Consider the following 144179-nt stretch of genomic DNA (forward strand, 5'->3'; position numbering starts at 1 on the left):
TGTAGCTGCCGGCCTACACCACAGCCACAGCAATGTGGGATCCGAGCCGCGTCTGCGACCTACGCCACGGCTCACGGCAACGCCGGATCGTTAACCCACTGAGCAAGGCCAGGGATCGAACCCAAAACCTCATGGTTCCTAGTCGGATTCGTTAACCACTGAGCCACGACAGGAACTCCCCTGCGCCACGACGGGGACTCCCTAGACTCCACACTCTTAAAACTATGCTAGAGTAAAAATGAAGGACTATGGAATTCCCGTCCTGGTGCAGCAGAAACGAATCCGACCAGGAGCCATGAGGTTGTGGGTTCGATCCCTGGCCTTGCTCAGTGGGTTAAGGATCCAGCATTGCCGTGAGCTGTGGTGTAGGTCGAAGACGCAGCTCGGATCCCCTGTGGCTGTGGCTGTGGTGTAGGCCAGTGGCTACAGCTCTGATTGGACCCCTAGCCTGGAATCTTCGTATGCCGTGGGTGCAGCCCTAAAAAGCAAAAAATAAAAAATAAAAAATAAAAAATAATGAAGGACTATTTGAATGGTGGCCTCTCAGATATTCTAAGTCTTATTTTTAGATTAAAAGAAGAAGATGGCTAATTGAGAGAGCAAAGCAAGCCTTTTTATCAAAATTTCATATTCAGGTTCATAAGAGCTTTATAATATGCATAGCTTTTTTTGTTTCTTTTGTTGCTGGCCTAGGGGTTGAGTCAGAGCTGCAGCTGCCAGTCTACACCTCAGCCACAGCAACGCCAGATCCGAGCCGTGTCTGCGAGCTATGCCACAGCCTGTGGCAACGCTGGCTCCTTAACACATTGAACAAGGCCAAGGATTGAACCCACATCCTCAGAGAGACAATGTCAGGTCTTTAACCCGCTGAGCCACAACAGGAACTACTGTATATATTATTTTCAATCGTCATTAAAAAACTATGGAATTAGTAATGTCATCACCCCATTTGACATCTGAGGAAACTGGAGCACAGGAGGTTCAAACACACCCAGCTGGTGAGTGGTGGCTGGGACCCGAACCAGGTCTGACTGACCGTGGCCTGTTTCCTTAAACACTATCTAATATTGAATGAGAAAATTATGTCTACACGTACATTGACTATGGGGTTTTGTATTCTTATCAATGTTTAATTCTGGAAACCTCTTTTTAGCTTATTTTGAATATCATTGCTCTAGGACTCTCTGCCATTAATTTTTTTTCAAAACTATAGTTTATTATTTATTTATTTATTTTGAATTTTTTGTCTTTTTGCCTTTTCTAGGGCTGCCCCCTTGGCGTATGGAGGTTCCCAGGCTAGGGGTCTCATCAGAGCTGTAGCTGCTGGCCTTCACCACAGCCACAGCCACAGCAGATCCAAGCCACGTCTGCGACCTACACCACAGCTCACAGCAACACAGGATCCTTAACCCACTGAACGAGGCCATGGATCGAACCCGAAACCTCATGGTTCCTAGTCGGACTCATTAACCACTGTGCCGCGACGGGAACTCCGGTTTATTTTTTAATATTGGAAATGTTGGGGAAAGTATTGTTGTAATCTATTTAAAAATTTTTACATTTTAATTATTTTTCTTTAAGTATAATTGATTTACATTATTGTGGTAATTTCAGATGTACAGCTTCAGATTCTTTTCCATTCTAGGTTATTAGAAGATATTGAATAGATTTCTCTGTGCTATACAGTAAATTCATATTGTTTACCTATTTTATATATAGTAGTGTATATATATCTGTTAATCCCAAATTCCTAATTTATCCCTCCCTCTCCCCTTTCTCCTTTGGTAACCATAAGTTTGTATTCTATGTCTGTGGGTCTATTTCTGTCTGTTTTATAAATAAGTTCATTTATACCTTTAAAAAAAAATCCACATATCAGAGATATCATATATTTGTCTTTCTGACTTAGTATGATAATCTCTAGGTCCATCCATGATGCTGCAAATGGCATGATTTCATTTCTTTTTTTTTTTTGTCTTTTTGCTATTTCTTGGGCCGCTCCTGCGGCATATGGAGGTTCCCAGGTTAGGGGTTGAATCGGAGCTGTAGCCACCAGCCTATGCCAGAGCCACAGCAACGCGGAATCTGAGCCGCGTCTGCAACCTACACCACAGCTCACGGCAACGCTGGATCTTTAACCCACTGAGCAAGGGCAGGGATCGAACCTGAAACCTCATGGTTCCTAGTTGGATTCGTTAACCACTGGGCCACGACAGGAACTCCGATTTCATTTCTTTTTCATGGCCAAGTAATATTCCACCACATATATGTACCACATCGTTATCCATTCCTTTGTTGATGGACATTTGGGTTGTTTACATGTCTTGAATATTGTAAACAGTGCTGCAGTGAATATTGGCATGCATGTATCTTTTCAAATTATGGTTTTGTCTGGATATATGCCCAGGAGTGAGACTGTCTGATCATATGGTAGCTCTGGTTTTTTAATCACTGTTAATTTTTGTAGAGAAACCAGAACTCGGAATTCCCACTGTGGCTCAGTGGTTAATGAATCCGACTAGGAACCACGAGGTTTTGGGTTTGACCCCTGGCCTTGCTCAGTGGGTTAAGGATCTGGCATTGCCGTGAGCTGTGGTGTAGGTTGCAGACGCGGCTCGGATCCCGCATTGCTGTGGCTGTGGTGTAGGCCGGTGGCTGCAGCTCCGATTGGACCCCTAGCCTGGGAACTTCCATATGCCACTGGTTCGGCCCTAAAAAGACCAAAAAAAAAAAAAAAAAGAGAGATTTCCCTTTTTATCCATCATAGTAGGAAAGGTTTGATAATATTAAAAAGGATGTAGATAAGCCATCACATTCTTGCTGAAAGCAAAAATTGGTAGAACACTTTCAAAGGGTAATTTGAGGATTTCCTGTCACGGCTCAGCAGTTAATGAACCCGACTAGAATCCACGAGGACACGGGTTCAATCCCTGGCCTTAGTGGGTTAAAGATCTGGTGTTGCCCGTGAGTTGTGGTGACCTCTAGTCTGGGAACTTGCATATGCCATGGGTATGGCCCTAAAAAGACAGAAAAAAAGGGCAATTTGATAAGTAAAAGATAAAAATTTTAAACTGTATTTTGTTTATTTCATAGCATGATTTCACTTATTTTCAATTAATCCTAGTATCTATTAAAAGATAAATTTTAGACTTGATGATTCAACATTTCCAGAGTTAGAAATTCATCCTGTAGGGATGTCATTGCAAACGTGCAAGATTTATGGAGTTCCCTCTGTGGAAACGAGTCTGACTAGGAAGCATGAGGTTGTGGGTTCCATCCCTGGCCTCGCTCAGTGGGTTAAGGATCCAGCATTGCTGTGAACTGTGATGTAGGCCGGCAGCTGTAGCTCCGATTTGACCCCTAGCCTGGGAACTTCCATATGCTGCGGGTGTGGCCCTAAAAAGCAAAAAAAAAAAAAGTGCAAGATTTATGTACAAGGATGTTTATTGCAGTATTGTTTATAATAGAAAAGATGGAAATGACCCAAATGTCTATTGATAAAGGAACTGACAAAATATACAATAGTGCATTATTTAACAAAAACTAGATAGAGCTACATGTATGAATATGGAAAAATGTCCTGTTGTACAGATCAGTGAAGAAAGAAAGTTTAAAAATAGTATGAGTAGGTTGTTTAAAAATTGTTTCGTCAATAAATGTTATACATGCAAGAAAAAATATGTGGAGGAATAGATACCAAACTCAACATCGTTATCTTTGAGTGGCTGGGACTATGCAATACTTTCACTTTCGAGAATACTCCTACGGTTCTGCAATGTTACAAAATTTTGGAATCAGGAAATGACATTACATTTTTTTCTAGTTAAAAAACAATGTAAAACCTTCCTCTGAGAAAACACATGATAACATTTTTGAGTGAAAGCTAACGTCTGAGAAAATCTTGGTTTACTCCATAGCTCAGGGAATAGATTTGACAGCTCTTAACTTGACCAACCAAGTGTAACAGAGTGGAGTTTAGCAAAAGGCTCTGAGCAATTAAACCTGCAGAATAATTACCAGCCATCAGAGCTTCTGATGGAACCCAGGCCTTTGCACTGTTGTCTTTGATCTGCTCTCAGGGCCTAATGCTCTAAGCACTTAGTGCTTTGGTGGGGGCAGGGGGTGAGAGCCCAGTTCACATAAGACCACCTTCTTAAAAACCTTCCATGGCTACCAGTTGCCTACAGACCAAACCCAACCAAATCCAAACCATTTAACATGGCATTCAAGGTCCTATGTCACTTCCTAGCCCTAAATTCCCAACCCAGTCAAAGGGCTTATATAGCATAATGCTAAAGAGTTCAGGCTTTAGATCTTTTTTTTTTTTTAAACCATCTTTATTGAAGTGTGATTGATACGCAAAGAACTGAACATATTTAATGTGTACAATTTGATGTTTTATTTTTTAAATAATTAATTCATTATTTTTTATTTTTTGTCTCTTTTTTTAGGGCCACACCTGAGGCATACGGAGGTTCCCAGGCTAGGGGTGGAATGGGAGCTGCAGCCGCTGGTCTACACCACAGCTGCAGCAACTCTGGATTCGAGCCATGTCTACAACCTGCACCACAGCTCATGGCAATGTCAGATCCTTAACCCATTCATCAAGGCCAGGGATCGAACCCACCTCCTCAAGAATGCTAGTAAGATACCTTTTTTTTTTTTTGCTGAGCTATAATGGGAACTCCTCAGGCTTTAGATCTTTAGCCAGATCTAGGATAGAATTTTCTGCCTCATCTCCTTTTCAACAAATCCTAAGCTATTTGTTCTTCAAAGCCAAGTTAACTTGTCCTTTCTCCATGCCCCACCCTTCCCAGATCCCTATCAGAAAGCATTCAGCTGTCTTTCCCTTAAACTCCTGCATAGCTCTGTACTGTGCTTACAGAGTAAGTTTTTTGTAATGCCTCTCTTAAAAAAATGTCAGCCCCATTAAGGTAAGAAGACCTCGTAGTGCACAGCATATTGCTTGCACAAGCCAGGCTGATAGCAAATATTTACGGAATGAATGAATAAATGAATGAATGGATTTCCTTTTTCATCAACCGCCCGACCCTATTATACCTGCCACCACCAGGTGGCAGTATTCTCCCTTTCAACACACTGCCACACATTAGAGCCTAATAACGTCTTGCAAGTAGAGCAACTTCCAGTTTAAGATAGTTTGGTAGAGATGAAAGTTCTGAACTCAGGGTCAGGTAACTTGGCCTTTTATCTTCAGATCTTCTCCTAAATAGATATGTGACCTTCAAGTCGGCCCCTTCACTTCCTGGATCTGTTTCTGTGTCTTCAAGATGAAGTAGTAGGATGGGATGATTTGCATAGTCCGGCATTCTATGACTTTCATTCTCTGCAAACTCCAGATAACTAGAGCTATGAGATCCTTGGATAGTTGCCATCATTATTTCTCATTTATTCTAGAATGTTCTTGCGATAACAATATGGTCAGAGGCATTTCCTTATAATCCTCTCCAAACAGTCTTTCCTTGTTTGGATATGATGGGTTACACCAGGACCGGATCTTCCCAAGTCTTTGACTAGGGTTGACCCTCAGGAGGAAACTGGGTAGTGATCCTTAGAAGTGAGAGAAAGAGGTGGATGAGGGGGGAAAACTCAGTTTAAGGGGATCAGCCAAATCCTATATTAGCGGGAAGGAACTCTGAAGTATTTATTTTGAAACTATTTTTCTTCTGTATAAATGTGTTTCAAAAGTCATATTCAGGAAAAGGAGTACTTACTTCTTATCACTACTATTGTAGTTCAGCTATCCAATTTTTTTGTTGTTGTTGTCTTTTTGCTATTTCTTTGGGCCGCACCCGCGGCACATGGAGGTTCCCAGGCTAGGGGTCGAATCGGAGCTGTAGCCGCCGGCCTACGCCAGAGCCACAGCAACGCGGGATCCGAGCCGCATCTGCAACCTACACCACAGCTCACGGCAACGCCGGATCGTTAACCCACTGAGCAAGGGCAGGGACCGAACCCAAAACCTCATGGTTCCTAGTCGGATTCGTTAACCACTGCACCATGACGGGAACTCCCCCAAATTTTTTAAAAACCACAGTTCTGTATCAATACAACACTGCCGCTGCCTTCCCAGTTGGGGAATAGACAGGAGGCCAAGGGAAGTACAGGCCGACATAGGAGGAGAGAGACTCTTATTGTCTAAATTAGGTTTTAAAGGCAAGAAAGGACAAAGGGCTGCCAAGTTTATTTAGAAAAAGATGTGCATAAGCAGGGGTTTACATTTACTTAACAGATTTAACGGGCATTGCATTTAAAGTTTTGATACTTATTATTTTTTTTTGTCTTTTGTCTTTTTAGGGTCGTTCCCACAGCATATGGAGGTTCCCAGGCTGGGGGTCTAATTGGAGCTGTAGTTGCCGGCCTACACCACCGCCACAGCCACGCCAGATCCAAGCCGCATCTGTGACCTACACCACACACCACAGCTCACGGCAACACTGGATCCTAACCCACTGAGTGAGGCCAGGGATCGAACCTGCATCCTCATGGATACTGGTCAGGTTCATTACTGATGAGTCACAATGGGATATGTTCTTTTGGTCAAAAGTTGAACTTAGTGTAGAAGTCTGATTCTAGCTCCTGATGAAATTTAGAATAAGGATCTTCTCTAAGAGGGAAGCTGACAAGTGGGGGAAAAATGCTTCCTGGTTACAAAGAACTAAATGTTAGTTTAGGAACTAAACTTCCTTTAAGTTTAAAGCTTAAACTTTAGCTGATTCAATAATCTTAATGCCTCTAAAGAGATAATATCTTCATAGACAACAGCGGGAAAGGATGGGGAGATTTTTTTTGGTACATGTGCAGCATTAAGGGACAGTGGGACTGAATCTCATAATAATATTTTTTTTCTTTTTTTAATTCTTTTTTCTTGAATCATAATATTAAGTGAAAGAAAAATAGATTTCAATATCTATACACACTATGAGCCATGGTCTTTGTGTGTGTGTGTGTCTTTTTGTTTTTTTAGGGTCGCACCCACAGCATATGGAGGTTCCCAGGCTAGGGGTCAAATTGGAGCTGTAGCTGCCAGCCTACACCACAGCCTCAGCAATGCGGGATCCGAGCCGCGTGTGCAACCTGCACCACAGTTCACGGCAACGCCAGATCCTTAACCCACTGAGCGAGGGCAGGGATCCAACCTGCATCCTCATGGTTCCTAGTTGGGTTCGTTTCCACTGAGCTGCGATGGGAACTCCCGAGCCCTTGTTTTTAATTGTAGTGCACACACATAGAAAAATGAATGGCAGACGATATAAAAAATATCTTCATGGCAGTTATGACGGCAAGACAGGAAATAAGCAATTTTTGTTTCCTTCTGTATAATTTTCCGTATCTTCTCAATTCTCTTGGGAAATGAATGTCAAGGGCAAGCAACTATGTTCGGACTGGAAATGACAGTTCTGTGGATCCCTGAAGCCCGTCTTGCTGCCCAGCCCCCACAGAGGATCCAGGAAAAAGCCTCCTTGGAGCTGAGCTACTAAGGAGTCACATGCCTGCGTTACGTGTCCGGTGAAAAGAGCCCCTTTGCCGCTTGAGCTTAAAGGAACTTAGGCCAGAAGTAGCCTAAGGTAGGGCTAGTTGTTTCTCTTCTTTGGGTAAGGTCATGGGTGCTTGCTGGGGACAGGAGGCGACTCTGGTCTGTCATGTCCTAACAGACCATGAGATGCAGGGATTAAGGGATAACGCGGCCCCAGTCCTGTTCTAATGAAAATCACTTCACTCCTCCTGGAAAAAGCCCCAGCGCCTAGTGGGGGGGGGGCGCCTCAGACTTTGAGGACACCCCCAGTGCCTGCAGGGTGCACATGCATGCGCACGCCTGAAATAAAATGTCCACATATAGCACCCTATGATTGGGGCCAGTGGCCTTGGCGTTGACCTCTAAGGTCGCACAGGGCTCCGTGCTCGGGCTTGCATGTGGTTTACTGGTCTGCTAACACTGTCTTGAAATTCTTTTTTTTTTTTTTTTAATTTTTTTGAAGAATAGTTCCAATGTTGTGTTACTTTCTAGCATCCGGCAGAGAGATTCAGGTACACACAGGCACACGTGTATATTCTTTTTTATATTCTTTTCTATCAGCATTTATTACAGCGTATTGACTACAGTTCCATGTATTCTATAGACCTTGTTGTTTATCTGAAATTCGGAATCATTTGGTTTTTTGGAGCTTGTGCCTCGCAAGTGAAGTCCGATGGAACAGTGGAGCCATGGCCACAAGCAGATGGGACGTGGTCATCGCCATGCGTCCGCTGCTGCCTCTCACTGTCCCTTGGGCATACGGCGTCTGTGATGCCCGTGAGCACCCCTGGGCCCCGGCTGCTGGGAGCTCAGGAAGACGGAGAGCGAGCTCAAGGCCGGTGTGCTGCCTCTAGAGCTGAGCAAGGCGGGGGTGAGGTGGGCGCGTGGCAACGGTGACAAAGCAAAGAGGCCCTCCTTTCCTCTCCACCCAGAGCGTGTTTCCAGGGCAGAAAGAATGCACGAGCGCTCTGAGAGCCCTGAAGGCCAAGGAGCCGGATCATAGCCTATTGTGTTCCTTCCTGTATAAGCCAACCTGCTGAAAATGAGGACAGAGAGGGAAAGCAAATGATAAGCCAAGACTTTCCCTCTCCCCCTCGCTTACTCATCAGTAAGCTGAAGCGAGAGTGTTAGGAGAAGGCATGGGTAGGAAAAAGTGAAATAAAAACACTTACATTTGGGAGTTCCTGTCGTGGCTCAGTGGAAACGAATCTGACTAGGAACCATGAGGACGCGGGTGCGATCCCTGGCCTCGCTCAGTGGGTTGAGGATCTGGCATTGCCGTGAGCTGTGGTGTAGGTCACAGACGCGGCTCGGATCCCAGGTTGCTGTGGCTGTGGCGTAGGCCAGCGGCTGTAGCTCTGGTTTGACCCCCTAGCCTGGGAACCTCCATATGCCAAGGGTACGGCCCTAAAAAGCAAAAACAAAACAAAACAAAAAACCATTTACATTTATTATGTAATTTTGGTGATTTTGCGTGTAAGTTAAATGCTCTTACATTTGCCTTTTACACTGGCCTTGCAAGACATAAAGCTGTAAGGTAAAATTCATGCTAATAATTAAAAACATTTTTCATTTAGGATGGTAAGAAGTAGCAAATGAAAAATAATATGATAATTCAAGAGACAGTGGGAGAAGGGAAAAAACTTTATATTTGAATACCTTTTTTTTTTCTTTTTTCTTTTTTTGTCTTTTTGCCTTTTCTAGGGCTGCACCCTCGGCATACAGAGCTTCCCAGGCTACGGGTCTAATCAGAGCTATAGCTGCCAGCCTACACCACAGCCACAGCAACGCAGGATCTGAGCCACATCTTCGACCTACACCACAGCTCACGGCAATGCCAGATGCTTAACCCACTGAGCGAGGCCAGGGATCGGACCCACGTCCTCATGGTTCCTAGTCGATTTGTTTCCACTGAGCCACAATGGGAACTCCCTATATTTGAATACCTTTAACGACAGTTTTTTTCCTGCCTTTTGATCAAGGAGTCTCACGTTTCCATTTTGCTCTGGAAATTCTGTAGCCCGTCCTGCTTATAAGGTGGGAGGCTTTGTGACGCTTTCTGCTCTGGTCTTCTCTGTTCTCCAATGTGGCTTGTGATCCACTAAGTTGACTGCCTGACCCCGAAAGGTTTGTGATGGGCGCTGGGGAGGATCCTGCCTCGAAGGTAAGAGCGCATGCTCAACCCCAAACATTTTTCTCCTCAACCAAAGCAAAGGGCCTAACAGCTGGGCCTGGGGTCAGTCAGAGGTGGTACTCTTTCCCCTCGAGGGAGATAATCAAAGGCATCAGAAGAGTCCTGCCAGCACCTTCACAAGACTGCTTGATTAATTATTGCCATGGCTTCTAGAACCAATAAGACGGGTAATTTGGTGCCTCAAGGCCTTATACATGTCTCTTTGATCTTATCTCAGAAGTCTCTGTAATCCATCAAAGTGATGCTTCAATTAAGTATATCCCAAAGCTATTCCAGGTACCAGGTCAGGAAGTCACCCCCTCTTCTATTTCCCATCTAAAATCATGCATGGGAGTTCCCATCGTGGCTCAGTGGAAATGAATCTTTCTAATATCCATGAGGACTCAGGTTTGATCCCTGGCCTCGCTCAGTGGTTAAGGATCCAGTATAGCTGTGGCTGTGGTGTAGGCCGGCAGCTGTAGCTCTGTTTCGACTCCTAGCCTGGGAACTTCCATATGCTGCAGGTGTGGCCTTAAAAAAAAAAAAAAAAAAAAAAGACAGGAGTTCCTGTTGTGGCGCAGAAGAAACGAATCCAGCTAGGAACCATAAGGTTGCGGGTTCGGATCCCTGGCCTTGCTCAGTGGGTTAAAGATCTGGCATTGCCACGAGCTGTGTTGTAGGTTGTAGACGAAGCTTGGATCTGGTGTTGCTGTGGCTGTGATGTAGGCCACCAGCTGTAGCTCCAACTGGACCCCTGGCCTGGGAACTTCCATGGGTGAGGCCATAAAAAGCAAAAAGAAAAGAAAAAAAATAAGACAAAAATAAAATCATGCAGGATTCTGTTCCGCCAGTACGGTCCACAAATATTACCGTCTTGCAGAGGACACTACATTTGTAACAAGACCAGCACTACGGTGGTCAGAGCACAGCTCAGGGGTCAATGAGATGAAGATACTAATGCAGCTCTGCTCCTCTCTTAGGCAGGTGTCTTAACTTTTCTGAGTTTGTATTTCCTCATCTGTGAAACGGGAAAATGGGAGTAACACCTACCTTGGAGTGTTGCAGTGAAGATTGAATTAGTTCATGTTCACAAAGTCACAAAGTGCGTAATAGGGCTTAGTTAATGATAGCTGTTGCTGTTGTCACCATTTGTATTTTCTTTCCTTTATTTATTTATTTTTTTTTTGGTTTGCTTTTTAGGGCCACACCCATGGCATATGGAACTTTCCAGGCTAGGGGTCTAATCAGAACTACAGCTGCTGGCCTACACCACAGCCACAGCAACATGGGATCTGAGCCACATCTGTGACCTACACCATAGCTCACGGCAACGCAGGATCCTTAACCCACTGAGCAAGGCCAGGGATCAAATCCGCAACCTCATGGTTCCTAGTTGGATTCATTTCCGCTGTGCCACGGTGGGAACTCCTTGACATTTGTATTCTCAACAGAGGAGTTTATCTCCAAAGACATATTCTTTATATAACTTTCATCCTGAGTTGTTCCGTCCAGCCGAAAGGGTCTTTCTGGAGTGTCTGTTCAGGAGTCCTTAATCAGGGGTGACTCTGCCCCACTGCGTGATATTTGGCCGTGTCTGGAGACCTCTTTTGTTGTCCCAAGCAGGGGGAGGTGCTACCGACATCTCGAGGGTAGAGGCCAGGGTTGCCGCTAAACATCCTACCACGTACAGTACACCTCCTGTCCACCCACAACAAGGAATTGTGCAAAATGTCGAAAGCCGAGATTGAGAAACTCTCCTCTGGTTGAAGCCTGGACCAGAACCTACAGGAAAGTACATAGATTGTCAACCCTTCCACGATTGGCTTATTCCAGCCCCACCAGTCCTACCTTCCAAAGTTCCCAGAACTATCAGAATACAGGGAGCACGATGTAGTGACAAAGAAGATCCATCAGTATCCGAGAAAGCTATTAAAATACTCCTTTTTTCCCAGCTTTGTATCTACATAATTCCCAATTCTTTTCACATACTGTTACCAAAACAACATATGGCAACCAATTGAACACAGAAGCGTATATGATAATCTCTCTGTCTTTTATTACACCAGGCATTAAAGAGATGTTCAAAAGGAGAGGTTCAAAAATGCAAAACAGTGTCACATTTCTCACCAATTTTGGGGGGGGGGTTTCAGAAAAATGTGAGGTTTTGAAAAAAATTCATTTTACCAATTTTGAGAAATACCTAGACGTTATATGAAATTAACATTGCAATTGAGACACAGCCCTCATCACCTACCTGGATTGCTATGGCATCTAGGAATCATCACTCCAGGAGGGAAAATATTCTAAATCAGAATCTAGCTGACTTTGATCATCTGTTTTCGAGGGGTAGACACAACTGGAGTGAGAATATGAAGATTCCTGGAAAATGTGTAACTGGGACTGTTGGAGATAAAAACAGAAAAGTCCTCCCATAGAAAAGGTTCAAAGGTTTTACGGAAAGGAATTGATGGAGAGAAGGGTAAGAAGAGGTGGAAATTTGAAGTAGAAAATGATGAGCTAAGGTGGAAAAGGGAAAAGTGAACGGAAGCTGGCTCTTGATCTAGTCATGAAACTGGGGTCAGACGGACAGTTAATGAACGAGAAACCACTCACATTTTCATCAGCAGCCTGATGGGTGAGCAAATTGCAGTGTATTCATATGATGGAATGCTCGTCAGCAACAGAAAGAAGTGGATACACAACATGGGACGTATCTCCACAGTGATGTGATGAGTGAAGAAAGCCAGACACAAAAGAGAATATACAGGCTTTTCAGACATACTTTTGGCGGGCACTGTGTGGGACCTTGAGGATGAAGCCTAGAAGGTTCCTGCCCAGAAAGCTGCAGGCCAGAAGGCTGCACCTCCTCCACAAGCTCAGAAGGTTCAGAAAGCTCCAGCCCAGAAAGCACCTGCTCCAAAAGCATCTGGCAAGAAAGCCTGAGAGCATAAGAGGCTATTATAAATGTAATAAAAGTTCTTTTTGACATGCAGGCAAATCTAAAAAAAAGAGAGAGACTATACAGTATGACTCCATTTATATAAAGTTTAAGAACAGGCAGAAATAACTGGTGAGATATAATTCAGGACAGTGGGTACCTCTGAGGGGGTAGGGGTTGCCTGGAAGGAGGTACCAGGGGACTTTCTGGAGTTCCCTGGGTAAATAGTAACACGGATGGAGATATTTTTCAAAGATCCTAAAACTGTGCACGTAAGGATTGAGCCTTTAACTGAATTAAATTCAACTTCAATAACATAAAAATAAGTTGGGAGTTGTCACGGCTCAGTGGTTAACGAATCCAACTAGGAACCACAAGGTTTTGGGTTCGATTCCTGGCCTTGCTCAGTAGGTTAAGAATCCGGCGTTGCCGTGAGCTGGGGTGTTGGTTGCAGACGCGGCTCGGGTCTGGCGTTGCTGTGGCTGTGGTGTAGGCCGGTGGCTACAGCTCCGATTCGACCCCTAGCCTGGGAACCTCCATATGCCTCTGGTGTGGCCCTAGAAAAGACAAAAAAATAAAATAAAAAAATAAAAGCAAACTGGGGCTGATTGAGAGAAGTTTTTATTTAAAAAAATAAAAATAAATAAAAATGTTAAATCAATCATGCTTTGAACAAATCTGTCACTGATTTCACCTAAGATGCTAGCTTCTTTCCAATTAGGGTTGAAACAAGGCTTGGTTTCAGGCGCTTGAGACCATCTCCCCCCCCACCCGGAGTACTTCTAGCCTTGCCGGTCTGAGCCCCGTGTCATTCTCAGAATACAGAGAGGGCCAGAGTGGGGAAAAACATCCCAAATCATTTCTTTCCCCCACCTCCACTGTGCCACCTAGGGTACACTAGGAGCCTTCCATGGGGACCCCCTGCTTCCCATCCTGCCCTGCTTTGGTCTACACAGCAGCTGTGTCAGTCAGATCACAAGCCATCCCTCCGACAACCCTTCCAACTTTCCACTGGCTTCCCACCACATTCAGGAGGAAACCAAACTTTTTTCCTCTCTCCTGTAAGGCCCTGCATGAATTGTCCCTTTTTAAAAGAACCAGCTTCTCTTTTCATTGATTTTCTGTAATGTTTCTTCTATTTTCAATTTCACTGATTTCTGCTCTTCCATTATTTCCATTCTTCTTGCTTTGGGTTTACTTTGCTCTTCTTTTTCTGGGTTCTTACAGTAGGACTTAAATGATTAATTTGAGACTTTTGTTCCAACATAAGCATTTAGTGCCACAAGTTTAGTGCCCCTTTAAGACTGCTTTAGCGGAGTTTCAAAAATTATGCATTTTCGGAGTTCCTGCCGTGGCTTGGCGGTAATGAACCCGACTAGTATCCATGAGGACTCGGGTTCAATCCCTGGCCTATCCCTCAGTGGGTTAAGGATCCGGCATTGCCTTAAGCTGTGGTGCAGGTCACAGATGCGGCTTGGATGTGGCCTTACTGTAGCCGAGGCATAGGCTGGTAGCTGCAGCTCTGATTTGACCCCTAGCCTGGGAACTTCCATATGCCATAAAAAGCAGCCCTAAAAAGACAAAAAAAAAAAACCCAAAACAAAAAACAAAACCCACCAAAAATTATATATTTTCATTTTAATTCAGTTCAATGTATTTTTTAAATTCCTTTGAAACTTCTTTGCTCTATGACTTTATTTAGAAATGTGTTTTGTAGTTTCCCGGGGTTTAAAAATCTTCCTATTATCTTTCTTATTAATTTCTAGTCTTATCCCATTGTGATCAGAGAATACACTCTGTTTGCTTTTTTTAAAAAATGATCTCACAAACTACATCTTTTATTTAAAATTCAGAGGACTCTACTAGAAATTTCCAAATAGGCTGTGCATCAAAGTTAGGACACTCATATATTGATTTGCATAAATGTAGCACTGATTTGCAAAAGATTCGTCAATGAAGTGAAAAAAAATCAACATAAAATGCTATGTTCTAAAGCCATATTCTGTTTGCTTTCTTAAATTCCTTGAGGTTTGCCTTATTGCCCAGAGTACGGTCAATCTTGGTATTATGTTCCACGGGTGTTTCAAAAGAACATGCATTCTGTCATTGTTGGGATAGAGTAGTTTGCGAATGTTGATTACATCCTTTTTGATGGTGTTGAATTCTGTGTCTTTGCAGATTTTGTGGTTCTATCAATTGTGAGAGAGGAGTGTTGAAATTTCAACTATAATTGTGGCTTTGTCAGTTTTCCCCTTCCAGTTCTATTCTTTTCATTGCTTCACAAATTTTTCGGCTCTGCCATTTGGTGCATACACATTTAGGATTCTTAGTGGATTGGTTCTTTTTTTTTTTTTTTTTTTAGGGCCTCATCTACGGCATATGGAGGTTCCCAGGCTAGGGGTCGAATTGGAGCTGCAGCTGCCAGCCTACACCACAGCCACAGCAACATGGGATCTGAGTTGAGTCTGTGACCTACACCACAGCTCACAGCAACACCAATCCTTAACCCACTGAGCAAGGCCAGGGATCAAACCCACGTCCTCTTGGTTCCTAGTTGGGTTCGTTAACCACTGAACCACAAAGGGAACTCCCTGTGGATTGACTCTTTTATCATTATGTAATGATCCTCTATTCCTGCTACTTTTTTTCTGTTTCATGGTTCCTGCCTTCCTGTAGGTTATTTAAACATTTTTTAGAATTCTATCTTGTTAGCTATAGTGTTTTTAGTGTCTCTATTTGTACATTTTTTCTAGTGGCTGCTCTAGGTATTTTATTTTGCTTATTGCAGTCTGCTGGTAGCATCATTTTACCAGTTCAGATGAGTGTAGAAACTTCATCTCCCTTTCTGTCCCTTTCACTCCCCGCATCTATAATTGTCTTTGATAACTGACAACCAGGTCAAGGTGGTGGTATAGTTTTTGTTTCAATCATCAAACATAATTTAGAAAACACGAAAGGAGACAGAAGTCTTGTATTTACCCATATTTTTTTGTTCATTCTGTTATCCTTCCTTCCTAATCATCTGAGACTCCTTTTATGATTTCCTATCAGTTTATAGAAGTTTCTGTAAACATTCTTTTCAACCGGCATCACATTCTTTTAGCTTATCTTCATCTGAGACTGTCTTGATTTCACCTTCATTCCTGGAAGATATTTTTGCTGAATATAGAATTTGGGACTGTCAGTTCTTGTCTTTCAGCACTTGAAAATGCTGTCTCTTCCTTCTGCCCTCCACGGCTTCTAATGAGAAGCCTGCTGTTATTTGAATTGGTTTTCTCCTATTGCTAAGGTGTCATTTCCTTCTTTTAGATTTCAAGATTTTCCTTTTGTATTTAGTTTTTACGGTGATTTATCTTGGCCTGAATTTCTTTGGATTTATCCTGTATGGGGCTTGTGCAGCTTCTTGGAGTTGTAGCTTCGTTCGTTTTGCCAAAAATGTTTTTGCATTATTTTTAATCCTTTTTCAATCCCTCCCTCTTTCTTCTCTGTTGGGACTCTATTGACATAAATGTTAGATCTTTTGTTACAGTTCCACGGATCTCCATTATACAATTTGTATAAAAGGAAATTTTTATTGCTCTATTTTCAACTTCAATGTTTCTTTCCTCTATCCTGTCCATTCTGCTGATTGGCCGTCACTTGCCTTTATAATTTTTGTTTTTGTATTTTTCAATCCTAAAATTTCAGTTTATTTCTTTTTAATATCTTTCATTTCTTTTCTGGGATTTTCTGTTTTTATTTGCTTCAAATGTATCTGCGGTTGCTCCTTGAAGCATTTTTATGACAACTCTAAAAATCTTTGTTGGCTATTTCTAACGTCTCTGTCATCTTGGTGTCGGCATCCACTGACTGTCTTTTTTCATTTTTGGAGATCTTTCTTCCTGGTTCTTTGTGTAACGAGTGACTTTTTTGTTACGGACATTTTCATAATGATGTTGTGAGACTTGGGCTCTTCTTTAACCCTTGGGTTTTTAGCTGCTTTCTTCCGGCACTGCCCTGGCAGGGAAGGGGTGACACTGCCTCCTTAGAGGCAGGTGGAAGTGGAAGTCCAGATTCTCTACTTGGCCTCCATTGACCGCGGGGGTGGCTTCTCAGGACCGTTAGGCAGGGATAGTAGTTCTGCCTCCTCACGTGGTCCCCACGGATGACTGCTTGGCTGGCAGGGGTTGGAGTGCCTTGTTATTGATCCTCGAGTGGCCTTTACTGACACTGGGGCGGTGTGGGTGGTGTGGGGTGACCTATTTTCCACTGTGCAGTGGTTAAGTCCTGACTCTTCCCTAGGCCTCCTCGGACTTCACCCCAGCAGGGGGGTCAGGGGACCTACTTACAGCCTTACAGCCTGTTAAGGGTGGAAGCCTAGGTTCGAACTAAGACCTCACCAGCCTGGGCGAGGTGGGGCCACCGTATTTTCTGTGCGGTTTGGCTGGAGGAGAGTGGTTACTGTCTGAAAGGTTTCTGTCTTGCTAGGTTGCCCCTCTCCTCGTCCTTTGGCTAGAGAGAGCGGGCTTTCCTGGAGGCTTTTCTGTCTGTGCCTTTGGCATTTGGGGTCACCAGCTCACCAGCTGGGATGTGGGAGGCCAAAAGAAACCTGAGACAACTCACCATCGTTTATTTATTTTTTTTAATTTTTATTTTATTTTTTTGTCTTTTTTTTTTTTTTTTTGCTATTTCTTGGGCCACTCCCGCGGCATATAGAGGTTCCCAGGCTAGGGGTCGAATCGGAGCCGTAGCCACCAGCCTACGCCACAGCCACAGCAACGCAGGATCTGAGCCACGTCTGCAACCTACACCATAGCTCACGGCAATGCCAGATCGTTAACCCACTGAGCAAGGGTAGGGACCGAACCTGCAACCTCATGGTTCCTAGTCAGATTCGTTAACCACTGCGCCACGACGGGAACTCCTCACCATCGTTTAGAACCTTGCACCCCTTAGGTTCCTACTCTATCTGCCTTTTTCTCTCCACCTTTCAGTGTCTTCTTGGGTTTGTTATTTTATTAAAATGCCCAGAGATTTTTTTTTCTTTTTTTTTAGGGCCGCACCCATGGCATATGGAGGTTCCCAGGCCAGGGGTGGAATCGGAGCTGTAGCCGCCGGCCTATGCCGCAGCCACAGCCACACCAGATCCAAGCCGCATCTGCAACCTACACTACAGCTCATGGCAAGGCTAGATCCTTATCCCACTGAGCGAGGCCAGGGATCGAACCTGCATCCTCATGGATACTAGTCGGATTCATTTCCGCTGCACCACCACAGGAACTCCAAAATACTCAGAGTTTTTAGCTGTACTTAGTGGGAGGAATAGGGGAAAGCACATCTGCTGCATCTTTCTGGAAACGTGTTTTGATATTCAGAATTTAGGGGATTTCAAGACGATAATTGGATGCACAGTGGTTCTCACACCTGAGTGTGCATCAGAATTTCCTGGAGGGCTGATGAAAGCACAGGTTTCTGAGGGCATCTCCCAGGGCAGATGTGGGGTAGGACTTGAAGATTTGCATTTCTAACAAGTCCCAGACAATAATGCTGGTTCAGGGACCATATTTTAAGACCACTCCCTTAGGGATATCTAGCTTGATTATTCTCAGTTCTGGCTGCCCATTAGAATCACCTGGTAAGCTTAATTAAAAAAAAATAATGTCCAGTCACCACCTAACTGCTTCCCACCTCTTAAATACTTTTATTCCATTGGTCTGAAGTGAGAACTGGGAATTTGCTAGTTTTAAAAGCTCCCCAGACATCAATGTTCACAACAGCATTATTCATAATGGCTCCAAAGTGGAAATAACCCACATATGTATCAACTGATGAATGGATAATCAAAATGTGGTATATCCATTAAATGGAATAGTATTCAGCCATGAAAAGGGAATGAAGTACTGATATATGCTGCAACACGAATGAGCCTTGAAAATATTATGTACAGTGAAAGAGATCAGATACAAAGGGCCACAGATTATATGATTCCATATGTTTGAAATATCCATAATGGGCAAATCCCTAGAGCCAGAACTTAGGTTAGTTGTTGTCAGGGCTGGTAAGACTGGGAGGAAATGGGGAGTCTGTTAATGGCCATGGGATTTCCTTTTGGGGATGATGAAATCTTCTGTGAATAGGCTAACTGCCACTGAATGCTATTTTTTTATGGTCACACCTGTGGCATATGGAATTTTCCAGGTCAGGCACAGCCATAGCAACACAGGATCTGAGTTACATCTGTGACCTACACTGCAGCTTGTGGCAACGCTGGGTCCTTAACCCACTGAGTGAGACCAGGGTCAAACTCGCATCCTCACAGAGACAACATCAGGTCCTTAACCTGCTGAGCCATGACAGGAACTCCTGAATGGTACTTTTTAAAAGAATTAATTTTATGGTGTGTGAATTATATTTCAATAAAAAAAAGCCATCCTCCTGGTAATGCCTCACATGTTCCAACAACTGGCAGCCTTATACTTCACATGAAGTTGCAAATGCTAACAGGAGTCACAGAGAGTTTTAGTATCCAGATAAAGAGTTTGTGTTTATTTCCATAGTTCACAAATTTAGTTTTCTGGGTTTGTCTGATTGGAAGAATCACCTGGGAGTTCCCGGTGTGGCACAGTGCAAATGGATCTGACTAGTATCCACGAGGACCCAGGTTCAATCCCTGGTCTCGCTCAGTAAGTTAAGGATCGGCATTGCCGTGAGCTATGGTGTAGGTCACAGACATGGCTCGGATCCTGAGTTGCTGTGGCTGTGGTGTAGGCCGGCGTCTACTGCTCCGATTCCACCCCTAGCCTGGGAACCTCCATATGACATGGGTGTGGCCCTAAAAAGCAAAAAAAAAAAAAAAAAAATACAACAACAACAACAACAAAATTACCTGACGGCTTGTTAGCTTGTTAAAACTATAGAATCCCAGACCCTTCAGTGAAGATTTAGATTCTGGGTTATAATTAGATTCAAGTCTGGGGTGGGGCCTGAAACTCTATTCTTTTTTTTTTTCTTTTTGCCTTTTCTAGGGCCACTCCTGTGGCATATGGAGGTTCCCAGGCTAGGGGTCGAATTGGAGCTGTAGCTGCCGGCCTACACCACAGCCACAGCAATGCAGGATCCGAGCTGTGTCTGCGACCCACACCACAGCTCATAGCAACACCAGATCCTTAACCCACTGAGCAAGGCCAGGGATTGAACCCTCAACCCCATGGTTCCTGGTCGGATTCGTTAACCACTGAGCCACGACAAGAACTCCAGAAACTCTATTCTTATAACAATACCTGGAGGGATTTTGATGTTCAAGGAGGTTTGGAAAACACAGTCTTGAGTGATGAGAAGCCACTAAAGGTTTCTTCTCTCTTCACCGAAATGTATGTTATTTTCTAAAATGTCTCATTGTTTCAGTAGCTTATTAGAATAGCACTAATTTAATCAGAATTTGGATTTACTGCAGGTGTTTGCCACAGAGCAATGAAGTGTTTGTGAGGAATGCTCTGTGTATTTGTAAAGTCCATTTGATGTTAAGTCTAATTATGTCTCTGTAGTCAGTTCTGACAGTTAACAGATGACGTCAACTGTAGATTTCTATTTTTTTATTAAAGTATAGTTGATTTACAATGTTTCTGCTTTCTCATTTCTACCATTCACATCATTCATGTAGTCTTTCTCCAAACGAAAAATATTCTTCCTTTCTGACAATGTTAGAACAATTTTTTTTTTTTTTTTTTTTGCTATTTTAGGGCTGCACCTGAAGCATATGGAGGTTCCCAGGCTAGGGGTTGAATCGGAGCTGCAGCTGCTGGCCTACACCACAGCCACAGCAATGCCGGATCCGAGCTGCGTCTGCGACCTATGTACCACAGCTCATAGCAACACCAGATCCTTAACCCACGGAGCGAGGCCGGGGATCGAACCCGCGTCCTCATGGATACTAGTCGTGTTTGTTAACTGCTAAGCCATGAAGGGAACTCCCCAATTTTTTAACTATAAAGAAAAAAAATTAAAGTTCTCCATAGTCTTGCCTACTTCCCAGAAAGAACTCCTCTTAAAGCTGCGGCATATATACTTCCAGACAGCTTCTCATACAGACAAAGATGGACTCATGCATGCCTTCTGTCTTTTTCACTGAATTTGGTGAACAATTTCTCATGTCAGTGCTTTAAGCATCTGCCTTAATGACTGTCCAGTATGTACGTACACACCAACACTGACCTCATCGGTACCCTCTTGAGAGACTTACGTTGTAATCCATTTTGGTGCTAGTGTGATCTTTTGGCCTTTGGAATACAGATTTAAATATTTGAAAAATAAGACCATGAATGTACTAGGAGAAAATACAGAACATTTTTATAATCATGGATCAGAGAGCTTCTTAAACCACAACAATAAACCCAGAAGCCGTAAAGAGCATGTCAATCACACTTGACAGCAGAAAAGTTAAAACTTTTAACAGACACCATGAACAAAGTTAAAACACATATCAACAGGTTGGATTAAATAGTTCCAACACACAACAGAATTAAAAGTCAGACTGTATAAAAAGCACATGGAAAGTATTGCGAAATACTCAGAATTCAATAGGAAAATGGATCAAGGCTATGAGTCAATTCATGGGAAGGGAAATATAAGGGGCCTATAAAGTTCAGAAAAGCTGTTCAACTGCATCAATTATTACTATTTTTTTTCTTCTTTGAGCCACACCCATGGCATGTGGAAATTCCCAGGCCAGGGACTGAACCTGTGCCACAGCAGTGACCCAAGTCACAGCAGTGACAACGACGGAGCTTGAACCTACTGTGCCACCAGGGAACTCTCCAACTGAATAAACAGAAATTAAAACAACAGTGCAGAAGTATGTTTGCCTATTAGCTTTGCAAAAATTAAAAATGATTAAGAGTACTCTGTTTGGGCTAGAGCGTGGGAAAATGGACTCGGACACACTGCCGTGAGGGTAAAAAGTGGTACACCACATGAGAAGGACGATGCTGCATGCCCTATCAATACATAAATCGTCCACACCTTATGATACAGCGGTTGCATTTTCTTGGACTCTAATCTACAGACATGGCACAAGTACATACAGATATTTGCACAACAGTAGTCATTGCAGCACTGTTTAATAGCAAAATGTAGAAACAACCAAATATTTTTCAATAAGGAAATGGTTAAATAAATGATGGTGCAATACTGTGCAACTTTTAAAATGAAGCAGATCCTCATTGTGTGTCATGAAAAGATAACTGGGAAGGAATGTAAGGTAAAGAACAAAATTGCAGAACGATGTGTGTCCTGTGATGCTATGTTTATAAAAAATGTTTCTTAAGTGTATCTATCATATACATATATGTAACATGTAGTTCTGTCTCCCTCTCTGTCTCCCTTTCTCTCTCTCTCACACACACACCTAGAATACACGCAAACACTCACATTTACCTAGAAAAATGTCTGGAATGTAACATAGCACATGTTAACCGTAATTACCTCTGGTGAGTGAAACATTCACTTTTTTCGGTACGCATTTGTACCGTAACAAACCTGAATTTGTTACAATGAAGAAGCAAAGCATTATTTCTCTACATATATGTGTAGAGAGAGTATCTACATTTAGACCATATCTATATATTCATACATATATTCCAGGTGGAATTATATAATTCATCTAGAAAGTGTGTTTTTGTGAAAGACGACAGTTTCAGAGCAGGGGTGTGAAAATGCTTACAGAGCGGGGCTTTGGTTTCATCGAGAGAGAGACAAGAACCAAGGCAAAGGCGAGATGGCAGAGACGCTGGAGGAAGGAAAATCTATAGGACCTGACAACTAATTACACGTCAGTGGACAGATAAGAGTGAGGTAAAAATAGCTCTGTCACTGAAAGAACTTGGAGATGCCATTAACCTGGGTAGGGAAGCTGGAGGAGCTGATTTTGAAGGGAAAATCATATCTTCAGAGTCTAGACAGATGTAGTAGTTATCTACTGTTCCCAAAGTTAGTGGCTTAAAATAGCAATAATCATGTACACGTGAGTGAAAGAGCCATCAGATGACTCCCGCTCCCGGGATTCAGACGAGGCACAGTAGGGAAAGCTGCCCGGGGACGTCCGCAGGGAGCGGGAGTCATTTGATGGCTCTTTCACTCACGTGTCTGATGACTGATGCTGGTGTCGGCCGGGGGCCTGGCTGGGACTGTCTGCCCGAACACCACCATGTGGCCTCTTCGTGGCCTGGCTTCCTCACAACATGGTGGCTGAGGTCCAAGAAGAATCCTCCTGACCCGGGGTGGGGGGGGCGGGGGGGGGATCGATCCAGGGGAAAGCCATGTTGCCTTCTAGGATCTTGCCTTGGGCATCTCCCAGCGGTGCTTCCCCTGCATGCCACGGGCCAGGGCAGGCACAAGCCCCCCGTGCGCAGGTTCAAGGGCAGGAAGCACAGACCTCATCTTACAGTGCAAAGAATATTACTAACACTGTAAGAGTGTGTGTGATAAACACACAGGTGTGGCTGGCCGCCTTTGGAAAATATCATCTCTCACACTCCATCATATCTTTGTTGTTGTTGTTTTTATTTTTATTTTTTTTTGTCTTTCTAGGGTGGCTCCCTTGGGGTATGGAGGTTCCCAGGCTAGGGGTCGAATCGTAGCTGTAGCCACTGACCTACACCACAGCCACAACCAACGCGGGATCCAAGCCGCGTCTGCAACCCACACCACAGCTCATGGCCATGCCGGATCCTTAACCCATTGAGCGAGGCCAGGGATCGAACTCGTGTCCTCATGGTTCCTAGTCGGATTTGTTTCTGCTGCACCATGACGGGAACTCCTGCTTTGCCATTCTAAATGTAGTAGTTTGCATCTGCTAACCCCAAACTCCCCGTCTGTCCCACTCCCTCCCCCTCGCCAACCACAAGTCTGTTCTCTATATCTGAGAGTCTGTTTCTGTTTTGTAGGTAGGTTTCCATCATATCTTAAGGTGAATTCGACTATTGAAGGCTCTAATTAATAGATGATCACTTGCAAAGAGATTGGGAGTTAACAAGGACTCCAGGAGTCCCCCACATCTCAGTCTAAAATGAATACGTCATTAAAGGTGAGGAGGCTACGTCATTCAGGGTGGGAAGCATGATGTGACAAAGAGTATTTTAGTCTTTAATATAAAAGACTCAATATATAAAGACTTAACAGAAACATTTTAAAGACTCAATTCTTTAACATGGCATACAAAGGTTTCTATGATCTGGTTCTTGCCTAATTCTTAGGTTTAATCGTCCAATTATGCCTTAACTCACACCTTAAATACAAGGTATGTCAAAGTACCAGAGTTTGGAATTCCCGTCGGGGCGCAGCGGAAATAAATCTGACTAGGAACCACAAGGACGCGGGTTCGATCCCTGGCCTTGCTCAGTGGGTTCAGGATCCGGCGTTGCTGTGAGCTGTGGTGTGGGTCGCAGACGCGGCTCGGATCCTGCGTTGCTGTGGCTGTGGTGTAGGCCAGCGGCTACAGCTCGGATTCGACCCCTAATCTGGGTACCTCCATATGCTGTGGGTGTGGCCCTAAAAGGACAAAAAAAAAAAAAAAAAAGTACCAGGTCTGCCAAATTTCTAGAAGTTCATCCAACATGCTATCCTAGGTCAGGTTCCCCGGAAGCAGAGCCTGGGATAAAGACACAGGCCCTTGTAATTTACCGGAGGCAAGCTCTCAGGAGGAAGGGGGAGGGAGAGAAGCAGGGGGAGGGCACGGAATGGTTCTCAGCAAGAATGTGGCCTCATTTGGAGTCTAGCTTTGGCCACATCCCTAGAGCTGTGAAGTAGGAATGACACCACAAGGCGATCCCATTCCCAGGCAAGGGGGCTGTGTCACTCAGTCCTTGGCTGCAGGTTGTGGGAAGGGAGGCAGGCATGCCTCGTGCCTAATCTCTGGGCCAAGGCGGCTCTCCCTCCTGAAGGGAATTTTCTGGAGCAGGGGGGCACCTGTGAGCCTTTAGCAGCCCACATTCACCATAGGGGACCTGGATAGGGCCCCGGCAGGGGCCACCACCCACATTCATCTGTTTCAAGGCCTCAGACCCTGGCTCATCCTTTATCCTGAAATCCAACTGCCTCCTTTTCTTCACTGATATCACCTCCTCCAGGAGGCTTTCCCTGATAACTTACTGGCTACAGCCTTGAATAAAACCCTGTGCCTCTCCCGCTCTAGCTCAGCAGTTACCACATTGTATTGAATGTATCTGCATTTATAACCAGCCTCCCCCGTGAAGGAGAAGCTCAGATGAACAGGAACCATGTCCTGCTCATCTTTTGGCCCCAGGTAGTTAGTGGAGCAGAGCGGGACTAAGGAAATACCTGGGGAAGTGAACACTACGTATGTGACTTCTTCAGTGGCGGGGCAGGACCAGCCAGCTCTGCCATTAAGAGCTCTTCCATCCCCGTGTAGTAAGGGGTGGGGAATGGAAAACTTGGCAATATATTTGGGACGAATTCCGTGATTTATGACAAACAAACTCGCCATAGAGGTTCTTGCTACACCTAAGTACAAACAGTTCTACTACTGCTCCATTGGAAAGGATATGTTCTAACATGGTTTCAATGCTGTCAATTGAAAAAGAAATAGCCTTAAGAAGGGGAGCGAAAGGAGTTCCTGTTGTGGTGCAGTGGAAACGAATCCGGCTAGGAACCGTGAGGTTGCGGGTTTGATCCCTGGCCTTGCTCAGTGGCATTGCTGTGAGCTGTGGTGTAGGTGACAGATGCAGCTCGGATCTGGCGTTGCTGTGGCTGTGGTGTAGGCCGGCGGCTACAGCTCCGATTAGACTCCCAGCCTGGGAACCTCCATATGCCACGGGTGCAGCCCTAAAAAGACGAAAAAAAAAAAAAAAGAATAAAGAAAAGGAGAGGCAAGAATGATGGAATCTCTGCCTTAGCAGGAACAGAAATGTATCTCTTTTTATCAGTGGAAATAGCATTGGCGCAAGGGCTGCTGAAGAATTTTCCAGAGCACTAATCCTCCCCAGAAGTTAAAAAAGAAACTAGAGGTATGTCAGTGCCACGGGCTAAGATGCAAAGGGCCTAAACCAAGGGCACAGGAGTGAGCTGACTTTGAGAGTCCCTCCAAGGTGAAAACTCACCAGTCCCTGACGGCCTGGTGGCTGTGGGGCAGGGGGGCGGAGGCTCCGGGCGGCAGGAGGCAGGGGAGGCCAAGGCGGGCTGTGGCGGGCACTGCCTTCCCCGCCGCTCTCCTTGCAGTCACTCCCTGTGGCTCCGCAAGCGCGAGGATACTCCCGTCCAGCGCGGTTTCCGGACCGTAGGCCAGAGGGCAGGGCGCATGCGCGGTGGGCTCCGGGTCCTGAGGTAGGAGGCGAGCATCACGGAAAATAGGAAAGGAAAAGACGGAGATTCCAAGACCTTCACCCAGAGGTTCCTACGCCCTGGCCGATGACAAGAGTTTACCCAAGCGGCAAAACCCGCTGCGGAGCTGGTCCTGGGGCTGCCCTGGGCCAAGGTTCATCACCAGCTAGTTTTCTTTTCAGGCGATGCCACCTCTTAGAGTAACCAGGTTTAAAAATGTCCCTACGCCTTTCTGTGCTTGAGCCCAGGGCAGAAGGGAGCAGCTCAGAAGGCTTGTGCTAGGCCTCGGGCTGGGCAGACGCCTGGATCTCTGATGCCCCAGGTTACGTCCTGGGCATGGCCCTCAATTCTCTGGCCATCTTACCCTCGCCATCCCCCCTCACCCGCTCTCCTCCAACCAGGTTTCAGGCAAAATCCATAGTGTCAGTAGGCAGATGACAGCAAACCACGGGGCGGGACAGGTTATCCAAGGCCCATCTTTTGGGGCATAGGAGGGCCGTCTCCAGGCCCACGGTGCTGCCTGGAGCTGGTGGACCCCCTCTCCGCCTCCTCTCTCTTCCCATCCCTCTGCACCCTGCTGGCGAGCTGCTTCCACGCTGGGCTTCTTCTGATGTGTGTGTGTGTGGGGGGGTGCTTTCAGACCCCCCCATACACCCCTCTCTTTCTGGAACTGCAGAGTGGGGGAGGGGCGCTTGGGCTCCCTCATCGGGCAGCTGAGGAACCTGTTTCTTCCCCAGGAAAAATGGGAAGAAAAGTAATAGGCCTTACCTCACTTGAGAAATGAAGGTCTCACGATTCTAGTGTATCCCCCCAAAAAAATCTGCTGGAGGGGGCCAGCCTCTCCCCACTCTGAGACTTACTTACTTTTTTCTTATTTGGCCACCCCGCTGGTATATGGAGCTCCCGGAGCCGGGGACCAGAGACAAGCCGCTCTGGAGACCCAAGCCACAGCGTGGCAACTGCTGTCTCCTAACCCACTGTGCCAGGCCGGGGATCAAACCTGTGTCCCTGCGCTCCCAAGACACTGCAGATCCCTTTGCGCCATTACAGGAACTCCCTGGGACTTATTTTTCTGCTTTGCTCAGCCAGCATCTGCACTTGCCCTCAGACCGACTTTTCAGCCTCTTAAGGTTTCTCCATTGCATTGATCCCATCTGACATATTAGACATTCACGTTTCGTTTTTTTTTTTTTTCTTTTCTTTTCACAGCTGCACCTGCAGCATATGGAGGTTCCTGGGCTAGGGGGTCGAGTCGGAGCTGCAGCTGCAGGCCTATGCCACAGCCACAGCAACGGGGGATCCTTAACCCACTGAGCGAGGCCAGGGATCAAACCTGAATCCTCATGGATACTAGTCGGGTTCTGAACCCTCTGAGCCACAACAGGAACTCCACGTGTTTAGTTATTCTCTGTCCCCGAGATGGGGATTTGGGCCTGTCTCATTCACCGATGGCTATCTGGCTCTTGGCACAATGCCCAGTATATAGTAGATGTTTAATAAATGATTTTCAAATGAACCCCCCTCCAGATAGGCATTTTTTCCTCCATCCCCTGTCTCAGCGAGTGGCCACACAACTTCCCCACTGCTTGAGCCAGAATACTGGTCCTCCCCGACTTCTCTTTTCCCAAGCCTTATATGCAATCAACGGGTAAGACTTGACCATCCTACCACCTCATGGTCCCTGGGATCCACATGCTTCTCTCCATCCTTTTATCACCCACTACAGTCTGGCCCATTTAGGTGAAAGAATCAGACACCTAAGTAGTCTTCTGGATTGTGTGTTTTGCCCTCATCTCCCCCATTCTCCATGCCAAAGATAGAATGATACGACCAGAACATGCTCTGCTGAGAACCACCCAGAGGTTCCTCATTGCTCTCAGGATAAAATTCCGACCCCTCAGCAGGGCCAAGCAAGCCTTGCACCACCTGACACCTCTCACCTCTGCAAGCTCATCTCTAGCCGCCCTGCTCCCCATCCTACCCCCACCCCCAGCTCCCCTGCACTCTAGCAATACGGAACTTTTTTTTTTTTTTTTTCCCATTGGGTTTCTTTCAAAGTCTCTCAGCATTGGACCCACCTCACCATTTCCTGCCTAGAGCACCTGCCCTCCTCCCCTGCACCATTCCTCTCCTCCAGCAACCCTCTCTCACCAGGCTGCTTCCTACATTTCCTGCAAGCCGTCAGGAAACCTTCCCCGTGTGGCCCCCGGACCTCTCTGCCCCCGGGCCAATATACCTTCTTTCCTGTGCTCCCGTAGCACTTGGTATAACATTGCGTCCACACTTTTGGTTATTATTTTCCCCACGAGAGTGGAATCAATAAGGGCGTGGACTACATCTAGTCTTGCTTTTTTTTTTTAATTAATTTATTTATTTTGTCTTTTTAGGGCTGCACCCATGGCATATGGAGGTTCCCAGGCTGGGGGTCAAATCGGAGCTGTAGCTTCGATCTACACAGCTGACGGCAATGCTGGATACTTAACTCCCTGAGGGAGGCCAGGGATCAAACCTGTGTCCTCATGGTTGCTAATGAGATTCGTTAACAACTGAGCCACCGCAGGAACTCCTAGTCTTGCTTTTATTTAAAGCTTACACAGAGCTTGCTCTGTGCTAAGCACTTCTATAAACTCTGTAAATATTAACTCATTTGATCCTCATAGCAATCCTATGGGGTATTATTGCTATTCCCATTACACAGAGGATGAAGCTGAGGCAGACAGAGGTTACAAAGCTAGTACATGGCAGAGTTGGGATTTGAACCCCCAAATCCAAGATCTTAACTGCGATAATATGCCCTGCCCCCTGTTCACCAATATATTCTCATTGCCTGTCGCATAGAAGGTCCACCCAAGGAATATCTGAATAAAAAAGAATGACTAAATGATGAGTTTCCATTGGGGCTCAGTAGAAACAAACCTGACAAGTACCCACGAGGACGCAGGTTCAGTCCCTGGCCTCGCTCTGTGGGTTAAGGATCGGCGTTGCTGTGAGCTGTGGGGTAGGTCACAGACTTGGCTCGGATCCCGCATTGCTGTGGCTGTGGTGTAGGCTAGTGGCTACAGCTCAGATTTGACCCCTAGCCTGGAAACTTCCAGATGCCGAGGGTACGGCTCTAAAAAGACCAAAACAAACAAACAAACAAACAAAGAATGGCTAAATAAATAAAGAGGGTGGAAATAAAAAAAAGTCCTGGAGTTCCCATCGTGGCTCAATGGTTAACGAATCCGACTAGGAACCATGAGGTTGTGGGTTCGATCCCTGGCCTTGCTCAGTGGGTTAAGGATGTGGCATTGCCGTGAGCTGTGGTGCAGGTCGCAGACGCGGCTGGGATCCTGCCTTGCTGTGGCTGTGGTGTAGGCCGGCGGCTACAGCTCCGATTCGACCCCTAGCCTGGGAACCTCCATATGCCGCAGAAGCGGCCCTTGAAATGGCAAAAAAAAAAAAAAAGAAAAGAAAAAAAAGAAAAAAAAAAGTCCTTTGCGGGAGCAGTGGGAGGAAAAGCAGTAGCCACAGACGGAGACAGATTAAGTTTAGGAGGCAGAGAAGTTGAATGCAGATAGTCCACGGGGTAAGAAAGACGCCAGGAGAAGTGGCAGGTGATGAAAGGCAAGGTGGCGGGGCAGGGGGAGCTCAGAAAGGCAAGTGACAAATAGCTCTGCAGTTGACAAAGGAAAATATAGAACAGACCACTGGATTTGGCCAGGAGCTGGCCCCTGGGACCTCAGAGCGGTTTGCACAGAGCGCTTGGGAGCAGAGCTGATTGAGGGGGCTTGAGCAGGGAGCGGGCGGTGGGGACACAGCAGCGGTACTGCACTCCCCTCGGAACCAGGAGTGGCGGATTCGGGAGAGGGTTGTGTTCAGGTTCAGTAAGGTCTTTTCGTCAAGATGGGGTGATTAGGGCCTGCTTAAAGGCAAGAGGTAGCCCACGTTCGACGAGTGAGAAGTCAAACCAGCCCTCACCAAAACAGTCTGCTGTATGCTGGTGACCACGCCAGGCCGGCCACACGCAGCGTAAACACGGGCACAGTAGGCTAACTTCTGTCGCGAAGGGAATGGGAACGGAGGCCAAGGGAGCCGTGCGTGGGAGGACCGCCTTCCTGAGAGATGGCTGGTAATCTCGGACCTGAGGCAGAAAGTTCTGGAAGGGGGGAGGATGGTGCAGGATTAAAGTGAATTGGTTGAGAGGCTACAGTATGTCAGAGAAGAGCACATAAAGTGTAGAGACATGGAGAGAAGAAACTATTTTCGAAAGCTTAGGAGTTTCAGGAGTTCCCGTCAGGGCTCAGTGGTTAACGAATCCAACTAGGAACCATGGGGTTGCGGGTTCGATCCCTGGTCTTGCTCAGTGGGTTAAGGGTCCGGCATTGCCGTGAGCTGGGGTGTAGGTCACAGATGTGGCTGGGATCCCGAGTTGCTGTGGCCCTGACCTAGGCTGGCGGCTACAGCTCCGATTGGACCCCTAGCCTGGGAACCTCCCTATGCCACAGGTGCAGCCCTAGAAATGGCAAAAAGACAAAAAGACAAAAAAAAAAAAGTTTAGGAGTCTCAGAGTTCCCTGGTGGCCCAGTGGTTAAGGACTCAGCATTGTCACTACTGCGGCTTGGGTTCGATCCCTGGCCTGGAAACTTCTGCATGCTGCGGGCATGGCAAAACAAACAAACAAACAAGGAGGTCCCATCGTGGCTCAATGCTAACGAACTTGACTAGTATCCATGAGGGTGTGGGTTCGATCCCTGGCCTCCCTCAGTGGGTTAAGGATTTGGCTGTTGTGTAGATCACAGATGCAGCTCCAGTGTGACCCCTAGCCTGGGAATTTCCATATGCTGTGGGTGCAGGCCTAAAAAGCAAGCAAGCAAACAAACAAACAAAAAGAATTACCTGCCCTGTTAGGAAAAAATACATTAAAAAGGCATTCGCATTTGAGGGAAATGCATCCCAAGGGCCTGCGTGTCCTCAACCTCTGGAGCATGGGGTGACAGATCATTTGCCCTTCCCTAGTATTTTCTTGGTAACTCTTTCAATAGTATTCACCTTGGGATATTTTTTCTTTTGGAAAATTTGTAATTTGCATTTAGAATACTTTGTAATTTGTACTTTGTACTTTTTAACAAAGCTCCTTTTCTTTTCTTTTCTTTTTTTTTGTCTTTTTGCTATTTCTTTGGGGCCGCTCCCACGGCATATGGAGGTTCCCAGGCTAGGGGTCGAATCGGAGCTGTAGCCGCCGGCCTACACCAGAGCCACAGCAACGCGGGATCCGAGCCGCGTCTGCAACCTACACCACAGCTCACGGCAACGCCGGATCGTTAACCCACTGAACAAGGGCAGGGACCGAACCCGCAACTTCATGGTTCCTAGTCGGATTTGTTAACCACTGCGCCACGACGGGAACTCCAAAGCTCCTTTTCTGATTGTAAAAGTAAGGCACACGCACTGTGGAAAAGTTAGGGGAAAAGTATAAAGAAGATTTTTAAATGTCTTAAATACTGCCTGTGAACTGGGGCCTATCTCAGTCCACATGCATATTTATGATATATAATATACATAATATATAAATATATATTTATATGTTTAATTACAAATCTTGATTATTTATATAAATAAATATGTTTGTTTCTATATATTGAAGTATGTAAGGACTGTGATATGTCCCAGTTCACATACGTGTGTGTGTGTGTATGTGTGTGTGTGCAAAGCTCCTGACAGGAAATCTTGTATTGCTTCACCAAAGATAGTCTAAGCAAGCAGTCAACCCCATGCATGGGATCTGCTGGGCTGATAATGCTATATTATGATTGGGAGCTGATGTCGACAAAAACTGTGCAGGAGGCCAAGTTTGTTTCCGGCACGCCCACCTAACGCTCGGCAGAATTCTTAGATGGCCCCGTGCTCTCTGCTGCGTGGTGTTGCCTCCTGTGTAATCTCTCCCGGAGCGTGGTGAGATCTGTGACTTGCTTCTAGTCAATAGGATATGGTAAGGTGACGGATGGCAAGCTCGTGATTAAAGGATGTTATAGATGGCTCCATCTTCACAGACTGGAGGGAGTGGTTCCCCTGCTGGCCCTGAAGAAGCCAACGGCCTACTGTGAACAGCCTACGGCGGGAGGCCTCCCCCAGCAGATGGCCACAAGGAGATGAATTCTGGGAGCATCCATTCAGGATTCAGGATTCAGCTTCATCTTGGAAGCCGATTCTTTTTCAGATGAAAACACAGCCTGTCTTTTGTGTTGTTGTTGTTTAATGGTTTCCTTTGCTGTGCAAAAGCTTCTAAGTTTGATTAGGTCCCATCGGTTTATTTTTATTTGTATTTCTATTGCCTTGGGAGACTGACCTAAGAATAAAATAATGCCATTTGCAGCAACATGGAAGGAACTAGAGATTCTCATACTAAGGTCAGAAAGGGAAAGACAAATGCCATATGATATCATTTATATCTGGAATCTAATATATGGCACAAATGAACCTATCTACAGAAAAGAAACAAACTCATGGACATGGAGAACAGACTTGTGGTTGCCAAGGGGGAGGAGGAGGGAGTGGGATGGACTGGGGATCTGGGGTTAGTAGATGCAACTTGCATTTGGATGGAGAAGCAATGAGGTCCTGCTGCAGAGCACAGGGAACGACATCCAATCGCTTGTGATGGAACATAATGGAAAATATTATGAGAAAAGTGTATTCATATGTATAATTGGGTCACTTTGCTGTCCAGCAGAAACTGACAGAACATTGTAAATCAACTATAATAAAAAATTAAAAAAAAAAAAAAACAACCCAGAGCTTGGCTGACACCTTGATGGCAGTCTTGGGGGACTGAGCAGAGAATCCAGCTAACCATGCCCGGACCCCTGACTCACGGCAACTGTGAGGTAACCAATGTGTATGTTGCTCTAACGGCTGGATTTGTGGTAACCGGTTACACAGCAGGAGAAAAGGAACACACTGGTCATCGCCGGTCCTGTGCTTTTAGCAGCCTAGCCCTTGCTGGCATTGCCCTTCTCTCATAGTATGTGTATCAGAATGGAAATGGGGGCTTAGAGTGTCTTCTTCATCCATTTATTCCTACCAGACTGGCCTGATTTGGGCCAGGCACATGTCCACCTCTGGCTGAATTTTGGTGCACATCATTCCTTTCAATCCAGAACCCCTCCCTTCCTGCTTAGTGCCTCATCCAGGAACCCTTCTGAACGTCTCGATCTTTGGTCCAGTGCTTGCACTGCACTTTTTATTTGCATCACTTGTTTGTCCTGGATTCAAATATTGCTGTATGGCCTCTTCTGAAATCTTATTTTTACAGAAATGTTATTGAATTTATATATTATATATTATATTACAGGGAACATATCAAGTGAAGTTGTGAACTCATTCAGGATTCCACATTGTGTACAACATACTGCTAGGAATACACAGGTCTTTCTTTCTTTCTTTTTTATTTATGGCCTGGCCCACGGCATGTGGAAGTTTGGAGCCAGGGATTGAACCTGTGCCGCAACAGTAACCAGAGCTACAGCAGTGACAACGCTGGATCCTCAACCTGTTGAGCCACCAGGGAGCTCCCACACCCTTATTTAAAGTTGATGTTACTTGAAGCAGTCAGCCAAGCGGGGTGGGCCACTTATTGAGCCTCTCCCTAGAGCCAGATCTGAGAACATCCCTCAGTGTTGGCCTCCTCTCGCTGAGCTGCACTTTCCCTTACCGAAAATTGAATATAATGGCATCTATCACAATTATTTCAAAGACTAAATGAGAGTAAGGTGGGTGGCTGACACTTCATAGGTGCTCAATAAATGAGTCGAATCAGAATCCAGCGCGACAAACCTTCCATGTGTAAAGACCGTGCAGACCAATTATTGCAGGCAGGCCAATACTTCAAAGTGCTCATTGAAACCGAAGAAGTATGTGCACACAAAAGGCCAGTTTAGGTAACCGTGTCTAAGTTTTCGTTTCCTTTCTAAGTAGATATATGTGGAATGCAGGGCCAGAAACCGACTTAGAAATACTGACCGCGAGTGGAGTGGGATATGAAGGAACGCGAGGAGAAGTTTGCTGCTTCTACGAAATGTTTTGGTCTTAGCCACGGGCAGGATTGATCGATTGCAGTTAGCAAAGCGTTTTCTGGGCTGCCTGTCCAAGCCTCGGTTTCTGTGCTTCTGCACAACTGTTGCTCAAATTCACTCTTGCTTTCGAATTATCGTTTTTGAAGAAGAGCAAGAGAAAAATCCATTCAAACCACCCTAAGTGTCCTAACAGCTTCCAAGTCCTTTAAAGGAGGGTCCTTAACATTTCCCCTTACCCCCTGCCTGGGTTCAAACTTCAACTCCCAGGGTTCGCCCAAACCCCTCCCCTTGCCCTGTCATCTAATGAATATGCAAATACCACATAATTGGCAGCCAATGGCGTGGGTTCTGGTCACATGGTACCCGTGGTAGGTGAGCGGACAGAAGTTGTGTGTCGGTGAACAGAGACAGCTCTCAGTCTGGGGCGAGCGCTTCAGTGAGCGTGGATGCTTGGGCAGTAGTCCCTGCGGCGGCGGCGGCGGCAGCGGCGGCGGCAGCAGTAGTGGTGGCAGAAGAGAGGAAGGGGGAGGGCCCCGAGGGCTACACACGCTCACACTTTCAAGTTCCCCCGGAGGGAGAGGAGGTGGGGCTGCAGAAAGAGGAGGCCAGGAGCAGTTCCATCCGTCCCGTCCCGTCTCCCCCTCTTCCTCTTGCTCCCTGCACCCTGGCTCTGCAAGAGTTGAGGGTTCGGGTGGCAGTACGCGGCAGTGAGGGCAAGAGGGCCAGGAGAGTGGGGAGCGGAGCCAGGGGTGCGGGGGAAGATGCCCATCCTGCTGTTCCTCATAGACACGTCCGCCTCTATGAACCAGCGCACTGACCTGGGCACCTCCTATTTGGACATTGCCAAAGGCGCTGTGGAGTTATTCTTGAAGGTAAAGGGAGGGGAGGGGAGCGATGGAGAGAGTTCCCGAGGGATGGGGGGGGTGGATTTAGATGCTTCTGTAACGTTGCTATCGCCCCCTCCTCCCTCCTTCCCTTCGCGGCCCCCTCCGTCATCCCTCGTCCCGCAGCTGCGCTCCCGGGACCCGGCCAGCCGCGGAGACAGGTACATGCTGGTCACCTACGACGAACCCCCGTACTGCATCAAGGTAAAGGGGCCATCCAGGGGGTGGGCCGGGCGGGAAGCGGGAGCTGGTCGGCCTGACCAGCCGAGCCCCCCTGCCCCCGCCCGAGGCGGTCCTGCGTCGCCCGGCGGGGCGGGCGGGGCGGAGTGGGGGCGAGGGCGGGAGGAGTGGTGCCTCGGCGGCTTCGGAGGAGCCGCGGCGCCGGGGGTCGGGGAGGAGGGCGGGGGAAGGGCGGTCCCGGGCAGAAAGCGCCGGGGAGCCCGGCCGGTGGCGGCGACGGGCGCAGCCGCCTCGGAAGATGGCGGACATTTTGCTTTTGTATGAGCCGGAGAGGGAGACCGAGGGCGCTGCTGAGATGGAAAGGAGGGAGGGGAGGGAGGAGAGGGGAAGGAGGGCCCGAGACCCGGAGGGAGGCTGCGGGCGGGCCCGCCCCTTCGGGGCGCACGGAGAGCGGCGGCAGCCGAGGGGCCGGGCGGAGCCGGCGACTCCGCCCCGAGGTGCGGCGGACTCTGCGCGCGGGTTTTCCTGGAGCCCCGGCTCCTCCCCCGCCCCCCTCCGGCCCTCCCGCCCTCCGCCGCGGCTCCTCCCCCGCTGGAGCCCAGGCTCCTCCCCTGCCCCTCCCCTCCCGCCCTCCGCCGCGGCTCCTCCCCCGGCCCCTCCTCCCTCCTCCCCCCTCCCGCCCTCCGCCGCGGCTCCTCCCCCCCTCCTTCCTCCCGCTCCCCTCCCCTTCCTGCTGAGAGCGTGGCAGAGCCGGCCACCGGCCTTCAGAGATTAGACTCCTGCTTTTGCGCTTCTGTGGTCGCTAACCCACCCCACCCAATGGAAAATCCGTCCGCGGAGCCAGCCTCCCAACCCCCGACCGGGAGAAACTCTTTTCACTTCTCCTCCAGAATGAGTCCGGTTAAGCCCGGCTCTGTTACCTTAGCTACTGTTAGTGTCTCATTGGCGATTCCACCCGAGCCGCGACGGGGCGGGGCGGGGAGATGCCGAGTCGCAACCCACCGGGACAGAGCTTTTTAGGGACCTGGCCTACCTATTTACATCAGACATTGGGTTTGTGTTAGTCACCTAGGGATTTGTCCAGGGAAAAGAAAGGAAGGAAGGGGAGGACTTGGCTGCGCGCTAGTAAAAGAGTCGGATTCGATGACTTGATCTGCAGGGGTCTGACCTACAAGAGGGAAGTAGGGGGGACTTCATCTCTGTGGGGTAGTTAATTTACGTTCCTAATGGCGAGGAGATAAAGGACTGCTTTGCCTGCAGTAGCCCCATAAAACAGAACTCAGACTATTAAATCAACCTGCACAAGTGTCCTGCTTGCATATCGAAATTTTAAAAATATATTACTATAATCCGCGACGTCTTTTGCTAGATGCCGTCCTTCAGAATGATCTTAATAGTGCCGAGGAGGCGCTGGAAGTGTTGTAATCCGTTTTAGCCGAGTGAAGTGCTTAAAAGAATGGAACCTACCAAACTGAATAGTTGGCTAAAGAGAGCGTTCCTTCAGAAGTAAAACCAAAGAGAGGCTTTACTTTTGTAACTCGTAGCTTCAGTTAACCGTTTGATTAGTAGGTTCCCCTTAAAACCGTTCTGGTTTCTCTGCTTTGTTTTCAGTTTTTGATTTATCTAGTTAGAAAAAAAAAATGGAGCAAGGAGACATCTTTAAGAATGCCATAAGCTTTTTAAACATGTCAGTTTCCTACAAGGGTGTGACCATTTTTTTTTTCCCACATAGAAAAGCAGATGTTTGTCCATCCTAAGTCTGAAAGTCTACACCCTTTGAGGACTAAGACAGATAAGAACCCACCGTTTGTAGTGTGGCCATTTGAAATCCTCTTTAGTTTGAAGTAGTAAAAAGAATATACTACAAAGCAGCATGCTTTGTTTTTTTCTTTAAAGGAATAAATTATTTAACATTTTCCTGAATGCTAAGACTAGTCATTGAAAAACGACTTTTGATCTATAAAACTTTCATGGAAATATTTACAGCCATCTAATCATTGCAGCTTTCTACCTAGCATTGTCATCGTAGTGTACACACTACTTTCAGTTCTGTCTTTTCCACCTATTTTGTTCTATGAATTATTCCGTGTTGCCACATAGTCCTCATACTTAAAATTTTTAGTGGCCGTGCAGCTTATCCATGGTATTTTTTGAGGCTCCAGATAGTTCTGTGAAGAGAGGGGAAAAGTTGGATTTTGTTTTTAGTGGAAATTTTATCTGGTAGCTCTTTTTATCTAGCCATCTTGTACACCACATTTTTTCCTAAAGTAAAAAACATTCCTCCAAGTTGAGTTTGATCTTTTTTTTTCCCCTTATGCAGCACAGGTATGGGAAGATACTTTGTATCATGCTTTTGATTAAAATCATTAGTTATCTTCTTACTTGCTCTTTGTGCTTTTCCAAAGTCATTCAGGTTTTTTCATTTTAATCTTACATGCTAACTACCTGTGTCAGGAAATGGTTCCCAATCTTAATGACATTCGTGTCATTTTGCTCTCTATACCCGAATTGCTAACGATATGCCATATTTTCGTAGTATTTTCTTTCTCTTGCGCCTCTCTCAGTCCCTTCCTCCTGCCCACCCCAACCCTCCCCTCAGCATGTGGTAACTATTTGTTCTTTTGCGTTTAGGAGCTAGCCATTTTGGAAGGTCTGAAATTTTAGAACATCTGGTGAATTTTTCTTAAAATTTAGTCTAATCTTTCACTTGCTAATAGCTGGGAGCCATAAATGTCTGTTTTCTGTCACACTGATTATCAAATAGGTCTTTATTTGATTGTCAGCAGGCGTCTTAGTTCCTACTTAAAACTGCATTCTTCACTAGGAGCCTGAGGTCCTTTCAGCAACGTGATGTTAGATAGGGTTTTATTTGTAACTTACTCCTCTGCAGAATAACATGAAGTGCATTTTTCAGTTCTCTACGGTTAGAGGGCCATTGTTTATCTCTTCTCAAAGTAACTGCTTACTTATTTCTCAGGGTCTTGGTTATATCCAACTCTAAACGCTGCAAAACCAAATTTTTTTTTCTCCCTAGTAGACGATTCAGTTCTATTGGTGTTGTAACAGGCTCGAGCTGTGCATTTGGTTGGGAGGTTTTTTTTTTTTTTTTTTTTTCCTAATAGGCGTGGAACAATTCCCAGTATATCCACTTACAAGCTCTGACAATAAATCTTGTTGTGAAAAGTTACTGGGACTGGAATTTTTCACTCAAGTGTACTGTGGAGTATGTGAATACAGTATTTAACCCAGGACTTAGTAGCTTCTTGCTGCATACCCCTTAGGACATGGCTCTGTGCGCTTTTAAAATTAGTCATACCTGTTATTTGCAGTCAGCTTGACATGGATGGAATTAAGTTTGATTTTGGGGAACCATATACAAAGCATACAAAAATGCAAGTATTTTGTGCTACATATGTTTCAAGTGTGGCTCTGAAGACAGGTTTTATACATAGTGTCACAAGTGTTAACACTACATTTATACAATGGTATCTTTAGTGTACACAGCTAGGAGAAGCTGTTAAATGTTTTAAAATTTCCAGTGTATCCTTATGAGACTAATACATGGTTTTTTGTGGGTTTTTTTTTTTTTTGGTATAATAGTTCTTAGTAGTTTTGGCCGAGGTTCTGCTGTCTTGTGTGTTTTGTTTTGCTATGAGTCATAATTTCCTTTTATTCAGTGAATAGCAGAGGTAAGCTTGTCACTACTACTAACTTTGAGCAAGTTAAGGGCACCAAGAAGAAAGTGAGCCACGAGGCTGGATGTATAATAAGATTCGCAATAGTTTGATGTTTGAAGCTACTTTCTTAAAATTATTTCTTTTTTATTGAAGGAAAACTTTTTGAAGAAAAACATAAAAATTCATTTTCCCACAAAATTTTTTCTGGGAAAAATTCATTTCCCCAAAAATAGCCAAAACATATGTGTAAATTGTGGCCTTTTTAAAAAAAAAAAAATAGGCAGGGGTGTTTCAAAGAAATACCCCAAGTCTGTAATTGGAAACAGAGAGCATTTGAAAAAGTGAAAATTTCCCTTGAGAGTTACTTTTTTTTTTTTTTGCTTTTTATGGCCACTCCCACGGCATATGGAGGTTCCCAGGCTAGGGGTCAAATCAGAGCTATAGCTGCCGGCCTACACCACAGCCACAGCAACGCTGGATCCTCAACCCACTGATCGAGGCCAGGGATCAAACCCAAAACCTCATGGTTCCTAGTCAGATTCGTTTCGGCTGAGCCATGACGGGAGTTCCAAGAGTTGCTTTTTCACATCCTGCAGTCATCCTTGCTTACTGCTGTCTGCCTGCTTTTGTCCACATGTGTCAGCAAAAGGCAGCATTTTGGCTTACCGATTTAGGAAGCAAACCTATGGTTTTTTTAAATGATCTGTATCTCAAACATTTATTGGTGTTTTAACTAAGGCTTTTTTCATATGTCCAAGAGTATATTTTATGTGCCTTATTTGGAAAATAAGTGACTTCTAGGGGAGCCTTTCATTGTGGTTGGAAGAAGGGAAAGTGCTTCCGGGGGGAAACAGTAGCAACGTGGCCTGTGAGAACAGCCTGAGGCAAAGGACATGGCATTGAAAACGCAAAACGCCACAAACATGGTGCATCAGCCTTTATGATTAATTGTTTCCCCCCTGAACTTTCTTGTTTTTCACCTTCCTCGCTGGCCATTTGAAGCATGCGATCGATGATAGTTAACTGGAAATTTTAAAAAGGAAAAGAAATCATCAGCAAAATGAAAAAGGCAACCTGCTGAATGGGAGAAAATCTTTGCAAATTTTATCTGATAAGGGTTAATATCCAAAATATAGAAAGAACTCATATAACTCAATAGCAAAAAACCCAAAAAAAAATCCGATTAAAAAATGAGCAGAGGATCTGAATAGACATTTTTTCAAAGAAGACATACAGATGGCCAACAGGTACATGAAAAGATGCTCAACATCGCTAATCAGCAGGGAAATGCAAATTAAACCACACTGAAATATCCCCTCACACCTGTTAGAATAGCTATTTTTAAAAAAGACAAGAAATAGTAAGTGTCGGTGAGGCCGTGGAGTAAAGGGACCCCTCATGCTCTGTTTGTTGGTGGGAATGGAAATTGCTGTAGCCACTATGGAAAACCGTATGGAGGCGCCTCAAAAAATTAAAAAATAGGACTCACATGTGACATAACAACTCCACTTCTGAGTATTTATCTGAAGAAAATGAAAATGATAACCCTACCTAAGTAACTAATTTTATCTGTAACGATAAACCTACCCCCGTATTCATTACAACTTGTTTACAATAGCCAAGATATGGAAATAACTTAGGTGTCCATTGATGTATAAATGGATAAAGGAAATGTAGTGTATACATACACACAATGGAATATTATACAGCTATAAAAAGAAGGAAATCTTACTTGTTGTGATGCCATGGATGCACCTCAAGGGCATTATGGCAAGTGAAATAGACAAAGACAAATACCACATGATCTTATGTGTGGACTCTAAAACCAAACCAAATTCAGACAAGCACATATATACCGAGAACAGTTTGGGGGTTGCCAGAGGTGGGGATTGGAGGCTGGGCAAAGTGGACAAAGGTACAAACCTCCAGGTATAAAATAAATAAGTCATGGGATGAAATGTGCAGTATGATGACTATAGTTAATAATATGATATTGTATATTTCCAAATTGAAAGAGTAAATGTTTAAAGTTCTCATCATAAGAAAAAAGAAAAAAATGTTGTGACTGTGTGTGGCAGTGGATGTTAACTAGACTTATTGTGGTGATCGTTTTGCAGTATATACAAATATCAAATCATGATGTTGAACACCTGAAACTAATACAGTGTTATCTCTCAGTTATACATAACATACATAAAAACAAATGCTTACAGACTTTTATCCAACCTATGACTTAAATATAGTTTACTGGGAAGAATTTTAGGAATGAGGTCCTTTTTTTTTTTTTTCCCTTCTTTTTAGGGCCTCACCCGCAGCATAAGGAGGTTCCCAGGCTAGGGGTCAAATCAGAGCTACAGCTGCCGGCCTACACCACAGCCACTGCAATGCGGGATCCGAGCCTCGTCTGCGACCTACACCACAGCTCACGGCAGCGCCGGATCCTTAACTCACTGAGTGAGGCCAGGGATCGAACCTGCACCCTCATGGACACTAGTCGGGTTCGTTACCACTGAGCCACAGTGGGAACTCCTGGGAATAAGGTCCTTTGATTGTGCTTTTCTTTTATATAAGTAAGAGTAGAAGATGGAGGAATTAGCACTTTAATGAAAGCTTACACAGATAACCCTCCAGTGGTCAAATATACGCCACTATATTTATCTGCACTTTTGTTTGTTTTGCAGTGAATAAAATATTCCTCATTTTTTAAAAAAGGAAAGATTAAATAGTTTGCATCTACCAACCCCAAACTCCCTGTCCATCCCACCCCATCCCCTCCCCCTTGGCAACCTCACGTCTGTTCTCTATGTCTGAGAGTCTGTTTCTGTTTTGTAGATAGGTTCATTTGGTCATATTTTAGATTCCACATATAAGTGATATCAAAGTATTTCTCTTTCTCTTTCTGACTTTCTTCACTTAGTATGATAATCTCTAGTTGCATCCATGTTGCTGCAAATGGCATTATTTTGTTCTTTTTATGGCTGAGTAATATTCCATTGCATATATGCGCCACATCTCCTTAATCCATTCGTCTTTCAGTGGAAATTTAGGTTGTTTTCATGTCTTGGCTACTGTGAATAGTGCTATTACATTTAGAATGGATAAGCAATGAGGTCCTACTGTACAGTTTAGGGAACTAGATCCAATCTCTTGGGACAGGACATGATGGAAGATAGTATGAGAAAAAGAATGTATATATATGTATGCCTGGGTCACTATGCTATATAGCAGAAATGGTCCCAACATTGTAAATCAACTATACTTTAATAAATTACAAACTTTAAAAGAAGAAAGAAAAGGAAAGAGTTATTGAGAGAAGACTGGGTCTCTGGGCAAGGGAGAAACTGCTGTTTTCAGGCCAGGCATCAGCTGGAGGATGCCTGGGCAGTGCTCAGAAGATGATGGGCTCCTGTCTGTTCTGTATCTTAAACCCCTCTTGTGTGCATTCCTTCCTCTTTGCTCTTCCCTTGTTTCAACGTTTATCATTCCTCACCTGGCCCATTGCTGCAGCACCCACTCACTTGGCCTCCCAACTTTTGGTCTTGCTCTCCACTTCACCCTCATTGTCACTGGACTGGTCTTTTTTTTTTTTTTTTTAATGGCCGTACCCACAGCATATGGAAGTTCCCCGGGCCAGGGATTGAATCCCAGCCGCAGCCGCAAGCTTTAACTCACTGCCCCAGGTTGGGGATCAAACTCGTGTCTCCACAGTGAGCCACTGCAGTCAGATTCTTAAGCTACTGCACCACAGCAGGAACTCCTAGATTGATCATTCTTAAGGCCAAATAAAAAGTCATTCCCCTACTGAAAAGTCTCCGATGGCTCCCCATTATATTTCAGAATAAAATCCAAACTCCTTAGCCTGGCCTGCCCAACAGTGGCTCTCCACTGTCTTCTCCTGGACCTCGGGCTCCAGACACATTAAGTACTTAGCCATCTTCTCCAAACTCATCACGCCTCTTGCTTCTGTGCCATTGCGTATGATGTTCCCTCTGCCTGGGACACACTGGTTGGCCTGACATGCCTCAGCCCTTCATTTTACATTGGCAAAAGCCATCCTGTCCCTCTGCCCAGCCCTACTGCAAACAGTGTCACAACTCCCACTCTGAGCCCTTAACACTCTGTCCAGAACTTAACTCTGGCAGTTAGTACATCATATGGTGATTAGCAGGTTCATCTAGGTCTCCCTAATGTGAGGTCTTTGGGGACTCATGTTTGCACCCCCACCCCGCACCTAAAGGAGTGCCTGGATTTTAGTAGGTGCTCAATAAATAGAAAAGAAGATTTCAAGCAATGTGTAAGTGTGAAAGCTCTCCAGCCCCCCTCCCCCATTTCCACCACTTTCCCCAGCAAGCAATCACTTTAACAATTTGGTGCGTTTAATGTTTGTTACAGCGGGCGTTTTCACGTAGGTTCAGGTTTATAATGTGGTAGAATTGTATTTTTACAAGACTAATATATATATGTCCCTCCTTTTTTGTTTATTGAATTATAACTGATATATAGTGAAATATATCCGTCTTAACGACTTGATGTATTTTTAAATCTTTACGGCTAAGATACAGAATGTTTCCATTAACCCAGAAAATGCCTCTTGCTTCATCCTCAATCCCTTCATCCCCTGAAGGTAGCTGTTGGTCTGACTTTGATTACCATTGTAGTGATGTGATAAAAGTGATGCGATGTTTCTGGAAGATCAGTCTGACGTTGTGTCACTACTCCAGCCATCTAGGTTTTCATATATGGTATGTTCATTGAGCACCCTCCCTGGGCCAGACTTTGTTACAGGGGACTAAGGTGACACAATCAAAGACTTGGCCCAAGGGGAGATTGGAATAGTAACAGATGTAGACCTGGTCATCAAGGGTCTTGAGAATTGGCATTGGGAAAAGGTGACTGGAGCATAAGTAAGATATAGGAGACATCAAGAACAGCGGACTCATGTGTTTTGTTTTTGTTTTTTTTTGTCTTTTTAGGGCCGCACCTGCGGCATATGGAAGTTCCCAGGCTAGGGGTCGAATTGGAGCTGCAGCTGCCGGCCTACGCCACAGCCACAGCCACGCGGGATTCGAGCCTTGTCTGCAACCTACACCACAGCTCATGGCAATGCTGAATCTTTAACCCACCGAACAGGGCCAGGGATCGAACCTAGGCCCTCATGGATTCTCGTCTGGTTTGTCACCACTGAGCCACGATGGGAACTCCAAGAACAGTGGAATCTTAACCAAGCAGCGGATCAGAGGTGAGGGCGGGAGGATGCACAAGACACAGTGATAATTCACTTTATCCAGTCGAGATTGCAGTTCGTTGAGGCTGGATAGCCAAACGGCATTGAAACCCACAAGCCAGAGTTTGCGCATTTCTCCGAGATGAAGAGCCACGAGGTGGAGTTGAGGAGAACTAGGGTGAGGCGTGATGTCAGTGACCTTGTTTGGTTCTTAGGCGGAAGCGTGCGTTGACGTGGGCTGGGGACAGGGCGGAGTGAGCGGAGCTCTCGAAGTGTAGTTGAAGCTGCCTGGCTTTGCATTCGTGCTGACCATTTGATGGCCTTTGACCTCGAGGTTGGGGTGGAGGAAGGAGGCATGGCAGAAGGGCAGGGCACGCATGACGGAAGGACAAATAGTGTCCTTTTCCGGTTGGTCTGTGCTTCCCGGCGCTAAGTAGAGCTGCTCCGAAGACAGAGGGCTGTTTCACAGAGCGCTCCGCCGCCGCCGCCGCCGCAGCTGTTCCGCGTCTCAGGGAGAAACCTGCTTCCCAGGGAGGGCAGGATGGGGCACCCGCTGCTCTGTGGGGGAGGGAGGGGGCAGGGATGAAGAAGGGAACCAACTGGTTTAATTTAAATACTTAAATGAAAAACTGTTTGTGAGCAGGTCTTCGGCTCCCTTTTACAGGGAGTGTGGATGAGAGATGCAGGCGGTCCCTTTGTGTGCCTATTGGAAGCTTGGAACACATGATCTCCTGGATACAATGTTCTAAATGGTGATTAGGTTCCCAGACCTTCCTCCCCAGGAAAGCCTATTTAACCCTTAATGTCACTTAGCCACAGAACTATTGTTTGCTATTGTTTCTACCGGGAAATGGATTTGGGTTTCCAAGGTGATTTGTGAAAAGCACATCCTTTCCCTGCTTCTTCCTCCAACTCCAGGTGGACGAGTGGTCCCAGAGAGGGGTGGGGACACTGGGAGAGCTCCAGCCGAGAGGGTGAAGGGCTGAGGTGGCAGTGAGGGTGGGCAGGCTCTCCAAACCAGTCATTCATACAGTAGATTGGCTGTATTTGCACCTCAGTACAGCAGCCACTGGCCACGTGTGGTTACTGAACCCTTGAATCGGTGGCTAGTTTGCATCCATAAGTGTCAATGAAATGCCGGAGTTTGAAGACTTCATACCAAAACTATATGAAATATCTCATTAACAACTTTCATACTGTGTACAAGTTTAAAGAACATGTTTGGTATACTTTTTTAAATTAAATATATTGTGAATCTCACTTGTTTCTGTTTTTTTTACCGTGGCTACTGGAGCATGCACAATGATGTCTGTGGCTTGCACTGTATTTCTATTAGACGGCAATGCTGGTCTGCGTTTTTCCTTAAGATGTTTATGATGTTCATATCCTAGAATTTGTTTCTGAAGGTGGATCCTCTCTCTCAGCGTTCTGTTCAAAATTAATGTCGTCATAATGGAGTCATTTGTGCCTGAAAGGTTATCATACAGTTCAGAGTTGATGGGTTGATAATCCTTGGCCCTAGGGCAAAAATATGAAAGCATCCCATTCTTGTTTGTGTTGAAAGCCAGTTTGGTTGCTTAGACTTTTGGATGCAGTTGGTGATACAACTGGTTGGGTTAGAAGGTTTTTTTCGTGGGCTAAGTGCTATACATTATATAAATATATAGTTATATATATATAGTTATATAATATATATATATATATATGAGAACACCTAATGTACCTATAGTCATTCAGAATTCTGTTTGTAGTATATGCTCATCAGTGGCACAAAGTGTTCCAGGCTTTTAGTGTTATTAGAAATATGTAGCATATCCCTTATTAGATTTACATAGCTACTTGGCCCAAGAATTCCCAGGAACAGTATTCTCATCAAGAAAAGTAGGATAAAGGATAAATTCTTTAGCTTGGCATAGTGGAAAACCTAAGAAACAAAGAGGGGTTTGTATCGCTGCTCTTATCCAAGGCTTTCTTGAGGTTCCCTGGCAAAGCCCTCATCTTCTATCATGGGAAGTCATCAGCAGCGCTAAAAGGAGGGGGAGGTCCAAGCGGAGCCATGGGAGGGCTCCCATGATGATTGCTTTCTTGAAGCTCCGTCTCCCAAGGAGGGTTACAGGAATGACAATGTTATTTTTTGTTACTGTCATGGCTTCCACTGAAGGAATAAGTGCCAATGTCTAATTCTGGGCCTGGGCGAGTGTGCAGATAGACTAATGCGTAGCATGTATACAATGTGGAACCATTTTATAGCCCCAGGTTGGGATCCTCTGAAACCTATCTTGTAGGCAAAAGTGTTATCTGGCTTTTACAGATAAGATTCAACTTATACCTACTTCCTTGTAATAATGAGCAATAATATAATAGCCTTCTAATAATAGCAGCTGACATTTATTGAGTAATGCTTATGTACGGGGCAGTGTGCCAATGAATGTACAGTGCTTATTTCATTTCTCTTCCCAACCAGCCTACATCATAGGGACAATTATTATCCCCACTTAATAAGATAAGGAAACCAGGGCCCAGAGAGGTAAAGTAACACAGCCTGACTAGTAACCCAGGCCTGTCTTAAATGATCAGCCCCTTCACATTTCCTATCAGTCCTCTTTGCTACCACCAATCATGGTAGAACATTCCTTTTGATAACTTCCCAGCGGTATTTTCTCATTATGGTATATATCCTGGAATCATGGTTTTTAGACAGAATTATGCTCTTATTTATTGTTGCTTTAATATAACAGTGTCTGATATTGGAGCAAGCACTCAATGAATGAAAAGCATTACTGTCAGTCTTCCCGTTTTTATTACTTCTCAGACTCTCGGTGGGTGAATATCATGGCACACTGGTTTGTGAAACACTTTGGCCTTTGATGGCCCACAGTTAGGCCCCCTACTCAGGGAAAGAGATGGAGTTGTTGGGACTCAGTTGATGGAGCTCGAGATGGCGTGTCCATGTTGGGGAGTAGAGGTGGAGGACCGGGGCTGAGGCCGGGCAGGCCCTGTAGGGAGAACAGTAGACTTGAGAAAGCAACCTGGTGGCCTTTGGCTAGCTATCTCATGGTCTCCAGAAACTGATATGCCAGCTGCACTCCATTTGTCAGTCTCCTGGCAAATGCTCTTCTTGCAGGGAAAAGAAAGACCCTCAGTGTCCTAAACAGTAGGCCCCTAGTTTCCCGTAATCCGCAACCTCTGGGCGAAGCGGAGGTGGTTTTGTCAGAGGTCCGAATGCACCCTACCGCCTAGGCAGAGTTTTGGGTACGAGCCTGTGTGCCTGGCGGCGCTCCTCATGTCACTCTCATCTACTCTCCTTAAGCCACGTCCCTGCCAGGGCCAGAAAGCCTCCCCCCGCCCCCCGCCCCTTGCTGCTTCGTTAGGCTGGTAAGGCATGAATTTCAGAGGACTGGAGGTGCTGCCGACTTAGCCCCTGGGGTCTGAACCAGAGAAAAGTTACATCAGGACTATTGTGCCGATATGCCAGATGTTCGGAGAAAAAGTCAAGTTCTGTATCTTCAACCATATGTGCCTGATTCATGGCACTTGCTCTCTTGTTGGTTATATCCTGCCCCGTGGGTCGAATGGTTCAGTAAACTTAGTACCAAGAGCCAAACTCTGGGCTCGAATGTTATTGAACCAAAGATTGGAAACGTTTGTCTGTGCGAGGGGGGCGGTAGTTCAAGTGAGGAAAGTAGAGACAGTTTCTTAGGGTCTTGGGATTTTTCATATAGCTACTTGGGCTCATTTACTAGTGTTTGTTCTTTTTGTCCTCGCCTAGTATTTGAGCGCGTCAATGCTCTTTCCTTCCAGAAACGTACCCCTTCCTCTGCTGGGTCGCTCCGCCCTCTCTGATGATTCTCTCCCTGTCTCCCACATTCTCTCCCGGGGTGATGCATCCCTCCTCGCTTGTGGTTTCAGATCTTCCTTCCCCTCTCCACCTTGCGCATCTCAGCCAGGCTCCGCTGGCTGGGCCACAGGGCATGTCCGCTTGCCTCTCTTACCGTCAGCATGTCAGACAGACCTCCTTATGGCTGTGAAACCGCCTCGCCTCATAAGTCCCGTCTTTTTGTCACTCACGGTTGCAAGGGGGGCATTATTCAGCTTTGATCCTGTCCTTCCATCTTCTTTGAAGGCTCCTCCCTTTGAAATGTCACTTACATATCACTTTTCGCTGCCATCACTTTAGTCACAGGTCCTGACGTCTACGCTGTGGCCACTCTCACAGCCGTCTTTTTTTTTTTTTTTTTTCTTTTTAGGGCCGCACCTGCAGCCTATGGAAGTTCCCAGGCTAGGGGTCTAATCGGAGCTGCAGCTGCTGGCCTACGCCACTGCCACAGCAGCACAGGATCCTTAACCCACTGAGTGAGGCCAGGGATCGAACCCGCATCCTCATGGATACTAGTCAGGTTCTTAATCCACTGAGCCACGATGGGAACTCCTATCACAGCTTTCTTATGTAGCCTCCCCAGTGCCTCCCGGATTCCTACCTTCTACCCACACCTATCGCTAACTTTCTAAAGAAGCTGGTTTCATCCTGTCACTCCTCCACTCCTCGCACGTCTTCAAAGACTCCTCAACGCCCATGGAATCAAGACAGAATTGCTCAGTCTGCAGTGCGGAGCTCTCCGGGCGGGATCTGCTCCATGTGTCCGTATAGATACATTTTCCATCATTTCCCCCCCGGAGCCCTGCACTTCAGTCAGGCCTCTCTCTTCCGCCCCCTGAGGTCGTCTCCCCGTTCCTGATGCCAACCCTTAGCGCATCAGCCAGAGGGAGGAGAGGTGCAGCCTGGGGAGGAGCCTGGGGGAGGCGAGCAAAGGAGCTGCAGGCAGCCCAGTAAAGGGCGTGACTTGAGGAAGAGGATGTGACCCTGAAGTTGCTTTAAACGCGGTTGTAATGCTAAGAAGTTGCAGAAGGGAGGGGGAGCGAGCTGGATGGAGGCTGACCTTTCGTGGGTGATCAGCCTAAACCAAACCGAGGTGTTTTGATTTAAATTGGCCTCAAGTTGCCTGGAAGCCGTGCCGTTTAATCAGAAGCCCCAGTCTCTCCCTCTCTGCTTGCGTCTCTGGAATGGAGCCCACGTCACTGGCCTGTGGAAGATGAGATTCTAGGGAGACTCTCTGGGCGTGAACGGAGCCATGATGTTGAAAAGTTGGGGGTCCCTCCTGTCGTATGGCTTGTAGGAGAAGGTGGAAGATGTTTGGCATAAAGTGCTCCTGTTTCCCAGAAGCTTATGCATGGGTAGAGATGTTGTCAACTGCATCTCAGAGTGATGTTTTTGAGCCGTGTGTGTTAGAGTCTTCCTAGGTACTTTAATAAAAATGCGATTTGAAAAAATCGTAGTATAACCTATCCCGTAGATCACACCACCCATGTAACTCTGGCAAGCTGTGTGGCTCTGGACTGGCGGGCAGAGACCAGCGCTCTTGCCACAGTCTGCTACGGATTAGGTAGACACATGGCCCTGGGCAAGTCACTTAACCCTTTAAGGTGTCAGTTTTCTTATCTGTAAAATGAAGGGATTAGACTAAATTATTTCCACTATTCCTTCCAAAAGGTCCAAGAGAGAATTTTATAACTGAAAGGCAGGAAGGAAGTGGAATAATTCAAACAGGGTGCTTTCAAAATTGACTTAAATTTTAGAAAATGTTTAGTTCCTGTAAGAGGCTAATGTGCTGTATCGCATACCCACCAATTAAATTGGTCTCCCCATCTTACTGGTAAATGTCACTTCATCCTATTGGAGTCATTTCTATTTGCTGCTGACAGTTTAATGTTCAGGACAGATTCCAAACTCTGAAGAGTTTGGAACTGGGAGTTTGGTGAAGAGATAGACTAACTTTGTATTTCTTGTTGGGATTTTTAACAACGAGTGTGTGGTGCTTTTATAATGTAAAAAACAGCTCATAAAAATTTTTGAATTTTAAAAAAGGATTAGTTTGGACGAAAGAGATGCCATAAAATCTTTAGAAAGTAAGGAATGGCTATTCTGCTTTCTCCTCCATTCAGTGAAATTTTGCAGATAGTTTAGACTAATTTGGGTAGCTTAGTCTCACTGCCGTCCTTGTGTATTTTTCCAAGGCCATTTTTGTTGATTCTCTCTTTTTTTTTTTTTTTTGTCTTTTTGCCTTTTCTAGGGCTGCTCCCACGGCATATGGAGGTTCCCAGGCTAGGGGTTGAATCGGAGCCGTAGCCACTGGCCTACGCCAGAACCACAGCAACGCGGGATCTGAGCCGCGTCTGCGACCTACACCACAGCTCACGGCAACGCCGGATCCTTAACCCACTGAGCAAGACCAGGGATCGAACCCGCAACCTCATGGTTCCTAGTCAGATTCGTTAATCACTGCGCCACAATGGGAGCTCCCATTTTCGTTGATTCTTAGCTTGTGTATGTGTTCATAAAAATGTCTCCTATCAGAACCCCAAATCTAAACAATTGAGCATGTGATCTGCACAATGGCATTTTTTGTTTGATTGGTTGGTTGGTTGATTGGTTTTGTTTTTGTTTTTCTGATAATGGGTATTGGCCAATAAGTACAGTTGAAATAGACTGGGACTGAAAGAGGAAACTTAACATTTATTTATTTATTTATTTATTTATTGGTCTTTTTGCTATTTCTTGGTCTTGGGCCGCTCCCACGGCATATGGAGGTTCCCAGGCTAGGGGTCGAATCGGAGCTGTAGCCGCCGGCCTACGCCAGAGCCACAGCAACGCGGGATCCGAGCTGCGTCCGCAACCCACACCACAGCTCACGGCAACGCCGGATCGTTAACCCACTGAGCAAGGGCAGGGACCGAACCCGCAACCTCATGGTTCCTAGTCGGATTCGTTAACCACTGCGCCACAAAGGGAACTCCGAAACTTAACATTTATATCTGACCAAGTTTGGTAAATTCTTTGCAACTGTATGGTGTTTTTCTTTCAGTAACTGTTCAATTGACTCTTGGACAGAGGAGAAAAGTTTGGTTTCTACATGTTAGCATCCTCTGGTGAAGATCAAATTTCTTTTGATGATATGCTTTCTTTTCATATGAACTCTGAAAGGTGTGCTACTTCATAATTTTATCCTCATTCCCTGGGGTAAGAATTGAAAAGCTGTCAATGAAATTTTGCAGATATTTTAGACTAATCCTTATGCTTGTTAATCTGCTTTTATAAAAAAGTCATACTAGGTATCTTAACGAGATCATGAGTGCAAAACTGACTGTGAGGGTAGAATCAAACTGAATCATTTTTTTGCTTGGTTTACTTAAAAATACGTAATCATGAGAGTCTTAAACCATCTGCTGAAAAAAACAAGTCAGCCGGCCACAGACTGTCAAGTAAGATTCCGCAGTATATTAGAGGGTCAATTTCTAAGAATCCCTTTTAAAAAGTAGAAGACTCAAGTAAGCTAGATTTCTTTTATGTGGTCTTGGCTGGGAGTGTTTCCTGAAGCTTGTGCATGACAATTGGTGGATGGAACCACAGAATGATGGCATTCGGAGTTCCTGGGAGAGAACTGATGTCATCAAATAAAATGGACTTTGAGCATCTTAGCAAGATCAGGATGCTAAGGGCCCCTGGGGAAGTAACTTTGACAAAAAGGAATCCAAGAGAACTATTCTTAAAACAAGTAATGTTGTAAGGAAAAAACCTGATATTAGCACACATAAAACGCAGAATAATAGAGTGTCTCCTCTGGACCTTGGAGGTGTATCAATACCTTGAGTCAAGTGAGAAAACCACAAAATAGTGAAACCAGGCTAAATTGCTGTAGAGAATTAAGGGGAAAAAAGCATCAGATAGAGCCGGAAAATCTAATGCCAGAAGTCTTAAAAAGTTGATGCATTTAGAATGGATAAGCAGTGAAATCCTGCTGTGTAGCACAGGGAACTATATTCAGTCTCTTGGGATAGAATATGATGGAAGATAGTGTGAGAAAAAGAAGGTATATATGTGTATGACTGGGTCACTTTGCTGTACGTTGGAAACGGACACAACACTGTAAATCAACTCTACTCAAATAAATATTAATCCCCCCCCCCAAAAAAAAGTTGACACAACAGTCGCTTTGTGGCTCAGCAGGTTAAGGATCCGGCATTGTCACTGCCGTGACTCTGATAACTGCTATGGCACGGGTTCAGTTCCTAGCCTGGGCAACTTCCACATGCCGCAGGTGTAGCAAAAAAAAAAAAAAAAAAGTCGGTACAAGAAGCAAGACAATTCTATACTTTCAATGATGTAGCATCTTTCTAATGTGTATTTCGGTGCACTAGCTATAAACACAATTTTAAAAGACATTTGGACATGTTACAGTGATTCATCTTTACAGGGTTCTGCTTACCTAAGAGGGCAGGTAAACTTCGTTTTTATAGCTATCAGAATTGGAGTCCATCTTAGTTCTGAGAAGACAATTCTCAAAGTTTAAGACTTAACTCACACAAATATTCTGTCTAAGGCTAAGGACAAAGACCAAGGAAAGTCATTTGTCTCCGCAGGAGACAGAGTTGATTGGAAAAGCAGGGCTTCTTATTTTTCATGTCATCCTGTCCCACTGGTCAGTTTGCCAACACAAGAACAGTGTGTGATGACGAACATGATAGAATGTTACGTTGGAGAAGAAAAGCGAAGTTGATTGAAAAATCCCATTGAAATTGATTTATTCAAATCATCTGAGCCGTTGCAGCAGAGCAGGGTTCTCCCAAACTGGTGGAGAGCAGATGGAAAAAGGAAAATAGTTTATCTTTCACCAAGAGGAATGATGGCCCTGCTAAATTTAGGCTCTTCGGCTTTTACTTGCAACATCTGGGAAAATACTCAAATGTGTTAATCATCTCAGTTTGTAACCACCGAGAAGAAGAGCCCAAGGTGCAGGGTAGCCCTCGATAGCGGTTCAGACGAAGGGCAGATATGGCCAGGCTGATTTGATTTTCTTGAATAAAGGATCAAAAGTCTTGTCAAGGAGAGGGAAACAGTGTGCGTTTCCCCTCTGGAATCCAGCGCGGCTTTTTTTTTTCTTTTTGTCTTTTGTCTTTTTTAGGGCCACACTCACAGCATTTGGAGGTTCCCAGGCTAGGGGTTGAATAGGAGCTGCAGCTGCCAGCCTACACCACAGCCACAGCAACGCCAGATCCTTAACCCACTGAGCGGTGCCCGGGATTGAACTCACGTCCTCGTGGATCCTAGTCGGTTTCATTAACCCCTGAGCCATGACAGGAACTCCCAGTGAGGCTTTTTATTCATGGTAAAGGGCTTGCTAACAAGCTAGGGAGCCTTGGACTGAACTGAACTCCTCTTCAGGGAAGGGTCCAAATAGGCTTTGAGGCGTATGTGCCCAAAACGGGTTGTGCAGTGGCTCAGCACCCAGGCAGAGGGACAGAGCACGTGGTGCCCTTCCAGGGAGAGGCTCTCGCTGCTGTGCCAGCGAGCCTGCCTTGCTCACAATCTGGAATCTGGAAGGATGATTTCTGCTCTTAGAAAAAGGTTCCCCGCCATTCCCTTTCAGTAGCTAGCCCCCTGGAGAATTGAAAGTATTCAACCGTTTTTTGATTTAAAAACATTCAATTTACATGTTTTTTTAAGGGGCACTACTCTTGTGGAAAGTTAAACGCAGCTGCCCTACCAAAATGTTTTTCAGTTACCTTGGATGATGAAATTAATACCATGGTCATTAAATCTGCACTGTATACTAAGTCTAATACTCATATAAATCATTTATATTTTGGAAAAGGATTACAAATGACCTTTAGAGATAGAGCAGGGTGTTCCAGAAAGGGCTCTAACACCACTCCCACATCCTCTTCAAGGACAGTTGATCTGTTTTTATCTCTTTGACTTGTTTATACTTCCTGGCAAGATTCCTTGGAGGAAAAGTTTTTTCCATTAAAAAATAAAATAAAATAAAATAGAAAATCAATGAATCAGAGAAACAGTCCTGCCGAATGGGCTGCAGTTCAGGAAGGACATGTATTAGGATGCTGAAATTTGGGGGAGCCCTACCATTCCCTCCTCCATGAAAACCAGTGGAGAAAAAGACACAGGAGCCAGCCGGAGTTGCAGGTAACAGCTTCACTCCTGAGAAAAGCTAGACCAGAGGATATAGCCTAGATGCATGTTCATAAAGTTTCCAAATAGCTCACGTGTTGACAGACCTCCACTCTAGGCCTATTGTAGGGGCCGAACCTATCCTATAAGTACCATACGTCAGAGAACATTCCAGATAAGAAGATGGAAATACGGGTGCAGAGGGTAGTAGAAAATATTTCCTATTTAGGCTTTGGGGAATTTATTTCACTTGGGGGAATAAATGGCAAGTGGGCTGGTCAGTAGAGCTACGGGGAGAGCCCAAGTCATTGACAGACTGAAAGGCCCATTCTCTTTCTGCTGATATTCCAAGACATTTTGAGTTGACTATACAAATTTAAACCAGGCCTGAATTACCATATTTATTAATATATGAGGCCTTTTCTTTCTGTGCATCGGATTTTTTTTTTTTTTTGGTCTTTTTGTCTTTTTAGGGCCGTACCCATGGCATGTGGAGGTTCCCAGGCTAGGGGTCGAAGCAGAGATGTAGCTGCTGGCCTACACCACAGCCACAGCAATGTGGGATACGAGCCGCATCTGCGACCTACGCCACAGCTCACGGCAACACCGGATCCGTAACCCACGGAGTGAGGCCAGGGATGGAACCCGCAACCTCCTAGTTCCTAATCGGATTCGTTAACCACTGAGCCACAACGGGAATGCCACATTGGATTTATATAAAGGATTGATACAAGGCTTGGAATTAGAGGATGTGAGAACTAGAAGGGACCTTAGAGTTGGTTTTCAGCTTTTTCATTGCCTCGATGAGGAAACAGCCTCAGTAAGGGATAAACGACTAACTCTGGACCACTTGCTTCGCTAGATCATTAGAGCCAGGATTAGACCAAGGTCTTTCAAGTCCTAATTCCCTGCTCCCACACGCAGTTGGTCTGCATTTTGACATCTGGGAAAGTAGGCTTCAATTAAATGAAATTTGGAAATGTCATTAGACTTATGAACGTTTAATTTAAGCTAACATAACAAGACATGTCTACGAGTCAAATATGTGGAATCGATGGAAGAATCTCTAGTATAGTGGTTTACTTTTGCTGGGTTCTAAGTTAGGCTACCTGGGTTCAAATCCTGGCTGTGCCATTTACTAGTTGTTGTGACCTGGACAGGTTGCTTATTCTCTCTGAGCCTCAGTGTGCTCACCTATAAAATGGAGATAATAATAGCACCTACTTCCTGGGGTGGTGATGAGGCTCAGATGAGAAGGGTACATATGAAATGCTTTCTTTAACACAGTGAGTTCCTGACACATAGGTACTGATTAATATTATCTGTGATTATTATGTATTGTCATCATCATTATCATCATTTTACTTCTGGGAGACTTTGAAATCTTGACCTGTGAAGACAGTAAACTCTTAGTTTAGGGAGTTCCCTTGTGGCGCAGCAGGTTAAGGGCCTGGCTTTGTCACTGCAGCAGCTCGGGTTACTGCTGTGGTGCAGGTTCGATCCATGGCCCGGAAACTTCCTCATTCTGTGGGTGTGGCCAGAAAACCCCAAACCACCCAACCAACCAACCAAACAAACCTCTTAGTTTAAGATTTCACCTACCCCAGGTTACTCCTTTGTCCTAAACCTCTGTTCTTTAGTTCTCTCGGGATGGAAGTTTTCTAACTGTCTTCTACCCTCTCTCCTTTAGGCCTATAGTCTCTTTGTCACCAAGCCCTAGCTTAGTGGTTTAAAATGTTTCTCCGGGTTCCCTGGAGCTCAGTGGGTCAAGGATCCCGTGTTGTCACTGCAGTAGCTGGGGTCGCTGCTGTGGCACAGGTTGGATCCCTGGCCTGGGAACTTCCACATGCGGTGAGCATGGCCCCCAAAGAAATAAATAAATAATTTTAAAAATGATTCTCAATTAACCCCTTCCTCTTCATTTCTCTCCTAACCCGGGCCCTGATTCCCTCAAGCCTGGATGACTCTTCACACCTCTGAGCTCCTTTTTCCTGACTACAGCTTCTCTATCCTATAACTCACTGCCAGGCTGACCTTTCTGAGACCCTGCTTCGATCCCGTTACCCCTCTGCCTCGAAATCTGTAATGAGCCTCTTTTCTGTCTCAGCGAGGCCCAAGTAAGCTCTCCTGCCTGACCTGCAGCTCCCTGGAGATCATCCCTGTCCAATAGCTGTATGCTGCCAGCCACACACAACAGTCACAACTGTCCAATAGCTACATTAACAAGTAAAAGGAAACAGGTGAAGCCTTTAGTATCTTAACTGAAAATATTCAACGCATTATCATTTCAACATGTGATCAATATAAAGGTAAATAATGAGATATTGTCATTCTTTCTTGTTGTTCTAAGTCCTCAAAATGCCATGTATGTTTTATTTACATCACATCTCAGGTCAGACGTGCCATGTTGCAGTGGCTCGGTAGCCCCGGGCTGCTGCGTGAGATACGGCGCCGTCGGACCGGGCCTCTAGGGAGCCACCATCGCCCTCCCAAAGAAGACATACCCCGTCTTACTTCCTCCTGGTTTGTTAAAATACGGGAACACCATGCCTCTTTGATAGGGTGTCTTAGGCAAATGTGAAACGTGGAAGTACTTTGCCACAAAGCTCCATAAAAATGTGTGGAAGTTATCATCAGGAGTCAAGGTTTTGCTGACATGAGACTAAGACATCTTTGGAAAAATCTGAAAGCAAAGACTGTATTAAAAAGGTCATTGGGCGTTCCCGCTGTGACACAGTGTGTTAAGGATGTGGTGTTGTCTCTGCAGTCAGTGCCTCAGGTCACTGCTGTGGCCCTGGTTCAGTCTTCATCCCGGCACAGGCATGGCTCACAGCTGTGGCTTATATCTGATCCCTGGCCTGAGAATGTCCATATGCTGCGAGTGCAGCCAAAAAATCTCCAAAAAACAAACTTTCCCTCACTAGCTCTAAAGAATAACACTAGTAATTTTTTTTTTTTTTTTGCTTTTTAGGGCCACACTCGCAGCATATGGAAGTTCCTGGGGGTCGAATCAGAGCTATAGCTGCCGGCCTACGCCACAGTCACAGCAACGCAGGGTTTTAGCCACATCTGCAACCTACACCACAGGTTACAGCAACCCCGGATCCTTAACCCACTGAGTGAGGCCTGGGATCAAACCCGCATCCTCATGGATACTAGTTGGGTTCGTTAACCACTGAGTCACGATGGGAACTCCCTCTTTCTCTTTTTTTTTTTTTTTTTCAGATTTCTTTTTTGGCCCATGCCCACAACATGTGGAAGTTCCACGGCCAGGTAATGAACTCATGCCACAGCAGCGACCCAAGCCACAGCAGTGACAATGCCAGATCCTTAACTGCTAGGCCACCAGGGAACTCCCAGTTTAGTGTTTCTCTTGAAGGAGCTAGACTGCTACCAAGAAGTTTATTGCTTTGGGTAGCAAATGTAGCCCATACACTTTGTAGTACTGAGGCAGCAGTAGCATTTACATTTCTTGTGTTGTCAAATTTATTGCAAAGGATTGGGACTGACCTAAACACAGACTGCCGGGGATTCAGGTGCAGCAATGACTTGTAAAATGTCTTTTCATTCTTATAAAGAAACATTTAAAGGAGTTCCTGTCGTGGCAGAGCGGAAGCAAATCCACCTAGGAACCATGAGGTTGCGGGTTTGATCCCTGGCCTTGCCCAGTGGGTTAAGGATCTGGCATTGCTGTGAGTTGTGGTGTAGGTTGCAGACACGGCTCAGATCCTGCGTTGCTGTGGCTGTGCTGTGGGCTGGCAGCTGCAGCTCCGATTGGACCCCTAGCCTGGGAACCTCCATATGCTGTAGGTGAGGCCCTAAAAAGCCAAAAAAAAAAAAGGAAAAGAAAAAGAAACATTTAAAGAGCATTTATTCTGACACGTTGAGCAGTAACAATTAGGACCCGTTGTTTTGAATACTGATGAGTTATAAGGTGCTTGCTTGAGTGTAAGCAAATCTTATCCCAGCCCTTTACCAGATCAAGTCGTTCACTCCTTTTTCCTTAGTCATGGCTTGAACTATCTCGTGCCTCTCAGGAGTCCAACACTCGCTGCAGATATAACTCTTAAGTTTACAGTGTAGGAGTTAGATTGCTAAATAAAGTCACTGTGAAAAAAAAAAGCAACTTCATAAAGTGGCTTCTGGGTGAAGGACCCCACCATTCACAGGTTTGCTGAAGCCAGAAAACTCAATCTCATGTATGGCTCTTTCTCCCTCACCCATCCCCCTAATTAGCTACTAAATCCTTCTGCCTCCACCTCTGAAATACCTTTCATCTGCAGCCTCCTCTCCGTCCCCACTGCCCTCGCTCAGGCTTTCATCACTTTTCTCATAAGCTATTGCAACATTCTCCCAAACCAGTTTCCCCACCTCAAGCTTCAGCTTCCCCTCCACCCCTCAATTTATTCTCCTACTCCCAGCAGAAGGATCTTGCTGAAATACAGATCTGATCATGCCACTCCCCTAATTAAAAACCTCAAGGTATTCCCAGGGCCAACAGAGAACATCCAGACTGCTGAGCGCAATGTCCAAAGCACTTGACAGTCCAGGCCCAGCTTGTCAACTTTGCCTCCTGCCACAGACCCAGAGCAATGACAATCAGATGACTTTCGGTGCTCCAGGAAGCCCTAACCTTTTATAGCCTCTCTGTTCTCTTTCCCAGGCCTGCCCCCTCCACTGCTCACATCAGTGCGGGGAGTCCCACGATCTTCCCCTCGTGCCACTGGATGGCTTCAAACGCCCCATCTTCTGTGACGAGCCCTCCCTAACCCCCGGTCGTTTGCTCTTTCAGTCTCCACAACGGCATTCCTTAGTCCTTTGCGGCACGAACCCCTCAAGGGCTAATTCCTCTCTCTATCTCCGGCATGTGGTATTCTGCCCAGCATAGCATCGCTGGTCCATAAAAATTAGTTGAATAAGTACAGGGGAGAATTGATGCTGTCCCTCTCGGCTGTGTGCCTTTCCCTTCCCCGCCAAAGAAGAGAGCTGTTTTGAATTCAGTGTGGTTTGTGATCACCTGCTGATATTTCGAGGTATTTGATGAGGATACTTTAAATCGTAATCCTTCCTTTTAACTAGAGTTTAGTTTGTCTGGTTCAGTATGGTTTTCCTTGGGCCACAAGGAATTAGTCTTTTTGCTTTTGAGGGCTGCACCTTGTTCCCAATTTTATGATAAAAACATTGTCTTTCACTATTACCTATGATGTAAGGACAGGGTTTTTTGTTGATAATCTCTCAAGTTGATATAACTCCTAACTTTGTGGGTGTTTTTATTTTATTTTATTTTGTTTGTCTTTTTGCCTTTTCTAGGGCTGCTCCCGCGGCATATGGAGGTTCCCAGGCTAGGGGGCGAATCGGAGCTCCAGCTACCGGCCTCCACTACAGCCACAGCCACGCCGGATCCAAGCCATGTCTTCCACCTACACCACAGCTCACGGCAACGCCAGATCCTCAATCCACTGAGCAAGGCCAGGGATCGAGCCTGCAACCTCATGGTCCTTAGTTGGATTCGTTTCTGCTGCGCCATGACGGGAACTCACAAGGAATTATTCTCATGCTCTACTTTGCCCAGGTACTAAAAGTCATGGGTACAATCTGGCGAAAGAAATATGTGGACAGGTTTTACCTTTAGATCCTTTGACTTATAGGATATGTTAGGAAAAGCTAAGCACCTTTTCAACGTCACAGTATCCCAGACTATTGGACCGGAGCGGGTCTTAACCGGGTCCCCTGCACCTTGTAGTTATGGAGGTTGCGTACTGCTCGAGTCCAGGGGGCGCCATTCTCATGGATCATGATGTGACTAGCTCTCCAGAGTTGTATGGTGCTCGCCTTGCACAGTGTCCCTGTTTATCTAATCTTCATTTTCAGATGATGAAACTTAAGTCTTAAGAGCCACCAGTTTTACTCAAGGTCACACAGATTCTTCAAAGTAGCCGCTTTTCTGACTCTCAGTCCTTCTGACCCAAATGGCTTCAGGAGACTATGAAACTAGAAAAGATAGTGTTTGCTGGAGTTCCCGTTGTGGTGCAGTGGTTAATGAATCCAACTAGGATCCATGAGGATGCAGGTTCGATCCCCGGCCTTACTCAGTGGGTTAAGGATCCGGCGTGGCCATGAGCTGTGGTGTAGATCGCAGACGCGGCTCACATCTGGCGTGGCTGTGGCTGTGGCTGTGGCGAAGGCCGGCAGCTGCAGCTCCCATTCGACCCCTAGCCTGGGAACCACCATGTGCCATGGGTGCAGCCCTCAAAAGACAAAAAAAAAAAAAAAAAAAAGAAAAGAAAAAGAAAAGGAAAAGGAAAGATAGTGTTTGCTCTTGCTGTATGGATAATGGTCTTTAGCTAAGTTGGAAATGTAAGTCATTTCATTTAGCTCTGCTTTATTCACGCCGGCTTTCCACCTCCAGCCGTGCCGGTCCGCTTGGCCGTCAGCATGTTACACGGCTGCCCTCAGGGTTCCCAAGACTCAGGTGGCTCTTTGTCCCACCAAGTTGCCAATCTGTGCTCTCTGCTGTCGCCCTTGCTGGCCTACTCCTCTATGATCTGCATCAGCTGCCACTTTCTTTTGCCCTTTCTTCTTGGCATTTTGTGCTGCTTTGTTTTTATAGCCATTGCTGGCCAGTCAATGTGATCCTTCCCTTCTCTTCTCCCAACCATTCGACCAGAGCATATTGGCTGTTGACTTTGGGTCTTTGGTTCTTTGCCGCTGTTCATCGCTGCTGAGGGTGCCCCGGCCACGCTGCTTCATCATCAAAACTTGTTTGTTTCTTTTATGTCTCCCCCATCGTAGATTTGGGGTTTTCTGAATGCTTAAGGATGCCAGAAGGGTGGTCTCCCTATACTCTTGTTTAAAATGAAAGTATTGTTTGGGAGGAAGAATCTTGGTTAGAAAAGTTCACGTAGCTCACGCACTCAGTAGCTAGTTGTCTCTGTCAAGGACATTGACCATAACAAAATGTACTCATTCCTCTCCCCCTTACTCCGTGCTCATCATCAGTGTCAAACGAAGGTAAATACTGAGGTGCTTGGGTTAGGTTTGATTGAGCCTGAATAGAAACCTAGACTTCTTGAGCCAAAGCCCTCGAGCTGTAATGGACTGAATGCATTGTTTGCATCTTTGCTCTTGATCATTAATCTTTCTTAAACTGTGTGCTTGCTTTGGTTCCACTTGATCAGTCAAGATATAGACTAGAAATAGGTTAAGGAGGTATTAATTTGTTAGAGGTTTGATACTTGTTATTGAGTGGTTGTTTGCACTTTATATATTGTTCATTGTATAATTGGGAATTTCTTTGTAAATGTTTGGTTTTCAGGCTGGTTGGAAGGAAAATCACGCAACATTCATGAGTGAACTAAAAAATCTTCAGGCTTCTGGACTGACTACTCTTGGTCAGGCTCTAAGATCCTCATTTGATTTGTTAAATCTCAATAGATTAATATCTGGAATAGACAATTATGGACAGGTAAAAAAAATTTTGAGTGAGTACAGCTAATTTATTTTGGTGACTTGGGGTAAGAACTTTAAATTGGGCATGGTTACCAAGTTTTCTGCTACTTTTCAGAACTTCCAAAAGGAGGTCCATTTATCTTTTAAATACATACTTTAATAAACATCCTTTTGGGGGAGTCTTTTATGTGGCTTGATGATAAAATAGTTAAATTGCCTACCCATCAGATCATCAGATATAATGGGATGAATAAATTGCCGAGAAATAGTGGAACAAGACAATCGAAGAGAAACTTCCAGAGTGTCCTTAACTCCTCTGCCCCGCCCGATTCAATGAAAAAGCTCTAGTGTAAGAAGAAGGCAGAATAGCATTTGCTGCTGCTACCATTTCACTTTTCTACTATAAAAACTCTGCTCACAATAACCAGAGTCACTGTCCAGGTCGCAGAGCATAAGTCACTAATGTCCCCCTCTCTGTGTCAAGATTTTGACTCAGGTGAATGGATTCACGGGTGTGGATGCTGCTGCCATTATAATCTCTTCAATGTCTTTCTTTTATGATGACTTGGAAAGCAGAGGGAGAAGGGGCTTTGGGTGTTACGAGTTTGGGGAGTTCCTGGATTATAAGGATTCCTCAATTTATTCTGAATGTCACCTCTTCAGGGATTGTTATTTTGATTCCCACCCACTTCAGTCCCTAATCTTTTCCTTCTTATTTATCCAGGCAAATTTTATCACACACTTGAGAGATCCCTGGCAAGGCAAATGTAAAAGTTGAAATACGATGTTATTGCTTTACCCGACTCTAATACTTTTTAAATGTATTTTAGGGGAGAAATCCATTTTTTTTAGAACCATCTATTTTAATTACCATCACAGATGGAAACAAGTTAACAAGTACTGCTGGTGTTCAAGAAGAGGTGAGATTTCACTTTTTAAAATTTCGTTTAAATGACAGAGAACATGAAGCTATTTCTGTGGGCGGCATACGTTTCCAGTTAAGAATAAGTTTGATTGGAATTCCCTGGTGCCTCAGAGGGTTAAGGATCTGGTGTTGTCACTGCTGGGGCTTGGGTCTCTGCTATGGTGCAGGTTTAATCCCTGGCCTGGGAACTCCCGCATGTTGTGGGTGAGGCCAAAAAAAACAAAAAAAAAGAATAAGTTTGATCAAGCCTTCCATTTTGGTAAAGCTTGAAAGACCGCCTCGTTGCACTGAGTACATCAAAAAAGTGAATCTTTTGTCTCTTTACCTTTTTCTGTTTTTCAGTGGGTTGTTATGATAAAACTTTTCAAATTTTGCCTTATCAGCTCCATCTGCCTTTGAATTCTCCTCTGCCTGGAAGTGAACTAACCAAAGAACCTTTTCGTTGGGATCAAAGGTTATTTGCCCTGGTGTTGCGTTTGCCTGGATTGGCTTCTACTGAACCCGAGCAGCTAGGGAGTGTACCCACTGATGAATCTGCCATCACACAGATGTGCGAAGTCACAGGAGGTATGGGTGATGTTTACTATTTCTCCTTCTTTTTGAAAAAGAAAATATATTCACTGTTTCTACAGGAAGCACTCAGGGCCTTTACTTGTTTCCCTTCCAAATCTTTTGACTCTGCTGCTTTAGCTCATCATCAGTGTGATGTTTGGTGCCAGTGTAGCTGGGATTATTTCACGTTGTATTTTAGGATTTCGAATATGCTGGTATTGTTAAGTAGTATTTTATTTGATCAAACTTGCACTGTTTGTTTTTCCTTCTGGTACAGGTCGCTCCTACTGTGTTAGAACACAACGAATGTTGAATCAATGCTTAGAATCCTTAGTTCAAAAAGTTCAGAGTGGTGTAGTGATTAACTTTGAAAAAACAGGACCAGATCCACTTCCTATTGGAGAAGGTACAGTACAGACATTTTGTTTTGTTTTTTTTAATCTGTAAGTGTTCTATAGGAGAACGTTCTGAGATTGAGACGACGTTAAAGTAATCATAGTGGATGCCGCCTTCACTAGCCACGAGCTCACACACATCCCCCCAAACCATCCCATTCATGCATTGGCTGTGGAGATGTGTCAGGCGGCCAGATTCTAGCTTTAATTCAACATCGAATCTTCCTGAGGAAATTCTTGCTTTTTCCCTACGCATTTCATATTCCTGGTCCCAGTCTTGAGATGACACTGAATCATTCCCCTCTCAATTCATGAAAAAGCTTAACTACAGAGTGCCACTTAACTAGCCATCTGGTCTTGGTTTAGTGAGAGCCAAATGTGCCAGGCTATCTGTGTGACATCCATGTTTGTTACCACGCACCAGGCAGAGATTGTGAATGTTTATCCAGGCACTGCTCATATTCCTTTTTTTTTTTGTTTTTGTTTAGGGCCACAGCTGCAGCACATCTAGGTTCCCAGGCTAGGGGTTGAATCAGAGCTACAGCTGCCGGCCTACACCACAGCCACAGCACCACCAGATCCAAGCCGCATCTTTGACCTACACCACAGCTCCCAGCAACACCAGATCTTTCACCCACTGAGTGAGGCCAGGGATTGAACCCACGACCTCATAGTTCCTTGGATTCGTTTCTGCTGCACCACAGGGGGAACTCTGGGACTGCTCATAGCCTATAAGATCCTTTCCCAGTATTTTCTTGGCCACTTTTTAACTGCAGAACCTCATCTTTCTTTCAGATGAGATTTTACAGAAAGTTCAACCTCTCAAAATATGAAAGCCGAGCTGCTTTTGTGTCGAGAAGGGAAATCATAGCCCATTGCAGGGCTTCCTCAGAGCACCGTTCTGGGCTCTGGCTTCTCCTCAGGTCCGTCCATTCACACACGTACACACTCGTGTGTGTCTAGCCTCCCTCATCACCACAGTGTCTGTCTGATCTGATCCATGAATTTAATTGCTGTGGCCACGGTTAGTGGTAGCTGCCTGGAGAAGCAAAGGGGGCACATGCAAGAGGCAGAAAGACCCACATTTCCTACTGGAGCAGTGGAGCCTGTGGTTCCTGACCTTTTGGCTATTTCGTTCCCGGGACCCTTGGAGAAGCTACTGGAACAATAGGGGCCCGCCTCCCTAGACGGGTGGACACAGGCAACGCATACATACATAATTTTGTATTTAATTCCCATAGTTTTTGGACTCTAATTTAAAAACACCTGCCACATAAAACCGAGGCCTCATGGCCTACTTTAAAGTAATGAAATTAATTGTAAAGCAACGACAGGTTACATTGCTAACGGCTGACCGCTCAATCCATAATTCTGTGTTCCTTGCGTTTATGTGAACGGGGAACTTTCATATTGAAAACCAATTGGCGTCACGTAACAAGCTCCGCTATTGTTTCTAGCTCCATTTCCCTTTTGTCCAAAGTTCTTAACCTTTGAGATTCTGATGACAGCTAAGCACTCTCTCCTGAGAAAAGGCCGTCAGAAGGCTTCTCTTGGTCTCCTGAAGCCATTACATGTATTCTCTCGAGCTCCACACACCTCAGTAAATCTAGTCGAAAGTAATTCCCCGTTTAGGAGTTCCCAGTGTGGCGAAGCGGAAACGAACCCAACTCATATCCATGAGGATGGGGGTTCGATCCCTGGCCTCACTCAGTGCGTCAGGGATCTGGTGTTGGTGTGGCTGTGGTGGAGGCCAGCAGCTGTAGCTCTGATTCGACCCTAGCCTGGGAACCTCCGAATGCCGCGGGCGTGGCCCTAAACAGACAAAATAAATAAATAAAATAATAATAATCACTTGTTTAAAGTAACGCTTAAATAAGCAAATCAAATATGTAATTTACAAAATAAGACTCAAATAATTAACACATCTTTTACAAATGTAATTTAGACTAATGAATTGCGTTAAAAGTTATGTAACTTTGCCTTGCCCTGTTTGGGGAGGGCAAATGCAATATGCTAGTTTAAATAATTAAAATGCTTTCGGGCTATATTATTCAGCATTATACAATGCCCAGTTCCCATGGAATTTTAGTAGTGGATGGGGACACGGTGATGAATTAGTCCCCATAAATACGAAACATTTGCTTCGCTTTCCCTCCCCAGCTATGTGCGCTGATTGTTTTGTCAGCATTTCTTCTGCCTTGGAGTGATTCTGCCTCTGTGGTCATCGGGTTTAACTGTTTAGTTAAGAATACTTGTTTTCATCCAATTGGAAATAGAACGAAAATCTAAATGGGATTTATGACCTATTTTGTCAAATTCCCAAAATGTAAAACTATACCAGGGAATGGATAATTTCACACGCCCAATTTGGAAAAATAACTGTAGCGCATTAATATGTTTAAATTTTGTGTCCAAATTTCAGAAAATTTAAAACTAACTTTGTAACAGTTTTCCACATAACTACGTATTTTAGTTGTAGTTAAGAATGAGGGGGGTTGGGAGTTCCGGTCGTGGCGCAGTGGTTAACGAATCCGACTAGGAACCATGAGGTTGCGGGTTCGGTCCCTGCCCTTGCTCAGTGGGTTAACGATCAAGCATTGCCGTGAGCTGTGGTGTAGGTCGCAGATGCAGCTCGGATCCCATGTTGCTGTGGCTGTGGTGTAGGCCAGTGGCTGCAGCTCTGATTCAACCCGTAGTCTGGGAACCTCTGTATGCTGCGGGTGTGGCCCTAAAAAGACAAAAGACAAAAAAAAAAAGAATGAGGGGATGGTTCTGGTGTGGCTCAGTGGATTAAGGATCCAGTGTTGCCACAGCTGTGGTGCAGGCTGCAGCTGTGGCGTGGGTTTGATCCCAGCCCGGGGAACTTCTACATGCTGTGGTTGTGGCCAAAAAAAAAAAAAAAAGAAGGGGGCGAGGTGTTGGCCTGGAGGGGAAGGGGAATGAAGAGTGTTGCAAGAGAGAACATTCAGAAATCCTAGTAGAATCACTTGTTTCTTCCATTTTTCATGAATCACTGTTTTTGGTTTTGTTTTCTGTTTTGCTTTTAGCTGGAAAATCTGTACAAGAAATCAGCAGCTGTAAAAAGACATCCACACCTTAAGTTTGTCTTTTGTTTAACTTTTAGATGGACTTATGGACTCATCCAGGCCAAGCAATTCATTGGCTTCTCAACCATGGCATAGTTGTCATAAGCTGATCTACGTACGACCCAACTCTAAGACTGGTGTTCCTGTTGGACACTGGCCAATTCCAGAATCTTTTTGGCCAGATCAGAATTTACCTTCACTAGTAAGTCTCGTAAAACAAAACGGTAGATGCCATTCTGGATTTTCAATGTGCTGATTACAGAGAACCTTTTACGCTTGGAGGCTTGTGAGCCCTGTCTTCAGTCTCTTACTGGAAAGTCTTAGCTTCTAACCTTTCTGTTTTGTCGTTCTTTCAGTTGCCTTTGCCCCTTGAACTGCCCTCTTCAGATGTTAAAGCATTGTTCTTTTTGATGCAGTTGTAATCTGACTTGGTTTTTATTTCAGAGCTGCTGATTTGATTTACACGGTAAACACAACGTCTACCGCTGGCATTGATTTTCATGTACATCCTCAGGAAATTAGAACCTGGTTCGCACCTTGTGTAGGTTCTAGAAACACAGTCAAAGCAGGTTTCATTCTCCTTTCTCCAAGGGAGTCGTTAGACACCTAGTGGGACTTTGTGGGCCTGCTTTCCGTAATCAGTGGACTTGGCAATGCGCCTTTCAATGATGGGTAATTAAGCAATATTTCAAAAATGATTTCTAAGCAAGGAGTTGTCTTTTTGGTCACTGCATTTGGTAGAGGATTTGATATTGTAGTTGCTCCTAGCATCAGATGAATTGGCTTGGGAGGGAGGGGCATTGTCTCTTAATACAGGGAACAGTGTGAAAACCACTTTCCCTTTCTTTCTTTTTTTCTTCTTTTGTCCTTTTAGGGCTGCACCCGAGGCACATGGAGGTTCCCAGGCTAGGGGCCTAATTGGAGCTGTAGCTGCCAGCCTACACCACAGCCACAGCAACGTGGGATCCGAGCCACATTTGTGACCTACACCACAGCTCACGGCAACGCCGGATCCTTAACCCCCTGAGCAAGGCCAGGGATCAAACCTGCAACCTCACGGCTCCTAGTCGGATTCATTTCTGCGGAGCCACAACGGGAACTCCCACTCTCTCTTTCATCTTCCTCCCTCACCTCAGCCAATATGAAAAGGCCAGAGTAATCCTTGTAGGGGGAGGGGAGGGGCACAAAAATGATCACTGCTCTTCTCGCTTAGCACCTTCCTGGTTCAGCTAATCTACAGTCTAAGTTTTATTATTTTATTTTATTTTAGTCTTTTTAGGCCCGCATCTGAGGCAGATGGAGGTGCCCAGGCTAGGGGTCAAATTGGAGCTGCAGCTGCCGGCCTATGCCACAGCCACAGCAAGGATGGGTCTGAGCCACAACTGTGACAGCACAGCTCATGGCAATGCCGGATCCTTAACCCACTGAGTGGGGCCAGGGTTTGAACCCACGTCCTCATGGATACTGGTTTGGTTGTTGCCGCTGAGCCATATCGGAAAGTCCCAGTCTAAGTTTTAGACATTTTCAATGCATTTTCTCCTGGATTACTCTTTTGAGGCTCCTGCATTTTTTTTCAGAAATGGCCATGCAGGGCCTGAATGTGCGAGTGAAGGGCCATTTTCAGCCCCTGCCGTGGGTGAGGTTCCTCTCCTGCTCCTCCCCTCGGGGCACTCAGGTCGCGCACTTGTCAAACCTCCGGGCCCAGTGACTCTTGGCCCCCTTCAAACCCCAGAGTGAGGGTTTTAGGTACAAACTGACTTCACTATTGCTAGCAGCAGGGTTTCACTCATATCTTTTTATAGATTTCAATCTAGTAAGCCAGAAATATTTCGCAAGTTTTGATTAAAATTAAAATCAGGAAAAACTGGAATAGAGGACTTGCCAGGAAACTTACAGGTAGCCCATGTTACCATTCCTTCAGCTTTTAAAAAATTATGTTCACTTTTATGCTTATCTGTTTATTTTTTATGGCCACACTCGCGGCATATGGAAGCTCCCTCCCCACAGCTGCAGCAACGCAGGAGCCTTTAACCCACGGAGCTGGGCAACATGGAACCCATACCTCTGCAGTGACCCCAGCTGCTGCAGTCTGCTTCTTAACACTCTGTGCCGTAGTGAGAACGCCTATTAATTTTGATTTTATATTGGAGTATAGATGATTCACAACGTTGTGTTAGTTTCAGGTGTGCAGCAGAGTGATTCAGTGTTGTATATATGAATATACATATCCATTCTTTTTTCAGATTCTTATCCCATATAAGTTATTACAGAGTACTGAAAGCACATTGGAAGGCTATTTTTCTCAGCTCTCGAAATGTCTTCTAGGTTTGTAAACCATGGAGGCAGATGAGCATATTTATCCCCCCCCTTTTTTGTCTTTTTAGGGCTGCACCTGTGGCATATGGAGGTTCTCAGGCTAGGGGTTCGATCCGAGCTGTAGCCACCTACACCACAGTTGCAGGATCTGAGCCACATCTGTGACCTACACCATAGCTCACGGCAACGCCAGATCCCTGACCCACCGAGTGAGGCCAGGGATCAAACCCGCATCCTCATGGTTACCAGTCGGGTTCGTTTCCTCTGTGCCACCACAGGAACTTGGCAAGTTTATCCATTTTATAAAGGAAACAGATGTTTTGCCAAATCCCCATCAGCCTTACAGATCTCTCAGAAAGAGTGGGTGGGGCCATGTCTCAACTCTGGGCCCTGGGGCTGGTCCTATCTCCTCTCTCCATTTGCCTTTGCTGCCACCATCTCCTTCTCTGATGCTCTGCATTCCCACAAGCGAAAGCTGTTAGTAAAATGGGCTGCTCCATCAATCTCCTCTGGTACCCCCGGTACACAGACCTTTCAGCCCAGCCCAAAGCACCCCAGCTCTAGCCATCCAAGTGTGTGGGTGTGAGAAATGCTGTAAAAATTCAGCTGCAAAGAAAATTTCAATCGAGCCCTGGAGTGATGGGCTTTTTTTTTTTTTTTTTTTGGTCTTTTAGGGTCATAGCCTTGGCATATGGAGGTTCCCAGGCTAGGGGTCCAATAAGAACTGTAGCTGCTGGCCTTTGCCTCAGCCTCAGCAACACTGGATCTGGGCCACGTCTGCGACCTACACCACAGCTCGCAGCAATGCCGAGGCCAGGGATCGAACCTGCATCCTCATGGATGCTAGTTGGGTTTGCTAACCACTGAGCCACGATGGGAACTCCCATAAAAGGTTTTCATCTTGCTTATTAGTGGCTCCAGCTTTGTCATTACCTCATTAGAAAGCTTCATGGATGTCTTCTTCCCCTGTAGTATCTGGACTGTCTAGGACCTCCAGGTACAAAGGAGCAAGGGTAGTCCTTGGAGGTCCTCCTTGGAGGTGGAAAAGCGGATCTCAATTTCAGGGTTCTTTTTGTTTGTTTGTTTGTTTTAGGGCTGCACCCATGGCATATGGAAGTTCCCTGGTTAGGGGTTGAATGGGATCTGTAGCCACAGGCCTACACCACAGCCACAGCAACACCAGATCCAGGCCACATCTGTGACCTACACCATAGCTCATGGCAACACTGGATCCTTAACCCATTGATGGAGGCCAGGGATAGAACCCAAATCCTCATGGAAACTACATGGAGTCCTTAACCCGCTGAGGCACAACGGGAACTCCTTAATGACTTCTTACCCATATGCAAAGCGGTTGTATTTTTTTTTACTTCACAGAAACTGTAGTTCAAATGTTAGAACTTACCGTTCCTCTTCCCAATACCAAGTAGACTCTAGAGAGAAATAATCTGAGTCTCATCCCCGCATGGAAGCCATTGGTGATGCGTAGATATCAAGGGCTGTCTTTCTCAAAGCAGTAGTCTGTATCTCAGCGATGGTTTGACAAAACACGAAAGGGTGGCAGAACTGTCATACATGTAAAGTCTCTTGATAACGGACTGTGTTTCCCCCTCTTGTCTTTTAGCCTCCGCGAACCTCTCATCCTGTCGTGAGGTTCTCTTGCGTAGATTGTGAGCCAATGGTAATAGACAAACTTCCCTTTGACAAATATGAACTTGAACCTTCACCCTTAACTCAGTACATCCTGGAACGAAAGTCTCCCCATACCTGCTGGCAGGTACGTATGCTTCCTTGTTAGCCAAATGCCTGTTACCACTCTGAGGTCTGGGAGTCATTGGGCTGAGACTGTTAGTAATGCTTCTCACAAATGATATCAAATAAGCAACAAGGCCAAGCAAATAGTTTCAGACTGACATGAATCACTAGCTGACTGTACATTGCCATTTAAGGACGTATAATCTGGGGAAACCTATGTATTTGAAGATTTGGAGGACTCCCCTGAAGCCTATCCAGGTACCCCAGGTTAAGAATCCTTAAACTAAAGGATTGCTTCTTCTTCTTTTTGTCTTTTTAGGGTTGCACCCATGGCACATGAAGGTTCCCAGGCTAGGGGTCCAATCGGAGCTGTAGCTGCCGGCCTACACCAGAGCCGCAGCAACACAGGATCAGAGCCTCGTCTGTGACCTACCCCACAGCTCACAGCAATGCCAGATACTTAACCCACTGGGCAAGGCCGAGGATTGAACCCACATCCTCATGGATCCTAGTTGGGTTCGTTAACCACTGAGCCATGATGGGAACTCCCAAGCTAAATGATTTCTATTCAGCAATGGCTTCTGCAACAAGAGCAGTGTTCTCCGCCCTTATTGTGAACTTAACAGATTGGAAGTACAAGACATTTTTGACCAAACCCCATAAGCCTGAAATGACTTTCTGTATCAGTGCAATGTAGTCAGACTCTTCTTCCTGCAGTCCAAGCCACGCTGGTGTGTATAATGTGGATTTTACTTGCATGAGGCAAATCCTCAGGCAAATGCAGAGACACTGGCTCTTCCAAGAGTTAGACGTTAGCCAGAAGGACTTGCTATTTGTTGATCGACTCACTTTCGGGCTTTAATTTGTAAAAATCCAGACATGGCAGTCACAGCCTTTGTATTTGGATATAATAAGGAAGTCCTGCACGGTAAGAGTATTTGTTCTATTTCCAAACTCCAGGACAACATAGCAGTAATTGTTAGATTCTAGTTATGTAAGGAGCGCTTGGAGTCTGCCATCTGCTTCATCCTAACACGTGAAGTCATTGCTACTAGTTGTCTTTAAGATACTTGAATTCTCCAAAGATGCTAAAACTGGGTAGAAAAAAAGGAACAGGCATAAAGCAAGGATGCAAGAGTGCAAGAAACAGAATGAGCTCATACACACACACACACACACACACACACAGAATATATTAATATATAATATTGAGCGAAAGAATTCAGGCATAAAAGAGCACATATCATATGATTCGACTTTATAGAGTTCAAAAAGAGGTAAAACTGCCTCACTCTGCTAAAAGTCAGGATAATGGTTTCTCTTGGGAATGCAGAGTAGTGACCAGAAGAAAGACAGGAGGGAGTTTTTGTCAGATTCTACTTCTTGATCTGGGTGCTGAGGACACATGTGCATTTATTTTTTGAACATTCGTTGAGCTGTATACTTAGAATTCAAGCACTTTTTTGAATGTGTTTATGTTTCAGAAAGATACACCAAAAATGTGCTAGAAATGTAGAGATAAGGATAATAGAATGCTAAGTTAAAATCAAGGCAGGCAGCTCGAAGTTATAAATTAAAAACATTTTTGCCATAAAAGCAAATAAAATTATCCTTTTTCCCTAAAATAGACCTTCTTTTCTATAAAGTGCACTCGTTGTAAATCTTCTCTGAAGGAACTTAAGAAATCCTGTCCTCTCTCCCTGTACCATCCCTCAAATATGCTAGGCTTTTCTCTTGCACCTTTGCTTTAATGCGATGAATTTAATGGGAGTTAAAAAGAACCAGGAGCCAGAGAATTCGGCAAAATCATAACAGAGACTGGATTCTATAGGAGTTCCCGTCGTGGCACAGTGGAAACGAATCCGACTAGGAACCACGAGATTTGGGGTTCGATCCCTGGCCTTGCTCAGGGGGTTAAGGATCTGGCGTTCCCGTGAGCTGTGGTGTAGGTTGCAGACACAGCTCGGATCCCATGTTGCTGTGGCTGTGGTGTAGGCCGGTGGCTACAGCTCCGATTAGACCCCTAGCCTGGGAATCTCCATATGCCACGGGAGCGGCCCTAGAAAAAGGCAAAAAGACCAAAAAAAAAAAAAAAACCAACCAAACAAAAAAAAAAAAACTTGCTTGGAGTTCCCGTCATGGCTCAGTAGTTAATGAATCTGACAAAGAACCATGAGGTTGCGGGTTCGGTCCCTGCCCTTGCTCAGTGGGTTAACGATCCGGGGTTGCCGTGAGCTGTGGTGTAGATTGCAGACTCGGCTTGGATCCCGAGTTGCCGTGGCTGTGGCGTAGGCTGGTGGCTACAGCTCCAATTGGACCCCTAGCCTGGGAACCTCCATATTCTGTGGGTATGGCCCTAGAAAAGACAAAAAAAAAAAAAAAAAAAGAACCAGAAGCCAGGGAATTCAGCAAAATCATAACAGAGACTGGATTCTAACCTTAGCTCTGCCACCGACTAAGTGGTCTTGGACCAGATAATTTCTCTAGACTAAAAGGTCTCTAATGATAGTCCCTTTGACCCCCTAATTCTATGAATCCGCAGGTGATAAGGAATTTGGAAAAGCTCAGTGGGCTGATGGGAATGAAGGAAATATGAAGGCGAGGAAGGACAAAGGCAGAAAGACAGGTCTTGGGAAAAGAACAACAACCAGTGCTTTTCCTGGTTTTGGGGAAACCATAGGTCTGACCCTTGTTGGCTGTAACTTTTTTTAAAATCCTTTAGATGATTTTTTTTCCCCTTTTCTATTATATACACTTAGGAAATAGGGTGAAATGCAGTATGTTTTGTTAGAATCATCTGTTTCTATTAAGGTTCAAAGACATAGTAGATGAGTAATGTTTCAGCGCAGCTCATTGTTTTGTGGAGTCACATTACATAGGAAAGATTTATTTTAGCTCTGCCTCTACTTAGCAGGAGTTTAGTGAACTGGTAGGTGATATTGCTAATTGCCAAGAATTAGCAACGTAGGTGGGTTCTGTTAACCGTCAGGGTTTGGTTTATTGTCTTCTGCTGAGGGGCTTTGGAAAAAGGTGAAGATCTAGGTCCCTAAAATTATGTACTGATGCCCTGATTGGGGCCAGAGAGTGAACATGGAACACAGAGAAAACATGGCAGCTAGAGGACTCCAGAACAGCCTATCGAGTGTACGGGACCTGGCAATGTAATATGTATCAACTCAGGAGTACCAATAAGGAATGAGATGATAGTCATATGGAATAGAGATTGCTTTCATTTTTATCGAATGTTTGCTCTATCAGCATAATTTACAAGAGAAAATGCCTTCCAGATTGAACCGAAGCATCTCCTTGCTCAATATATATTGCCTCCAAATAATTAGCACCAGGGCCTAGCTTATAATAGGTTCCTCAATAAATATTTACCGGATGAAAAATGAATAAACGGGTAGGGAAATGGAGCATCAAAGGGAAGTAGAGCAAGACTCAATAGTAGTACACAGGAGGAGTGTTAGCATAATCCTTTAAATGGGCTTTATTTTTTTATTTTTATTTTTTTTTGTCTTTTTGCCTTTTCTAGAGCTGCTCCTGCGGCATATGGAGGGTCCCAGGCTAGAGGTCTAATCGGAGCTGTAGCCACCGGCCTACACCACAGCCACAGCAACTTGGGATCCGAGCCACGTCTGCAACCTACACCACAGCTCACGGCAACGCCGGATCCTTAACCTACTGAGCACGGCCAGGGATCGAACCCAAAACCTCATGGTTCCTAGTCAGATTCGTTAACCACTGCGCCACGACGGGAACTCCCATAAATGGGCTTTGTTTTTGGAATTGCCCTCTTCAGGCACAGGGGCCACTTGCCGTTTTCCTAACCGTCTCCACTCTGGTCACCGCTTGTTCTTTCAAGTAGTCAATTTGCTTTACTGGCCGGTATCACTTAGTGGTATTTCAGCCTTATTTTCCATCGTGCTAACTGGGTAAATATTTGGCTATTGCTGATGCAGCCTGTGGTCTCTGGATGGTTATTGCGTAGTACAGTTTCATTTCTTAACATCCTTTATAAAAGAACTGCAATCTGAACATTCGTATTTAGTGTGAGATGTTATGACATAACCATAATGAAAGTGCTCTTCCCATTGTAAAATCACAGTTAAATTGTGCTCTAGATGTCGGTGCGGAATGTTGCTATGAGTTTGGTTTTACATCAGATCCTTATGGTCATAACCGTACATCACTTCATGCGCTTCTCAGGTGTTTGTTACCAGCAGTGGAAAATACAATGAACTTGGATATCCATTTGGTTATTTAAAAGCCAGTACGACTTTAACTTGTGTAAACCTCTTTGTGATGCCCTACAACTACCCAGTTTTACTCCCTCTTTTAGGTAAGTCCAGTATGTGCCATTTCATTTTTAAAATACGATAGAAGAGAAAAATGGACCATGAACAAAGCATTTGAAATGTAGTCAGAGGAATGGATGTTGGGCTATGTAAAAGTCTAAAAACTGTCTTGAAAGGATAGAATTTGTCTCCTGTTTTCTGTTTTGTTCATTTTCCTTTGTTGTTTTTACGTCAAACAGAAGAAACCCTTAGGCTCTGCAGTGTGATTTTTGTGCTGCTCTTTTTTTTTTTTTTTTTTTTGTCTTTTTAGGGCCGCACCCGCGGCATGTGGAGGTTCCCAGGCTAGGGATCCAATCGGAGCTGTAGCCGCTGGCCTACACCACAGCCATAGCCACGCCAGACCTGAGCCACGTCTGCGACCTACACCACAGCTCACGGCAACGCTGGATCCTTAACCCAGTGAACGAGGCCAGAACCCGCAACCTCATGGTTCCTAGTCAGATTCATTTCTGCTGCGCCACGACAGGAACTCCCCTGTGCTGCTCTTTACGTTGCATGACCCAATACTGCCACCCCTTTTCTCTCTAGTTTTAAGTGCACTTGACTTTTGGTAGCCTCATTTGGATCCCCCAAATACCACTGATCGGGATTAACACTTTAAGAATCTGATGGTTTTCTTCAGAAAATAGAGTTTCTGTGGGGCTATTGGCTTGCAGTAAGTTCCTCCACAAAAGAATATGAAATGTTCTTAAGGCATCTGTTTTAGGCAGGGTGGCAAGTAAAGGAAATAGGTGCAAGAGTGAATTCCGCAATGACTGCAGTCGTAGAAGCTGTGGTTTCCATGGCAAAATTCTAAAAGGAACAACTCCAGAAGCAGTTACGCAGACATCACTGAAAATGTGTGTAGAGATTTTTTTTCTCATTTAAAGAGCCACATCTGTTTAGGGTAACATAGGACCATGTGGTATCCTTCTAGTTGTAAAGTTGTGAACATTTTTAGTTGGTGAGGTTTCTTGATTTTTGCAAAAAAGTCAAACCTTTACAAAGTTTTAACATAGTCGTTAAAAGCATACAATTTTCAGGGCTACAAATATTATATATATTAAATGTGCTATAAAAGCAATTCTTTAATATGTTGCAAGTTAAGAAGGCTAAGAGTGGGTCAGGATAAATGACTGTTTTGTGTAGCCTGTTACAGTTCTTAGTCCCATCTATAAATATCCTCTAAGAGGGTGATTGTCACTGATACAGAATATAGGTTAGTCTTTGAGATTAAAAAGACTACCAATTTCAAAAGTACCTGTATTTTGTAGATGTATTTACCCTGTTTTCTTAAATAAACCTGTATGACCTCAAGTTTTCACAACTATCAAGTGAAGGATTAAACTAAATAATCTTCCCTTTGTTAATAGTATTATTTTTCTATTTTCAAGTACACTTCTTATTATTTTGAGATAACTAGATTCATGTGCAGTTGTGAGAAATAATAAGAGAGTGATGACCCACACGTGCAGGCAACAGAAGCAAAAATAAACACAAGGTTCTACATAGAACTTAAAGGTTTTTGTGCATCAAAGGATACAACAGAGAGCAAAAGGCAACCTATTTTGGAATGGGGGAAATTTTGCAAATCGTATACTTGGTCTTTTTTTTTTTTTTTTTTTCTTTTTAGGGCCGCTTGTGCAGCATATGGAAGTTCCCAGACTAGGGGTTGACTCAGACCTACAGCTGCTGGCCTACACCACAGCCACAGCAATGCAGGATGTGAGCCGAGTCTACAACCTACACCGCAGCTCAGGGCAACGCCAGATCCTTAACCCACTGAGCGAGGCTAGGGATCGAACCTGAATCCTCATGGATTCTAGTCGGATTTGTTTCCGCTGCGCCACACCGGGAACTCCTACTTGGTCATTTTTTGAGGGGAGTCTGCTCCACCCTGTTTAGAGCATCACTGTCCCTTGGCAAACATCCAAAGCCAGAAGGTTCTGAACTAGCACTCTCAACACTTCCACCACTACTTCATGTCTGGCTTGTGTAGCCTCCATAGTGATTAGCAGTCTGGACTGCAGCGCATAGCTGCCCTGAGATGAATCCTGGCTCCGCTGTTTGCGAGTTTTGCCCCCTTGGATGAAGATACTTAACCTCTCTGTGCCTCAGCTATTTCATCTGTAAAGTGAGGATAATGATAGCACCTACCTCAGAGGGATTAGTTGGGATTAAATGAATTAATACATTTACATCACATAGAATTCACCTGGCAAACAGTAAGTGCTCAATAATACTATCAGTGTTATTATTAGTATTGTCATTATTAATATCGCTGTTATCTCAGTAGCTCCGCAAGGCACTGCTATTCCATATGAAGGATGTAATATAAAGATGGGACAGTTATGCAGAGTCTTAGTAGGAAGGAAAAGTATTAGTAAAAAGTCATCAAGTTGAGTCATATACACTTTATAGTGTCTGCAACATCACTATCGTACTGTGTAGTGCAGGAACTGTCCATGGGGTTGACCCCTGCTTCCTCTTCACAAATTCAATTATTTCCATCAAAAGTTTAATTATTTAAGCACTAAAATTTACCAGGGATGGGGAATTCCCATCGTGGCGCAGAGGAAACGAATCCCACTGGGAACCATGAGGTTGAGTGTTCGTTCCCTGGCCTCGATCAGTGGGTTAAGGATCCGAGCAGCGCAGCTTGGATCTGGCGTTGCTGTGGCTGTGGTGTAGGCTGACAGCTGTAGCTCCGATTTGACCCCTAGCCTGGGAACCTCCATATGCCGCGGGTGCGGCCCTAGAAAAGGCAAAAAGACAAAAAAAAAAAATTACTAGGGATGGATAAGTGAGGCTTGATTATATCAATGAGCTACCATAAGAATCTTGTCAATAGTCAGTCGTCACTGCCAGATTATTGCAATTGGCAAGTTCCTCTTAATCAGGAAATTAGGAAATTATTTCTTTCTATTAAAGTTCAGTAATTCCAGAAATTAAGGCATTTGTAGCAATTTTTTTCTTTTCTTAATATACCACATTCAATCACTTTTTAAAAAAATTTAGAACCGGGGACTTGGTTGAAAAATAAAGTCCAGCGGAGTTCCTGTGGTGGCTCAGCAGGTTAAGAACCCGACATAGTGTCGGTGAGGATGCGGGTTCGATCCCTAGCCTTTCGAAGTGGGTTAAGGATCAGTGTTGCCACAAGCAGCAGTGTAGGCCGGCAGCTACAGCTCCAATTCAGCCCCTGGTTCGGGAACTTCCATATGCTGCGGATGCAGCTGTAAAAAAACAAACCAAACCAAAACAAAACCAAACAACCGCTTATCTCCATATTAAGACCAATTATCATCAGGAGGAGGAAAAGAGACGAATCGGAAGAAGATACTTTGATGTGTATTTATCGCTATATAGCTGCGCTTCACAGTTTGCACTATTTATGCATTTTGCATAGGGGTTTGACGTGCATCATCTGGTTCCGCAGAACCAGCCTTGTGCTAAGGCAGCTCATTTTATAGATGAGATGGAGGCGCAGAAGGCCAAGTGATGTCTCGAAGCTCTCTGATCTTGAACTCAGGGAGCCCCTGTCTTTCTTCTTTTGGAAGCAGGACATGGGGAGAGATGAGCTGGAAAAGAAAATACCTCTCGTTGTTGAGTCTGGGCGGTGCTCTTTTCCTCTCGCTCCTCTCTCTTGTGGGTGACGGAATCTTTGATGACACCTTCGCTTCACCCGCCCGGAGACTGCATGCCACCGGAAATCCAATACCACCGAGATCATTTTCTGAGCCGCAGAGATAGCGACTAAAGCAGTGTCACCCGAACTGCTCTCTACCCTAAATCTAGACGGGAAGATTTTCTTTCCTCCTCTCGCCCCCGTTAAAAAATAAATCCGACCCGAAATCATTAGACTAAATTAGCTCCTGGGCAGAATCGTCGCAATTGGCATTGTTAGCATATTAAGACTATTATTGACTCTCTCATTATCTAATCTATTTATATCTCAATGTCGCTTCGGTCTGGTGGTATTTAAATTTGTCAGTTAGTTTCCCAAAGCTGCCTAATTCCCCACAGACTTCACACAAAGACGCGGTATAACAGGATATTTCCATGGTCTGTCCTTCCTTCCTGAATGGCCTTTAAAGGCCTGCGTGCTGCAAGGAGCCAGAAATCTCTTCAGATCTTTTTTCCTTTGTTCCTTCTACACGGTACCAAAAGAACAAAAGACCTACATTTTATGACTTTGTAAATTCATTTAAATTAGTTTCAGCAGGAGCGAATAGTTTATTATAGCCGTAAAAGGAGGAAAATATGTAGTGGCCTTTCTTAACCAAAGTAATTCAGAATTTCAAAGAATAGCCCTATTGGTAGAGAAATTATGCATATGTCATTGGGGGTGGATTCCCCCCCCCCCCAAGTAAAGCACTTGTTTTTTGGATAAAAGCCAATAAAACCTGAAGAAACAATATAGAGGATGAATTTATACTATTTTTGGTATTTATAGTAAGTGTGGCAGATTCACGTTTGTTGATGTATGCGAATATCAATTTTGAAGTAGTATATTAAAACTGTTTTCCTTACCCTCGGAAGGAAATAGATGTTTTAGAGACATTCTTTCCTTTCTTCCTTCCTTTCTCCCTTTCTCCCTTTCTTTCTTTCTTTCTTTCTTTCTTTCTTTCTTTCTTTCTTTCTTTCTTTCTTTCTTTCTTTCCTTCCTTTTGTCTTTTTAGGGTCACACTCGCAGCATATGGAGGTTCCCAGGCTAGGGGTTGAATAGGAGCTGCAGCTGCCAGCCTACAACACAGCCACAGCAAGTCAGGATCCAAGCCAAGTGTGCAATCTACACCACAGCTCGAGGCAACACCAGATCCTTAACCCACTGAGCAAGGGCAGGGATTGAACCTGCGTCCTCATGGATGCTAGTCAGATTCATTTCCGCTGAGCCACAGTGGGAACTCCCTAGAAATTTTCGTGTAGTGTATAGAATGCATTTAGATTATTGAAATAATTAAATTTGAGTGTGAAAAGATCGGGGATATCTGCTCCTTTAAGGAAAATATCTTTAGTTGTATTAACGATGCACACGGTATTCAAAAACCTATTTAGTCGCACAAAATTTTAAACTTCAAGCTACATCTCTACTTGCTTTTACTCGGGCCATCACCCAGTTGTTAACTAATGTTTGAGAGACCTAGAGTTTGGCTTAAAATGCCTGACTACTGAAATCCAGGAAATGAAGAGGGGGGAAATATGGAGAGACAAAAATATACACTGATTACGGAGAGTTCAAAACATAATTTAGAGCTTGCCATTATTAGCTAGACACTATTGAGGTATAATTGACGTAGTCTTTTAGTTTCAGGTGTTTAACATAATGATTCAGTATTTGTGTATATTGCAAAATGATCACCAAAATAAATCTAGTTAACATCAATCACCATGCATAGTTCCAATTTGTTTTCTGATGATAAGAAATATTAAGCTCTACTCTCTCAATAACTTTCAAATATGCAATACAGTGTAGTTAACTGTATAATCCCAATGCTGTACCTTACGTCCCCATGACTTATTTATCTTATAACTGGAAGTCGGTACCATTTGACCCCCTTTGCCCATTTCACCCACCCCCCCAAGCCCCCAGGTCTGGCAACCACCAATCTGTTCTCTGTATCAATGAGTTTGCTTTGTTGTTGTAATTTTTGTTTTATTTTATTTTATTTTTTGCTTTTTAGGGCTGCACCTGTGGCATATGGAGGGTCCCAGGCTAGGGGTCGAATCGGAGCTACAGCTGCTGGCCTACACCACAGCCACAGCAACGCCAGATCCTTAACCCACTGAGCAAAGTCAGGGATCAAACCCGAATCCTCCTGGTTCCTAGTTGGATTCGTTTCCACTGTGCCATGATGGGAACACCTGTCATTGTTGTTTTAACATTTTTTATTCACATAAAGGAAATAGTCCATCAACCAATGGCCATGGATTCCTTCTCAGATGAGATCAGAGTGTTTTTTTTGTCTTTTTTTTGTCTTTTCTTTTGTTGTTGTTGTTGTTGCTATTTCTTGGGCCGCTCCTGCGGCATATGGAGGTTCCCAGGCTAGGGGTTGAATTGGAGCTGTAGCCACCGGCCTACACCAGAGCCACAGCAACGCGGGATCCGAGCCGCGTCTGCAACCTACACCACAGCTCACGGCAACGCTGGATCTTTAACCCACTGAGCAAGGCCAGGGACCGAACCCGCAACCTCATGGTTCCTAGTCGGATTCGTTAACCACTGCGCCACGACGGGAACTCCCAGAGTGTTTTAATGTTACATTTCATGTAGCTTCACAGATTAAAGATGACTATGTAACCTGAGAATTTCATTTCCTAGAAAACTATATACTTGGGTACATAGTACCCAAAAAGATCAATCAAAAAAAACTGCAATGAAAGGTTCATCTAATGTAACTGAAACTGGAAATTTCTAAAAAATTATATAATAGGTGTGGATTGCTTGAGTTAGATCTTGGAATTCAAGCCTGAAAAAATGTAATGTTTTGTTGGATTTTCTCTTGCAGATGATTTGTTTAAAGTTCACAAGCTTAAGCCAAATTTGAAGTGGCGACAGGCTTTTGACAGCTACTTAAAAACTCTGCCTCCATACTACTTATTAGTATGTATTTCTGTGTATGTATGTACTAACTGCATCAGTGATGATTGTCACAAGAAATGTCAATGAACCAAAAACCTCACCCTTGAAATTAAATAGTTTTTTTAAATTTGTAAATTCGGGTTGCCATTGTCTTCTCAGATTATATGTTAAGTGCTTGAAGACGTCATGGCGGCACAAAAGAAAATCGTTTATTTCCTTTCACTGCCATGGTTCTCCTTATAAAACACATCTATGTTTCTCTTATAAAAACTAACCTTATGCAATTAGAATTTCGGAATTGAAGAAAAATAAGTCTGGATTCATGTATTATTTCAACTTCCCCTTTTTAACTCTAGAAATTCGCATTATGGTATTTTCCTCGGGGTGGGGGGCCCTGAGGATGTTATATTTACTTATTGCTTGTTAAATGTATCCTAGATGCAGCATGAAGTGGGGCACTGGTTGGGGGGGGGGAATCCAAAAAGAGTGAAAAGTTACTAGGTGTCATTTGGATTTTTATAATTTGAGAAAAATATTCATGACTATATTAAACTGGTCATATAATCTACATCAAGATTACCAAAATCATTTCAGAGGTGGATGTGGTAAACTTTAAGCCAAGTTTCTAGAGGTGAAAAGGCAGACTCTTAAGTGGTACCCTTGGTGTCACTGGGAAGAGAAATTGGGGTGTGTTGGTATTTACCATGGCAGGAATGGGGTGCACAACAAAATGCAATGTGAAATGATTTTATGACTTGGGAATGAAGACTGAAAGCAATTGGCCTGTTTGCATTTGCTGTTACTTGCTCTTCTTATCCCACTCTCTTCTGATTTTTTTACTTTCTGCTCCTTACTTCTCTGCTATTTTCATTGCCACTTTTTAATGTTCCATGTTTGGTTTTATGTGCAGCACCTTGACTTCTAAGAAATGAATCATGTCCCTTTGCCCCTTATAACTGAACTTTGAGTATTTTAAGATTTATTCTATTCTTACTGTTGTGTATTTTGTTTCCTTATAGCCATTAAAGAAAGCACTAAGGATGATGGGAGCTCCAAATCTGATATCAGATAATTTAGATTGTGGACTTAGTTACAGTGTTATCTCTTACCTTAAAAAACTCAGCCAACAGGTAGTATTGGTAAAAACAAACAAACAAAAATCCTTTGCCCTCAGAAGTGCATTTCCTTATTCTTTAGTGTAATTGTAATTTTCAAATTAAATGTGTATATATTTCTACACTTTATGGATTAGTAATAATGTGATTCTCTATGGCTTCTAGCTTCACCATTAAACCGCAGTTAAGGGTCTGTCAGTATCATTGGATGCTGTGCCATTTCTCCTTTTGCTTGCCAGTTTGTTCTACCCACAAGCTGGTTGATATTTGTGGCCTAAGAGGGGCAGAGGCTTAGTAGCATTATCTCGTGGGTCACATTTTGTCTTATCCTCAACCTAGTTTCTCCTCAAACCTCATTGGGCTAGAACATCCCCCCTTTTTTAGGTCAGCACACTGAGGTGTGGTGTGATTAAATGACTTGCCTGAAATCAGTTTTTAGGCAATAAAGATCAGTATGCTTTTTCGTGGAGGGGGGAGATGAGACCAGTGTATCTCACACTGGAGGGTGATAGGCCCTCCGTCTGTTCCTTTATACCCCCACCTCATTTACCATTATTCACCTTGTCCCTTGCCTGCCCCTCTCTATTAGTACCTCATCCTCCACTCACCCCTACTTATCATACTTCTCACCTCTACCTAGCCCATTCTTGCAGGGTGGAAATGTTTGAGAACTACTGAGTTAGAGTTTTACCGCCATACCTATGTGTTATGTTATATGACAAATTAATGCAGCAGCTTTACTTTCTTCGTATGCACAAATGTATTCCCAGGTAGGGAATAGAAGTAGCATGTGCACTGACAATAATGCTTCGAGTTGGATATGTTTCAAAGTTGGGCCTTTAGAAAACCGAGAGTAGCAGGCAAAAAAGTGTCAGATTTTTGACACTAAAGAATCACAATGACTCCACAATTTGGGATGCTGACACACCTTGCTAGGAACTGGCCAAAACTTAATCATAGTCTGGAGTTTATCAGCTCCTACCAGTCCAGTGTGCTCATAAATGCAAAAGAAAGTAAAGGCAAACCCTGATTTCTGGTCTGCCAAGTGCCCCTTAACCCCTTTTCTTCTCTGCTCAGAGATTTTGGTTGTTGTTAATGTTTTGTTTTGGTTATTTATGTATTTATTTTTTGATCTATTGATTTATATATTTTTATTTGATCTTTACCTTAGGCCTTTAAGGCTGTGTCAGCAGGGTATGGCCAGAAGGAGGAATAGTGAACAGAGTTGAACCTCATGCAAGTTCTGGGACCTTCTGGGACCTTCTGGGACACATTGCATGTAGAGTTTTATAGATGAGATTTCAGGACCATTTATGGAAACAGACCCTTCATTTGCCCTTATGCCTTAGTTCATGAATTAAATGTTTAAAAAGAAAATAAACACAGTTAATACCAATAATTAGGGAAAATTAATGAATATCTATGATCAAACCAGAAAAAATTCAAAATTAACTTGGGCTTACTGGACATTGATGGAATGCCACCTTTTAGAGAAGGAGAAAAGATCATTACTAATTTGTACTAGCTCTAATTACTAATTTAATTACTAATTTAATAACTCTATGACATCAGTGTTCTTTGAACCATCTCAGATGTATGTAAATCACAAAATATGCCCAATATATTGCTACAATACATTCTCAAGTAATGTTTATCAGTATGGTATAATCGTGTCTATTAATAGGATTTTTTTTGTTCTAAGTAAGAAACCTATCGAGTACATGTTACAAATTATTTACTTGGTAATACTTGTTAAATTAAGCATTACCTTTTCGGGAGGTGGCCCGATATTAGAAATAAACAGTGTGCATTTTTTTCAGATATAATGCCAATCTATGTAATCTGAATTTTAGCACTAGCATACCTTTATAAATACTCTTTATGTCTGGGTCCAAAATGAATATGTTGACTTAGTTTAGATTTTACCGTAACAAAATATGATTTTTAAATGTCTATGGATGTAATTCTTACCCATGGTTTTCATTCTCTCCATGAGTCAATCATAATTTTGAAACTAGATATGAGAAAAAAACGTAGTTATTGTCTTTCTAGCCCCCTCTCTCTGTTTGCTGTGGTAGTACAGAGAAGCACAGGAAAATGTTTAATTATCTGTTTTTCTGTGATTTGCAATTGAAATTTGTTCCATGGGGTTCTTGAAGTATTACCTTTCTTAGGTAGTAAAAATGACAGTGATAAGATGGATCTTTTCATAACATACTATGTACTTTCATTTTAGACCAAACTAGAATCAGAACGAATACTAGCCTCAGTGGGGAAGAAACCTCCCCAGGAAATTGGAATCAAAGTGAAAAATCACTCTGGAGACGGTGTGTCCTTGACTCACAATAAAAATTTTAGGAAACTATTGAAAGAAATCATAGGGGAAAGTGCACCGAGACTAACAGAACTGAATACCAAAGAATTTGCTGGCTTCCAAGTAGGGCTCTTAAACAAGGTAAGTTGTGACACAAATAGCTTGTATGTGTTTGAACTTGTCTGAGGCATTTATGTCTTTCATATTACTCTAGTTTTGAGATAATTACGATCCTGTTTTGGCCATCATAGCTATTAATGGACCAGTTGCGGATTGGCAACAGATGCCGATAAGGAATTAAATGTACGTGATGTATTTGGGGAGTTAGGTCTGTGAAAGATGAAGGAGTAAGCAGGGAGAGCCTTCAGATCCCTGGCAGAACATTCAGTGTCCGTGCAGCCATTTGGTCCACACTAAAAAGTCCTTGAAATTTGGTCCAATCCAAAAAATATTCATGAGCATATCTGGTTCATGCCAGTGGTTCTGGACAGGACCACATATCAAGGACCTTTTGGTCTGGACCAGCTGTCTCCGTGGACATTTGGGACAGGACCAGATGTTTGTTAACATCCAGATGGTTCTGCGGAGCTAGCACTGTGAGAGGACGGAGGAAGGAAGGAAGGTGGAATGCCGCAAACATCAGTATAGCTTCTAGAAAGTCTTGGCCAGCCCAACAGGGACCTCTGGCACCTCCATTTCCCACAGAGGAGGTCCTCGCTGGGCAGACCTGGCCAGGCCCCAACACCCCGGCCACTCTCAGTCGCTGGCCGGGGGCAGCCGGGGAAGGGCGTGGCCTCGGCTCGAATGCAGCAGCAGCTCCCTAAGGTCCTGCAGCAGGAGGTGCTCGGCTCATCGCAGCCCTTGTAGCCTCAGCCATTGCTTCCTGGATGGCCATCCCAGCAGCTCACCTCCACGGCTGCCCGGGGAAGCGCCTGGTACAAGCAGCGGGCCGGCAAGGCGGCCCCAGGCGCGAACCTCGGGACCTGGTGTTTTCAGGGACGCCCTTGACAGAGGGAACCCCCGGCGGCTGTAGTACTCTGTGGCTGTACTCGCGTGCAGAGCAAGGCCAGCAAAGGCCACCTTCCCGCTGTGTGAGCTGTAATGAATAGCCCTCTCGTCACTAAGATTCTAAGAGGATTAAAAATTACATTTCTCTATTCAAAGCCTCAGGAGTAACTGAGATTGTTTCATCTCAAATAGGATTTGAAACCTCAGACATACAGAAATGCTTATGATATTCCACGTAGAGGTCTTTTAGACCAGTTAACCAGAATGCGATCCAATCTGCTGAAAACACACAAGTCTATTGTCGGACAAGATGAAGGTAAGTGAACAAGGGAGTATGTTTGCTGATTAGGAAAGTGTCAAGCCGGACTTACACAAAGACGTTTGTTACCTAAGAGTACATTATTTCGTCATACTCTTCCCTGAATCCCTTCCTCTACCCATGTACAAGTTTACTGTTTTGGGGTTTAAGGGGAAGTGTGCTTTAATCAGCACATACATTACTTTTTTGGCTTTTTTTTTTCCTAGGGCCACACCTGCGGCATATGGAGGTTCCCAGGCTAGGGGCTGAACTGCAGCTGTAGCCGCCGGCCTACACCACAGCCACAACAATGCAGGATACAAGGCGCATCTGCGACCTACACCACAGCTCACGGCAGCACCAGATCCTTAACCCTCTGAGCCGATCCTTAACCCACTGAGTGAGGCCAGGGATCAAGAGGCCGGGGATCAAACTCTCATCTTCATGGATACTAGTTGGGTTCTTAACCCACCGAGCCACAATGGGAACTCCAAATCAGCACATATATTACATTATACATGCTTTAGTGCTTGTAAGTCTCAAAACAGCCCCATGAAATTGATGTTGGGTTTTTTTTTGTTTGTTTGTTTGTTTGTTTTTGTCTTTTGTGATTTTACGGCCGCACCACAGCATATGGAGGTTCCCAGGCTAGGGGCTGACTTGGAACTATAGCTGCTGGCCTACGCCACAGCCACAGCAACGTGGCATCTGAGCTGCATCTGTGACCTACACCAAAGCTCATGGCAATGCCAGATCCTCAACCCACTGAACAAGGCCAGGGATCAAACCTGTATCCTCATGGGTACTAGTCAGGTTTGTTAACCACTGAGCCACGATGGGAACTCTGATTGATGCTGTTTTTATGTCCATTTTATGGACCCTGGAACTGAGAGTAAGCATTTTAGCCGTTTGTTTGCCCAGGTATAGTGAGTTGGAAAGTGGCAGAACCTAAGTCTATTAGATTTTGGAATTGCTCACCCCAACACTATACCACGCAGCTTACAGTGATGTGTTAAATTCACATTCCTCATTTACATGAAAGAATGAACCGGATACGTTGTCCGGTGTAATTCCTGATGGTGTGAAAGTCCCCTCTGCTCTGTTTTGTTCATTTTATTATTTTTTTTAATTTTAAAAAATTATTTATTTATTTATTTTCATTTTGTTCATTTTAAACAGGGTTGTTTGTCCATTAAAATGAGTACATCTTAGCCAAGCCAACCTCCTGTATTTATATGCCAGGGTTTTATTGGTGGTGGTGGGGGGATGGGGAGGGGAAAGGGCTTTTCTAGGAAGATAGCCTATAGATTTAATCAGATTTTCCAAGAGGATGAGTCCCACTAAGCAAAGTTCTCTGGGGGATACAAGAAAACTGTGGAGCCTGGGCTCTGCAAAACACAGAACACAGAGGGTGCTCTGAGCTGGCAGGGTGGTCTGAGGAATGTCAGCCCATTCTCAAACCTGTTGTGACAAGTAAAGGAATTGTTCTTGGCCTAGTGATTTGAGCTTGTAGGCAGTAGTGATGGTAGACTGAGTACTGAGGAGGATGAAGAGGGATGATTTTAGGACCTAGGATCCCAGATTTTAGACGAGGGGTTGCCAAGATACACAATGCTAAGCCAGACTGTGACCGTGTCTTCCTAAAAAGACCATACTCTGCAGCTGTCCAGCACCTGTTTCTTTCCTGGTGATTTTACAGATTCCCTTCATAGTGTTCCAGTTGCACAAATGGGGAACTACCAGGAATATCTAAAGACATTGGCTTCTCCACTTCGAGAGATCGATCCAGATCAACCAAAAAGACTACACACTTTTGGAAATCCATTTAAACAAGATAAGAAGGTGGGATACCTATTTCCATGTCTGCCTAAATCGTGATATGCTTGCTATCATTCCTTTCTTTACGGCAAGATATATATAAATCAGAGGTTCTCCTCTTTCTTTGCTTCCTTCCTTCCTTCCTTCCCTCCTTCCTTCCTTCTTTCTTTCTTTCTCTTTTCTAGGGCCGCACCCGTGGCATATGGAGGTTCCCAGGCTAGGGGTCAAATCAGACCTGTAGCTGCTGGCCTACACCACAGCCACAGCAAGGCAGGGTCTAAGCCATATCCACGACCTACACCACAGCTCACGGCAATGCTGGATCCTCAACCCACTGAGCGAGGCCAAGGAACGAACCCGCACCCTCATGGTTCTTAGTCGGATTCATTAACCACTGCACCAAGACAGGAACTCCAATACTCATAACTCTTTTGCAGATGAGCATTACTATCTGCCCTATAATAGGAAGAAATCAAAGCTCCCAGTGCTCAGATGACTCACCCCAAGTGACACAGTTGATAAGAGCCAGGATTTAATCCCCCATTTTCCAGCTCCACAGTCTCTATTTGTTCCCACCTCCACAACCAAGTTATCTAATATCGAGGCCACCATTTATTTCCTCTGTTTATATCGTTCAGATTTCTAATGGTCTATCTAGACAGTGCTGAAATGGAAGTACTAGGTGATGTCACTTTATTGAATTGTCCTACCAGAGATATAAATGCAAGAGGTGTATATGTGTGTGTGGGGGGGCTCTATTTCTGTGTATATGATGTGAGAGCTACTCTGACTTGACCATATACGTGTGTAGATGTAGGGGGATTGTATCTGTGTTCATGGAGGAGACCATGCGACAATGACTTCTGTAGCAAAATGAGACTGAAAGATCTACTTCGCCCAAATCCTCAATTGTTTCTTCATCTTTGTGTGTCTTGGTTTCCTCATTTGTAGCACTGGAGATAACTATGACACCTAACTGGTAGAGCCGTGTGGAGTATTGCGTTCGCACACGTACGCCGTTTTGAACATTACCTGACACGTGGCACGTGCGCGATGAATGTGTTTTCCCCTTTCTGTACTGTTTTGCTTTGGGAAATGCTTTAGAAAAGTCATTGATCATGGTTTTATTCACATACTGGGAGTGCATATTCTTGGGTTATCCTTGAATGAGACCAGCTAGCTCTTAGTTAACCTTCTATACTGCGGCTCTCATCTTTTATCGATTCCCAAGGGTGAAAAGCCCCAGCCCTCGTTTCTGTCCAGCACCAAGGCAGACATGTTTGAATGTCTGTGAGGCTGCTTTTGGGGGAATGGCATTTCCTGTCTACCTGCCCTTCACCACTTACATGCAGTGCTCTGTACAGTGACGATCGATATTTCTTAATGATGAGTTTAAAGCACAAAAGCCCACCAAGGAGAATTATTTCCCTTACCAAGTGTTGATGCAAAATGGTTTGTGCTTCTTTAGAAAGGTAACGGGGTTTATTCCCCTTTTGGTTGATAAGAGTTGCTCATTCCCCAGGCTTCCTGGTTAATCATGATTGTGTTATGTTTGACCTTGGACATGACCTTACATTTTGGTTCCCTGCTTACTCCTGGATTAAAACTGAGTAGCATTTTCTGTGAACTGTCTGAGTGGGGCACTGCAAACCTTTGGCCCATCATTAGGATCTAGATTGCTGATGTAATGCATGATCGTATATGCATATGAAGAGTACCTGTTGTCTTTAACGGAATATGTTCATTGATGTTTTTTAGGGAATGATGATTGATGAAGCAGATGAGTTTGTAGCAGGGCCACAAAACAAAGTGAAACGTCCTGGAGAACCCAGCAGTCCTTTGTCATCTAAGAGAAGGCGGAGTATGTCCCTGCTGTTGAGGAAACCACAAACACCACCTACTGTAACTAACCATGTGGGCGGAAAGGGACCACCCTCAGCCTCGTGGTTCCCATCTTATCCAAACCTCATAAAACCCACCCTTGTACATACAGGTATAGAGTAGTGGTTGTGATTTCCTTATGGCTCCTAGAGGACTAAGACACTAAACAGTTTTCTTTTCCTTTGTACTCATTTCTCTTGACGTCAGTTTTTGTTCATTAAGTAAACCATTATTAAATCATCGATGGGGTAGGTACGAAGGGCCCTGTTGTGGGGGCAGAGACCCTGTTTCAAGGATCTCAATCTGCATGGGGAGGAAGAAGGGGGAAGATCCCTGTTGACATGGCCATGAATACAAGATGGAGAAATGGAGAGAGATGGCCGTGTCTGCTTGGCCAGGGCTGCGCACATCAGGGCGATAAAGTGGGCTCCCGAAGCAGCAGGAGCACATGGGCTGGAGAAGAGGATGGGGCTGCCCGTGCTCTCCCTGTCTGCATCTCTCCATGCTCTAAGCCGGTGCAGGCTGGCTGGGCCTTCTCTGCTGAAACAGGTCCCTCAAGGTCCCCAGGATTGCCATCTCTTCCTAGTGTCCTTTGACCGTTGTTCACTCCCTCCACTGTGGAAACTTATTTGGGTCCCCAGACACCACAAACTCTGGGTCCTCTTTTGCCTTTGACAGTGGCTCCTTTTCATCCTCTTTTTGCTGGTTTCATGCTGACTTTCCTGCCTCTAAATAGTATAGAAAGCCAAAGCTTGGGCCTCGACCCGTTCCTCCTCACTGTCCTTTATCCCTAGGCCATGCTATGCAGTCTCAGGGCTTTAGATAAGATTACACTTCAGCGGCTCATGTCTAACTCTAGACTACCTCTGGCTCTGAACTCCAGACTCAAATTTAACCATGGACATGATGTCTCCACTTAGCTGTTGGACTAAAACACATAAAACTCAATAGGCATCACGTGTTTCAGCTCAACCCCCAACCTTCCCTCTCTCTAAAGCAGCTCTGCTGGCACCTTCCCCAGTGTGCTCAGTGGCGCCATCCAGCCGGGCGGTGGCAAAGCTCTAACAGCCATCGGTCTCTGGGTGTACTGGTTGGGAGAGTGGAGAAGCACCAGACTGCAGTGTTTGCAGAACTCCACGCTGTGCGTGATGCCAACATTACTGATGGCCCGCTCTTAGCAGGAGGTCACCGAAACCGATCAGGAAGAGGTGGAGACCATCCACTCTCATGAGCAGTTGTGCTCTGGCACCTGCACGCCCTGATGTGATTATTTACCCGGTGATCCAGGTGGAAAAACTTACACCCACCATGATTTCTCTTTTAATTTTCTCTGACTTCCCACCCCTTGGCAAGTCCAGGCAACTTGATGCCCAGTATAAGTCCCGCATCCCACCACTGCTCTCCATTCCGCTAGTCTTCGCTGCCAGCACCTGCCCCCAGGCTACTGCAGTGGCTTCTTATCTGATCTCCCTGCATCCCATCTTCTCATCGAACCCATTTTCTGTCGCATAGCCAGAGCAGTCATGTCAGGGCGGGAATCAGATGGCGCCATGTCCATCCTGCAAGCCCACCGTCACCTTCCCCGGGCACTCAGGACAGAGTCTGACCTCCTGACTACAGTCTACCAGCTCTGCTCGCCCTGGCCGCGCCACCCTCTCCTGGCACGAGTCCCCCTTGCTCTCTCGGCCCCTGTCCTTTGCTCTCTGATCCCGGCTCCTCCACGCCTGGGCTCCCACGCTCGCCTTTCCCGCAGCCCGGACCTCTTCCTCTGCCTGGGCACAGGCCGGCTCGCCCCGCTCCAGGCTCTGCCCACAGGACACGTCCTCAGAGGGCCCTGGCCGCCCTCGTGGTCCACCGAGGCCCGCGGCCTGCCCTCTGTGCCCCGGCCCCGCGTGCTCCTTCCCTCAGACGAACCCGGGCTGGAATTGCGGGCTTGGGTCACGGGACACTTGCTGCCTGGCCTCCCCGTGAGAGTGAACGTCCGTCCCCCCAGGGCAAGGACTGCTTCTGTGTGTCCTGCCGGCTGCCGCCCCCCCAGCTCGTGGCACGGTGCCCGGCCCGGAGGAGGATGAGCCCCTGGAGGAGAGGTGCCAGGGCCGGAGCACAAGGAAGTGCGCTTTTCTGCGCCAGGAAAGATGCGGGAGAGGCCCCCGGGCGGACAGGGACTCGGGCGATGGAGGACCTAAAGAGCCTCCAGACCTAACGGCCACCTCCTCGGGCTCCTCAGAACGTCTGAGGTAGGAGGAGGGAGCCTGAGCGCGGCCTGTATAGAGCGTGGCATTTTATAGGTAAATTCCAGAAATTTCATGACTCCACGCGAGACTTGCTGCTTTTCAGCTCGGAAAGCCCAAGCTGCAGCCAAACCCTCCGCGCCGGGGATCTGAGAATGTCTGTTCGTCTCCGCCCTTTCTTTTGTTCCATATGTATTCGTGGCGCCGCAGAGAGAAGGCCGCGCTCTTGTCGCCTCGCCTTCCCGAGCCCGCTTCGAGGGCTCTCCGAAACAATGTCCTCAAAACTGAGGAGCCCCGGGATCTGTGGGGTCGCTCTGCCGCCTCACAGCGCAACGTCCGCCTTTGCTTTCCAGATGTTCCCGTCGCTCCCGAGGGCCCTGAGGAGAAGCTGGAGAATGGTCGCCTCTCGCCGGACGCCTTCTTGTCCAAACCTGCTGCGCCGGAGCTTTTGAATGTGGCCGGAGACGCCGTCCCGCCCGGCCAGTTCGAGTCTCTGGCTGATGGTTTCACGGACCTAAGGAAAGACCATCTAATTCACAAGGCCGCCTGCAATGCGCTCCTGGGAGGAGCCCCAAACTGCAGTGTCCCTGTAGACGATCAAAAAGCCCCGACGACCTCTGCCTTGGAACCTGGGCCAAATACTTTGCAAATGACTCCTGCCATGGCCCAGGGAATCAATGCTGATATAAAACACCAGTTAATGAAGGAAGTTCGAAAATTCGGACGACGTAAGTAGTGAAAGAACATGCACCAGTAATGTCATGTGAGGTCCCTTTCCTGATACGAAGGCTCCCAGGCTAGGGGTCAAAGGGGAGCCGAGGCGCTCAGCCCCCCCCCCCCCCCCCCCCCGCTAGATCCTTAACCCACGGAGGTAGGCCAGGGATGGAACCCATGTCCTCCGGGATACTCGTTGGGCTCTTAACCCGCTGAGCCACGACGGGAGCTCCTCATTTTATGATTCGCAATAGACTCAAGGTATCTCTTGAGGTGCATTTTGGGGAAGTATTGGGTTTTCACATAATTTAAAATGATGCCTTTGCTTTACCTAAAAACACCCCATACACCTTTCTCTCCACCCCCGCCCCAGCTTGTTTATCCTAACAGTTTCCTTTCGCTGTTGTAACAAGTTAGCACAAACTTTGTGGCTCAAAACTGTATTATGTCATAGTTATCGTTGTGGAAGGCAGATCTACAGTGCTTTTCCCTGGGCCAAAGTGGAGGTGTTGGCTGGCCAGCGTTCCTTCTGGAGGCTCTAGGGAGGATGTTTTCTTGCCTTTTTCCAGCTTCTAGAAGCTGCCTGTCTGTATTCCTCAGCTGGTGGCCCCTTCCTCTATTTTCGAGCCAGCTGTTCTAGCCCCTTCTCTCCTCTCTAAGCTCTGCTGCCATCCTTGTATCTTTTCTCTATGGCCTCCTTGTCGTAAGGATGTTTGTGAGTACGCTGGGTCTGCATGCATAAACTTGGATAACCTCCCTGTCTCAAGATCCGTAAGTTAATCACATCTGCACAGTAAAGTGTCATTTGCCATATAAGGTAACATGTTCACAGGTTCCCAGAATTAGGACATGGACAACCTTGGGGGCCATTTCTCAGACAAGAGTTTCCCTAGCAGATATATGCAGATGTTTTGATTTGAGTGCTGAAAATACAAACTGTACCTAACTTACCACACATGAAGAATGATTTCTGAGGATGTGTGAAGGCTGAATTTTAGTTTTCCATCCATATTTTTAAAAACACTACTTTTTAAATATCTTCAGGGTATGAAAGAATTTTCGTTTTGCTTGAAGGAGTGCAAGGACCTCTTGCAGTCAAGAAACAATTTGTTGAATTTACCATCAAGGAAGCTGCAAGGTAGGTATAAGGGGGAACTCTTCATTGTGGCTTTTTTCTCTTTTAAGCAGTAGGGCCCACTGGAAGACAGGCAGAGGAACTGGTACTGCCTTGCGTTTCTAAGCCCTGGCCCTGCCTCACAGTTACACCTGTCTCCAGAGGCCTTTAGATTGATATTATCTGAGTCCAACTCACTCATCCGAGTCTATGGAACCTTCTAGACTCTTCACACTTTGAGGTGGGCTTGGGCACTCAGTTGGCACTGTTGGTATTGGCTAAGCCCTATCTTTACATGAAGATACATTTTCTATTTCCCACTTAGATTGTCAGTTCCACTTTGTACCCTGAACAGTGCCTTACACATCATAAGTGCTTTAAGGACCTTTTGGTTAATAAAATTTCTTTTTATTTATTCTTAGGTTCAAAAGACGAGTCTTAATTCAGTACCTTGAGAAGGTACTAGAAAAAATAGAATCACATCACCTTCTCCTCAACGTCAATCACATCAACAGCAGATCATCATGTTAATGCAAAGAGCAAGGAGAAAAAAAGAACAAGCTTTCTGTGCTGCAGGCTGGAGCAGGATATTGTTGAATATCCTAGAATATTTTAGTCAAGGGAACTGCCTTCCAGAGGCTAAGAAAAAGCAGTGGAGCTTTTTGGCATATGATTCTCTGGCAGTAAAAGCTGGCTTTTGCCCCATGCATTTTCTTGGAAGGTATTAATTTGTAGTTTTGTGGTTCCTTTTCCCAAGTGAGGAAGGTGATGTGATTCATCCAGCAGGTGAAATTGTCAACACTGTCGCCCCTACCACACTTTTTGGGATAAGGGTTCACTCTTGAACTTGGCTGTCCTGGGCATTTCCAGAGTGACTTGGTGCTCTTAAACGGTGTCCTTTCGAAAGAATAGGTGTTCAGATTCCAACTAGTTATCTTGTGTGTGCTGAACAAAGTTTTCAACAATTCCTAGTTGTGCCTTTTCAAACATGCAATATTCAGGACAGTTTGGATCCAAGAGCAAGAAAGCTGCTATTCAGGTAACTTATCTCGCCGTGGGAGGGGCAGGGAGAGTCAGTAAACAATCTACCTCCAACTTTCTTCTATTTTGTCTAGAGACATTGCAAAGTGCACCTGAGGCTGCCCCAGGCCCTGACGTTTGTTCTCGTATGTGACAACAGAGAATCTTCAGGTGGACTTAGGCATTCTGTGCTTCAGAAGCACTAAAAAAAAAAAATAGTGTATATATTTCCTTTAATGTTTATACAAAGGTTTATATGGAGCAGTATTGTGATGTTTGTATTCATTTGCAAAAAAATTAAGTGTACAAAGAGATTTTGACTTTGCATATATAAAATAAATCATTTTATTGATTTTTCACAAGTTCATTAACGCTCAAGAAACTTCTTGCTTTCTCTTTCTTGTGATTTGTTATTCCTTTTGGGGGAAAGAAAAAAGTGCACCCTGGGTTAAGACGTTAGTGTAAGGACTTAAACGTCAAAACGTCACTTGTAGAACTGAAGGATATTGGTGAAAATGGTGGGGTAGCGTACTCTCGGGGTTAGCCCCTCTCCAGAAATACTGAAAACACTGGTAAAAATGAGCAGAATCAAGTTGGTTGGAACTCTGGAAGACAGAGGTTTACAGCAACCGAGGGAATGTTGAGTCATGAGAAAAGCCATTGAAATTGCGTTTGTCTGTTTCAACCTGTCTAGAGGGCTCCCTGAAGGACTGACCCAAGGGGATTGATTTTTTTTTCTTTTTTCTAAAAGTATAGTTGATTTACAGTGTTGTACCAATTTCTGCTGAACAGCAAAGTGACCCAGTCATGTATATATTCCCTCTCTTATATTATCTTCTGTCATGTTCTATCACAAGTGATTAAATATAGTTCCCTGTGCCGTACAGTAGGGCCTCCTTGCTTATCCATTCTAAACGTCATAGTTTGCATCTACCAACCCCAAACTTCCCATCCATTCCACTTCCTCCTCCTCCCCCTGGGCAACCACAAGTCTGTTCTCCATGTCTGTGAGTCTCTTTCTGTTCTGTAGATAGGTTCATTTTGCCATATATTAGATTCCACATACAAGTGATATCATATGGTATTTGTCTTTCTCTTTCTGACTTAGTATAGAATCTCTAGTTGCATCCATGTTGTTGCAAATGGCATTATTTCATTCTTTTTATGGCTGAGTAGTACTCCATTGTATGTGTGTGCCACATCTTCTTAATCCATTCATCTGTTGATGGACATTTAGGTTGTTTCTATGTCTTGGCTATTGTTAATAGTGCTGCTATGGGTGCATGTTATCTTTCTGAATTATAGTTTTGTCCAGACATATGCCCAGGAGTGGGCTTGCTGGATCATATGGTAGTTCTATTTTTAGTTTTCTGGGGGAACTTCCATACTTTTTTCTACAGTGATTGTACCAATTTACATTCCCACCAACAGTGTAGGAGGGTTTCCTTTTCTCCACATCCTCTCCAGCATTTGCTATTTGCGGGGATTTATTGCTTTGCTTTCGCCTAACTCCAAACTCTCTTAGGGCAGAGAAGCAGCTATCTGAAGGGTGTTCCTCAAAAACATTGAAAGGCAAGAGACTTACCTGCCAATGCCCATGGCAAACAACATGCCAAAATCCAAGAAAGAAAAACTGAGGTGTGAGATTCTTTGAAACATAAGGGCTTTGAAATGCTCCCATATATACCTGGGTATCTGGAAAACCATGTGTATGCCCAGGGCAGGACTCAGTCAGAAAAGACTGGAGAAGACCATTAGACTTCACCTCTGACTAATCTTTAGACTCAGCCCAATAAATGGCTAGAACAACGAATCAGAAGATCAATAAGTAAGTAGATGACTTGAAAGACACTATAAACCAATTAGGTCTAATAGACACCTATAAAACAGCCCACACTGGAGTTCCCCTTGTGGCTCAGTGGTTAGAAACCCGACTAGCATCCATGAGGATGCCGGTTCAATCCCTGGCTTTGCTCAGTGGGTTAAGGATCCAGCATTGCTCTGAGCTGTGCTGTAGGTTGCAGACATGGCTTGGATTCTATATTGCTGTGGCTGTGGTGTAGGCTGGCAGCTGCAACTCCAGTTGGACCCCTAGCCTGGGAACTTCCATATGCTGCATGTGCAGCCCTAAACACTAAAACAAAAACAAAACAAAAAACAGCCCACATCAAAATAGCAGAGTATATATTCTTCTCAAATACTCATGGCAACTAAGATTTGACCATAAATTAAGCCACAATCCAAGTCTCAATACATTTTATAAAATTGAAATCATACAAAGGATCTTCTTTGCCATAGTAGAGTCAAACTAGAAATCAGTAACAAGTTAGATTCTCACCTCATACCATATAAACAATTAACTAAAAAGGAATCAATACTTAACTGTAAGAGTTAAAACCACAAAATCCTTAGAAGGAAATTTTGGAGTAATACTTTATGATCTTAGATTTAGCAATAGTTTTTTAAACAAGAAACCAAACACATAAAGCAACCAAAGAAAAATGTAAATAATTTGGCTTTGACTTACAGATTATTTGACTTCAAAATTAAAAGCTCTTGTGCCTCAAAGGACTCTGTCATGAGTGTGAAAAGATAGCCCATAGGATGGGGGGAAATATTTGCAAAGCACACATCTGATAAGTGTCTAGTATCCATGATATAAAAAGAATTCTTTCAACTCAAAAACAAAAAGACAATCTAAGAAAAAAAAAAGGCAAAGACCTTGAAAAGACGTATCTCTAAAAGTATATACAAATGGCCAATGAGCACAAGAAATGATGCTCAATATCATTAGTCATTGGGGAAGTGCAAATCCAACCCACAATGAGATAACACTTCGCACCTGCAACGATGGTCATAAAAAGAAAAAGAACAAGGGTTGAGGATATAGAGAGATTGAATGGAGTACTGACATGCTACAGCATGGATGAATATCGAAAGCATGATGCTGGAGTTCCTGCTGTGGTGCAATGGGATCAGCAGCCTCTTGGAGCGCTGGGTCGCAGGTTCGGTCCCTGGCCCAACACAGCTGTGACCTAGGTCATGACTGCGGCTCGGATCTGATCCCTGGCCTGGGAACTCCATGTGCCGCAGGGCAGCCAAAAAATGAAAAAGAAAGCAAGCAAGAAAGCATGATGCTAAGTGAAAGAAGCCAGACACAACAGGACACATATTGTAAGATTCCCTTTGTATGAAATATCAGGAAATGGCAAATCCGTAGAGACAGAAAGTAGGTAAGTGGTTATAAGGGGCTGGGAAGGAGGGAAATGGAATGACTGCTGATGACATTTCTTTTTAGAATAGTAAAACAATTCTAGAACCAGCTAGTTCTGCGACGGTTGCACAACATTGTAAATGTACTTTATGTCACTGGGATTTTTTTTTTTTTTTTTTTTTTTGCTTTTTAGGGCCGCACCTGCGGCATATGGAGGTTCCCAGGCTGGGGGGGGGGGGGGTCGAATCGGAGCTGTAGCTGCCGGCCTACTCCACAGCCACAGCAACGCAGGATCCAAGCCACATCTGCAACCTACACCACAGTTTACAGCAACGCCCGATTCTTAACCCACTGAGCGATGCCAGGGATTGAACTTGCATCCTCATGGATACCAGTTGGATTCATTTCCACTGAGCCATGACAGGAACTCCCTGGGATGTAGATTTTTAAATGGTACATTTTAGGTATAATTAACAATAACAACAAGATGCTCCAAAGAGACCCAGCTGCCATCTGAAGCCACTTGATGCTACATGGAGCAGAATGATTGCCAGTATCTGCCCTGCTCACATTCCTTCCATAAAAAATTATGAGATGTAGTAATTTTTTTTTTAATTACTGCCTCCTGGTTTCCGGTTCCCCATGCAAAGAGCTTGGGAATCATCACTGTCACAACAAGTAAAAAGCTGAACAGACTGAAAAATCAACAATTCCTGGATCCATAAGAGCAGGAAGATGTAGTGTAAAGCCCCAATATTGGTGAGACAGACAAATAACAGGGAGTCATGGCTTCCTGGAGCAGAGATTCATGACCAAAAACCAGCATGAGAACCAGTGTTGGGGTTGGAAAACCTGAACTATAATTGACAAATTGCTAGATGCTCAGTGTGAACCAGTCTGGGAGTTAAAAACTCCAGCTTTTGGTTTTCAAGATGTCATTCCTTCCCAGTTTGATCTATAGAGTCAATGCAATACCAATCAAAATCCCAGCAAGGTGGAATTCCTGTTGTGGCTCAGCAGGTTAAGAACCCGACTAGTATCCATGAAGATTTGGGTTTGATCCCTGACCTCACTCAGTGGGTTAAGAATCTGGCATTGCCGTGAGATGTGGTGTAGGTCACAGACACAGCTTGGATCCAGCATTGCTGTGGCTGTGGTGTAGACCAGCAGCTGCAGTTCTAATTCAACTCCTAGCCTGGGAAATTCTGTATGCCATGGGTGTGGCTCTTAAAAAAAAAAAAAAAAAAAGTCCCAGCAAGTTATCTTGTGGATACTAATAAACTGATTCTAAAGGTTATATGGAAAATAAAAAGATTCAGAATAGCCCACACTACATTGAAGGAAAAGAACAAAGGTGGAGGACTGATGCCACGTGACTTCAAGACTTATAAAGCTACAGTAACCAAGAAAGTGTGGTATTGACAAAAGAATGGACAGGTCAATGGAATGAAATAGAGAAGTCAGAAATAGACCCACATAGAATTGTCAATTGCTCTTTAACAATGGAGCAAAAGCAATGCAATGGAACCAAGATAGTCTTTTCAACAAATAGTCCTGGAAAAACTGGACATCTACATGCCGCCAAAACAAAACAAAATGAATTAGACACAGACCTTATGCCCTTCACGAAAACTAACATGAAATAGATCAGAGACCTGGATGTAAAAATGCGAAACTATAAAATTCCTGGAAGATAACATAAGAGAAAAGCTAGAGGACCTCGGGTATGGCAAATAAGTTTTAGATACAATCCCAGAGGCTCAATCCATGAAAGAAAAATTGACAAGCTGCACTTCACTGAAGTTAAAAATTCTGCTCTGCAAAAGAAAATGTCAAGAGAATGGGAAGTCAAGTCACAGATTGGGAGAAAAATTTTGCAAAAGACATCTGCGATAAAGCACTATTCTCCAAAATATACAAAGAAGCTCTTAAAACTCAGCAATACAAAAAAACCAAACTGACTACAAAATGGGCCAAAGCAACGGAGACCTGCTGTATAGCACAGAGAACTCAATCCAATATTTTATTTATTTATTTATTTATTTATTTATTTATTTATTTATTTATTGTCTTTTTGCCTTTTCTAGGGCCACACCTGCGGCACATGGAAGTTCCCAGGCTAGGGGTCTAGTTGGAGCTACAGCTGCCGACCTACACCACAGCCACAGCAACGCAGGATCTGAGCCTCGTCTTTGACCTACACCACAGCTCACGGCAATGCTGGATCCTTAACCCACTGAGTGAGGCCAGGGATCGAACCCACAATCTCATGGTTCCTAGTCGGATTCGTTAACCACTGAGCCATGACGGGAACTCCTCAACCCAATATTCTTTGATAATCTATATGGGAAAAGATTCTGAAAAAGAATGGGCTGTGTATATGTCTAACTGAATCACTTTGTTGTACAGCAGAAATATCACTGCATTGTAAATCAACTATTATTCAGTAAAACTTTAAAAAATGAAAAAAAACAAAAACAAAGAAACGGACCAAAGATAACAGTCATCTCACCAAAGATGATAAAGGGATAGCAAACTGGCATATTCTGTGGACAAGATGTTGCCCATCATATCATCAAGGAAATGCAAATTAAAACAACAGTGAGATGCTACTACACTCTGATCACAATGCCCAAAGTCCAGGACAGTGACACTACCAAATATTGTTGAGGATTGTGGAGCAATAGGAATTCTCATGGCCTGTGCGAACACAAAATGATACAGCCACTTTGGAAGACAGTTTGGCAGTTTCTTACAAGACGAAACATACTTTTGCTACAGAACCCAGCAATCTCTCGCCTTGATATTTAGCCAAAGGAGTTGAACTTATGGTCACACAAACACTGGCACGTGGGTGTTTATAGCAACTTTAAATCACCCAAACTTGGAAGCACCCACAAGGTCCTTCAGCAGATGAATAGATAAAGAAACGGGTACAACCAGACAATGGAAGATCTCTTGGTGCTGAGGAGATGCGAGCTGGCAAGCCATGAAAAGACAGATGAACCTTAAGTGCATATTCCTAAGTGAAAGAAGCCAGTAGGAGACGACCAGATGCTGTGTGATTCCAGCTACATGCCATTTTGGAAAAGGTAAAACTATGGAGACAATGAAAAGCCCAATGGATGCTGGAGGTTGGAGGGATTGAGGAGGGATAAATAGGGGGAGCACAGAGGGTGTTCAGGGCAGTGAAAATACTCTGTATGATACCATAATGATGATTACATGACATTGTACATTTATCCAAACCCACAGAATGAACCACACCAAGAGTGAATCCTGGAGTTCCCGTCGTGGCTCAGTGGTTAACGAATCCGACTGGGAACCATGAGGTTGCGGGTTCAATCCCTGGCCTCACTCAGTGGGTCAAGGATCTGGCGTTGCCGTGAGATGTGGTGTAGGTCGCAGATGTGGCTTGGATCCCGAGTTGCTGTGGCTGTGGTGTAGGTCGGTGGCTATAGCTCTGGTTGGACCCCTAGCCTGGGAACCTCCATATGCCTCAAGTGCGGCCCTCAAAAGACAAAAAAAAAAAAAAAAAAGAGTGAACCCTAATGTAAACTACAGACTCTGGATGACTATAGCGTTAATGCAGCTTCATCAGTTGTAACAAACATATCTCCTCTCATGGGGGAGGCTGCTAATGACCGAGGCTGTGTATGCGAGGGGGCGGGGATATGTGGGAAATCTCGGTTCCCCTCTCAATTTGCTGTGAGCCCAAAACTATGCTAAAAATACAAAGTCTAAAGAAACTCACTTACTGCAATAGACTGAATGTTAGTGTGTCCCCAAAACTCAAGTTGAAATTCTGAATCCCAATGAGATGTATTAGAAGCGGGCCTCTAGAGTTCCCATCGTGGCTCGAATCTGACTAGTATCCATGAAGACACAGGTTTGATCCTTGGCCTTGCTCAGTGGGTGGGGTTAAGGATCCAGCATTGCCGTGAGCTATGGTGTAGGTCGCAGACGAGGCTCAGATCGTGACTGTGGCTGTGGCCGGCTCTGGCTACACCCCTAGCCCGGGAACCTCCATATGCCATGGGTGAGGCCCTAAAACGACCAATAAAAAAAAAAAAAAAAAGAAAAAGAAAAAAGAGAGAGAGAAGTGGGGCCTTTTGGATGTGATTAGGTCGTGAGGATGGAGTCCTCGTGAGTGGGATTAGTGCCCTTATAAAAGAGACCCAGAGAGCTCCCGTGTGCTCTTTTTTCCATGTGAAGATACGAGTCAGCAGTCTGTCATCTGGAATAGAGTTCTCACCAGAAGTCAACTGTGCTGGCTCCCCAGTCTCAGACCCCCACCCTCCAGAACTGTGAGAAATAAATTTCTGTTGTTTTTAAGCCACTGGCTCTATGGTATTCTGTTATAGCAGCCGGAACTGATTGAGACACTTACAATCCAATCATGGTATTTGATTATGCTTGATATGGAAATGTTGAACTGAACAAGGAAATTGTAAAAGACAGAAATTAGGAGTTACTGGAGTTCCCTTGTGGCACAGTGGGTTAAGGATCCAGTGTTGTTGTTGCAGCAGCTTGGGTCACTGCTGTAGCGCGGGTTTGATCCCTGGCCCAGGAACTTCCGCGTGCCAAGGCTGTGGGGAAAAAAAATGAGTTCCTGTTCACAATGTATCAGCAGAGAGAAAACTATCAAATTCTAGAAGTCAACGAGAGAAAATGCTGTTGTTGCTGCTGCTGCTGTCACAGAAAACTGGCCTTACTTATGTGATTATGACATGTGGTTAGGAAGCCTCTGTAAAGGTGCTGTCACCTCAATCGAGGTGGGGAGGAAAAAGCACAGACTAAAACCCACAAACATGATCTGGAACCCCATCAAGACAGACAAATATATCTCCATTCTTGTCGCCTCTAATCTTAGTGACAAGGGTGCCTGTAGAAACCAGGGCCCTGCTTCCTGGAACTAGCTGTAAACATCTGGTCCGAAAGACAGAGAGACCGAGGGAGAGTCCAGGGGAAGGTAGAGACGTTGCAGGCCCCGCTGCTGCTTCATACCAGGAAGAGGATGTGCAGGTCAGCAGCCATGGGTCGGAGCCACCAAACGGGTGCTGCCTCTCCTCCACCACAGTCTCTCATCTCCCAGAATCTCCCCGTGGCACCCTCTGACCGGAAACGAGCAGGAAGTGGAAGTGTCTGTAGTGCGAATCACCCACCAAGGGCACACATCACACCAGGCACCTCTTGTCATCTTGGCACCTACGAACATCTCTTTAAACAATCCTTAGCCAATAACCGAGTCATAATCTGCCTAATCTGATGCATCCCTCCCACCCGCAACCAAGAAAACACTAACCCTTCTCTGAAAGAGGGCACGAAGCCTTATCTTTTCGTCTTGCTCATTTATTTTTACCTGATTCACAACCCCGTTTAATATCCTGTATCTTTTTTTTTTTTTTTTTGCTTTTTAGGGCCACACCTGCAGCATATGGAGGTTCCCAGGCTAGGGGTCGAATCAGCGCTGCAGCTGCCAGACTACACCACAGCCACAGCAACATGGGATCCGAGCCACATCTGCGACCTACACCACAGCGCACAGCAAGGCTAGGGATTGAACCCGCATCCTCATGGATACTAATCGAGTTCATAACTCACTGAGCCACAGTGGGAACTCCAATATCCTGTACCTTAAATCCCGAAAAATATAGTTAATAACACATCTTGTGTTAGAAGATGAGAGGGTGTCAAAACCAAAATTAAGTGGTTAATATATATGTGAATTAATTCATACAAAAATCAAGCCATACTCATAATCATTACACTCCTTGATTTTGCATGTGGTTATTACGGTCCTGCGGTTTACTTCTTCCACTGCACATGCTCTTAGCCTCACAAGCTCTTCCCCTGGTGACTCTCCTTCTCCTGATGGGGTTGACACAACCTTTCACTCCTGAGGTTCAATCATTAGCAGTCCCGAAGGAATTAGGGTGGGGTAGTTTCCACCGACTTATTTTTCATTTATTCATGGCTGGCCTGCAGCATATGGAGGTTCGCAGGCCAGGGATTGACCCTGAGCCACAGCAGTGACAACGCTGAATCTTTAACCACCAGGCCACCAGGGAACTCCTCCACTGACTTTTTTTTTTTTTTTGTCTTTTTGCTATTTCTTTGGGCCGCTCCTGCGGCACATGGAGGTTCCCAGGCTAGGGGTTGAATCGGAGCTGTAGCCACCGGCCTACGCCAGAGCCACAGCAACGTGGGATCCGAGCCATGTCTGCAACCTACACCACAGCTCACGGCAACGCCGGATCGCTAACCCACTGAGCAAGGGCAGGGACCGAACCCGCCACCTCATGGTTCCTAGTCGGATTCGTTAACCACTGCGCCACGACGGGAACTCCATTTTTCTTCATTATTTAGGATTACCATATGATTTTATTCTTTTACTCTTTTAATAAAAAGCTATAGTTATGTTGCCTGTAAGCTCCAAATTCACCTTTTTGTCCTGCTCTGAGAAAAAAGGTCCTTACATTTTTTCCCCTCGTGGCAGTTGTTACTGAAGTTTACCTCCAGATGGCGCCAGAGACAGTGAAAGGGGAAAGTTTGGCTTTCTGCTTCTGAGTTGCTGGCACAGCGGGCTTCCCCTGGCCCTGAAGATTCTCCAGCATCAGCCTCTGTACCTCGCCTGGCTTCTCCAGGGCGGGCTGGTGCAGGGCAGTGTGGCCAGCACCAGTCCATGGCCGGCAGCTTCCTTTACAGCTCCCTGGGGCAATAAGACTGCTTCTGGTGAAACACCTGTGTACGGCATTGCCGGTCATCTCAAAGGAAGATTTCCAGAAACTTCCGGGGGGCAGAATTCCAGAAAGTTCCACTGGTGTGGCAGCGCTACAATTTCACTGACAATTCTGTGAGTTTCTGCCGGGCTCCTCCAGCCAGGTGAGAATTTCAGCACTGAGCGTGGGGATACTTTGCCTTGGGCGGAAAAGTACCCCTTGTGTGTGTTGCTCGAGTATTTTATTTCAGTCCTGTAGTGAGGTGCTGTCTCTACGGCACTGCTAGCTCAGCTATGTTTTGGAAGAGACTTTTCCCACCGTGAATTACCTCAGCCCTGGGCCAAGGGACTTTGCCTTGGATGCTTCATCTCTAATTTCAGAGGTGGCACCATGAAAATTCTCTGCCATACATTGAGTCACAGCTGGGTCTCTCCAACAAGGTCTAGGCTTCAACCCTTGAGGGAGTGCTTCCTTGTATGCTCGATCTTGGCATGAGGAGGAATTTCATTGGCCCTCCATCCCCGACTCTTCCTGGGAGACAGCCCTTACATTGTTGCACTACCCCCACCCACAGGGGGATGGGTCCCGGCTCTGTCTCATAGACTCTGTGGGCTGGGGCTATGTCTGAGATGCTCCATCTCAGCCCTAGGAGGGAACTTTCCACAAGCGTTCTCTTTCTCTCAGTCCTGAGGGAAGATACGTTCTTGGGGCTCAGTCTTGGCCTGGGGGAGGGAGACCAACCCTTGGATGCTTGGATGCACTGTAGAGGGCTCAGTGATGTTGGGGTGCTTTCCTTCGTTGCTCCACGGCAGCCATGAAGTGGCGCAGCAGCTACCATGGATGCTCTGTCTCTGCCCAGGAGTAGGAAATGACTGGTTTTCCTTTGGGTGCTGTGTCTCAGGCCTGCGGGGGACCCTGCCTTGGGTGCTCCTTACAGTAATGTTGGGTGGGGAGGGTGTTTGCTTCCCAACCTCTGCTCGGGTTGGGAACTCTCTCTTGGGTGGTCCGTCTCAGTCCTGCAGGTGGTACTTTTCCTAGGACCCTCTGTCTCAGTTGCTTGAGGGAGACCCTCTTCCTCGGTTTCCGTGTACCAGCTCTGGGGGTGGAGTTCTCCTTCCAGTGCTTTCTCTCAGACCCAAGGGCTCTTCTTTGGATGCTTCGTATCAGCTCTGTAATGAGGGAATTTTTCCTTGGCGGTTCTATCTCACCCCCAGGGGTGGGGGTTGGAGGGATCTTCTCTGGGTGTTCTGTCACAAATTTATGAGGTCAGAGTTCCAGTAGGTTCTGACGCTATGGTACCGAAACGCCTTCTGCACCACTCAGTGATTCACACCTGGACTTTGCCATCAAAGTCTATGTCCCAGCTTGGGGAGAGTGAAGTGGGGACATTGTGTCTCAGCCTGGGAGGAGTCCTCATTCTTGCAGGCTCTATATCATGTTCCAGAGCATGGATTTCCCGCACATTCCACGGGTGTGAGACTCTAAGCCATCTCTGCCATTCTGTGAGCCACAGCTGGGCTTCTCCAACGTGGCCTGGATGTCTGCCCATGGTTTGGAGGGGAGTGACTATTTTTCTAGTGGTGGAGGGGCTCTTCCTTGGGTGCTCCGTCTTCCATTTGAGGTGGGAGGACATTTCTTTGGGTGCTACATATCAGTACTGCAAGAGTGGCTTCTTCCTTGATTGCTCTCTCTCAGAGAGGGGGGAGAATTTTCTTTGGATGTTCTATCGAAACTTGAGGCTGGCTCTTCTTTGGCAGCTCTCTCTCAGCTGTGGGAAGAGTCACATCAGTGGCCGCTTTCTTTTAGGGTCGCATCAGTGGCCACTTTCTTTTAGTCCTGGAGCGGGATGCTTCTTCTTCGTTGCTCTGTATCAGCTCCTCAGTGCGGAGATAAAGCCTTGGGAGCTCTGCCTCCGCCCTGGGTGCACCATTTCAGCTGTGGCGGGCTACCTCATTCGGAGGTTCTATGTCAGTCTAGGATAATGGCTCATCATTAGCGTGCTTTATATTAGTTTTGGGATGGAAGCTCTCTCGGTGGCTCTCTTTCTCAGTCCTAGCAGACGACTTTACCCTGGGGACTCTATCTCAGCCCTGTTAGCTACAGATCTTTCCTTGGATTTGCAGTTGCAAACCCCAGGTGGTTTGTCTCTAGTACTCTATTTCAGCGTTGCTGGAATTTCTCTCCACTCTGAGGAATAGGACTTTCCTTGAGTGCTCTATCCCCTGGAGAGGATTCTTCTTTTGTGTTCTCTAACTCTACCCTGCAAGGATCTTGCTTGGCGCTGTCTTAACATGGATGGGGTAGGGTGGTGGAGAAGTGTACTTCCAGTGCTCCCTCTTCTTCCAGGAGAGGGTCGAAGTCTTCTTTGGGTGCTCTAACTCATCCACGGAGAGGGCTCTTCTTTGGGTCTCCATCTTAGCGCTTTGGGAAAGACTCTTCTGTAGGAGATCTCAGATCTCCTTGGTGCTGGGGCAGAGGGGAGGGGCTTCGCCTTGGATGCTTTATCTCAGCCTGAGCAGAAGTCTTCCTGGGGTGCTACTCTCATCTCTGAGCAGGAGAGTCTTCCTTGTGGGAATCTAATTCAGTCCTTGGGGCGTTCTGCCTTGAGTGCCTTAAATCAGCCAAGGAGGGGAAGGTGGTTTTTCCTTGAATGTTTGTTCCCAGCAATGGCTGGTGGATGGGAGTGAGGGGATGGACTTCCTTGGGTGCTGTGATAAATGACCATAGACTTGGGTGGCTTATCAACAACAGAAATCTATTTTGTTCAGTTCTGAAGGCTGGAAGTTTGAGATCACGGTGCCAGCAAAGACAGGTTCTGGTGAGAGCTCTCTACCAAGTGTGACTCTTCCTTTTATCCTCACAAGATGCAAGGAGAGCTAGCTAGCTTTTTGGCCTCTTCTTAAAATGGCATTAATTCCACCCCCATGAGGGTGAAGCTCTCATGACTTAATTACCTCCCAAAGACGCCACCTCCAAACACCATCACACTGGGATCAGAGTTTCAATATTTAGATTTTGGGGAGTGGGCACATTCAGTTCATTGCAGGCTCTTTTTCAGCTTTGAGGATAGAGGCTGGTCTTTATATCTCCTTTTTCTATATTTAGAGTTCTCTTGATGTCTTACTAGCCAATTTCTTCTTATTCTATTCTCCCCTTATAGTCAATAATTTCTTTATAATAAACATTCACTGTTCAAACTACTGTGTGGTTTCTCTCTCTTGATTCAATACAGTATGAAACAGAATTGGTGCTGTAAGCAGTCCCTAAAGTAGACCCTTGGGATGAGATTGGGGGACTTACTTGGTTATGCCTCTGGGCTTGAGTACAGTGTTCTGCTTCTTGCTAATGGGAAATGGGATGAAAGTACTCCATGGCTTGAAATGACATCACAATTTGTAAAATTGTCATGATGGATGATTGCCATAAAGTGCCAGCTAAAGTACTGGGGAGCTAATGTATCAAAATGGTTCCAGCAATGCATGAGCATTCCACTTGCATCACATCCTCACAGACATATGGTATAGTCAGTCTGTCTTTAATTTTAGCTATTCCGGTGGGTGTTTAATGATATATCATCATGGCTTTAATTTGCATTTCTTTGATGATTAAATAAGTTGCAGCACCTATTTATATGTTTAATAGCCATTTGGATATGTCCTTATGAAGTACCTTTTAAGGCATTTCATCCATATTTGGGTTATCTTTTTTTTATCAATTTGTAGGAGCTCTGAATTCAACTCCTTGACTCATGAATATCTTCTATGAGTCTCTAGTTTACTCTTTCACTCTCTTAATAGTGTCTTTGGATGAAGAGAAGTTGGTTTTTTTTTTTGTTGTTGTTGTTGTTGTCTTTTTGCTATTTCGTGGGCCGCTCTCTCGGAATATGGAGGTTCCCAGGCTAGGGGTCGAATCAGAGCCGTAGCCATTGGCCTACGCCACAGCCACAGCAACGCGGGATCCGGGCCGCGTTTGCAACCTACGCCACAGCTCTCCACAACGCCGGATCGTTAACCCACTGAGCAAGGGTAGGGACCGAACCCGCAACCTCATGGTTCCTAGTCGGATTTGTTAACCACTGCGCCACGACAGGAACTCCTGTTTTTTAATTAAATCCAATTCATCGATCTTGGGCTTTTTGTATTCTGTTTAAAAATCTACACCCCCCCAAAATCATGAAGATGATATTCCAAATTATCTTCTAGATCTTTGACCCCTATAAAATACATTATTGTGTATGCAGTGAAATAAAGGTCAAGTTTCATATTTCCAACATGGTTATCTAGTGGACTTATTAAAAAGATAATTATTTCTGCACAGATATGCGGTAAAATTTTTATGATAGGGATTGTATTACATCTATAAATCAATTCTGAGTGTATTGCCAACCTAACAATAACAAGTTTTCCAATCCATGAACATGAGAAGTCATTCCATTTATGCCTTCTTTATATTTTTCCAGTAATGTGTAATTTTAGAGTACGTGTTTTGGACTTCTTTTAATAAATTTGTTCACAACTATTCTGTCTTTAAATGCCATTGTAAAGGAGATTTTTTAAAACTAGATTTTCTGATTGGTTATTGCTAGTGTAGAAAAACAATTGATTTTTGTATATTGCCCTTGTATCCTGCAACTTTGCTGAACTTATTCATTAGTTTGGATGTATTTTTAGTGGATTCCTTAGGGATCTCTATGTACAACATCATGTTATATGCGAATAGTGATAGTAACGATTCTTCCGTTCCGTGATGTTGGGGCTGATTTTCCCTGCTAGAACTTCCAGTACAATATTGAAGAGAAGTATTGAGAACAGACATCTTTTCCTTGTTTCCAGTGAAGGAGGAAGCGTACAGTCTTTCATATCATAGTTCACATATTTCATACCAATGTTAAGTCTGGGGTTTTTGTAGATGCCTGTTATCAGGTTGAGGAAGTACCTTTCTGTCCGAGTTTGTTGGTATTTTCATCATGAAAAGATTTTGATTTTGTCAAATGCTTTTTCTGTATCTATTGACATGGTCAGAGGATTTTTTTTCTTGTCCGTTCTTCTGTTAATACGATGTATTACATTAATTAATTATAAACCAACTTTTCATTCATGGGATAAATCCTTCTTGATCTTGGTGTATAATCCTTTTCACATGTAGCTGAATTTTGTTTGTCAGTGTTGTGTTGAAGATTTTTTCATTTGTATTCATGAAGGATATTGGCCTATAGTTATTTTTCTTGTGATGTCTTTGTCTAGCTTTGGGACAGGTAACACCGGCCTTACAGAATGAGGAAGTGTTCCTTTCTCTTTTCTTTTCTTTCTTTCTTTTTTTTTTTAAGACACTGCTAAGGATTGGTATTTTTTCTTTCTTAAATATCTGATAAAATTTACATGTGAAGCCACTTCATCTGGGTTTGTATTTGTGGGAAGATTTTTAATTTCTAATTTAATCCCTTTCTCGGTATAGTTCTATTTAGATTTTTTTACTTCTTCTTGAGTCAGTTCAGTAATTGGTGTCTTCCAGGAATTTTTCAATTTTATCTAAACTATCTAATTTTTTTACATTAAGTTGTTCATAATGTAATCCTTCTAATTTCTGTAAGATCAGTATTGGTGCTTTCATTTTCCTTCCTAAGTTTGATAATTTGGACATTTCTTTCTTTTTTCCTTAGCCAGTCAAGCTAAAGATCTGCTGATTTTTTTATCTTCTCAGTGAACCAACTTTTGATTTCATTGGTTTTCCTCACGATTTTTCTGTTTTATAGTTTAGTGATTTTTCCACTCTAATCTTCTCGGTTTCCTTCCTTCTGCTTACTTTTATTAAATATACAAATTTAAAACTTATGGGGTAAAAAAATTATTTGCTTCATTTAAAGTAGGATTCAGGACTTCACACATAAAAATGTTTATGGCAAAGTCATTTAGACCACTTAACAAGAGATTTCATCTGCTAAAAAAAGACAAGATTTTGTTTAGGACATTTGTTGATTATGAAAATATCAAGTCTAGCTTGCATAAAGGTGTTTATTGTGTGAGTAGGTTATTTTGTAATACTTTAGCATTTAGAATGTCTTTTTCTGAGTCCCCACATCTACCCAGATCCAAGTTTATTTTGCTCAAGCTCAAGGGTGTGTGTGTGTGTGTGTGTGTGTGTGTGTGCTTTAATCAGCACACACACTACCCTCTTTTTTAAATTTAATTTTTATTTTATATTGGAGTATAATTGATTTACAATGTCTGTTCATTTCAGGTATATAGCAAAGTGATTCAGTTATACATATACATATATCCATTCTTTTTCAGATTCTTTTCCCATATTGGTTATTACAGAATATTGAGTAAAGATCCTGAATATACAATGGAGAGAAAACAGTCTCTTCAATAAGTGGTGTTGGGGAAACTAGACAGCTACATGTAAAGGCTACATGTACATCTAACACTATATGCAAAAATAAATGGATTAAAGAGCTAAATGTTAGACCGGATACTATAAAACTCTTAGAGGAAAACAGGCAGAACACACTTTGACATAAATCCCAGCAATATCTTTTTGGATCCACCTCCTAGAGTAATGAAAATAAAACCAAAAATAGGAGTTCCCGTCCTGGCTCAGTGGTTAACAAATCCGACTAGGAACCATGAGGTTGCAGGTTCGGTCCCTGCCCTTGCTCAGTGGGTTAACGATCCGGCGTTGCTGTGAGCTGTGGTGTAGGTTGCAGACGCGGCTCGGATCCCGCGTTGCTGTGGCTCTGGCATAGGCTGGTGGCTACAGCTCCGATTCTACTCCTAGCCTGGGAACCTCCATATGCCGTGAGAGGGGCCCAATAAATGGCAAAAACGAAAACAAAAACAAAAACAAACCAAAAATAAACAAATAGTACCTAATTAAACTTAAAAGCTTTTGCACAGCAAAGGAAACTGTAAACAAAATGAAAAAACAACCCACAGAATGGGAGAAAGTTTCTGCAAGGGAGTTGATTCTAGATCTTAGAACATGCTCTAGATCCTAGATATGAGATTCTAAACTCTTTTGAGTGCCATGGTACATGTTGCCAAGACAGACTATGAACATGTCCTCCTTAGAGGACCGTACGTTTGAGCGCTACAGTAGCAGTGTCTTTTCCAGTGATCTTCCACTTTGCCAGCAGCGTGCTCTGCTCACGCAAATAGTTAACTATGAGGAATACCTGCGGACATTGGCTTCTCCACCGCAAGAGATGAATCCAGGTCAAACTCAAAGGGTTTATACTTTTAGCTATCTGTCTAAAAGTGCTAAGAAGGTAGGGTAACTATTTCCATTTCTACCCAATTTGTGATATTCTTCTTTTAATATTTTTAAAATTGTATATATATATAGATAATAGTTGATTTACAGTGTTGTGCCAATTTCTGCTGTACAGCAAAGTGACCCATTCATACATACATATACATTCCCTTTCTTATATTATTTTCCATCATGGTAAATTGAGATATTTATAGTATAATTATTTTCTTCTTCAAAGGAAAAATCTTATGTTTCTATTTATTTTTTAAAAATAAAACATGACCCAGGGATTCTTGTGTAAACAGAAAGTGGACACCTCCTGATCCAAAAAAGTGTTGGTTGAACAGAAATAATCGTTGTTATTTATTGGACTAGGGTCTGGTGTTCTGAGTGATCACATTCAGTGCTCACAACTGTTCTGTAGATAAGTATTACTCTCTGTCCTTTAACAAAAAGAAATAAAGGCACAGGACATGCAGCCATCTCTTCTGTAACAAAACTAGACCAAAAGTCATTCCACTTTATCCCCAAGTGCTTCAATTAATTGCCATTTTTCTTAATTTTCAATGCCTTGGTTTCCTTATTTTCAGCAATGGAGATAATAATCACACCTAACTCATAGGTCTTGGTGAAGTCTTGAGTAACACCTGTAAAGTGTTTTAAACAGTACCTGGCGGAGTTGCTGTGGTGGCGCAGTGGTTAACAAATCCGACTAGGAACCATGAGGTTGCAGGTTCGATTCCTGGCATTGGTCAGTAGGTTAAGGATCCAGTGTTGCTGTGGCTGTCATGTAGGCCGGCAGCTACAGCTCCCATTAGACCCCTAGCCTGGGAACCTCCATGTGCTGCAGGAGCGGCCCAAGAAAAGACAAAAAGACAAACAAGCAAACAAAACCCACAAAAAAACCCAGTACCTGGTGTAGAATAAATGTTCAATGAAAATGTTTTCACCTATTCTGGGCTCTTCTTTTATGGGAAATGCAAACTGTTTGGAAAAAATTTTATGACAACTGTATTCATATAATGCAGAGACATATTCTTGGGTTATTCTTTAATGAAAACAACTCTGCACTAATCTATTATACCCTTCAATTTCATGTTTTATCTGCCGCCAACACTGAAAAGCACTGCCTACACCTGCCCACCTCCAAAGGTGACATATTTGAATCTCCATAAGGATAGGGATGGGGAGATTTGTATTTTCAATCTGTTCTACCTTTCACTATTGACATATATCACTTAATAAAGTGTTAATCAGTATGTTAATATGATTAAAGCACAAAATGACGGAAAAAAAAAAAAGCTATTTCCTCCCTTAACAAGGGCTGGAGCAAAATGGTGTGTATTTCTCCAAAGAGACCCCGGTGTGTTTATCACTTTGGTTAATGAGAAGCACTCATTCTGCAGCATTCTTAGTAATCAGGGTTGTACCATGTTTGGGTTTGTACAACACTTTGTATTTTACCTTCTCCTTATTTCACTTAGACTAGATTAAAATCGGATGTGTTTTCTGAAAACAGAGTGTGTGTTGAGCGATGGTAAATCTTTGGTCCATGATGAAAGCTTTTTTAGTGATATAAAATGCATGGCCATATGAAGACAGTAATTTTCCAGTGATTGAATTTTGTCTTTAACGGAATATGTCCACTGATGTTTTTCAGCAAACAAAGAATGATGAAGCAGGTCCATTCGCAGCAGGCCTTCAAAAACAAATGAAACATTCTGGAAAGTCCAAGAGCCACTCATCCTCTAAGAGAAGGCAAAGTATGTCACTGTGGCTAAGCAAACAGGAAGAGGGGGGGACCCCATCTCTAGGGCTAAGCCATGTCCGAGGAAGTTGATAGTTATGTCCTTGAAGGCTGGACAGATATGAGCATGTTTTCAAGTAGAGGGGCAAGGCTTTATTTAGGTGCAAGGCTTCTGAGTGGCTTCAAGAATTAGAAAGATGGAGCAGGTTCCTGAGGCAGAAGGAGGTGACGGGTTCAACAAGAGGAGGGGTCTGCTCACATTCTGCCTGTCTTCCCACCCTGCTCATGCTCTAACCCAGTGTAGTCTGGCTCCAGCCTTCTGTACGCCAATAAAACGGTTAGCATCAAGGCTACTAGTGTGGGCTGCACTTTGGTATTAATTCCTCAGCAGTATATGATACAGTCGTTCACTCCTTCTTCCATGGAAAACTTTTAGGGTCCCCGGACAGCACATTTTCCCAGATTCCTTGCTCTCTTTTTAATGATATTTTCTTTCTCCCTTTTCTAATTTTTTCTCTTCTTTCCCACCTTTAAGTATTGCAGGGACCCAAAGCTGGATCTTAAACCCCTTTCTCTTCAATCCAGTATCTCTCTAGGAGATCACATGCAGTCCTACAGCTTTAAATATGATTAAGAACACCCTAAGAACACTCACCTTTATGCCTCTAGACCACAACTTGCTCCTGAACTTCAGACTCACATAAACATAAAAGTGTAACTACCTGCTATCCACAGATAGGGGAGATATAAGGAGGTTTAGGAGCCCCAATAGTTAGTTTGTACATATCCATAGTATAAGTGGTCCAACTATAGCCTGGGTCAACTTCCAATGTGAAGTCACTGAACCAGAGTGAAGAAAAGTTGGCCACACTCCATTTTAGAAAGTCATTGCCTAACACCTGTGCACACGTGGTACTTTTATCTACCCAGTAGTTCAGGCTAAAACACTCAGAGCCACTCATGCTTTCTCTTATTATTCTTTGATTATTCTCTGACTTCCCACCCCTTGGCAAGTGCAGGCAACTTGATGCCCAGTATAAGTCCCGCATCCCACCACTGCTCTCCATTCCGCTAGTCTTCGCTGCCAGCACCTGCCCCCAGGCTACTGCAGTGGCTTCTTATCTGATCTCCCTGCATCCCATCTTCTCATTGAACCCATTTTCTGTCGCATAGCCAGAGCAGTCATGTCAGGGCGGGAATCAGATGGCGCCATGTCCATCCTGCAAGCCCACCGTCACCTTCCCCGGGCACTCAGGACAGAGTCTGACCTCCTGACTACAGTCTACCAGCTCTGCTCGCCCTGGCCGCGCCACCCTCTCCTGGCACGAGTCCCCCTTGCTCTCTCGGCCCCTGTCCTTCGCTCTCTGATCCCGGCTCCTCCACGCCTGGGCTCCCACGCTCGCCTTTCCCGCAGCCCGGACCTCTTCCTCTGCCTGGGCACAGGCCGGCTCGCCCCGCTCCAGGCTCTGCCCACAGGACACGTCCTCAGAGGGCCCTGGCCGCCCTCGTGGTCCACCGAGGCCCGCGGCCTGCCCTCTGTGCCCCGGCCCCGCGTGCTTCTTCCCTCAGACGAACCCGGGCTGGAATTGCGGGCTTGGGTCACGGGACACTTGCTGCCTGGCCTCCCCGTGAGAGTGAACGTCCGTCCCCCCAGGGCAAGGACTGCTTCTGTGTGTCCTGCCGGCTGCCGCCCCCCCAGCTCGTGGCACGGTGCCCGGCCCGGAGGAGGATGAGCCCCTGGAGGAGAGGTGCCAGGGCCGGAGCACAAGGAAGTGCGCTTTTCTGCGCCAGGAAAGATGCGGGAGAGGCCCCCGGGCGGACAGGGACTCGGGCGATGGAGTGTGACTGTCAGACACGTTGACACCAAGGAGACTCTCAGCTTTTCCGCTTGTGAAGGGCGTTGAGGAGACAGTGAATCAGGAGCGTTGGGAGCCCGTGAATGTCTGCTTCCTAGCGGGACTGTCCAACCACGTTTCTGCCGTCATCGATAGGGCCACGAGAGAAAAGGTGGCTTATTGCATGCTCTTTTCTATTTGTGGGATCTGATATTTCCACTTGGTACATCCTTCCACTTTATGAAATAATTTTCCTCAAAATTGCCAAGCACAGGGATGCCACTGTGGGGGTGATAAAATGAATCTAACTCACAGCTCAATCTTTTCATTTGGTTCCCAGATGCTATGGTCACTCACAATGTCCATGACAAGAGGATGGAAAATAATCAACCCCCACCTGATGGTTTTTTGTCAAAATCGGCTGTGCCAGGACTTATGACTATGGCAGGAGACACTGTTCCGCCTGACCAGTCGGATTCTCTGCCTGATGACTTTGCTGGTCTCAGGGAAGATCACCGAATTCACAAACCTGGGAGTAATGCACTTAAAAGAGGAAGCAGAAACTTCAGTGTCTCCGTAGGTGGCCCAAAAGTCAGCGCAGTGTCTGCAACAGGAACTGTGCCACATACATTGCAAATAAGTCCTGCCATGGCACAAAAAATTAACAGTGATATAAAATATCAATTAATGAAGGAAGTTCGGAAGTTTGGGCGAAGTAAGTAGTGAAAGAATGTTTATTAATAAAACCATGGGAAGTCTCTCTTATTTTGTGGTTTAGATTAAATTGAGCCTACCTCTTGAACTCATCCTTTGGCTGAGTTGGGTTGTTACATAATTTAGGATCATTTTTCGTTAATGTGTCTAAATACACCTCTTAACCTTTTTAATTTTGCTTGCTTAATATTTACAGTAGTTTCCTTGTAGAAATATGCAGGCATTGTTGTTTAAGCATTCAAAATGCAAACGCTATGTAATGTTCTCATCCGTAAAGAATCGTTACTGACGTAGCAGATGCACTAAGATTGAGTTCTATACAATCCTCATCTCTTTAGAAATACTGATTTTTTTTAAAATATCTTCAGAGTATGAAAGAATTTTCACTTTGCTTGAAGAAGTACAAGGCTCTCTTGCAGTCAAGAAACAATATGTTGAATTTACCATCAAGGAAGCCACAAGGTGAGTGTGAAAAAGAACTCTCTAATTTTTTTTGGTCTTTTGGTCTTTTTATTTTTGTCTTTTTAGGGCCACACTCACAGCATATGGAAGTTCCTAGGCTAGGGGTCCAATCAGAGCTGTAGCCGCCGGCCTATGCCACAGCCACAGCAATGCAGGATCTGAGCCACGTCTGTGACCTACATCACAGCTCATGGCAATACCGGATCCTTAACCCACTGAGAGGTTCTCATGGATGCTAGTCGGGTTCGTTAACCGGAGCCACAATGGGAACTCCAGAACTCTCTAATATTTTAAAATGCAGTTGTTCCCAATGCTGAACAAAGGCAGGAACAAGCCTTGCCTTGTTTTCTCCAACCCCTGGCCCTCAATTACAGCTCATGCTACTTCTGTAGACTTTTAGATTGATATTATTTTAGTCTAACTTATTCTTTCAATCTCATGGAGGCCTCTAAGCTCAGCTTAGTCTGGGATGAGCCTGAGCCCTCACATGACACTCTTGGCATTTTGCTAAACCATATCTTTCCATTAGGATATACTTTCTAATCCCATGTAGATTAAAAGCTCTATTTTGTATCCACTACTATGTCTTACACATCGTAGATGCTTTAGACATCTTCTGGTTAATCAAATGCCTCTTTATTTTTAGGTTTAAAAAAAGAGTCTTAATTCAGCAACTTGAGAAGGTCCTAGAAAAATTAGAATCTGCTCTCCTTTGCCACAAAGTTGATCACAAGAAAAGCAGATAATTGTATTCTTGCAAAGACCAATGAGAAACAAGGGCACATTTATCATGCCGCATGATGGAACGAGATGTTGCTGAAGCTTCCTAAGATGTTGTAGTCAAGAGAATTGCTAAGAAGAAAGAGCAGTGGAACCTTTCAATTTTATAATTCTGTCAGTAAAAGCTGGGCTTTTGCCCTAAGAATTTCCAGTGAAAGTACAGCTTTTTTGTTTCTTTGTTTGTTCTCTTACCTGAGGAGGTGGATGTTATTAGCTCATCAAGCTAAGTAATATTACAGTCCATCAGCAGATCACATGGTTGTAGCTGGTATTTATAACCGCCTTCTTTCACTACCCATTTCTTTCTTTCTTTCTTTTTTTTTTTTTTGGTCTTTTGTCTTTTTAGGGCCACACCCGCAGCATGTGGAGGTTCCCAGGCTAGGGGTCGAATCCGAGCTGTAGTCATCGGCCTATGCCACAGCCACAGCAACTCGGGATCCGAGCTGCATCTGCGACCTACACCACATCTCACGGCAACGCTGGATCCTTAACCCACTGAGCAAGGCCAGGGATCGAACCTGCAACCTCATGTTTCCCAGTTGGATTCGTTAATCGCTGCGTCACAACGGGAACTCCCACTACCCATTTCTTATTCCCTTTGCCCTGAGACAGCCCCTCTGCTATCATGGTTCTTTGCCATATAGGATGATCAGACCTTAATTGCTGAGGAGTCTGGGCCTTTAGATGTCTTGCCTTTAATGGGTTGTAATTTTCCACAAACTTGAATCAGGAGGCATGAGAGTAGTAAGCTCTCTAGCCATGCTGGACATGCTCCTTCTTAGCCCCTTGGGTAGTGGGAACCCAAATTCCCTTTGACTGTCAGGTTCCATCACCCCAGCCCGTATAGGACTCCTTTCTTCATCTCTCTATTGAGAAGGATGAAAGGACCGAAATGGCAGTTTCAATTCCATTTCAATGGCATCTCTATTGTGTTCCTTGATGAGAACATTTCTCCCTTTGGAACTAAGATCTCTAGTTCAGTAAAACTTGAAGAAATAGGGATGGGAAGCATTTTAGGGATAAGTAGTGAGAGGAGACACATCCACTTCCACCCCTTGATTTTTTTTTTGTTTTTTGTGTATTTTTTTAGGGCCGCACCTGCGGCATATGGAGGCTCCCAGGCGAGGAGCTGAATCAGAGCTGCAGCTGCCGGCCTACACCACAGCCACAGCAGTGCCAGAGCCACAGCAACACCAGATCTGAGCCTCATCTGCGACTTGCACCACAGCTCACAGCAATGCCAGATCTCCAACCCACTGAGTGAGGCCAGGGATCGAACCTGCAACTTCATGGTTCCTAGTCAGATTCATTTCCGCTGCGCCATGATAGAAACTCCATTTGTTTTTTCACCCCTTGATTTCAAGACCTTCAAGTCCTGATTATGGGAGAAAAGAAACAAACTATGTTGGATACTGATATATAGCAAGTACTGCTTTCTAGAAGTAATTACTTCTGACATAATCTCCATCCTTGCCACTTTGGCCACTTTGTCCTTGAGTCCACTGAATACGACACAAATACTGAGGAAAGTGATGGATTTATATGTAGGTAGTGGATACCTTATTCATCAGATTAGTAGAATACTACTCAGCCATAAAAAATAATAAAATGATGCCATTTGAAGAAACATGGATGGAACTAGAGGCTCTCATATTAGGTGAAGTAAGTCAGAAAGAGAAAGACAAAAACCATATGATATCACTTATATGTGGAATCTAAAATATGGCACAAGTGAACGTATCTAGAGAACAGGAACAGAGTCAGGGACAGAGAGAATAGACTTGTGGTCGGCCAAGGGGAGGGGGAGGGAGAAGGGATGGACTGGGAGTTTGGGGTTAGTAGATGCAAGCCATTACATTTAGAAAGGATAAGCAATGAGGTCCTGCTGTATAGCATAGGGAACTCTATCCAATCACTTGTGATAGAACATGACAGAAGAACATATGAGAAAAAGAATGTATATATATGTATAACTGGTTGGCTTTGCTATACAGCAGAAATTGACAGAACATTTTATTTTATTTTATCTTTTTAAGGCTGCGCCCATGGCATATGGAGGTTCCCAGGTTAGGGGTTGAATCGGAGCTGTAGTTGCTGGCCTTCACCACAGCCACAGCAACAGCAACATCAGATCCAAGCCACAGCTGGATCAGCAACGCCGGATCCTTAACCCACTGAGCAAGGCCAGGAATGAACCTGTGTCCTCATGGATGCTAGTCATATTCGTTTCCTCTGAGCCATGACGGGAATTCCAATTTTTAAAGACAGAACATTTTAAGTCAACTATAATTTAAAAAAAGAAAAAGAAAAAAATCAATTAAAAAAAAAATAGAACTACCATGTGATCCAGCAATTCCACTCCTGGGTATATAGCAGGAAAAAAATGAAAACACTAATTTTAAAAGATATATGCACCCCAGTGTTCATAGCAGCACTGTTTATAGTAGCCAAGACATTGAGAGAACCTAAATGTCCATCAACAGAGGAATGGATAAAGATGTGGTACATATATACAATGGAATATTACTCAGCCATAAAAAAGAATGAAATAATGCCATTTGGAGCAACATGGATGCAACTAGAGATTCTCATACTAAGTGAAGTAAGAAAGAGAAAGACAAATACCGTATGATACCGCTTATATGTGGAATCTAAAGTATGATACAAATAAACTTATTTATGAAACAGAAATAGACTCACATATACAATAAACAAAGTCGTGGTTACCAAAGGGGAAAGGGAGGGAGGAGGGGAAAAATTAGGATTTTGGGATTAATGTATACATAGTACTATATGTAAAGTAGATAAACAACAAGTACTTATTGTATAGCACAGGGAACCATTTTCAATATCTTGTTATTATCACCACATTCTAACCAACTGAGCTAACCAGACAGCTTGTACTCAATGTCTTATAACAACCTATAATGGAAAAGAATCTGGAAAAGAATAAATATATGTATGTATAACTGAATCACTTTGCTGAAACTAGTATAATATTGTAAATCGACTATACTTCAGTGAAAAAGAAAGGCTATATTACACACACACACACACACACACACACACACACACACACACACACACACACACTTTGGGAGTTCCCTGGTGGCTCGGTGGGCTAAGAATCTGGTGTTGTCACTGCTATTCTCAGGGCTTGTCCATAATCAGTCTGAGAGCTCACCTTGTGGGAACAGTCCTGTTCACTACGTGAAGGTACAAGTCAGAAATCCTATAGATTTATATAAATATGTTGTGTATATGCTGCGGAAACCGCAAAAACCGTGGCAAGGAAGGAGACAAACAGCACTCAGTGACATGGAAAAACAAGGTTTATTCAGCACCGGTGTGGGCTCAGAGGAGTCACCTCCAGAGTCTGAGCACCAGGTCTTTGTTCTCAGTAACTTTTATACGATACAAGGTCTTGATTTTCCCATGTAAGCATCCCGGACCTCCCCCATCCCCAAGCAGACAGTGTTCCTCCCTAAGAAACTGAGCAAGCAAGGTTACAGAAGCAGAACTGATAAGCAATGGTGGGTACCTGATTAGCAGGGCTGCTGGCTTGGACAGAGGGCACACAGTTGTTACATTATTACAAGAAGGGTGGTATAGCGACGAGCATAGCTGGAAAGGCTTTCAGCTGCCTTCTTAGCTAAGGGGGGGTTGTTCTTTAGTTAAAACTCTATTTCATATATACATACAAATATACGCTGTATTATATAGAAAGGGAAACAGTGGTAATCTTGTCTTGCTTTGATTCTACCTGGACTACTCCTAACGCGTCTCTACTAGGAATAATGTGCATAGTCGATTTCTGGTAGACTCCTGTCTTAACAAATCATTTTAATTATCCCTCATGAATATTTCCTGCATTTTATCAAGACATTTTCTGCATCAATGAGGAGGATCATATAGCCTTTCCCCTCTTCTGTTCAAATAATAGTGTCCCAGTGTTGATTTCTTCCCTCTCAGCTCCAAAGTCACCCTTTTGGCCTGATCTGTGCAAGTGGTTCTGGTTCCTTTGTTTTGTTTCTGCGGCTGTGAACACCGATGGCGGCCTGTAGAGGGCGCCAGAGGCTGTGCAGGGGGAAGCTGGTCCCGGGGTTCTGGGCGTGGCCGGGGGCCTCGGCCCCTCTAGGCTGCGGTGTCTCTAGTGCCTGGCTGCTGTAAAGGGCACGTGACAGCCGCGTGGTGAAGGGCACGTGACAGCCGCGTGGTGAAGGGCACGTGACAGCTGCGTGGGTGCCCGGTTGCTTCCCTCAGGCCCTCTTAGCAGCAACACATCAGCTTCTGGTGAGACACTTCCTGGTGTAGTTCACTCCCAGGCACCCTAGAGGGCGTATTTCTGGCAACGTCCCAGGGCATATTCCAGAAAGTTCCACGTGTGAGGCCCCACGCGTTTTACCGTCATTTTGTAGGTTGCTTCCAGGCTCCTCCAGGCAAGGTCAGGATTCTTTTCCCTGGGCGGGGTGGGGTGGGGGGCTCCCTCTGCCCAGGGTTTCTCTGTCCCAGGTGCAGCCCTTTCTGGGGGACCCCTCAGCTCTAGGGAGACGCTGCCTCGGGGGCTGGTCACTGCTCGGGGAGTCCGATCCTTGGGCGCCATAGCTCGGCCGTGTCGTGTGGGGGACAGTTCGCCCCTGGTGCCCCAGCTCAGGTCTGGGAGGGTTCCCGTGTGGTTCTCCCTAGGCTGGTAAGGGGATGCTTCTGTGGGGGCTCATCGCAGGCTCAGGGACAGAGGTGCTTCTTGAGGTCTGTCCCAGCCCTGAGAAGGGATGTTTTTTGGGTGTGTTACCCCAGGGTTGCGGGTCCCTCTCGCCTTGGGGACGGCGTTCTGCCTCCGCCTCCGAGAGCCTCTCCTCGGATGCCCAGTTCAGCTTACAGGGCGCTTGTCCTTGGACCCTCTGGCTCTGCTCTGATGGGGCGGCTTTTGTTTGTGATCCGCTCGTGCTGGTGGGGACTCTGTGGGAGCGCTGGCCTTGCCCTGCGAGGACTTAGCGTGGCTGCTGTCACAACCGAGGAGGGTGCTGTTCCTAGGATGCTCTGAGACTGGGGTGGACTGCTTCCATGGGGGCTCCGGCTCAGCCATCTGGAGAGAGAAATGTACCCTGGGTGCCTTCTCAGCACGGGCGGGGAGGGTTGAGCTCTTTCTTGGAGTTCCCTCTGCGATCAGGGCCAGCTGAGACTGTTCCTTGGAGAGTTGGCCCCTGTCCAAAGCAGAGATTCTGTCTCGAGTGCTCTTTCTCAGCCCGAGGTGAGGCCGTTTTCTTGGGCATTTGCCTCGCTTGTGTAGGAGTGGCTCCTGGTTCTTGGGTCCTCTAGCTCAGCGGTGGCTGGGGACTCTCCTTTGGGTTCTGTGTCCACCTTAGGAGGCCGATTCTTCTTGGTGGGGTCTGTCTCAGCTTTGGGGGGGACGGCGTCGTTGGGTTCTCTAACTCATATTTGTGGTGTTAATTGTCTGCTCCGTCTCAGCCCTAGGGTAGTGAGGTACTTTGCCTAGATTTCTGTTTGTTTGTTTTTTCCTTTTTCTTTTAGTTACATAATTTTACCGATCTTTAAAGTAAAACGTTTTCCTATTGAGAAAAAAAGTAAACTTGGTAATTATGGACAGAAAATAATATAACATCTCACACCTTGTTATCTTTTAGCAGTTTTTTTTTAACCTCTGCTACTTTTTTTCCTTTTTCACGTTGAAGTATAGTTGTACAATATTATATAAGTTAATAGGTATACAGTCGTCATTCACAATTTTTAAAGGTCATACTCGATTTATAGTTATTATAGCATATTGGCTATATTCCCTGTGTTGTACAATATATCCTCGTAGTTTATTTTATACATAATAGTTAGTACCTCTTAACCTCCTACCCCTGTATTGCTACTCTGCTCTTTTCTCTACCCACTGTTGACCACTGGTTTGTATTCTATATCAATGAGTCTCTTTTTTTTGTTGTTATAGTCACTAATTTGTTGTATTTTTTAGATTCCCCATATGTGATCTCATACAGTATTTGTCTTTCTCTGACTTATTTCACTTAGCATACTACCCTGCAAGTCCATCCATCCATATATATATGTAGCATTTGCTTTATCCAGTCATCTGTTGATGGACACTTGTGTTGCTTCCATACCTTGGCAATTGTAAATTATCCTACTATGAATACCAGGTACATGTATCTTTTCAAATTAATTTTTGGTTCTTTTGGATATATACCTAGGAATGGAATTTCTGGGCTTTTAGCAGTTTTGTTTTTTTTAATATGCAAATATATACTTTTTACCTCAAATTGAGATTATACTATATGAGTTTGCTGCATTTTTTTCTAATTTATGTCAGAAGCCTTTTCTCTAGTTAATAAATGTCATTCTAAAACTTGTCTTTGGAGTTCCTGTCGTGACGCAGTGGTTAACGAATCCGACTAGGAACCATGAGGTTGTGGGTTCGATCCCTGGCCTTTCTCAGTGGGTTAAGGATCCAGCATTGCCGTGAGCTGTGGTGTAGGTCGCAGACGTGGCACGCGGCTCGGATCTGGCGTTGCTGTGGCTCTGGCTTAGGCCGGCGGCTACAGCTCGGATTAGACTCCTAGCCTGGGAACCTCCATATGCCGCAGGAAGTGGCCCTAGAAAAGGCAAAAAAGACTAAATAAATAAAGCTTGTCTTTTAGTAGTCGCAAAGTATTTGATCATATAGCTATATATGGGATTTTTAACCACTTCTGTGTTGTTGAGCATTCAATCAATTTGTGATTTTTTAATTTTATCAATCTTTATACATAATATAATATTTATATGTAAGCATTTACAAATTCATTTCTATAAATTAGTAGAAATAGTATTGCATAGGAACAAATCATGAAAGATTCACCTCCAGAAAAATTACAGCAACTTTAGAAGTTTGTGCAGAGGTGCATTTTCTTGTTATCTTGTCCATAATAATTCCTGGTTATTATTTTAACACTTATAGGGAAAGTTGTGTTGTCTTGACTTACTTTTAACTTCTTTCCTTATTTTTTGTATTAGGTTTATTTCATTCCAAATATCTAAACAGGCCCTGGTTAACCAAAGCAAAAAAGAATTTTTAAGAAGAATATTGGGGAGTTGCCGTTGTGGCGCAGTGGTTAACGAATCCGACTAGGAACCATAAGGGTGCGGGTTCAACCCCTGCCCTTGCTCAGTGGGTTAAGGATCCAGTGTTGCCGTGAGCTGTGGTGTAGGTTGCAGACGCGGCTCGGATCCCGCATTGCTGTGGCTCTGGCATGGGCTGGCAGCTACAGCTCCGATTAGACCCCTACCTAGCCTGGGAATTTCCATATGCTGCGGGAGCGGCCCAAGAAATGGCAAAAAGACAAAAAAAAAAAAAAAAAAGAATATTGGTTAGCTTGGAGTTCCGTTGTGGTGCAGCGGAAACGAATCTGACCAGGAACCATGAGGTTGCGGGTTCGATCCCTGGCCTTTCTCAGTGGGTTAAGGATCCAGCGTTACCATGAGCTGTGGTGTAGGATGCAGACACGGCTCACATCTGGCATTGCTGTGGCTGTGGTGTAGGCCTGCAGCTGTAGCGCTGGTTCGACCCTGAGCCTGGGAACCTCCATATGTGTGGGTGCAGCCCTAAAAAGCAAAAAAAAAAAAAAAAAAAGAATATTGGTTAGCTTGCAACAAGCTAGGGGGAAAATTTACAGTGAACATTAAAGATATGGAGTATATGTTCCAATTCACTAAAGAAATAACAATAGGCAACCAATATATGGGGATATGCATTTTGTTCACTAATGAGTTTGATGTCTGTTGTTTTGTTCTATTGTTATCTTTTGGAAGAACATGCCTTCTCCCCACCAAAGGTCTTACTAAAACTGTTGCCACTCCTGACACAAACTAGGGCAGTGCACATTCTGCAGAGAGGTCAAGGTCGGTTGCTCGAACAGCAGCACCTTAGAGAAACTCTTCATTAATTCATGCTTCCTATAGCTCCAAGAATGACTTTATTTCAACTCAAAGCAGATCAGTCAATTGTATTTTCTTGATTTCTTTATCTCAGACTTAAGAGAGTTTGATCTAGCCTTTCAACTATGTCCTTGAGCTTCTAAGTAGAAATCCGGGTTCTGCAAGCAGTAAATGAGCGATTCTGTTGGACCGCCCACTCACAAACACTTACTATACAGGCAGTCTTTCATTTCAGCCACTCTGGTGGGTGTGCAGTGACTTCTCATTATGTCTAAACTTGCATTTCTCTGCTGATCAATGAAGTTGAGCACCTTTTAGATATGGATTGGCCATTTGAGTAGGTTTTTTCTTTTGCCCTTATTTTAGTAGGATGTTTGTAATTTTTAAATTGATTTATGTTTCTGCATACATTCTGGATTCCACTGATTTTGGGGGGGAGAGAAAAATATATCCAATTATATATATAAATATATACAAGTATTTATATACATTATTTATATTATTACATTATATATGGAATATTAGTAATTACCTATGTAATTGTTTATCCAACTTATATATCTATAAAATTTTGAGTAACTTCTATATATGTTTTGCTTTTTCACTCTCTTAGTACTGTCTCTTTTTGATAAACAAGTTTCAAATTTAATTATATCTAATTTGTGCTTTTCCCCCCTGCTTTTTAGGGCCGAATGTGCAGCATTTGGAAGTTCCCAGGCTAGGGTTTGAATCGGAGCTGCACCTGCCTGCCTACATCACGGCCACAGCCATGCAGGATCCGAGCTGCATCTTCGACCTACACCACAGCTCCAGGCAATGCCGGATCCTTAACCCACTGAGTGAGGCCAGGGATTGAACCCTCATCCTCATGGATACTAGTTGGGTTCATTACCGCTGAGCCACAGCAGGAACTTCTGGTTAGTGCTTTTTAAAATCCCCTCTTTAAAAAAGTTTTTGACTACCTTAAAGCTATGAAGATAATATCCTAAGTTTTCTACCAGGTCTCCCATTTTTGTGGAATGGTGTGAGGTAAGAAGCAAGATTTATTTTTTCCTGTGTACATATCAAGTGGATTTATTTTAAGTGCTATCTTTTCCACAGTGATTTGCAGGGGCCCTTGTGTCATAAATCCAGCTGTCCTCCATATTTCCAGATCTGTTTCTAGAGTCTCTGTCCTCTTCCATCGATGCATTTGTCTATCCTTGCTCCATTACCACACTGTTTTAATTAGAGTACTTTTGTAGTAAAGCTTCAAATCCGGTAGTGTGTGTCTTCCAACTTTGTTCTTTTTCTTAAAGACTGTCTTGGCTATTCAGAGCCCTTGAATTTCCACACACTTTGTACTATCAACTTGTCAGTTTTCACAAAAATGTAACATGGTAGGATTTCAAATAGTATTAGTAGAGATCATTTTGGGAAGAATTGACAGTAATGATTCCTTTTTTCCTTCCTTTTTTGCCTGCAGTTGCAGCATATAGAAGTTCCCAGGCCAGGGATCAAAAGCGAGCTGCAGCTGTGACCTATACCACAGCTGAGGCAACAGTGGATCCTTAATCCACTACACCAGGCCAGGGATCTAACCTGTGCCAATGCAGAGACAATGGCAGATCCTTAACCTGCTGCGCCACAGTGGGAGCTCCAATAATGAGCCTTAATAATGATCCATGCAAAAAGTGTTTCTCTCCATTTACTGAAGTCTTTCCTTTCTCTCAGTGATATTTTATAGTTTTTGTGTTGTGCTCTAGCAATATTTCCTTAGATTTAGAGATTGGATGTTTTTGATACCATTTTCAATGGCATTTACATTTCATATTCTAGGAGTTCCCCTATGGCAGGGTGGGTTAAGAATCCAACTGCGGTGGCTTGGGTCACTGCGGAGATGTGGGTTCGATCCCTGGCCTGGCGTAGTGGGTTAAGGATCTAGTGTTGTCACAACTGCGGTCACAGCAGCAGCTTGGATTCAGTCTTTGGCCTGGGAACTTCCATATGCCACAAGTGCAGCCATAAATAAATAAATTTATTTCATGTTCAAATTATTTGTTGCTATATATATATATGAGAATAGAAAAGTGGTAATAATAACCACAAAGTCATTTTTATTGTAATGAGTTGAATAAATTCACTTATTCTAATAATTTTATATTCATGTGTGTATTCTCTGTAATGCCATCTGTTAATGATGACAGTTTCCCTTTTTCCTTTCCAAACTTTACAACCGTTACAATTTCCAAGTGTTGCTGCACTTTTTAGAACCATCAGTAAGTTATTGAATGGATAATGGACATCCTTTTTTTTTCAAACACAGGGAGAAAATGTTTGATATTTCACTGTTAAGTGTAACATTTGCTATAGTTTTTTTGATAGGTACACTTTATCAGATTAAGTAAATTGTCTTCTATGCTAAATTGCTGATAATTTTTATCATGAATAGGTGTTGAAATTTAACCCATCTATAAAAGTGATCATAAGGTTTTCCCTTGGTTGGTGGTGGTGGTTGTTGTTAAGTGGTGCATTACATTGAGTTTTGAATTTTAAACCAATCTTGACTTCCTGCAGTATACCTTATCAAGACAGGCTGTATATCCTTTTCATATACTATTGTATTAATCTTTGGTTTTGGATTGTTGAGTCTAAGTTCAGAAGATATATTAATATAAAGGCCTATAGTTTTCCTTTCTTCAAATGTCCCTGTGAGGAGTTCCTGTTGTGGTGCAGTGGGTTTGACTGCAGTCACTCGAGTTGCTGCAGAGGTGTGGGTTCAGTTCCCAGCCTGGTGCAGTGGATGAAGGTCAACTGTGGCATAGGTCACAGCTGTGGCTTGGAGGTCAATTCCTGGCCCAGGAACTCCCATATGCTGCAGTGCAGCAAAAAAAAAAAAAAAAAAAGTCCTTGTGAGATGTTATCAGGTTTGTATTGGTCTTCTAAAATGAGAACAAAGAAATATAAATTGGACTAAATTAAGTTGCTTTTCCTGAAAAGGTAGTTGTTGAGGTATAATAAATACTGCACCATGATTAAAATCCAGTGATTCAAATTCTTGGTTGTATATACATAGGAAAACTGCAGTTTTCTGATTGTTGGATTTTTGTTGCAAATGGAATGTGTTTACTGATGTTTCTCAAGAAATGATGTGTGACAAAGAAGAGGAGTTTGCTGTAGGGCCTGAAAACCAAATGGAATTTTGTGGAGAACCCAAGAGTCCTTCCTCATTTAAGGAAAAGCTGAATATGGACCTGCTGCCAGTGAAGCAGGAAGAAGAGGTAGAATTCTATCCTGGGGACTCATGCATGTCCATGGAAGATGGTGAGAATGACAGTTCTCACCTCCTCTTCATGATCTGATCCAGCAGAGTCTGACTCCTCCACTGTACTGGAGCCGTTCTCATCACGTTTGGGCCGAGGTTGCCACTAATTTCTCAGCCGTATTGGACACAGGTGTTCATTTCCTCCTGCGTGGAAACCGTCTTGGATTCCCATACTTTATGATCTGCTGGTTTTCTTCTAATCTTGGTCACCACCTTTTATGCTTTTTTCTGCTTTCCCTTGTCATTTTCCCTGTAAAAATTCATGAATCCCACCATTTTTCTCTATCCCTATAGTCAGAGTTGACATGATCTTTCAGCAAGATGATGCAGTAGTTTCTTATTTGATCTGATTCCCATTCTTGCTGGGGTCTGACCCTCACTGTGTAACCCGCAGTCAGAGCAGTCATGTCAGCATGGGAATCAGATGGCGCCATGTCCATCCTGCAAGCCCACCGTCACCTTCCCCGGGCACTCAGGACAGAGTCTGACCTCCTGACTACAGTCTACCAGCTCTGCTCGCCCTGGCCCCGCCACCCTCTCCTGGCACGAGTCCCCCTTGCTCTCTCGGCCCCTGTCCTTCGCTCTCTGATCCCGGCTCCTGCACTCCTGGGCTCCCACGCTCGCCTTTCCCGCAGCCCGGACCTCTTCCTCTGCCTGGGCACAGGCCGGCTCGCCCCGCTCCAGGCTCTGCCCACAGGACACGTCCTCAGAGGGCCCTGGCCGCCCTCGTGGTCCACCGAGGCCCGCGTCCTGCCCTCTGTGCCCCGGCCCCGCGTGCTCCTTCCCTCAGACGAACCCGGGCTGGAATTGCGGGCTTGGGTCACGGGACACTTGCTGCCTGGCCTCCCCGTGAGAGTGAACGTCCGTCCCCCCAGGGCAAGGACTGCTTCTGTGTGTCCTGCCGGCTGCCGCCCCCCAGCTCGTGGCACGGTGCCCGGCCCGGAGGAGGATGAGCCCCTGGAGGAGAGGTGCCAGGGCCGGAGCACAAGGAAGTGCGCTTTTCTGCGCCAGGAAAGATGCGGGAGAGGCCCCCGGGCGGACAGGGACTCGGGCGATGGAGTGTGACTGTCAGACACGTTGACACCAAGGAGACTCTCAGCTTTTCCGCTTGTGAAGGGCGTTGAGGAGACAGTGAATCAGGAGCGTTGGGAGCCCGTGAATGTCTGCTTCCTAGCGGGACTGTCCAACCACGTTTCTGCCGTCATCGATAGGGCCACGAGAGAAAGAGGCAGTGGTTGTATGATCTTTCCTGAGCTCGGCTTGTCACATCCGAGATTCCCACCAGGTACCTCCTTTTGCTTTATGAAATCCAGAATTCCTTAGAAACTGAGGGCCACATGGATATCCCTGTGGGGATGATGAAGTGCAGAGATCTTGTGGCGCAAACTCCGTCCTAGGTTTCCAGAAACTCCTGTCATTCACTGTATCCCAAGTGTAAGGGAGGGGAGGTGGTCACTCCCCACCCGACAGCTTCTTGTCCACATCTGTTCCAGCAGGGCTTATGAATAGGGCAGGGGGTGCTGTTCCATCCGACCAGTTGGATTCTTTGATGACGTAAGCAGCCTCAGCAAAGATGGGCTGACCCAAATGCTGGCAGTAATGCACTTGCAGGAGCCATCATTACCGCTGTCTCTCTGCAGATGACCCCGAAACTGTAGCCATGGCTGCCCTGGGAATGATGCCGGCTAAATCGTCATTAAGTCTGGAGGAAATCAATGCTGATCTAAAACATCAATTAATGAAGGAAATTCGACGGTTTGGACGCAGTAAGTAGTGTAACAATTTCCATTAAAAAAACAAACACAGAGGAGTTCCCGTCATGGCGCAGCGTAAAGGAATCCAACTAGGAACCATGAAGTGGTGGGTTGGATCTCTAGCTCAGTGGGTTAAGGATCCAGCGTTTGCTGTGAGCTGTGGTGTAGGTCGCAGATGTGGCTTGGACCCTGCCTTGCTGTGGCTGTGGTGTAGGCTGGAGGCTACAGCTCTGATTGGACCCCTAGCCTGGGAACTTCCATATGCCATGGGTATGGCCCTGAAGAACAGCAAAAAAGACAAAAAAAACAAACACAAAAAACCATGAAAAATCTCTCTCATTCTATGGTTTACAATAGATTCAACCTAAGTCTTCCAGTTCATTCATCTCCAGCATTGAGTTTTCACATAATTTATGATAGCTCCTTTTTATTTTGACTGAAATGTCCCATTACATGTTTTTTGAATTATTTTAATTTTTTACTTGGTTGTTGTTTGCAAGAATTCCATCGGTAGACACGTTCAGGTGTCTTGATTTAAACATTTCAAAAAATACTCTAACATTCTATCAGTTGAATATTTGTTGAGGTAGCAGACACGCCAAGATTGAGTTGTACCTCTTCTGTTCATACTCGAGAAATACTGAAGAGTTTTTTTTAAAATATCTCTAGAATATGAAAATATCTTCAGATTGCTTAAAGGAGTGCAAGGACCACCAGAAGTGAGGAGACAATTTGTTGAATTTACCATCAGGGAAGCAGCAAGGTGGGTGTCAAGAGGAACTTTCCTTTTTTTTTTTTTTTGACAGCTGGGCGCAGTGCTGGGCTGAGGGGTGGGTACAGGTCTTGTCTTGTGTTTCTCAAACCCTGCTACTTCAATGAGAGTTATTGTCTCCATAGTTATTTAGGTTGCTATTTTCGGAGTGTATCTCATTCTTCCAAGCTCAAGGGGACTTTGGCTCACACCAGAGTTTGATTGGACTTTGAGTCTTGATTGACACTCTTTCTGTTTGATGGTTTGTCTCTTAGCATCAGGGTCTATCTGCTGTTCCCAAGTGGATTGTAAGTCCCTCTTTCTATCCCTCACAGTGCCTCCATGTCATTGTTTCATAGGTATCTTCATTAATGTCATGTGTCTTCATTTTCAGATTTAAAAGAAAAGACTTAATTAATCGCCTTGAGATGATGCTAGAAAAAAATGAAATATGACTACTTTCTCAACAAAGATTATCATACTCCAAACATATAATCCAGTTATCTCAACAGTCAATGAGAAAGAACCAGAGCGCGGTTTTCTAGAATGAAATGAAGTGTTGTTGAAGCCTCCTAGCATGTATTAATTAAGAGAATTGCCTTCCGGAGGCTGTGGAAAAGCAGTGGGGCTTCTTAATGTTATTAATTTCTGTTAGTAAAAGCTGGGCTTTTGCCCTGAGAATTCATTTGAATGGATAATTTGTACGTGTTTTTTCCCACCTGACATGACATGGTATTAACACATCAGGTTACTTACAGTCCTAATCTCTACAGCAGGTCACATGGTTGTAACTGGTTTATAACTGCATCCTTTACTATTCATTTCTTATTCCCTTTGCCCTGAGACTGCACCTCAGCTGGTCTTGGTGCTTGGCCTAGGGAGTGGGGTGCCTCAGTCCTCCATTCCTGAAGGATCTGGACCAGTAGATGTTCCGCCTGATTGCGAGTGTGCTAATTTCCCATCTACCTTCATCTCAAAACATGGGAGTATTAGGAGAGTCTCATAGGCATTCTCCACATACTTCTCCTTAGTCATTTATAGTAGTAAAACCCAGTTCCTTTTGATAGTCAGCGTCCATCACCCCAGCTAGCACAGAAACCCCCTTCATGCCTGTTGAATAAGAGAGAAGAGCAATCCAAAGTGGCCAACTGGCAGTCTCGACTTCCATTTCAATGAGTCATTGTTGGGTCACCTGTTCAAGAAATTTCTCCATCTGGAAGGAAAACCTCCAGTCTGGCAGAGCTTAATGTCATAGAGACAGGCAGCAAACTTTTGCTACTGGATACGTAGCAGGTCCTGGATTATGTTGCCCCAGCTCCAAAAGAACTGACACCAAGCTGGAACTATAACTCAGACTTCAAAGAATCACCACACTATTTATTATGCTAGCCAATTCGGGACGATAGGGAACATCAGACAACCAGTGAAATCCACTAGTGTGAGCCCACTGCTGTATTTCCTTTCCCGTAAGGCGAGTTTCATGCTTAGACGTGTTATAGCATGGAATACCACGGTGGTGGATATGGCGTTTTTAAGACTGCAAATACTGGTTTCCCAAACCAACTCTGGATGGGAAGAAAATCCGTATCTGGAATAATTGTCTATTTGAGTAAGAACAAAGCATTGCCACTTCAATTACAGAATCAGACCCAAGTAATTACCTTGCCATTGGAAGCTGACTGACCGCTCTGGGGTACAGTGCCATGTTGGTGGCTCAGTGTTGGTGTGGTGCAGGTCAGTTATGCAGTTGGCCGTGGATGTAGTGAGATGGTCCTGGGGAATGGAAGTTAATGCTGCTGAGCCCACCAGTAACTTCCATCTCTGCCACAGTGACCATGATACTCCATGACCACTTTGAAGGACATGTGTGGTGGGGGTGGGGGGGCGAGGAACTTAGAGAGGCTTTATCTGAGAGACAGCGAGAAAATGGAGACCACGGCCCTGCATCCTGAAGAAACTAGAGCTGCCAGTAGCCTGAATGAGTTTGGAAGCAGTTTTTTTCTCTGAGTCTCTACTTAATGACCCAGAATGGTCAACACCTTGTCTTTATTTTTTGTGAGACTCTAAGCAGGGAAACCAGTGGAGCCTGCCATGGCTTCTGACCTAAAGAACTGCTTGTCAATACATTTGTGTTGTTTGAAGCTGCTAAATTCGGGTGAATTTGTTTCCCATTAATAAGAAACTAAAAGAGATGGTGCACGGCTATTATGAAGTCATGACGGGAAGCCAAGCACGATGTTTTTCTTTTCCAGTCATCTGGTCAGAGGAAACTCCCCACGAGGCCACAGGTGTAGGATCAGAGAATGTCCTCTTCTTCTGGGCCCCAGTACCAGCCGGCAGGTTTTCAGGTCACTTGTCAGTACCAAGTGCAATGAGTTTTATCTTACACCCATCACCTAGGAGGCCAGCTCATTGCTGTGATCCTTTCTTAGTGCTAAGAAAGGCAAGGTGTCAGAACTGGCTGTCACGTATGAGCACTATAGTGACATTTCCTAGTAAAGTAGAATGCTAAAAATTTCACCAGTTTTACTAAGTTCACTCATTTTGTGTGGGAATTATTTACCACGTTCTGTCTTTTAAACTGTGTTGCCAACGTGATTATATTAGTTTCTGCTTCCTTGACAAACAGAATAATGTCATTATGAATGGAAAGCAAGTGTCATGTCTGGTGTAAGGGAAGAGGTGATTAAAGTCCCCAAGGAATAGTTTGTTTCATACTCTCAAAGAATTGATATAAGCCAGAGATAGGAAGTGAAGGTGCATTGCTGCCCTTTCCAGCTCAAGGCAAACTCCTGGTGATATTTATCGAAGTGTGGGGGAGGGAAGCATTTGCTCAATTAATACTGTATACCAGGTGCCAGGGGATGTGTTGGTGGCAAGAGCTACAAAAGTACGTGTAGAACAGCCACTGTAGTACCATCCTTAGGTTTATGATAATGGTCCTTTGCTAAGGTCCATCTTTTCTGCACAGGACAAGTAAGTAAATTGAAAGGGATGACATAAGAATCACAACCCTGGAGTTCCTATTGTGGCTCAGCGGGTTAAGGACCAGGTGTAGTCTCCATGAGGATGTGAGTTCGATCCCTGGCCTCGTTCAGTAGGTTAAGGATCTGGCGTTGCCACAAGCCATGGCATAGGTTGCAGATGTGGCTTGGATCCAGCATGGCTGTGGCCGTGGCATGGGCTGGCAGTTGCAGCTCCGATAAGACCTCTAGCCTGGGAAGTTGCATACACCATGGGTGCAGCCCTGAAAAAAAAAAGAATCACAACTCTGCACCTTTCAAATTCTTGATGGTGGCAAAATCACACCAATTGCTTTAGGTGTGACAGTAAATTGCTTTGATTTATTGTCTTGATAGAGCAGTTCCAGTGGCTTCTACGGAGCGTTTCCTACCATAATAGCCCTTATTTCACAGGTCAGGGAATCGCTGTGGGAAAGTTGCCATTTACTGAATGTCTTTATTCTAATTATGCATTCTGTACTTGGAAATAACCAGAGCATGGATTCACAGACCAACTGGGTTCACTGTAAGAGGGATCTGAGATAAAACCGTATGATCACTTGACCTACATAAGCCAATACTGTAACTCAAGGACCATAGTGATGTATTTGGGTCTCTTGGAATTAGTGTCAGTTTAGAGCCAATATCAAGTCATCTCTTAGAATTTGTATTACAGTTGATGCTTGAACTACATGGGTTTGAACTGTCCAAGTCCACTTATACAAGGATTTATTTCAGTGAGAATAATGAAAAAATTTTTGGAGATTTGCAACAATTCAAAAAAATCCAGATGAACCACAAAGCTTAGAAATACTGAAAAAATCAAGGAAAAGTTAGGTATGTCATGAGTGCACAAAACGGGAACTTTTGCACACTATGGTAGGAATGTAAATTGGTATACCTACTATGGAAAACACTATGGAGGTTCCTAAAAAACTAAAAATAGGACCACCATGTGGTATAGCAATTCAACTTCTGGACATATATATAAAAAAAGGGAAAACATTAATTTGAAAAGATAACGCACCCCAGTGTCCATAACAGCATTATTTACAACAGCCAAGATACGGAAGCAATGTAAGTGTCCATCAACAGATGAACAGATGATGAATATGTGATATATAGAGATGTATATACAGACAGATATGTATATCACACATAGATATACATACATACATATATATATATAATAGACTACTACTTCGCCATTAAAAAGGAATGAAATGTTGCCATTTGCGGGAAAATGAATAAAAAAACAACAAATTAGTGAATATAACAAAAAAGAAGCCAATTCACAGATATAGAGGACAAGTTAGTGGTTACCAATAGGGTAAGGGAAGGGGGGAAGGACAACATAGGGGTGGGGAATTAAGAGATTCAAACTATTGTGTATAAAATAAGCTACAAGGGTATATTGTACAACTTGGGGAATATAGCCAATAGTTTATAATAAGTATAAATGGAGTATGACCTTTAAAAATTGCAAATTGCTTATATAAGTTATACCTATAACTTATATAATATTGTACAACCACTATACTTCAAAACATGAACATTCAAAAAAAAATCATCGCAAGGAAAAACTCTCAGTAATTAATAGTAATGCCAAAAGTTAGGGTCTGCTTTTAGCTCTAAAATATAGGAAATGACTTACCATTACTGATCATTCATGTAGTACTTCAGATAATCTTGCCATTTTCTGTTAAGAAATGTCAAGTCTGCTGCAAGACCTCACGTAGTGCCAGTGGATCACCTAATAGGAAGGTTAAGCAATTAGATTAGCAGCTCACCTTTCTTTGTTTTCTTCTTTTCTTTTTGGAAATGTATGAATTGTATTTAGTATCACTTCTTAAAAAAATAAATTTTATTGGCATATAGTTAACTTACAAAGTTGTGTTAGCAGCCCATCTTTCTTAAATCCTCACAGTGGCAAATTCCACTTGGCCATAGGATGGGCATGTTCCCAGCGGGGCTGATGAATAGCTGCCTGTGATTTGTATGTAGTTTCCCCCCTGCTGCAGGAATTCTGCATGTGTGCCTTCATCCAATGGCCATCTGATGCCATGGTTGTGTGATAAGGTGGCTGGGCTGTACTACAGCTTCCACAGTCTCCCTTCTTACATGTTTCTGGATAGAGGAGACACAGGGGCACAGGGGAGATTCTGGGAGATTTTCAGGGGCAGGGAGGGAGCAGGACCATTATGAGGCTTGCACACGTTGTGCTCATCTGCCGATTCACCTGATTGGTGTGATGCAGCACGGAGTCCTACAGATGTTCTACCTTCCTTGGATCTGCCTTCAGCTTTTCTGACTCTGGACCAGGAGCGCATGTTTAATTCCTTGCTGGAGGGCCTCTGCTTCCGTAGGATACCCTTGTCTCCAAGGTCAGAAGCAAGAATGGCCATGGGCTTCAGTCAGTTTTCATAGTGCTTACAGGGGCTGCCTTGCCCATGATCTTCCCTTCCTGCTTCCCTGGTCCAGCATTCCGTATGAGATAGCAGCCTTAGACAGTGTAACTACATGCAGATATTGTTTTGTTCTGTTTTGTTTTCTTTTTAGGGCCGCGCCTGTGGCATATAGAAGTTCCTAGGCTAGGGGTCAAATCGGAGCTGCAGCCGCCAGCCTCGCCACAGGCACAGCAATATGGTATCCTAGCTGTGTCTATGACCCATGTCTCAGCTTGAAGCAATGCTGGATCCTTAACCCATTGAGCGAGGCCAGGAATCAAAACTGCATCCTCACAGGTTCTTAACTTACTGTGCCACAACAGGAACTCCTAACATGTAAATATTGTATAAGGCCAATTCTATGTAACCACAGCAGGAACTCCCTGAATGTCCTTTGGTTAGTGACTTGTCTCTTTATTTTCAGATTTTAAAGAGGAGACTTAATTAAGCACCTTGAAAAGGTACTAGAAAAAAATAGATGCAGACCATTTTCTCAGCGATGACAATCACACCCCAAACATAGAATCCTTTTATTACCATGATCAATAAGAAATAATGACCAGATTGCTGCCTTCTAGAATGGAATGGAATATTGCTAATGCCTCCTAGCATTAGTTAGTTAGCAAAATTATCTCCAGAGGCTAAGAAAGCCCATCCTAAAGTTGTGTGGATGAGAAATAAAATTTTGATACTGGCTACTGAAAAGTGATATGGAGAGCAAGTTGTCCCACTGTCACCATTCATTGCTGAAGACATGCACTGCGGCTATTGTAGAAACAGCTCCATAAATCAGACCCTAAGAAAGAAGACGGCCACTTCCTAGATGATGCTGCCTCCACCCCACAATGCACTGCTGCCAAGGTAGAACCATGACTGAGGTTTCAGAAGATCATTGCGCAATTCAGTTGAACCAGCCCCTTCAGGAAGCTGGGGGACATAATAAGCCCAGTGAAATCCATGCGCATGCGCTCAGAGAGTACTTTCCTTATTTATAAGCAATGTCATGTGGGTCATGACATTGGTAAGGCATTTTCTAAGTCCACAAATATTTGTTTTAACATACTTACGGGTGAGAAGGAAAATCCGTGTCCAGAAAAAAATGGCTGTTGCAGTACACACCAAGAGCAGCACTGTCCCTGATTATTTTTGCTGCAGACCAAAATAATCAACCTGCCAGCTCCTAGCCAGTTGCCTTATCAGGTGCTCAGTGTTGTTCTGTGCAGCTGGCACACTGAGCTGTCAGCTGTGTGTGTAGCAAGACCAGTCTTGGCGAGTGGAAATTCATGTTTAGGGCCAGTGCATTATTTGCATCCCTGCTTCCATAAGCATGATGTACCATTACTGCTTGGGAAATGGAGGAATGCACCTAAGGAGGAGGGGGTGATCCTGGGAGCTCAGAGTGGCTACAGCTGAGACAGCAAGCAAATGAATGGGACCTCGGTCCTACAACTTAGAACCTAGACATGCCAATAACCTGAAGGAGCTTGGGAACAGTTTCTATCTCTGAGTCTCCGGTTAATGACCCAGCAGAATCAACTCATTGACTTCGAATTTATGAGACCCTTTGGAAAGAAACCAGTCAAACCTATCTGGACTTCTGATCTTTAGAACTCTTTGATGATATATGTGTACTGTTTGAAGCTGCTAAGTTTGTGTTGATTGGCATGCAGCAACAGAACTCGAATGTAGGTGTTGCCTGTGTATTGTGAAGGAATAACTGAAAATCAAGCAAAATGGTCTTTCTTTTCCAGTCAGAACTAATCTCAGGGAGCTCGCCACGAGGCCACTGCTGCAAGATCAGAGAACTTTCTTTTGTTCTCGGCCTCACTCTAAACAAGTAGGTTTTCAGGCCATACAACCATGTTGTGGTCAGCACTTGAACTAAGAAGTGATGGTTCATTGTTGGCCTTTCCAGTTGAAGCCAACCTCTTTCTGGTGATATTCACTGATAGAGGGAAAAGAATTTTCCCCATCAGTACTGCACACCAGGTGGGGATGCTTTGGTAAAACAACAAAACCACATGTAGAACAGCAGCTGCAATTCGAATAATCTTGTAGTTAGTATTATTATAATCAGCTGTAATTCTCCCAGATCTGTCTGATTTTGCTTTGACAAATAGGTAAGATGAAAGAGACGTCACAAAGTCATCACCCCACATCCTTGAAATTCTTGGTGGTGCCACTGTCCCTCCAGTGCCTCCTGAAGGAAATGTCTTTTTGTCTTACCCTATTTATAGGTGGGTGGCTCTACTAGGTGTCTTCTCCTTGGCCTTTCCTGAGGCCTATTTCATGAGAGCCCTCATTTTACAGGTCAGAGAACCAATGCAGCAATTCTGTCCTTTCCTGAACATGGCTATGCAATTATACATTCTGAATCTGAAGAAATAACCAGAGGATGGATTCAGGGATCAGCCACTGAAGTGGGCATGAGGTAAAAACATTGATCCTATGGCTTTTGTGAGTCTAAACATCAGTGTCAGTTCAGAGCCAGTATTGAATAATCTCTTAGAATTCTGATGACTTAAATTTCCACTTAAAATGTAATTGGCCACAAGTACACTTGGGGAAAGCTGGGACACTGATATTTGGCAGCGTAGCATGGCCCTTCCTCCAGGGCAAGCCACAGTCATTTCTGATCGACAGAGAAGAGCTGCCACAGAGCTCTTCTCATATGCCTGGGCTCCCCTTGGAAAGCGGCGTCCGCAGTCTTGGTGCAAGTTGTGTCCTCTGGACCTGCAGAGGTGAGGGCACACGTGCCATGTGGGAAACTCACTCTAACGTTCCGGTCTCCTTGAGCCTTTGGATGCCCTACTCTGCAGTACGTCAGAGAAGGTCTTGCATTTCTCCTTATTTAAGTCGTTTGGGATTTTTTTTTTTTCGGTCAACAAACTGCAGTGAAGTAAATGTTTATGTACTCTCCAAATAAATGTCAAAATCCTCATGCCCAATGTGATGGTATTTGGAGGTGAGACCTTTAGGAGGCGATTGAGTCAGGAGAGTGGAGCCCTTGTAGAATTAGTCGCCTCATAAGAGACCCTGGAGAGCTCCCGTCCCCCTTCCGACACATGAGAACATGGGGAGAATCAGGCCTTCAGTGAACCAGGAAGTGGGCTCTGACCAGATACCAAAGCTGCTGCTACCTTGCTCTTGGACTTCCCAGACTCCAGAACTGAGATGAATAAATGTTTGTTGTGTGACCACCCAGCTTATAGTATTGTGTTAGAGCATCGTGCATGGGCTAAGGCACCACCTAGCAAACTCTGAGGGGCTTCCCTAACCGCAGAAGCCAAACCGCTGAAGCCAGAGTCTCAGCTTACTGAGCCCATGTGAATACATTTGGTCTGATTCAACCGTATTTTCCTTCTTCCTCCACACCACACTGTAAAGAACTATTTCCACACAAATTCCTCAGAATTTTGCCTATATGCATTTAAACAATTTTTGTGGTTCTCTTGGTGAATTCTGTACCTCTGCAAGGTCACCCTTTACTCTAGACTTTGTGTCCTTTGGGAATTTGAGGCTTCTTAGGGGATTTCGAAGGAAAGAGAGGAGGTGGATGCAGCATGCCCTGCAGTGCAAGGCTGCTCCTGCAGGCCAGACCATCACTGACTCTTCAGGCAAAGGAGAAATAACCTCCTCAGATGGAAAGACATTTCGCTTCTACTGAAAAATTGCCCCATAGAATTTAGGGGCTCAAAGTACACGGCTTCGTCAGAGTCTGCATCTGTGTCCCGTCCCGTTTTGTCAGGATCCCGTTTATTCCTAACTAGTGCCCTAGCATTAGCTAAAGAGACCTTGAGAATGTGAGAAATCAGCATGTGTAGTAGTTTGGCCAAAGCATTGGACTTCGGATTTGGTTTTCCCGCGTCGTGGCCCTGGAGCTACAGATGATCATAGTAGCCAGTTCATAGAAGCCTTCAGATCCTTTATGTCGATGTTGAAATGGAACTGTAAGGACCTGAGAACATTTTTTCTTCCCTAAATTCTCCAGCGGAGCTAGAGGCAGCCAACCATCTCCATTATACTCCTTTTTTTTCCCCATTAAAATGGCCACAGGTAGCATCTACTTGCTCACTCATACACTTGCCTTTTATAGGGCATTGATTCTTGATATCCAAACATGATCATTTGAGAAACGCCTTTGCTACCGTCGCAGTGGTCTACAGTCCCCTTTAACAATTGGAATAAAAGTCACTACTGGCTTTAAATCTAATCTGACCAAAGGAGGAATTCCAGTAACGCAGAACAATCTCAGAGAATTCATCTTTAATATTTATTCTTTAGCACCTCTTTCAGTGCCAAAATCTCTATAAATCAGGTTCCAATTAGAAAAAGAGAACCGCTAAGATGTATGTGTGTCCATACCTGTGTGTGTGTGTGTGTGTGTGTGTGTGCGCGCGCGCGTGCTGCATGGATTTGTCGCAGAGAACCGGCCTTCTGCAACGGGAGGAGCTCATCAGCTGTCTCAGAAAGACTGGTTGTCTCCTCATCAGAGGCAGAAGCAGCTCAGACATTCAGGAAGAAAGGAGCACGACCAGCCTGCAACCCACATGTATGAGCTGGGACCCCATGAAAATGTAATTAAAACGCACGTCTTTTCCTACATTCTGACCTTGGGAAAGACGATCCTCTGCAGAAACCTGAGCCTTTCAGCGCTCGGGCCCTTTACTCCCTTCTCAGTTGAGATGTCCCCTCCTCAGAGAGGCCTGCCCCGAGGACCAGTTCTCAGCACCACCCACTTCTTTTCCGCCCCTGCACCTGACTTCAGCTTTTCTTCAGCACACCTGTGGCACCTGACAGGCGCTCTGCGGGTCTGGTGTCTTGATCTCCCAACTGGAAGCTAAGGTCCAGGGGAAGAGTGTTTGGTTCGCTGTGATTTCACACCTACATAAGCCCCTGGCACGTTGAAAGTTTCTCATAAATATCGAATGAGCTGTTTCTTAATCCTCGCAATAAGCCGAAGAGGTCGATGCTGTCACCACCCTCAGTTGACAGGAGAGGCTGTGGACACACTAGGAGGTCAGGGAAGTGGCCCAGGGCATGAGCACATCAGGGCAGACCTGGAGCAACAACTCAGTGCCAGGTCTGTCTTGAAGCCCGGGTTCCTAGACTCTGCAGCCTCGGGCTCCCCCTGGCCCACAGTCTCCCGTTGGTCCCCGTTTGTCACGTGACCCTGGATCCAGCACTGGCTCTGCTCACCCTCCCTCCCTGACCAGAGTTCCCAGGGGAGGGAAGGCCTCAGCCACCGCCCCCCCCCCTCGTCAGCTCAGAGGACTCTCGGGTGTGCTGGGCTGAAGCCCTCTCCTTCAGTTGTCTCTGGCTCGTGGAGGGAGTCTGCTTTCTGTGTTCACCACGTGAGATCACTAACGATCAGTGAATGACCCGTCCCCAGGCCTTGTAGCCTCTCCTGCGGCCGGGGGCCATGGCTCTTTCCCCTCTGCAGCACCAAGCCCGGGGGAACGTTGGCTGTGCTTCTCATCTTCACGCCCACCTCAACCCATAGCTACCTCACGAAGCTGGGCCATGATCTGCATTTGAGGCCTCCAGAGTTGATGTCACTGCCCCAGGTTTGGCAGCTGAACCAGAGGTAGACCTGGGGGGTCTTTCCTCCATTGCCTGTGCTCCTAAGAACAGCAGGCACTGTGACTGCACTTCACAAAGGGGAAGCTGGGTTCCCTGCTGCATGGAGATCTAAAGACTAAAGAGTGCGAGGATCTTGTCTTGCCAGCAGAGATGTGCACAGCAAGAGCCCCTTTCATTCCAAAGTACAAAGTGCCTTTTTGCATGGTTCAAGAGACCATACAAGAAAAAAGAAAAAGGGAGAGAGAGACTAGGCAGACACTTAGATTTCTGCAACACGGACGAGTCAGAGAAGAAAGGATGGCTCATCTGGGACGATCTTCCTGCCTCCCAAGTGCTTGTGGAGCTGTGGCACAGCTCTCTGCACCTTTAGAGTGTCTCCTTGTGTGTCTCCGGTTCACTGGCATCCATCCCATGCAGTTGTCACACAGCACCAAGGAGTCCAGCCATCACTCATCATCGTCCTCGTCACTACCCCACCCATTTTAGGCACTGCCCCATACTGGGGATGGCTGACCGCCCCCACTCCTCCTTAGGACCCACAGAGTAGAAATTATCCCATTTTGCTGTCAGGAAGTTCAAGCCAAGGTAGAAGAGGTGACAACCAGGGTGGCACTCTCAGTAAGTGGTAAAGCCAGCTTTTTATGTGGCGACAGACAATCAGCAGAACCACCTGAGCCAAGCTAATTCTCTTAGGAGCCTTGAAGAGGGAGGGCGAAACGAGCTAGGGTGGTAATCTCCCCGCCCTGCTTCCATGACCAAGGAACACAGCCCAAGGACTGTCAAAAGAGCTTTTTTAAATAACATCTCTTGCAAAGGTCAAAAATCAGAGTCCCAGGAGTTCTCATCGTGGCTCAGCAGAAACAAAATCTGACTAGCACCCATGAGGACGCAGGTTAGATCCCTGGGCTCGCTCAGTGGGTTAAGGATCCAGCATTGCCGTGAGCTGGGGTGTAGGTCGCAGATGCGGCTCGGATCTGGCGTTGCTGTGGCTCTGGTGTAGGCTGGCGGCTGCAGCTCCAATTTCACCCCTCACCTGGGAAGCTCCACGGGCCACAGGACGGCCCCAAAAAGAAAAAACAAAACAAAAAAACAAATCAGAGTGCCACCTAGTTTTGCTCACAAATGTGCAGCAGGTGCCTGTTTAAATCCAAAGATCTCCTTAATGCCAACTTTTTATGCATTGATTCCCCAACTTAGTAATCACTAAACGTGATTGCCAAGGAAATGTGAAAAGAGGAAGATGGATGTTCACCTTCTAGAATTATGCCCTCAGCAGTGGGCTGCACAAACTTGTGTTTAAACTGTGTTAAACATGTCCTTGGACCGTTCAGTCAAGAGAGATTGACGTGTGATTGTAGAAGAGGCAGTTGACAAAGAGCCTGTGGTATCTCCCAGCACCCTTGGTACCACCCACCTTTCCCATCCATCCTGTGCTGTAGCCCTGCCGCCTCCTTGTTCCTGTCACATGGCCACCTGTACACATTCATGGGATTTTGTAGTTGCTTTTCTCTCTGCATCAAATTCAGCTCCTCCCATCTAAACACTTCCCCCCTTTCTCCTTAAAGGCCACCTTCTCAGAGAAGCTCTTTGCCAGCCCATCCAAAGCAAGACCCTCAGTCAGGTCCCTTTCAGCCCCTTGCTTCCATCATAGCATCACAGCCTGTAGACTCTTGGTTTTTTTCTTGGTTCAGTGTCTGTTCTGCCTGGGTAGGTGCTGCTCCCTGTTTACCCCAGGATTCATTCCCCTTTCTTCCTCTTTACTGGAGCC

At 44.7% G+C, this 144179-nt stretch overlaps 1 protein-coding gene across 9 annotated transcripts; it reads left to right on the top strand.

Moving 5' to 3' along the window:
* The first annotated feature begins 34403 nt into the window (after nucleotides 1-34403).
* LOC125117911 (integrator complex subunit 6-like) lies at nucleotides 34404-95274 on the top strand. 9 transcript variants are annotated; one of them, XM_047764047.1, is made up of 19 exons: nucleotides 34404-34596; nucleotides 34800-34885; nucleotides 35024-35101; nucleotides 61315-61464; nucleotides 62279-62368; nucleotides 62757-62940; nucleotides 63203-63331; nucleotides 66445-66608; nucleotides 70347-70499; nucleotides 74687-74819; nucleotides 81321-81415; nucleotides 82414-82524; nucleotides 84746-84964; nucleotides 86024-86147; nucleotides 87829-87971; nucleotides 89706-89940; nucleotides 92413-92787; nucleotides 93818-93911; nucleotides 94310-95274. In XM_047764047.1, exons 2-19 carry the CDS (start codon nucleotides 34814-34816, stop codon nucleotides 94416-94418), a joined length of 2658 nt encoding a protein of 885 aa, XP_047620003.1. In that variant the 5' UTR covers nucleotides 34404-34596; nucleotides 34800-34813; the 3' UTR covers nucleotides 94419-95274. The 9 variants fall into 9 exon arrangements, 8 of the variants coding, with proteins under 8 accessions (XP_047620003.1, XP_047620004.1, XP_047619996.1 ...); XR_007132772.1 differs by having other exon boundaries at nucleotides 34412-34885; nucleotides 94310-94926; nucleotides 95003-95274; XM_047764040.1 differs by having other exon boundaries at nucleotides 34412-34885.
* Nucleotides 95275-144179: the final 48905 nt, after the last annotated feature.

Source organism: Phacochoerus africanus, chromosome X, assembly GCF_016906955.1.
Source record: "Phacochoerus africanus isolate WHEZ1 chromosome X, ROS_Pafr_v1, whole genome shotgun sequence".
Taxonomy (NCBI): domain Eukaryota; kingdom Metazoa; phylum Chordata; class Mammalia; order Artiodactyla; family Suidae; genus Phacochoerus; species Phacochoerus africanus.

Bases quoted from the DNA above. Each gene is read 5' to 3' on its own strand.
- LOC125117911 (XM_047764040.1), top strand. From the start codon at position 34,775: ATGCCCATCCTGCTGTTCCTCATAGACACGTCCGCCTCTATGAACCAG. The intron at 61,465-62,278 runs GTAAAAAAAATT...AATGTATTTTAG, and splicing joins GAATAGACAATTATGGACAG to GGGAGAAATCCATTTTTTTT. The intron at 63,332-66,444 runs GTACAGTACAGA...TTTAACTTTTAG, and splicing joins TCCACTTCCTATTGGAGAAG to ATGGACTTATGGACTCATCC.